The sequence below is a fragment of the Crotalus tigris genome, unplaced genomic scaffold (assembly GCF_016545835.1).
Source record: "Crotalus tigris isolate CLP2741 ecotype Arizona unplaced genomic scaffold, ASM1654583v1 scf7180000023618.1514416, whole genome shotgun sequence".
Classification (NCBI taxonomy): Eukaryota; Metazoa; Chordata; class Lepidosauria; order Squamata; family Viperidae; genus Crotalus; species Crotalus tigris.
Window position 1 is genome coordinate 294,468 of NW_024100082.1, and position 144,179 is coordinate 438,646.

At 38.3% G+C, this 144,179-nt stretch overlaps 2 protein-coding genes across 2 annotated transcripts; one reads left to right on the forward strand and one right to left on the reverse strand.

Moving 5' to 3' along the window:
- Window positions 1–666: 666 nt before the first annotated feature.
- MAPKAPK2 (MAPK activated protein kinase 2) lies at window positions 667–84,168 on the forward strand. The gene is made up of 10 exons (XM_039320071.1): window positions 667–1,308; window positions 69,632–69,771; window positions 72,363–72,427; window positions 76,202–76,281; window positions 77,108–77,234; window positions 79,538–79,613; window positions 80,609–80,733; window positions 81,496–81,581; window positions 81,667–81,747; window positions 82,286–84,168. Exons 1-10 carry the CDS (start codon window positions 1,036–1,038, stop codon window positions 82,427–82,429), a joined length of 1,197 nt encoding a protein of 398 aa, XP_039176005.1. The 5' UTR covers window positions 667–1,035; the 3' UTR covers window positions 82,430–84,168.
- Window positions 84,169–105,090: 20,922 nt separating this feature from the next.
- Window positions 105,091–112,319, reverse strand: IL10 (interleukin 10). The gene is made up of 5 exons (XM_039320080.1): window positions 112,173–112,319; window positions 111,245–111,307; window positions 110,094–110,243; window positions 107,107–107,172; window positions 105,091–105,183 (listed from the first exon to the last, which is right to left on the reverse strand). The coding sequence occupies exons 1-5, from the start codon at window positions 112,317–112,319 to the stop codon at window positions 105,091–105,093; spliced, it is 519 nt and encodes a 172-aa protein (XP_039176014.1).
- Between the last annotated feature and the right edge of the window lie 31,860 nt (window positions 112,320–144,179).

A 144,179-nucleotide genomic window follows, 5' to 3' on the forward strand; every position in this document is an offset into this window, starting at 1 on the left:
AAAAAGGTAAATCCTGGGATATCCAAGTGCCACAAAATATAGAGGAGATCCCAAAAATCATCTTTTTCTTTCTAAAGATTTGGGTTATGTCTACCTTCATAGTATTTAGAAACAGAATCCTACAGGGTATTTGAAACCTATTGGTCAGGATTTCTACTTTGTATTTATTGTTGCTTTTACAGTATTGTGTTGCTTTTTATGTGACTGTAAAACTAATAATCAGTCAAAGCCAACAGTATATTAAATCTTCAAACTTTCAGGGTTCTCGGCCATGAATAAGAAATGAGGACGAAGTTTCAATTACTTTAAATACTTTCCGTCTCAGAGTGGTTAATGAAATAATCCATTTTTTCCATAAACTTTTGATGTGATTCTGCTTTTTTTTTTATATCTAGATCAGCATTCTATAGCCAACCTAATGTCTAAGTAGAGAAGCTGACAAATAAGAATAGTACTGTAACAAGTTATCTAAAAGAAAAGTGTTTTAAATACCTTAGTCCTCTCGAGTTGATCCAGAACCGCACTTTGATCGCCACCATAATTCCACCCCCACCCCCGCACTCCGAACCTTTGAATGAGTTACGCCTGCCTGGTTTAACACCCGCCTTAGGCTCCGCCCGCGAATACGACGCAGCCAGTCAACGCAAGGCTATGACATCAGCGCAGGGAAGCCGACCCGGGGAAGTAACGAGAGTGAAACATCGTAGCGATTCCTTTTCCTGTCTCCGCGCTCGCAAGAGGCAGCGCGCCGGCCCCTGGGATCGGGACAGACCCGAAGAAGCGGCGGCTGGTTCCGACGAGACCCAGGGAAGGCTGAGAGACAAGTGTGTATGCTCAGACCCGAGGAGAGGAATAGCGCAGAAGAAACCGCGCCTTTAAGAAGCAGCGACGCGGGAAGAAATTGAGTTTTGATCCGGCTGTTTTGCGCAAACTTCCTACGAGTGTGGGGACGAAGGAGAGGAAGCGGGAGGAGAGGCAGGGCGAGGCGGGCAGGGTGGAACCCGCAGTTTGGCTGTGTCCGCTTCGGACAGTAAGATGCTGTCTAACTCTCAGAATCAGAACCCGCAAGTACTTTTCCCCAATCCGCCGCCACCGCCACCTCCTCCGCCCTCACACCAGCCTCCGCAGCAGCAGCTGGCCCAACAACAACAACAGTTTCCCCAGTTCCACCTGAAGTCTCTCCTCCCGATAAAGAAAAATGCCATCACGGATGATTACAGGGTCACCACGCAAGTCCTGGGGCTGGGGATTAATGGAAAAGTTTTGGAAATCTTAAACAGGAAAACCGGGGATAAATTTGCATTGAAGGTAAGGTTTGTCAGAGATTTGAAATTTACGGCGTCTTCTGCTTGTAGATGCTCTACGCCTTTGCGGTTTTACCCTGTATTTTGGCAAGAATCGGGAGTTTTATGTAAATTTAACTTTTCCACTAAACTGAAGTACATTGTACAAGGTTCTGATGCGTGACTCTCAGGCTGTCTCGGCCACGCTGTGGGGGGATTTTATCCGGACTTGAATGTTCTCGGTTGGCTGATTCAGAACCACAAAAGTTGTTCCGTGTTAGTGCGTGACGTCTGTTGGGGAGGCTGGTCGTGGTGGTGTTGTGGTTTGAACCCCCGCACGGCGAAGAGTGTGATCGGAGGCGGTGCTTTGTGGTTTAGAAGGAGTTCCACACTTAACTCTATTCGCCATCGGAAAGTTTTGTCTTGCCTTTATTTAGGTGAAGGACTGCTTCGAGATGTAATCAAGTTTCCTGTCCCTTCTAACCGATACTTCCCCCATTTGGGCTTCTTCAGTATTTGCTCGGATAGGAATTTCCCAGGAAGGAGGAATCCCCGGTGTACAAACTGCAGACTCGCGTCCTTTCACGCCAGGGGTCTGGCACGCGTAGGACTGCAGTCTTGGCATTAAGTCACCTCCAAGAAACCTTAACTTATTTGGTGACCAGCAGTTGCCTAGTAGCCGAAGACTCCCCGCTCCTTTACTTAACAGAGAAAAAAACTGCTTGAATCTCGTCTGGTTCGGCCTCGAGTCCAGATTGCCCTACCGTGGAGGGTTGGGGAGGAGAAGAAAAAAATAATAAAAGGAGAAAGCTTTGCGTGCCTAGCAGCTGCTGTTGAGGGCTGATAAATCCCGCGAGGCCCCTTGAGAAAACCAGTGCGGGATCTAGGGTTGGCGTGCCCGATTAGGAAACGTAATTCCTTTGAGATTTGGACCCCCAGGCCGTGGCGGCTCCTTCTGGCGCAGGCGGGCCTCGTTTTTCTCCTTCCACCCCGCCTCCTTCTCTTCAGGGAAAAGTCCCGTTGACTGAAAAGTCCCTGGTTTCAACCGCGGGGGGGGGGTGTGCGGGGGAAGGGGAATGAAAGCAAATTCACCAGCAACAGTTTTTTGCGGTCGGGAAAGGAATGTGAAGAGCGCTGTGGGAAGCGCTTTTGCCCGGGGATTGTTCTCCAGGGGCTGGACGTCGATGCCCCAAAGGGGCGGGTCTTAGAAGAACAACAAAGCAAAATGAGGCTGGGGGAAAAAATGGAGACGCTTAACCTGTCATCTGAACGTTGTCTGAACGGATCACGTGTTTCAAGATTTGGACAATGGAAGTCGATTTTAAAGGCTCTTGAATTTCCTGCCGCTTCCTCTAAGTTAGATGCTTCGGAAGACGGTTTCATGTAAGGACATTAAAAGAAATCTCAAAGGGACATTCTGATGCTCTCCAGATGTGTTAGGACTGTAAACTCTTACCTAGAAGGCAGCAATCCTGCGAGGTGCAAGGCCAGCACATCTGGAAGGTACAAGTTTGGGACCATCTATTGCATTGTTTCTAAGCACCAGAACCATTTATCACTTCGAAATAGAAGAAAAGCATAAAAATCCCGCCTTGGTTAGAATGGCATGTGATAATGAGAGTATTTATGCACATATAATTATACACATTTGGAGGGTTATTTCTTAAAAAATGAGTATAAAATCCTGCCTTAAGTTAAAATGGCAATGTGCAACACTTTTTGCATTTGTGCTGTATAAGAATTTCAAGTGTTTTTTGAAGAAACACATTGGCATTTTGAATAATTTCAAAGCATGGTAATTTGTGAAAACATGTTCAGTTTGTGTTTGTTTTTGTTTGCATTCATTTGTGAAATTCTTATATATTTTGGGTTGAGTTTAAACAGGTATATTGTATAGATGGAAATGAAAGATGAAAGGGAATTGCCTGGAAGATAAGTGAGCTGAACCTGAGATTTGGTGCTCCACCACTATAGTCAATCATTTATAACACAAGGCTGCCAATGGTTCTTACTATGTTGGTATTTTAATCTTTATTCAGCACTGAAACTAACTGGATGGCCTTTTGGCCAGCTTGCCCTTCCCACCTTAGCTTGCTAAACAATTGTTTGAAATCTTGAAGTTATTAAAAGGCAAATGATTGTTATTTTTGTAAACAGAGGCCTGACAGAATGAAGTAGGGATGACTGATAAAGTCTTAATGAAGTAGCTAGAAGTATCATGTAGATAGAAGTATTAAGAACCTTTCCCCCTCTCTCCCCCTCCCCCTTTTTGGTGCCTTTGAATCAGTGTTGATTCCTGGCAACTGCCAGGACAAGTCCCTGCACTGTTCTTGGCAAGGTTTCTTGGAAGTATTTGCCCTTGCTTTCTTCCTAGGACTGAAAAAGAGTGACTGGTCCAAAGTCAGTCAGCTGCCTTTGTGCCCAAGATCTCAATAGGTAGGCAACTAAGAGTTTCAGATACAAATATAATCAATATTAAAATATTTTATTTCAAATGCTGTCTTTTTTGGCATAGATTTACTATATTTTAATGAGTTTGTGAAGAAGGTATCATAGCCATGATATTTTCTTCTGTAAAGTACAACCAAAACTATTTCACAGGCAGGAGTATAAAATAAGATTATGTATTGCCAAATGAAAAGTTACTAAATAATTGTCATCTCCTGATATTGGTTTGAATTATTCATATGCAGCATTACTAATTTCCAGTAGAAACTTTTAAGTACTCACAATTTTTACACCGTGTGCATAATTTTATACTATTTTACATATGTATATTATATGGACCTGCTTGGAAATGGACCTTCATGCTGCCTGCATTTTGTTTCATATTTCTGCATCAGTTATCTTTGATTTTTTTTCCAATTTAAAAGTGTGAGATATTTGTATCACATACTAGTGAGAAAAGGGTGCTGGTTTGAATGATTATTAACTATTACTGGATGTGTCTTTGTGAGCCTTCTTCACGATCTACCAACAAAAACATTTGCCATAACTTGAACCACAAAATGTCAATGCAAAATTGAGTTAAAATTAATTGAGGATCCTTCATGTTACTTCTCATATAATAACAAGTACTGAGAAACAAGATCATATTAACTTTAAAAAAAGATAAAATCATCAGTTTGGGAGAAGACCATTTGGCAGGTTTGTGTGTGTCAAGTCAAGGTGGTGGCTGTGACTATGTGCTCAAAGTTTCACTCCATTTTAACGGGTTGTGCATGCATAGCAGGGCTTTCACTGCACCTATGATTTTGATTTTTTTGACCCTTGCAGACACCCCTGTTGAGAAACTTGTGGAATGGTATTTACTGAAAATGATTGTGATTTCTAGGTATTCCTCTCATCTGAAGGCACCTACTTATCTGTAATGTATTCTTTACTACATTAACTTGGTTTTTAATTTTGTTAAGCAGCACCTAGAAACCCTTTTGGAAAAACTCACTTGTTTTGAAATGGCTTTAGGAATGCAGTTTAAGTTCTTAGGTAAGATAGATGCCTGTTTCAGAAGAGTAGAACAGTCTGTATTTAAGCCATAAATTTGCTCCCACATATTATATAGATTATCCTGTTAATTGCAACCCTAAAAAACAAGAAGTCTCCCTTCTGTTGCAATTAAATCTTACTTCTCTTTTTTTATAAACATCTGTTTTAAAAGCAACTGAAAAAAAACCCCATGGCCATTTCTCCTACAAAGACAGAACTGCTAGATTTCTCCATCACAATATGTCTGTAGTGTAAATGTTGAAGCCATAAAGAGGGGGTGAAAAACACTCTCAACCAGCTGAATGGTAGATTCCTGCCTTTATTATGTCTGACACACTCTAATGCTTATTTTCCTTCTTAAGCTGTAAATGAGCAGGCTCAACCACTGCTTTGACAGCACAGCATTAATCAATTTGGCAGTTGCCTAAATTGTATGTTTTCAATATTCCTTTGGGTGAAATAATCCAAAGAATAAGGATAACTGCTAAAGGGAATGCTGCCCCTTCGTCACCATGGCCATCCTGCATTCAAGTATGAGGTTAGATAAGGGTCCTGGTGTCCAAGGTTCATTCATCTTGTCAACAGCAGATCACAAAGCTACAGGCATGGGTGGAATCCAGCTTTGGCTCTTTAATCAGTTGGAGCCAATTAAAGTGACATTTGTAGCCCAGGAATAACACACTAGGTGTGAATGGAAAATTGCAGGATGTTTCTTTATTGTTAAAACTGAAGTGCTTTCTGAGGGAGTATTATTGATATGAATGGATCTCTCGAGGGCATGTGACATCATATGCATCATAATATGGCACAAACAATGCAAATTATATCACATGTGCAGTGATACCATGATGCATACAGTTGCACTGGAGAAATAAATATCAGAATGTACATAATGTTTGTACCAAATGCTTGTGTTAACATGAAACATCATATATTTGTAATTTATCTGGCCAAATGTGCCAATTAGTTGAAGCAGAAATGCAGCGGAACTGTTTCTGTTACATCCTTCCAAACACAATCTAGACATTTTATCTTTAACACCCTTAGATATTGTTACTTATTTCTAAAATTTATCAACAAGGGTACATGCATGTTAATAATAAAATTATTGAATTGTCTTCCAAAGTATTTCCATGCATACATTTCAGTCATGCTTACAGATAATTCTAAGCAAGTTGCTTTCTTTTTCTTACAGGAAGTTCTTTGTTTAGTGACCACAATAGGGATTGGCAACTTGGTCACTAAGTAACTGCTTGTTTAAGCAATCTCTCCAGTCTGCAAGGGGTGGGGGTGGGGGGAAACCAGATCAGGCACAGGACATCACGTACTGACTGCAATGGTAGACGGAAGGAAGGAAGGAAGGAAGGAAGGAAGGAAGGAAGGAAGGAAGGAAGGAAGGAAGGAAGGAAGGAAGGAAGGAAGGAAGGAGAGAGAGTGTGTCATATATGTGCACCTTGGTCACAGTTATTTTTTTCAACACCCTCACAAATTCAGATGGTTGCTGCATGAGGCAATAAGCGAGGTCTATTTATACACTAATACTGGAGTGGAGAATTGAGAGATAGTAGTTTGCCACCCTATAATCACTACTCTACAGTATGTTCATAGTTGTTCTAAAGTGAGACTTCACTTGGACTTTATATTTCATTATGGTATGCTAACCACAAACATTCTGACTTTCCCTTGGACAACTATTTTGTAAAATCTTGCAGTTGCTACTCCTAAACTTAATATTTCATTGGCACCTCTCTCCATAATTGCTTTGTTACTATTTTTTTTAATGCCCTGGGGAATGAATTTAAGTAAACTTTTGAATGAGTCAAAGTTAGTTCAAACTTGAGTATAGCTGTAAGTTATCACTTCTGGATTATTCAAAATGGTCAAGTTAAAGAACAGTTTTACTCTTTGGAACTACTTGATAGTTTACCTTTTATGTTTAAATTTCATTTTACTGGTGATGGATGAAGGGGCCATGTAGGCGAATATAGAAATACACTGCTTTCATGCAGTCATTATTTGCCTATGACAAAAGGAAGTAATTTGGCAGTGTCAACACAAAAGAACTGAACAAATCAGATACCAGGAAATTGTTGCAACAGGATTTGCTATGCTTCTGTTGATGCCATAAAGGTTGAGAAGGAACTAACTGTTGACAGGAGCTAAAACTGAAATTTTCCCTGAAATGTCGTGTTTAAGTTTTATTATCTTCTCAATACAATTGTCCCCAATATGCTATTCTCAGTTCCCATAATCTCACAGCTGTTACTGTCTAACTAAGGTTATGTAAAGGAACTGAAATTGAAAAGATTTGGAAAACCCAACTGGGGAAATGTGCCCTGATAGGAATATGCCCATTTCCTGAGGAATTTTATGAAATATGAGAAATATTAAGGAAAATTATATTTTCTCCATCCTCATATTTCTGCATATCACTGTACAATCAAAATCTGACTTGTTTGTGTTAAGGTAGAGGTTCTCAAATATGAGTTCTGACTCCACAGAACATTATGAGCAACTTGAGAGGGATAACACTTAAACAACAAGAACAACAACCCTCAGCTTTGCAAATAGAAACTAAGAAAACTGTCAAAACTTACTTGGGTTTGCTTCTCACTTTGTTGTTCCTTGCTTTATTCATTAAAGTTCACAGTGGGCAGTTGTGATATTCCAGAATTAGAATATCCTTGTAAGAAAAAGATTAAAATAATAAAGTGATAGATATATTTTTAGCTCAATTCTCTCCAGTAAAACCATTAGTTTTACTTATAGTAAGAGGTTGCACATTTTATTATAATGTTAAAAAAGCGCTTCTAATGAGTCATTATCAATGTAGAGTACCTATCATGTAAGTGCTGCATTTAAGAAATCATGGTAGAGGGGACTGTCTTCCTTTTAAGTGAAGTGAAACTGGCAGGATGACAACATGTTGGATATATCTTTCTTTTTAAGTCAGATGGCTACTGGTTACTACAGTACATGAGCACATTCTGTTTCTGTAATGTTTCAGATTCAGACACTTTTCCTCTATAACAGGGGTCCTCAACTTTGGCAATTTTAAGACTTGTGGAGTTCAACTTCCAGAATTCCTCAGGCAACAAAGCTGGCTGAGGAATTCTGGGAATTGAAGTCCACAAGTCTTAAAGTTGCCAAGGTTGAGGACCCCTGCTCTAGAAAGTATATAAAGTGAAAAAAAGCTGTTAACTTGAGTCCATGAAAAGCATTAATACCAGTCAAGTTCCTCGAAAATATTGCTTATATTTATCAAAGCTTAAATTTAATGTGAATATATAGTTTTAGTTGCATGGCAAAATGAGATGATGAGCTTTTGCCTCGTCTCCTTTCTTCCTCAAACTGCAGAAACTTGCTAATAAAAATTGGTAAAATATACATACATACTGTGTAAAATATGGAGTATATTGGTCACTTCAAGATCAATGCATTGCCTGATATGCTGCTAGAGCTATGTGACACAGATTGCAGAATTAGGGAGGCAATGTCTTGAACAATAAAGGCTACTTTTTATATTTACAACCAAAGTTTACATGAAGTCCAGAACCAATTTATGATGATTCCCACATCTGTTTCTCTTTGAAGTAAAATTCTTAGGGGCTTGGGGTAAAGGATGTGTTAATTCATTATAATATTTAAGTAAATAACTCTTTGGCAGTGTGTATTGTTTTTTACAATCAGTATGATTTAGCATGTTGATGTTATATTGCATGTAACTTCTTAAAACCTTATACATTCTATGGTTTCTGAACACCTTTAAATGTTCATATTTGTCTTTATTTATTTAATGTAAAAGTAACATGCTATGCCTATAGGCTGATATCCCAAATAAAATATCCATGTCAAATCCATGTTGATGAACTTATTTTTTTTGGCTGTAGAATGTGGAAAAACAAAATCTGCTCTTTACTAATATGTGAATCTTCAGTTACCAATTTCATTTTCTTTGTCCTTCCATTTACTTTCATAGGCCTGAACCTTTTCCTGTCTTGTGATAGGAATGTATATCTTATTAGCCCCTTAGGGACTTCCATTTGTCCAATTGAGTAGGGTTTTTCATTGCTGTACTTAACCCAGTTCTTTTTGATTATTCTTTTAATCTTGAAGATCAGAATAGCAATTAGCTCAAGCTATTTCAAAACTAAGCCATTTGGATTTATTATGGTTTATTTCAGGAAGGATCCAATAGTATAATTTTGTGTGCATTTTCATTAAAAAAAAAAGCATATATGCCTGGTATTTTTTTTTTAAAGACAACCGAATTTCCTTATTTTTCTTTAAGACATTTTGTTTCTCATCCAAGAAGCGTCTTCAATTCTGAGTTTGATTCTTGGATGAGAAAAGAAACATCTTGATGAAAAATAAGAAAGTCCAGTTGCTTTTTTTTTTTTTTTTTTTTTAGCAAAAAACACCTTTGGGACAACCATGACCTTGGATGACTGAGAATCTCTATAGACAGATAAAACCACATAGAATCCAAATGGTTCACAATATGTTCTTTTCATATTACATTTGGTATCAGTGTTCCGAGTTGGTGCTCAGATTTCTTTTTTGGAGTAAAATAAAGGATACAAATAAAAGATAATGATAGTATTTGGGGACATTATATCCGAATTGGAGCACTGCTCTAGTTAAAGTAATGATTTAATTATTTCTCCTGTTAGAACATGCAATAGAATTGGATTTTACTGCTCAGATTTTTCTGTCTTCCAACCTTCCACAGTTAATGCTAGCTTCTAGTTATATAGGAATTTGTCTCAAGTGAAGGAAATAGTTATACAATAATAATATAGTCCATCTGAGTGATAGGTTCAATTTCACTTTTATTAGATTGAAAGGAAAATGCTGTATCATTTCCACAAAGTTCTTTGCATCCAATAATTTGAATTAAAAGAAGGTCATATAAAATATATACGACTGAACGTCAGTGCTTCTCAAATACTTACCTATTATGATTATTACATTCAGTGAGAAAGATCCTAGAGAATGCGATTTAGATATTTCTTGCACCTCTTAAGATACTGTCTTTTACCCCGTTTTCCTGTGGAAACACAGCATTCAAGATGTTCTAGTTAAAGTACTGCAGAACTTTGCATATGGAATCAGTTTTAAAAAAATATTTTGAACCTATGAATTCAATCCCTACGTGATAGGAATAAAAAATAATTCATTTTCCCACATATATCTTTTCATGCTCTCTCTATATTTCTCCAGATTTGAAATTTGGTTGGTGGATTTTTGCTAACCTTCCTATTTTGGATTATGGTATGATTTTTAATTTTGTTTTATCTTTGTATTTGTTTTTATCTGATGAAGCACCAGCATTTTCTACCTCTCCTAGTTGTTATTCATTGAAGGAAGAAATTTAAGTTTTGTGTTTAGAATTTCAGAGACCTTTATGGAGAACAACATTTTTGGAAGAAGAAAAGTAATTATTAAAGACTCTGTTTCCTGTTTGTATTGCTAACTCGATACGTATCTCAACTATTATATATATATAATTTTGGATATTTTTATTGTTTTAAAAATGTCTTAATAATTACTATATTTTTTCAATTGCAAATTACCCAGAGGCATTAACTGAGATGGGTTTCTATAGAAAATGAATGAATGAACGAATGAATAAATAAATAAATTGTGAAGCAATGCAAGATGGATCGTTTACATGGCCCCCTGGTTCTTTTTCCCAGTCCCATCATTTTTTTAAATAGCGCTTTCACCTGAGAAAAAAGTGCTGTTCAGTGATGACATTTTTCTTTGTTCACATTTGGGTTTTAATAAGTGGTAAATCTTTCTTATAAAGCATCATGTCATTTCTGTGTTTTTGAAAATCGTACCATATCATTGCCATAAAATATCATTTGTTTACCTTTGGACACTTTCTTTATAGCTTCTCTGATCAGGTATTTCTTTTTGATAATCCAGAATAATAAATCTCAAATGACTATCAAACATTTGATTAGTTCAGACATTTTTGTCTGGCTCCTTCAAATTACCTCTGGATTTCATCTAGATATGTCTAGCCAGCTTCATATCATTTTCCCCCTCATCTTTTTCTTAACAATCCACCAATTTTGAAATACATATTCAGTATATGAGTCACATGTGTGTGGAAATTAGTTTCACAAACTCTTTACATTGGTTCCAACCATTATTTATCCTGATAATATTGAAGGAAATTTATATATTTGTTTTGGATACTTATATGTTGCTTTAAGAATCTAAACTATGTGGTTCACTGTTAAAAACCCAAAGGAAAAGGTTAACTTGTATTCATCTTGCCTCTAATTCTCCCAAGATTGGACTCAAAATTATCATCAATAATTGTAAACATCTGGAATCTTTATTAATGAATATGTCTTCATTTTCAGCATGCATCAACCAGGTTTTTTAAAAAGACTTCTGGGCTGAACCAAGAATATTATCTTTACTAATATTTCTAATTTGCCTGTTTTTGGATATTCATGAAATGATTGTGTATAAGGCTTTCTGCATGTAGATTTCTAACAGCTTTGCCAAGAGCATTTAATCTATATTTGCTATTTCTATTTTATAGTAATAACATTTCAGGCTCCCTCAGTAATGAGTCTTCCTCAGCAGAAATGCATGATAAAGATTCTCTGATCTCTAAAGGTCTTACAGCTCAATCAACATCTTTTTATTCAGAAGTAAATCTTTTAAATTCAGTGAAATTAAACTGTATATGTGATATGGACCTCATTTTAGTGGCATAGGAACACTACTTAGAATAATATGAAAAGCCCTGAATTATGGAGGCAGAGTTAGCTCTGTGGCTGTCTCCTATGCTGAGGTTAAACCCCAGGAGCTGTTGATATTGTCTTCATTTCCACTGTGATCCCACAGTAGATATACAAAGAAATTATGAGAAAGGTAGATTTTGCTGATCTATCAGAATGAGAAGCCAATAATGAACTGGAAAAAGCTGAATGGAAAAAAATGGATTTCCAGGAAAGACAGAAGGAGAAATAGGAAAAGATCTAATTGGAAAATGATATACCAGTTTATTCTTGATTTCCACACTGTCCATAATATTTCTAGTGGCAGAATAACTGATATGAAAAAGAGTAGAATAGCTTGTGACCCACCCCACGCCCGCTTTATACTTGATAATTTGGATTTCAATCACTTTCTTTCTTATTACATGTCTACAGCTGTGATTCTAAAGATAGCCTGTTGCAAGATCTCCTTTCCTTGGCACCACAGTGACTCTATTTATTTATCTTTATTATTTATTATTTACAGGAAGTAGTAATGATTTACAGTGACACCAAAGGACTTACTGACTTTCTCTGTTTGTTGGAAAGCTTGCATAAATGCTGCCATAACCATCTAAGTTATCCTATGATAGCATAAGTATGCAAATACAAGAATACTGGGTTTGGATAGCAAGGAACTCTGGAATGTTCTAGCACAGGACAGATTGGAAATCATGAAAGAACCAGAAACTATTCATTAACCTTTTTTTAAAAAAAGGATCAGCTACCTAATTTGATAGATTTGTTGTTTATATTTTTATGTTGATACAACCTGAAAATTCTCAGTGGCTAATATTATAAAAATATGAAAATACCCATGGTAAGTTTAAATATATAATAATGTCTTATAAGTAAAGTAAACATTTTGTTGATAAATCAGCCTTGACTTGTCCTATCCAGTTATTGCTACTGGTATATAAAATGCAAAATCAGCTAGATAACGGTATTTAATTAAGTGAAGCCTTCCTAAGTTTGGGGCATTCCAGATATATTGGACTGTAAATGCTGGCAGGAGAATAATGGGAATGAGTTTTAGCACATTTGGGACGGATTCTAGGGATTTGAAAGTAGTGATTAAGCATTGTGGCAGCTAATTGACCTGATTTGATTTCAGAAAAAGTCAAGCAGAATTGAATTTGTGTAGTTCTTGGATGGAAGACCACCAGAAAATGCAATCAGTTTATGCTAAACTGAGAAATTAAAAAAAAAAATCCTAGAGCAGGCAGTGAGAAACCACTTCCATGTTGTTGCCAAGACTATAGACCAGGAGTCAACTTCTGGGAGTCTTTACTTCAGATCATATAACTGCTTCATCCTATGTTGCTTTGTGTAGTGCAGTGTAATGGGCAATCCATAAGTAATTTAAAGTTTGAATTCAGTATTCTAATGTTGATTATTTCTAATTAATCAATCAACTGAATTATCTGAATTAATCCTATTTATAAGTTGGATATGAAACAGTTGTTTTAATTGTTTTAAATCCTAAAAGGTGATATAAGGCAGCATTGATAGTAATCTGAAAAACCTTTAGAACATAAAGTCTTACTTTATGTGATGGAACATTGTCCAGATTCCTAGGAGGGACAGAATGCATTCCAGAAGAACTAGAGACAATGCAGTTTACATAGTTTGTGTGAGAGAAAGGGTGAAGAAGACTTCTTCCTAATATTTCCAGAATATATGCTTTATGGAGCAAGTAAGTCTGCTTTAACTTTGATAAGGTTTCTGCCTATAGATGAAGAACAATAAATAAATCTGCTTAGAAGAATCTCAGTGTGTCTTTCTTGGTGTTTGGAGCCTGACTTTTTATATGGTGATCACACAGTCTAAAATTGAGGAATTACTGCAGTGACATATTATTGTTCTCCCATACATAGAAGGCAGAGGACAAGACTTAGCAAGTATTTCAGAACCACAAACATAGGTAAGAACACAGCTGATACATTTGCCTAGTAGAGGATAATTAAACCATGTCCATGTTACCGTAGTGTTGTACTAGTACTCCAAATAATAAACCACATAAAGTACTCATTCTCAATGGTAAAAAAAATAAGGGGTTTTCTTTGGATTTTTCTGTTTTCCAACACTTCACCCTTTTGAAATCTGATTATTAAGAAATCACTATTCTCAGAACTGAAAAATTCCTGGGTAATATCTTCTGGGCAAATACATGATGTCTGGTAAAAGCAGTTATTTGGAAAAAGAAATTGCTTTCTGTTAACAATGAGTTTTGTCATATTAAATAGACTCATTAACTTCCCTTATAATGCCTCCGAGAATTCATTTTTCTTCCCGTTTTATAATGTAATGTAATATAATATTATACAATAACTGTTCAGACCCTTCCTGCAAATCTGTTTTAAACTGTTGGAAATAATTGTTATGCCCAGAGACGTGCTGCTTACGGAATTCAGAAAACTGAAGTCTACACATCTTAAAAGTTGCCAAGGTTCAGAAATACTTGACTAGATCATAGGCTTCAATTGCCAAGAAATGTAAGCTTTGGGCTACCAAAATCTATGAAACTTTGCACATGCTTGAAAGCTATTGTAATTAGATTTTATTAATATTGCACAATACATAACTTACATGCTAATCAATGTAAAGTAGACAGAATGGAAAGGACTGAAGGGTGGGTGCAGAACCTCCTGGTGTGTCCTTTATGTAAACAAACAGAAATGTGTAATTTTTTTATGGCAATTTCACCCTGTAAGACTGGTTTGTAAATGAAACAGATCTGGTTCAGTGATTTTTTTCCCCCAAACAGTATTTTCTTCTTCTGCTTTGTGATTATCCAGTTTAAACTACAGTTGAAGGTTTCATTTCCTAAAAGGATGTAACTTTTGAAGAAACTCATACGCATACATATCAATCAAGGAGAATAAATCCAAAATATTGGTGAACTATGATTAAGAGAAGATGAGTAACAAAAGTGTAGGGAAGATCTTCTGTGTAGAAGCAACAACTGTAGTAGTCATAAAATCCTGGCTAAATGTGATTTTAGTGCAAGGCAAAATAGAAATGTCATTGTGGATATGTAGTATGTCTTTAGTTTCCTTTTCTAGGATCTATTCTGTTGAAGTCTGTATCTCTATTTGCTGTTTGGTAAGGTTGTTTTTGAAATTGGCAAGTAGTTTCCAGATAATTAGCCAAATATGAGTTAATGTGCACTTCAACTGAAAAATATATATTATCAACATATACTTAAGTACTATGCTTAATCTTAATGGCTGAGGAGGGAAGGAGGAGTTTCCTTTAATGCAGAGGTCCCCAATGTTTTGGGCACCAGGGACCGGTTCCGTAGAGAGGTTTTTCCGCGGACCGGAGAGTGCGTGGTTTTGTGTGCTGCCTGCATCTCGCGGATGGGGCTTTGCTTGTTTGTGTGGACCAGTTGCTGGCATGCTATGGCCCGGTACTGGTCCACGGACTGGTGGTTGGGGACCCCTGCTTTAATGGATCCCTCCTTCAGTGAATGCAGTGGTGCTTATCGCAGATTTTTGAATGAGGTTTATGAATTTCCCATGGTCTCTTTCTAGTTCTGAACATTTGTTCTATTAGGCACTTCCAGAGTACCCTTGATGTATGTGCATGCTGGAATGTCAGAGACTGATACATGCTGCTAGTGAGAGGCAGTCTACTCAGGCAAATCAAAGGAAAGGATAAGACTTAAAGAACATGTTCTAATTTCCCTTCCATTGATTTCAGACAGAAATCCAGCAGATTTCTCACAGCTTTAAATGTTATTTCCCTGGAATGACCGCCTTCCCCCCCTCTCTCTCCCCCTCCCTCCCTCCCTCCCTCTGTGTGTGTGTGTGAGAGAGAGAGAGAGAGAGAAAGAGAGAGAGAGAGACACCTTTCATTGTATTGTTTGATAAAGAAGCAGTTTTCTTTATGGTAAGTATACAGTATTCATGCAAATGTTTTAGTGAGGAACCGGATGATGGCTGCTACCTCAATTTAGAACACACTCCAAAACATACAGTGGCAAATGTTTGCTTCCCTCAATTTAAGTCCTCTCTTAATTGGGTCCAAGAACTCTGCTGCTGACCAATGTCATTGTAAGATGAAATGTCCCCAGTTGCTGTCAATAGGCAATTCTGGCATGATCACAGTGTCCCGTGGTCATATGGTCACTTCTTCATTGACTTTACTTTGTTGAAGCTGGCAGTGAAGGTCGCAAATAGTGATCAAGTGACCACAGGACAGTGTGTTTATCTTAATTGTGAGCTGGTTGCCAAGCACCCGAATCATGAGGGGATGCTGGATGAGTGGACATTAAGTGAGGATTACCTGTATCTCTTCCTGCTCTTTGATAAAACACTGGTTTCATAAATCAGTCTCTGGTGCATTTTGCTGGCATTCACTTTTCATGGAAAACAGCCCTGCCAGTAATCAGCAAATTAGGATGTCTCCTTGAAGTTATCAGGACATTGAAACCAGCTTTTGAGATGAGTAAAGCATATGACGAAGCCAGTCTAGAGCCTTGTGGCTTTCCAGCAATGCTTGCCAACATTAGCAGTTGTATAATTATGCAGATGACATCATTAGTGAACTTATGACTCAGCAACTTTTACTGATGGCATGCCTACTATAATCATGCTTAAAGAATCCAGAATATTGAACTGGCTTTGTAGAGCCATTAGCATATATACACATGCTATGAAATAGTAACATACAGCTGGATTTCCTTTAGAAAGACTTGCTTTGTCTGTTGTCTGGTACATTCCATTACATAGCAGTACTTTGATCTGTTAAAGCTGTGGAATCTGAGACTGGGCCAGCTTTGATTCTATTTTAGGATCTTCTAATATGATATTGGATAGCCTGTATATCTTCCTTTCAACATAAAAACAAGGAAAATCAGAATGACTGCTGGATGATCTGGAGTGGCTGGCTAATCGCCAACTGGTTTAATAAAGTTCATTTTGAAGGACAACACATTGTGGTACAGGACATTAAAGAGATTGCCTTTGTGGCTTTCCTAGATTTGGGCTGTAGAGTACAAACTATTTCCTGTTTTCATTCGCAGTAAAATGCTTGTGGTTCAATAATTTAAAAATGTCTTTGCTTCTGCTGATTTAATCAGAGTATTCCATTCTTCCATTCAGACAACAATGAAACATCCAGTACTATGGGTCTGAACAAATGCTTCTCTTCAATAACTTTTCTTGAATGGATGTAGAGATCCTTGTATGACCTCATAGTTGTCTGTATATTTTAGAAATAAATTGATCCCAATATTTTGATAAAAGGAATGATTTTAATAAATCTGAATTCTTGTGGCCATTTAAGTTATCTTTACCTGTTCAAAGCTAGAATGTTATTAACCCATAAAGCAAAGTAAATGTTAAATCTGAAATTCAGCTGTACTAAAGTATGTGGCATCTGTGGTTAAGAATAGCTTCAGAGTTGCCCTGTCACCAAGGTAGAATTCCCTCTGTTCAATCCCTTTTTGCATGCTGTCTCCCCACTATGTTTATCTACTGAGGTTGGACAGTGTCGGGCACTGCCAGTAACCAGCAAATTAGGTTGCTTATCCCCAGTGCCACAGAATGAAGGACAAAGGCCTTGTGTGGAGATTATCCAATTTGTTTTAGCAGTGAGTTTTGATGAGATGCTTTGGTTCAGGCTCCTGCCAGATGATCAGGGATACTGCTAACCTTGACTGCAGTTCCTTAGTTTGCATTCTATGTAAGTGCTTTTGGGGAAAAAACTCTTAACTACCAAGATATATAATTTAGTGTTTTTATTTTTTTAAAAACCTTGTGCTTAACTTTCCAAATGAAAATGCATAGTGATAGTGATAGCTAATTCAAGAACATGCAGGTGACCAGCTTTTCCCCATTCTAGTATTCCCCCCTCCCCCAATATGTTTAATAAAAACTCCTATAATCATTAGCCTGCATATTTGTGAAGAATAATGACTATTTTAGTCCAAGGAATTTAGAAGATACTAAGTTGGAAAAGGCTATGTTAAAAGAACTGTTGCAATAGCTGTTTTTCATGTATAATTTTATATATTACATACTTCTTGAGAACCAATGTTTCATAAATAATTGTATTTAATTTAGAAGAGGTTCGAGTCATCACAAGAGTTATGATGGTGTGTATGATTTTGGGGCCAAAGTTTACAGTACACTATATCAGGGCTTTTCAACCAGTGGTAAGGGTACCACTTGTGGTACATTGGCACCTGGCAGGTGGTACGCGACCATCTAGAAAAGTGGTAGCGGGGGAGGGGAATGAGTTGAACCCGTGGTAGCACTGCTCAAGCCTGAGCCAGAGATGGCTGTAGCTGCAGGGCTGTCAGGGCTCAGCGGAAGCACTAGGATCAGAGCTGCTTTCCAGCTGATCGGCGCTTCTTTGGGGCTGTCAGGGCTCAGTGGAAGCGCCAGGATCAGCACCAGGCTCCAGGATCAGCACCAGATCCTGACGCTTCTGCTGAGCCCAGAAGAAGTGCCGATCAGCTGGAATGTTGCAGCATCTCCAGGGTCTTGTGATTTACATTCAAAGGCTTGGCAACTGATTCATATTTATGAACGTCACAGTGTCCCAGGGTCATGTGAAGTGACCAAAACATGCTGCAACTACCCAGCAGATGGGGGGAATAAAACCCAAACACCCCCCTACCCCACCCCTGCTCCCAATCCTCAACAGAAATGCTCACAACAATGAAAATCTCGGACAGGAGGAAGAGCGCCGCTGGGCGGGCAGCAGGTGTCTTGCTCGGCTGTGGCTTGGGGGGCATTTTTTTCAGTGCCATTGTAACTTTGAACAGTCACTAAGCAAACTGTTGTAAGTCGAGGACTACCTGTACTTTATCACTTTTTTTCCTTTTTTGGGGGGGGTCATCAAGTTTTTGACACCTTGCTAGGCGACTGGTGGTACTCGGATGTTGCCATATCCTAAAAGTGGTACAATGGGTGAAAAGGTTGAAAAGCCCTGCACTATATTATTCAGGAGTGTGCTTGGAAGGGAAGAATATATTTGTAATGGGATCATCATGCTTTACAGTGCTAACATAAAAAAGGATCTTTTACCATTTTCTCACTAAAGAGTTGTTGGCTGCGTGCTCTGAAGGTGCTTTTTGAATGTAGATGACTATTACTTCACTTCCTTATCCAGGCTATTGCAAAATTGCATTGAAGGAAGAACTGTAAGTGTAGGGTCAGCTTCTATGTGATGCAAATTTTGTCAAGTAGACACATTTATTTTAAGTTGTGACACATTGAAGACTGTTTGGCTATGAATATAAGCCGCCTGGGAAAACCAAGGGAAATCATCAAAACAATTAAAAAGCAAAAATTAGAATATTTTGGACATGTGATGCGACACCCAGAAAAATACAGCATACTCCATTTAATCCTCCAGAAGAACATCATGGCTTCAAAATCTAAGGGACTGGTTTGGACAAAACTCAGCAGCATTTTTTCGTGCGGCTGCTGATAAAAACAGGATCGCCAACATGATCGCCAACGTCTGATAACAGATATGGCACAAGAAGAAGAAGAATCAATAGGAGATTTGAAAATGGGTAATGATAAGGGAGTAGAAATTATTACAGGGGTTGTAAGAACTGCAAGAGGACCAATGTGAAAATACAGCTTCTATAAAGCTTAAATGATAAAATGTGGCTTTAAACATAGCTTTGAAGCAAATAGTTCTTCAACGTGCAAGAGTAGAAGGAGGATTGTGGGGGAAAAGTATAAGCAATACTTTTTTAAAAAATGGAAATTATTTGAGAAACATAACATTCTGCTTTTTTTAAAAAAAATATGCTGATGGTAGTTTAATTTTAATTGCATTTGGAAAAGAAAAACAGCCCAGGATCCTTAGCCAGGAACAGTCTGTAGCTGGAATTGTCTTGCTTTAGAAGAAAATAATTCCCATATTCACTTTAAGTAGAGAATCACTAGCTGCAAATATGCCAGATGAAAAGCCTGAGGGAGTTTAGTTTTGTAGACCTTCTTTAAGTACTGCATGTCCAGATATCTGTTTCTTTTTTATTGTTTCTTTTTTATTGAGCAAACGCTTCTGTTACACTGCTGCACTTAGAATATTGCCTCCCATCCTCCACTGCTTTTCCGTCATCAGTGCTCCCTTTTGAAATTCAGGCTTTTGCTGGCTCCTAGGTACTAGGCTCATTGAATAATCTGAGAGTGACAGAAATGCAGGAAGTTTGATCCATAGAACAGGGGCATCACAATCTCCCATTCCCTTCTTTACACAGTATGGCTGAGGAACAGCAAAAAGAAGAGACATAGATAACACGATCTCTTTGGACCTCTCTGGTTTTTCTGTATCACATTTTAATGAAACATCTCTTTGTATAAGAATAGCCATTGGTAAGATTTAGATCCAGTAGCTGCATATGACAAGCTTACGTTGACTCTGATGACTACACCTGCATTCAGCCTATAATGCTTAGGTCAGTGGTGGCGAACCTAAGGCACGCGTGCCAGAGGCAGCACTCGGAACCCTCTCTTGGGCACAGGTGCTGTTGTCCCAGTCTCACCTCCCCCCACGACCCCCTCCTCACCAGAAGCCCCCCTGGAGGAGAGTTGCCCCTGAGCGTGGTCCACACGGAGCAGCGGAGCCAATGACATGGCAGCCAGGCAGTGTAGACAAGACTCTGTGCGCCCCAATGCGCACCCCAATGCGCACAGTTGATCCTGTGGGGCGTGGGCAGAGGGCGTGGCCATGGTGCTGCTGGGCTGCCTGGGCGATCTGTGGTGGGCCCTGGAGACGGTGAGTGGCCCTGCGGGCAGGTGGGGTGGGGGATGGGGTGGGGGTGGAGCAGGGGCGGGGCATGGGGTGGAGCAGGGGCGGGGCCAGTTTTTGGACACTCGGTCTCTAAAAGGTTCGCCATCACTGGCTTAGGGTATGCAGAGATGTGAATTCAACAAATACAGTTGCATTTTACTACTTGCTTTTGCTGACAATAATCTTGTATTTTGGTGACATTCTTAAAACTTTCTCTTGTGAATGTATGCTGACATTCTTGACTGCTACAGGTAGCTCGTTAATGCTTCATTAGCTTTGCTAATCATTCACCATTGCTGTAATGATATACTCCCTGATTTAACATATGATTAAGAAAAATAGATGTCCCTTTTCCCAACTCACACCATTAAATCATGTTTTGGCTGTAATAATAAAACCTGAATTTGCAAGCATCTCTTCATTGTTTCAACCAGTTTTGGAGGCACTGATATATCCCTCCTCCTCCATCATCTAACTTATATGGGGCAATATCCTGATTGTGGAAACCTCAAAGAATTCAGGTTGGTTTCTCTTAGTTTTATTTTAGGCAACTCTGTTTTTAATTCTATGAAATGTTTGAGTAGAGATTTAAAATGCAACTGTTTTAACATGGGTTTTTCTTCAATTTTAATATTTAGAATTTTGGTTAAAACATTATTTATGACACTAATGCTTTATCTGTTTTAATTTTGATATCAACCTGCAAGCTCTTTGAGAGGCTGATGCCTTTCTTGTTTTCACCATTTTGAAAAAAATAAGGCCATAGTCCAGAATGACACACATGTTAACAGCAGCTGTCAAAATATCTCCTATATCCACTGGGCTGGGTGGGCTGGCAGAAATAGGCCATTACGTACAAAGGGTTTCATTGACTGCACGATGGTAGGTCGATAAATATAAACAAAACAATACCAAAAGAACCACAAAATGGAGTTGTGAACCTTATGAACAAAACAATATGCTAAGTTAACATCATGGTATAAGTAGAATTAAGAATAGCAAGGCAATTATTTGGAGGAATACTGTTTATATATGCACATAAACATACATTAGATCAAACAGTATTATATTATACATGTGGATTATTTGAAGGGTTGGAATAGAAGTATTATTTTTTAAAAAACAGAAAAATAGTATTTTCAGAAAGACATTATTTGATTACTTGAAAATTTTTTTTGAAGCAGCTTCAAAGTGAGATGGATAATTTAACAAATAAATAAATAAATAACTAAAAGAAATTGGTAGTCCTCAGTGTTTTAGAACTTCCTGTAAAACTAAAGGATTTAAAATGCTGATTGCAAAATAAAATGTAAGAATAACTAACTATATATTGTTTGTAGAACACACAATATGAGATGGTCAAGAGCATGGTGGTAAGTGTGACTATCAACAGAATTATTCTGTTTCTTTTAGGAAGCAATTTATGACTTCAGATAATTGTAAAAATGTGGTGCTGTAGCTACAATGTTCAGCCATCAAAATATATTGCTATAAAAATTCCCAATCTTGCCTTTAACACACTTACCTGTTCTCAAGCCTTGGACAAGCAAACTGAGCTGCTCAGAGTGGCCAGTAAGGGCAAGTTGGTCTGGTATGATCATTGGTTTGTTGGGTTCTTCAATTTATATCTGAATGCATTCAGCGACATCGACAACAGGTAGGTTATAAATAGTCTTAAATGTTATGGCTGTAGCATGGACCTCCACCCCTATTGTAAGGGGAGTATTTTTGCCATCTTCCCCTCTGAAATAGGATGGCAATTTTAATTTGCAGCATATTCTTAGCAGAGTTTGGATATTTTCCTAGTGGAGTTCCTAGATAAGTGATCTTAATTAAGATAGTAATATTTTCATAAATATATACCAGGTGCCCTTATATCCCCAAGTATAGAAAGAAACACTGGAAGCTGTTTTCTTTGTTATCATGTAAATGGAGGAACAGCTGATATTTAATGATCGCTCTGTAAATATTATGTAGCTCTGGTACATGCCTTATGGTTGCCTATGAACAAAATAAACATAACAACTTTGATTTTAGCCTTGCCAGTTTTAAAATCTTTATTTTTAAATATTGTTTTCTTTCAGAACTGCTAGAAATAGGCTTTCATAGAAATTCATAAATTACAAAAATCAGTGCTTAAAAAACAACAGAGAAAACTGCATGAATTGTGATAACTCTTAATAGTATGATATATAATGTGAAACTAAAATTATATGCACAAAGAATAAAAATGCTATTCCTAAAGATATTTGAACATTTATATCTTGGTACTGGGGCCAAGATATTTTGCCTTTCATTTAGGTTAGCATTACATACTCTCCAAATCAATAGTCTTCAAGACAAAGGATCACAAACCATTTAGTAGAATTTTGTGTGTTATTCTAATGGATTTAGGATGATTTGGTAAGATGTGACAAACACAATAATGCCTTTCAATTAGTTGTACCAATTTAAAGCCAGCCAGGAATCTTCTGTACAGTAGGGCAGTTGTGTTTTTTCCACATTCTTTCAAGGTATTTTGTTGGGAGCTACCCAAAATGGGTATGAATATTCATGCTCTGTTTGACGTTCCCTTTTTTTGTACTGTATCTTCTGTGTTTTCCAAACTACTTGGAAGATGTTGAAATTGAGGTGGGGGTACAGGGACAGGGCTTCAGATTGTTCGTTTGGTATAATAAGATTTAAAGACAGAGCATCTGTGTGAATGGATAACTGAGAGTTAATACTGGTACAAACTATTCCTTTATGTGTTGGTTAAAAATTATCACAGAAGTGTTCAGAGCACTCTGCTTTTTGAAAAAGCACTTTCTGCATTCCTACTTATGATCTCATTCTTTTCCTGATTCTTAAAAGGGATCTCTCTATATTGACCTAATAGTTCTATGTGGATATCATCAATCCTATGAGGCTACTGTATTTCAAATCACACAAAAAACTAGAGATAGGTAAAGCTGTAGGCAGCAACTGATCTTGAGAGGACCTTGGGGACTGAGAAATAATACATTTGGTTTTGAAATCCTAGCGTTTTAAATGTTTATTAAGCCTTTACTTTATATTAAAATCCATAGAGGGAAGAAAAATATGGTTTAAAAATTACTAGCAGTGTTGTTGTCCTCTTTACTTGATAAGGCATACATCCTGAATATTGTACGTTTATAGTTTTGTTCCATTTGTGGAGATATCCTTTAAGACCTATTTAGTTATGGATTTACTAGATATGAAGCCTTTGGATTCCATGCTTTAATGCAGTGCTTTTCAACCTGGTCCACAGATCCTTGGGGGGCCGTGATGTCATCACAGGGGGTCTGTAAAGGCTTGAAGAAATGTTATGATTTAAATCTTGAGTTAAGAGGTCTGTGGCCATGGCCCGTGGCCACAAAAGGTGTGTGTTTGTGTGTGTATACACATACACATACACCTTTTGTGGCCACGGGCCATGGCCACAGACCTCTTAACTCAAGATTTAAATCATAACATTTCTTCAAGCCTTTACAGACCCCCTGTGATGACATATATATAATAGATAGAGAGCTTGTCATGCAATTTAAAGAGGCAGAAGATGACAAAGCAGATTTCCTGACTTACATCTCTTTTCTCTGTACACTTGACTACCTGCAAGTATGACTAACTCAGAGGACAAGGGATGTGTACTGGTGATGAGCAATCCATTAGTTGCACAATAGATTTCTATCCCTCTCCTACAGACATTGTAACTGATGTTGCTCCTGCATTTTACCATCTTTGATAACAACATGTCTGGGGTGTGTGTCATTTGTTCCTTTTTATGGTGTGGCTGGGAGTCAAACAAATTAAATACCCCATTAGATTCATCTGCTTTCCTGTAATATTGGAAACTTGATTTTCAATGTTGTAAATAAAATCAGAAAAATCAGAAGAATGCTGTTTTTTAAAATACTATCAAATTTGGGAGCATTATTTTTCATTAGTTTAAGAATGAACCTAATGCTGGGAGAATTTTGTTCAGTTAGAGGGCAATTAGATTAAAGACAACAATCATGAACAATAGGAAAAATATTTTACAGAGGATGTAGTCCTTCAGTTTTTATCTTCTGTTGAAGAGAAAGATTGTACCTTGATTTGGAGCAAATTGCAATCTTTGTACTATTGGGAATGGTTTTTGAACAAGCATTTTAATCTTATCAGTATTATAACTGTGATTAGCTAAATATGATTACTCACTTATTTCAGCCCTATCTGATCAATAAATAATATATGTTCCTCCACACAGTATTTTCTCTAACAGTCAAACAGGATTAAAATATTGAAAACATGCATTCAGTAAGCAAACACTGACTGTCACTATATCAATCAGGTAACTGATCAGATATCAGAATTATCATATAGATCGCTTAAATTATATTCTTTCCAATCTTTTTCTCTTTTTTATTACATTATTATAATCTTAATGTGTTATACTGTTTCAACACAGTGATATTTATACAAAGTTTATTAATATTCTCTTGTGTAGATAATTTAGAATATTGGAAATCAATAAAAAGTGTATATTCTATCATTAATTAAATTTTTGAATATCAGTATTGAAAACATAAAATTATTTGACTTTTTAAATACAAAATTGAGTATAACATTTGGAGCAGACATGTCAAACACAAGGCCTGGGGGCAGGATGCGGCCTGCGAAGTGGTTTCATGTGGCTCGTGAAGCCATCCTGGAAACAGTGAGGGAACGGCTGCCACTGCCTTGGCCCTGGCCTAGGCTGGCCGGGAGCCAATGTACAATTTTGTGGTGGCCATCTATGCTGAAATGCATTCAGTCTTAGCTCCACAAGGCCATCTGGAAACAGTGAGGAACCAGCCCCTGCTGTGTTGGCCCCGCCCCCTGGGTGCATGCTGGGGAGATGTCACCCTTTGTGAGGAATGAAGAAATGCACCATCGCCTGGAAGTGGCCAGCAAATGGCCCTTGCCTACTTCACATATCCGGCTTGATGGGCTCCAGGGGCAGGGTTTCAGCAGGCAGTGAGGCTCCTCCAGTGGACCATGCCTTCATACTTTCCCCAGTCCCACCCCCTTCTGCCAGAGACCCTCAGATCTGTCACACTCCTGCCCAGGCCCCCACAGACACCCTTGATGCAAATGATATAGAGCTGGCCATGCCCACCCAATAGGCCACATCCACTCCATCCACACCTACCCAGTAGGCCACACCCACTCTGGCCACACCCACCCCCTGAGGGCAATCGCAATGCTGATGCGGCCCTCAATGAAACTGAGTTTGACACTCCTGATTTAGAGAAAAGAAACTGCTGCTGATTACATGTCGTTGTTGGGACTGGGATTATCAATATTAAGTGATGCAGTCATAAAATGCAATATCATATGACCATACCACCACTTAGTGGTGGCAATCCTGGGCAATTCCAGTTGCCGTCATAATCCCAAGATGCACAGGTGTTAAGCAGGAAGAGGCAGGAGTCCAGATAAGGAGTGTGGGAGTTCTCTGGGGAGACTGGGGAAGTCCTGGAAGACTATGGGAGGCCATATACAAGTGGTGGGAGGTCAGGGGAATGCCTGAGAGGGCTGGTAAAGGCTAGGTGGAGGATATTATGGGCAAGAGAAAAGACAGGAGCAATTTACGACATTCTCTGCTGGCTTCCCTATTGATTTTTCGTGTAGGGAACCAGAAGGGAATTCTGCAAATGGCAATCATATAAGAGCAGCTCTCTGCAATGTTGTAGTAACAAGCTGGGCATCTGAGTGCCAGGTTATTCTTGTGATCCCGAGGTGTTGCTACAATGACCAGAACTTTAGATTATACGTACATTTTTTTCAGTGCCGTTGTGACTTTGAACAGTTGTTGACTAATTGACATAAGTCAAGGACCGCCTGTACCTCAAACGTTTCTGATACAATATAGGTTTTTGTCTTAAACTGATTATTAATATTAAAGTATCTATAACATGATTGCGCTTTTTCTCTTTCTGTCTCCTCCTTTATTATTGCGCTTTCTCTCTTTCTGTCTCCTCCTTTATTAATATATAAAGCAAATGTACACACACAAGGACATATATATCATTTTATCAACACATAATACAAATGCATCTTTCTATATATTGCATAAAGTTACAAACACAGACATACATATGGAAAAGGTATATGTTAAAAGAAAAAATAGATAAACATATCATATTTAGCAAAAATTAATATATCAAAAAGAAAAAGAAAGAAAAAATGGGATTTTAACTTCTCCTTTTTTCTATATTTGCAAATTTGCCTTATTGTAGATATTTAGGCCACTTTAAAAAGCAATCTCCAAGTGATTATATTTCCCATGTTGCGTGATGTATGTATGGGAGCCATTCTTGCTTAAATTTAGTTGAACTTCTATTGTGTAAGTCAGAGGTCCCCAATCTTTTGGGCACCAGGGACCGGTTCCGTGGAGAGAGGTTTTTCTGCGGACCAGAGGATGTGTGGTTTTGTGTGCTGATTGCATCTCACGGATGGGGCTTTGCTTGTTTGTGTGGACCAGTTACTGGCATGCTGCAGCCCAGAACTGGTCCACGGACCAGGGGTTGGAGATCCCTGATGTAAGTAATAAAAATCCTAATTTTTTTTTCTTTTTTTCTATATATATTAAAAGCTGCCATTCTATTATTTCTGATCAAAGAAAGGATTTAAACACTTTCTTTCTGGCTGATACTGTTTGTATTTCTATCTTCTAAGTTGATAGACTAGTAATTTTCCTGGCTTACTTGCATAGTCAAAGTTTTTCTATTTAGTAAATTTTGTTTTCTTCTGTAGATGTTCTGTTCCTAATTCCTGTTTGGTTTCTACAGTTCTTTCATTAATTGTTTATTTGGGTTGGTTTTATGACTTTGTTCCAGTTCTCTTATTTTGACATCAATTGTCCTTTTTGTTTATTATATTGTCTTATGTGTTGTTTAGTTTTTTCCATCCTTGATAAGTCCATATATGAAGATTGTATGAATTTGCAGTATTATAAGACCTAGGAAATGACATGGAAACTGAGTTTTTATAGATTCTATCTTAGAGATTTTAATGTTTGCTATGCACTGACAGTATGGCTTTTATAAGATAGTATGTCAAACATTTGTGATTCTGATATTTTTATCAGAGAGCAGCTAGTCTCAGATTTTGAAACTAGCTCATGATCCAGTCCAGTGGTGGCACTGAGTGAGCAATTATTCCCCTGCTATTATCCCTAATCAAAAGGTAACCAGGTGTTTGGAAGCAGATGGAAAATGTGCTTTACTGTAATATATGTTAAAATGTTTTTTGTTGAAAAGGTTGCTATGGGAGCGGCAAGGCTAGCTTGCTGAGTCAGATAAAGATACAGACTTTGCTCCAAATACTTTCCTCTGTGTGTGTGTGTGTGTGTGTGTGTGTGTGTGTGTGTGTGTGTGTGTGTGTAAGTAAATTAAAGCCCTGGAAATGTAGCCAGCAGTTGCAACTCCGCCTTCAATTGTTCATTTGATCTGCATATTTAAATAGCTTTGGTTAAATGCTTTGCAATTGGAATTTGTAGCATAATTCTGGATCTAGATTGGCTCATGGACAAGCTTATTCTTACAATCTTCTTTCTATCTTTCTGCAACTGTTATATTTCAAAGATCTTTTCTTTGGTTAAATATGTACAGTAACTGCTGTCCCTTCTGGGTGCAATCTCCCGACTTCTCCAAGCAGTGGACAAGCTACTTGCATGTGTGACTTTATATTGAACAGCAATTAAGTTGGTGATGATTACTACTGAACTTCCCAAATGAAGCTCTTCTCTGTAATTGTTTGTATATTTTAGCATAGCAAAACTGATGTGGATGAAGCCATTTCAATTGCAATTGCCTTCCTAGAAGTAGAGCATGTTAAACTAACACATCACATTGGCACTGACTATATTGTATGCCACTCAGAATCACTTCTTTTGGGATGAACAGACTATATACATTTGATAAATACTTTTACAAAAATATAAATAGTTTTATATAACTATTTATATAAATCAAAAAAGGATATAATGACTTAAAGCAGTTGAACTGAAAAAAAAAAAAGATTGAGAACAGAACTACATTGAACCAGAATGAACCAGAATGGAATAGACCCATCTGTTCTATGTTAATAAAAAGAAATCTATTCTGAGCTTTTGTGATCAATCTTGATACCAGATTTCACTCAAATCTGATGCCGAGTCCTATTTTTGTTTTTAATCTTATTACATTAATTAGTGATTACTTTCAATCTTGCATACGTGCCACTTAAACTAGATAGCAAAATATAAATTTATATTTCTGGAAGAAAGCATGTTTACCTTGCAGACATAAAAATTTCTCATTAGCTACAAAGTTTCAAGCAGTGAATAAAAAAAAGCGCTATTAACTTTAAAGGACTTCTCTCTTGCCAGAGAAAACTTTAGTTTGAGTAGATGAAAACTTTTACTATTCTTTTTTCTTCCCTCAACATCTGGCAGTTTGAAGGTCTCTATCAGTATTGGCAGATTAAAGGAGAACTAGCCAATTGTGTAGCTGGATAAGTGTTTAATGGATTATTTATATTTTTATTTATTTGAACAATCAATTTACAGGTCCCAACTCTGGATTGTTTATCATTTTTAAAAGAACTATACAATAAGAGGAAAGAAGAGGTATCATGGTCATCAAGTGAACCCTGCAGTTCTTAAGTGAACTAGTGGTTCACTATAGATGTAGTTTTGCTGAAAACAGGAAGTGCTGGGTTTTGACAAAATCATTATAAAATGTAGTCACATGACTGCAGAACGCTGCAAAAGGCCATAAATGTGGCCATGTTGCTAAATGCCCGAACTTCGGCCATGTGACTGTGGAGAGGGCCAGACCATCTGAACTTCAAATTTGGGTCATAAGTTGATTGTAACTTGCAACAATCGCTAAGTGATCACTCACAAGTCAAGGACTTCCTGTAGTTTTTATGGGAGATAGTTAAGGTGACTCCAGTTTCCCTCTGTCCTTACTGCTTGCAACCTTCTCTGCTGGTTTCCCCATTGACTTTCCAGGAAAGCTACAGCTTAGATGATTGCAAATGGTGATTACATGACTATGGAGTGTCTGGCAACAGGTTATAAATGTTGATTGCCATGCATCTGCCATACATCACATGATTGCAGGGATGTGGCAGAGTGCTTTATAAGCTGTAAAGCACCCTTTCCGGGGTCCATTGTAACAGGACTATTTATAAAAGCACTCTAAATAAATAAATAAGATAACCATAATGACAGTCCATACTTTTTGCTAAGCTGCATGGTTCTTTATAATTGTAACTGGTGTGATCTGTTAACCCTATTAGGGAATAGGAGCAGTGTTTGTCTGTTTGAAAAAGTCAATGGATTATTTTTCGCTTTTGTTTCTTCATTCTATGCAAAGTACGCACATTATTCTCTATTATTCTTTTTAGATAAAAGCTGTCTTTCTTGATCCTTAGTTCAGATTTCTTTATTTCAGTCAAAGATCCCATGACTAGATTCTTGAGTTGTGATTTCTAATACTTTCAACCTCCAAGTGAAACTTATAGGAACAGGAATAATATGATTTGGACAAGATAATGGGAAATCAAGAAGGAGGATTTTGCAGCAAACAAAATTGCTTCAGTTTATCTCAGACAACTCTACTTTACTCAACTTGTCTTATTTCCCAGCAGTTAGAGCTACTGAAAAGGTATAACAAAACAGGAGTCGGATGTATTCTTGGATATTTATATCTGGCCAAAACTCAACTTCAGATATAACAACAACAATAAATAATATTGCTCTGAAACCTCTTTTAATATATGTTGGTATAAATTTTCCTTTTTTAGGTCATGTGTTCCTTTAATGTGTTTACATTTTCAGTTACAATTCACTAAATAACCAGTTGACATAACAGGTTGTTTTCAGTATTTCACTTTTCCTGCCTTGATTTGAATGGTCTCTTCCTTTCTCTAATGACATCAATTTTCTCTCATTTATTTGTTCCTACTGCTGTCCCTGTCCTGTACCGTTTCTCTGAAAATGGTTGAGTCATTGTTTTCATCTGTTCTGCCCCCTCCTAACTTAAGCTTTTAACATTGTGGCTGCCTTTTCGATTTCATCCAACATTGCCTCAACCTTTCCTGACTTGGTATCCTGTAAAACTGTTGTATTCTCCAGTACAGGAGATGGATAATCCACCGATGGGTTTTCTCTGTCTGCCTGCTCTTGAGACCAAGTAGCCAAAACTTGACATGCCCCCACTTCCTGTGGAGTCCATTCTTAACTTGGTCTCTGCTCGAGAAGACTCGTTTTGGCGTGGCTCTCAGCTTATCAGGTTAGACAAAGAAATCCATTGATTGATTATCCCTTGATAATTGGCTTCCCCTTCCAAAAAAATTGCCACCTATAGGAATTTAACCACAAAATTTTCTGGAGATCAGTCCTGATCTCAAACCTAAAATTAAAAAGGGGATTGGTGGGGAGGGTAACTTCCCCACAGATATCAGCCAGCCCCAGGGCTCTGGGGGTGGAAAGGGGGGGAAGAAGGCATCAGCAGAGACTACTTGCTGAACCTTTTCCCCAACCACTAATTTTTCCTTGGGATCATCCCTGATCTTATATTAAAATTGGAAAAGGGGGCGTGGGGGGGGAACTCCCCACGGATCCCAGCCAGCCCCAGGGCTCTGGAGGTGGAAAAGGGGGGAAGAAGGCATCAGCAGAGATCACTTGCTGAGCTTTTCTCCCCAACCTTCCAAGGGATTTTTTCCTCAAATTGGGGAAAAAAATAACAATCTCCAGGTCCGGATTCAAACTTGAATTTGGATCGTCGGAGATTCCCTAGCAGCCCAGGGCAACCGCGGGCGCCATTTTAGTTGCCGCTTTCAGGCAACAAAGGCAATCCCTGACTGGGATTCCCTTAAAACGTCACCAGCGTGCCAAATTTAAATCCCCGGGCACAAGCAGCTTCCGGGAGGCCGCGGAGCTCATTTTCAGAGGGAAACGAGCCGCGGCCACCCTCCTTTTTAAAAAGCCGAAGCACAGGAAGGGAGTAAGCCCCAACTAAGAAACGGGGGCTAGAGAACCCTCCTGGGATCCGCGAAGCCCGTTTTCAGAGAGAAACGAGCCGCGGCCACCATCTCTTGCCAAAGGAAGGCAAACGGAGCTTAAGGAAGCTCCACATCATATCTGGAAGCACTAATAGAGGCGGAATAGGAGCGCACAGCCAGCGCTCCACCCCCGATATACACATATAATAATAGGACAAAATATAATAATAATAAAAATAAATAAATTAAAAAAAAATTAATTAAAGCTAAAAATTAAGCGACTGCAAGGCCAACAGGTCTAAAGGCAGAACACACAATATTATCATCATCACCATTATTGTTGTTGTTGTTGTTGTTGTTATTATTATTATTGTTGTTGTTGTTCCTATTATTAGTATAATAGTAATAATATTAATAAGAATAAATTCCGCTCTAGGTGACCGCCATTTGATACCTTGTTGTGTATTAAGTCAGGCCTACAGACCCTTTTGAGGTCGCCACTGATATTTTTTGCCTCCCTTTTCTTTTTTCTACTGGTGCACGTTGCCTGGTCACCTAAGGCCTCCGGGCGGAACCCAAAGAGTGGTTCCAAACGTGCCTTCGGTACCTCCCTCAGCTACCGTGACCTTAGCCCAGAGAGAATATTTTTGTTGTGGTCGGGTGATCAGGGGAACAGTCCTGGTACTTGTTCCAATTTCGCTCCCGCCAATACTTGCCTGCCTGAGCGTCTTCTCAGTTTTTCTGGGACTGCTCAAGTGGAATGGAGGGACCCTCGTTGCCTCAATCCATGAGCACGACCCCTCCATCTCCCAATTACGGCTGCAACACACCTTCTGACCAGAAGGCGGCAGGCAAGTGCAAAGCGAAGACAAAACACTCGCTCAAGAGGCCCTCCAAGTTGGCGGAAAAGCAAGCCAGCCGTAGGCACCAGGCCCTGGAGAAGGAGTTCTCCAGAGCGCAGAGGCAGGCCCAATTGGAATTGGTTCAAATGGCGGCCACCGAGATGGAATTACCATTGGGTCCATCCACATCAACCCAGAGCATGTGGTCCATTCCAGGAACACTGCAACCACTGGATTTGCCATCCACATCAGCCCAACAAACAACCACGGTGGCAGGCACAACCACTGAGTCCATCTCTCCACCTGCGGTCACCACACCCAAAAGTAATGACATAGGGGACATCTGGGTAGATGGACGGCTAGAGGCCCTATTAGCACAGCGTTCCGCCCACCACGACCAGGGGCCCTCCACCTCAGCCATGCCACACTCGGAACTCCCCTCAGAGTCCTCAGGCATTCAGGAACCCGCCTCCCTGGCCCAGTCCTCCATGAGTGGTTATTCTTCACCACAAGAGGAGGATCAACCTTGGATCTCTATGTCAGAGGATGAGGAGATTCCCCCTGAGCCCCCCTCAGGGGGATTATTTAATCACAACTGCTTCCTCACGATACTACGCAAGGCCACAGTCATTGCGGACATGGGGACGGATCAGTTTTCTCAGCCGCAAGCGACACCGGCCACCACATCCAGACCCGTATTCGTAGAAAAGGTGACAACGCAGCACCATATACCTTGCCCCGCCATTTTCCTGAAAGGGATCAAGAAGCCATGGGACTCTCCCACTTCCTTCCCATCGGTGAGTGGTATGGACAAAAAATTATACAGCATTGCCACAGACCTCAATGAGGCCTTAGAAATACCTAAAGTAGATGAAGCCTGGACCCCCTTGGTCTCCCAGACAGCCATGGCTGGGGACCTAGTGGAGGCCCTTAAGGCAGATGACAAAAAGTGGGAACAAGCCTTTCGCAAAACCCACCAGACAGCGGCATGGGCCATCAAAGCAGCCACTTCGGCCTCCTCTTTTGTCCGGGCCATCCTTATCTGGTTGCAACAACTACAAACCATAGTTCCTATGGATGACATACGAACACACCAGGACCTGGCTAAGATGGTAGCAGCCACGGAATACGCTGCAGACGCAACGCTCCAATCGGCCATTTTTTCATCCAGATCCATAGCATCCAACATAATTGCCAGGAGAATGCTATGGCTAAAACACTGGCAAGCTGACACCAAGGCTAAGTGGCGGCTAGCGACCGCCCCTTACTCAAGCAACGGTCTGTTTGGGGAGGCCTTGGACCCCTATCTTGTAGAGAACAAAGACAAGCGGAAGGTCATGGCACACTTGAACAAAAGGTCAGACAAACGTACCACACCTTACTTTCGTAGGCAGTCCTTTCGCCAACCGACAACCACGCCTATCAGTCAGGTACCCAAGCCATTCATTCCCAGGCAGAACAAACCATACGGCCGCCCCTACGACAGACCGGGGTTCCAGCCCAAACAACAAAACCAGTTGAGACGACCCTTTCGTGGAACGGGTCGTCCGTACCGGAAGACAAAATGACTCCTACATAGACCTACCCATTGGAGGAAGACTAGCTCACTTCTTCCACCAGTGGGAGCAGACCTCCACGGACAACTGGGTATTACAAACCATCCAGTCCGGGCTGTCCCTGGAGTTCCTGGTCACACCCCCAGACTGACTCATCAACTGCTCGGTCTCCAGGAACCCCACAAAACACAAACTCATGCAGGAGGCCATCCAACACCTGTTGGACATTCAAGCCATAGAACCGGTCCCAGTGGAATACAGAGGCAGAGGATTTTACTCCATCCTCTTCGTGGTTCCAAAGACTTCAGGAGGATGGAGGGCAATCCTGGACCTCAAAAACCTCAACCGCTACATCACATACAAAAAATTCAAGATGCAATCCCTTCAGTCCATCCTGGGAAGCATCAGAGAAGGAGACTTCCTGGCATCGATAGACCTCATGGAAGCCTACCTTCACATCCCCATCCAACCAAACCATCGCCGGTTTCTACGTTTCTGTTACGGGGGAAAACACTTCCAATACAGAGCTCTCCCCTTCGGTCTATCTTCGGCACCCAGGGTATTTACCAAGATACTAGCAGTGGTAGCCACCAAACTGAGAAAAATCCCAATATGTGTCCAATGTTACCTAGACGACATACTAATCCAAGCAACATCCCTACAGACAGCTCAGGCGGACGTAAGGACCGTCATTCGCGTCCTCCAATTACATGGATTCTCAGTAAACTTTCAGAAGAGCCAGACAGTTCCCTCGTCCAGGCTGCTGCATCTGGGGGCCACGATAGACACAACCAACTGTATGGTCTATCTCTCCCAAGAGCGGGTGGCCGGCATCAGGGAACTGGCTCGCTGGGTTCACAGGCAGCGTTCAGTTCCGATACTAACACTTTCCCAATTATTGGGCAAGATGGTATCAGCCATAGCCATTATACCCTGGGCCAGGCTCCACCTACGGGAACTACAGTGGTTTCTGCTCCCTTACCAACGGCAGAACACCAGCGCATCCAACCACCTAGTCAGGGTCACGCCACAAATCCGCAGGGCGCTACGCTGGTGGTGCTCTCGGGCCGTGACCAAGGGGTCACCCTTCAAGGAACCAGTCAGAGTTACCATCACTACAGACGCCAGTCTGTATGGTTGGGGAGCCCATCTGGACTCCCAGTTTGTACAGGGACGTTGGTCCGCCACGGATCTGAGAAACAACATCAACTGGCTAGAACTCAGGGCTATCCACCTAGCCTTGCAACAATTCAAAGACAGAATCAGAGGCCACCACGTTCTAGTCCTAACAGACAACGTAGCAGCCAAGGCGCACATCAATCAGCAGGGGGGGGGGACCAGAGGCACGACTCCTATTCAGCTGGGTAGAGCCCAATCTGAAGTCACTAAAAGCGGAACACATATCGGGGGTCAACAACCAGCAAGTGGACTTCCTAAGCCGCACCACAGTGGACCCTTCGGAGTGGGGGCTACACCCGAACTTGTTCCTAGACATCTCCCGCAAGTTCGGGTACCCGATCCTCGATCTGTTCGCATCATCAGACAATGCCCAGCTCCCCAGATTTTACTCTCGTTACTTCAACCCGCGAGCAGAGGGGACGGACGCCCTGAGAACTCAGTGGCCTCAAGGTCTGCTTTACGCCTTTCCCCCACTACCACTCAGACCGGCGGTCATCCGCAAGCTGATTCAGGAGCGGGCAGAAGTGATCCTAGTAGCACCATATTGGCCACAGAGACCGTGGTTCGCCGACCTGATGATCCTGTCTCAGTCGCCCCCATGGAACATTCCCCCTCATCAAGTGTTCCTACACCAGGGAACCATCAGTCACCCGGAACCCCAATGGTTACAACTGACCGCCTGGCACTTGAGCGCCGGATAATGGCACAGGAACTATTCTCTCCCGGGGCCATTACCATAATTCAAGCTTCACGCCTTCCGGCAACAAACCGCATTTACGACTCCACTTGGAAAAATTTTTGCCTTTGGTGCAGGGAACGGCAGTTTGACTTACACAAACTCTACATTCCTCAGATAGTAGATTACCTCTTGGAGCGACTAGACAGAGGCCTCGCCCCCGCGACCATCCGCAGGCAAGTGGCGGCCTTGTCCACCCTCCTCACCTGCACGGATTCGGTTCCCTTAGCTCACCACCCCAGGATCTGCGCCTTTATCAAGGGCGCCTATAACAGCAGACCTCCAGTAGTTCACAGGTACCCGTCCTGGGAACTACCGCAAGTCCTTCACGCGCTCATTCGGTCACTATTTGAACCATTGGTGACCGTTTCCTTGCGACACCTGTCGCTAAAGGTGGCGTTCCTGATTGCCATCACATCGGCCAGACGAATTTCGGAACTGGCCGCACTGTCAGTCAGAAACGACCTATGCATTTTCCACAAGGACAGGGTGGTCCTTAGGTTAGATCCTGCCTTCATACCGAAGGTGAATTCACTCTTTCACAGGACACAGGAAGTAATTCTCCCAAACTTCTGTCCAAATCCAACACATGACCGGGAGCGGCAGTGGCATACATTGGACGTCCGCAGAGCCTTGCGGCGTTATATAAAGCGTACAGAACCCTTCCGCAAATCGGAGGCCCTATTTGTGTCCTTCCAAGCGGGCACCTTGGGGCGGAAAGTTTCCGCGGGCACCATTGGAAGGTGGATCCGAAGCTGTATCGCAGAAGCTTACAATGTATCATCCCTGCCGCCCCCAAGTCATCTCACAGCCCATTCCACCCGAAGCGCTGCAACTTCGGCGGCATGGGCTACCCAGGCGTCAATCGAGGAAGTTTGCAGGGCCGCGACATGGTCCTCGCCTTCCCCATTTATACGACACTACAAGATAGACCGCTTTGCATCGGCGGACGCCTCCTTTGGTAGGAGGGTCCTCCAGCAAGTTGTCTCAGAGATCAATCTACTGGCCTTATCTGTTTCCCACCCCTTGGGACAGTGAGGCTTTGGTACGTCCCATCGGTGGATTATCCATCTCCTGTACTGGAGAAGGGGCGTTGGTCTTACCTGAACGCCTTTTCTCAGTATGGAGATGGATAATCCACACCCACCCCAAAGCCAGCAGGCTGCTAGTAGGGAGCTGAGAGCCAATACCTCGTCAATCATCAGCCAATTCGCCCTCGTTAAGAATGGACTCCACAGGAAATGGGGGCGTGTCAAGTTTTGGCTACTTGGTCTCAAGAGCAGGCAGACAGAGAAAACCCATCGGTGGATTATCCATCTCCGTACTGAGAAAAGGCGTTCAGGTAAGACCAACGCCCCTTTTGTCTCCTAGAATCCATTAAATCATCTCAGAAGAAAACAATGGCTAACAGCTTCCATATTGTTCTAAGAAATTATGTTCCTATAGTCACTAAATGTCAAATTTGATTTGAGGTAGTCCTTATTTTTGTAATATAAAGCATTTAACATTCTGTTAAAAGACATATAGACACATCTAAATCTGTAAGGCTAAGAATGAAAAGGTTTTTTGTTCCATGGAACATTAAGAAGGACTAGTTGGTCATGTGGCTAAAATGTAGCATTGAAATCCTTATCCTACTTTGGGTTTAATTCTAATTAGTTAAATCAGTCTTCTTCAACCTGATAGTCAAAATGTGTTTGGAATTGTGATCTTACACATTGGGAAGGCACTAGGTTAGAGAAAGCTAAGTTAAATCAAATATATATACCAGATGTTTGAACATAATAAGATCTATCTATTGATTATGGGTTTTTAATGTAATTTTAATGTACTACCGGTAAGTTGTTTTTGGATAGGGTGGCATGCAAGAAACAGGAAAGAAGGAAGAACACTTTTGCTGATTATAGATTATGATTCTGATGTTGTATTAAAAAGACCTGCCTGGTTGCAATAACTTTTATCCCAGTTCTGAATACTATATATATATATATAAACATAAGCATGAAGTTTAACAATCTAACTTTATGTTGTTTAAGCCTTTGGTAGAGGGATTTTTCTAAGATCCCAGGTTGTTGCTGTCTCACTCTGGTGAAGTACCCATACAGCTATGCCTATGTTACTTTCATTCTGGGTTTGACTTGTTATGACATGTATGAAATTTATTTATAAATTAGTCAGAAAAGGTATTTTTATTACCATTTGTGAATGGTTGCTAACTTAGGCAGTTGTTAACTGAAGAGTGGCTATAATTTGATATGTTGCTGAATGGTGTATTTTTTAAACATTGGATGTTTTTTATTAGTAGTAAATTCTGCTAACTAGTGAAAAAGGCAACACATTTCTTTGGAAATAAGAAAAAAAAAATCCAAAGAGAAGCACTTAACTTCATTATAATCAAATGCATAATTGTAAAACACTTCAAAATAAATTATTGCCAAATATATTATTAAGTGGCTAAAATTTCATAACTGTAAATCTGGGTATTTGTTAGAATGATTTGCTTAACATGTAATCAATTGTACAATTAAGCAATCTGAAACCAATAGTTGCAAACCTCACCACTCCAATTTAGATTGAACAATCATGAATATTAAATTTAATTCAGAATAAATATGTTATCCTTACTTGTAAGGAAACCTTAGTTTCTGCCCTAAAATTTGGTCATACATGTACCATGCATGGCATGAAGTAATTATGAGAGGCATTTTATTCCTGGTGAAAATAGCCAGTAAGAAAATCAGAGTGGCAATGTACTTTAAGCTTTATGCAGAAGCATTAACTTGTAATTAATATGCATGACTTTGGATTTGGGAAGTTGTTTTTTTTTAATTGTGAAATATTGGAGGATATTTTATCATATTTTGGCAGGATTTGATAGTGCGTGTTTGGTATTTATTTCTGTTCTACTAACTGCCATTTTGTTTGCATCCTAGGCCTTCCCCTTTTGTGTTTACAATGGGTGGGAAGGGAGTTTCCATTACTAATGGAAGAGGAAGGATAAAGAGGATAAACACCCATATAGCAATAAAAAAAATGGATGCACTGAGAGAACCGTCATCTCTGTCTGTTGAAATTACTGCACGTTGAAAAAAATTGACAGAAACAAAACTGAAAATAAATGTATGAGAAAAAAGAAATTTAATTCTGGGAATGTTGGGTTTTACAAGTGTGCGGGGAGCAGGATTATATTTGAGGTGTGAATTGGACTCAAAGAAAGCCTAACTCCAATTCACGGTGCAGGTTTGACAAGTTGGAAGGTTCTTCAAATAGCCCCAAACCTCCAAATGAATTTGGACCTGAGGGGTGTTTCTTGAGATTGATTTAGTTTTTCCTAATCAAAAGGAAACATTAGGGTGGGGAGAAAGAGAGGGACTAAAACAGGTGGAATTTTGTGATGTGCAGCTCAAGTTTCAGAAATAGTTTTACCTGAAAGAGTGGAGCTGTGCCCTCTGCTGCCTCTTTAGTGATAGCTGTTTCTGAATCCCCAGAGGATGAGAGGTTTCCCCAAATCTTCACAATCATTTGGGCAGTGTCTTGGAACAATGCCTTGTTTTTCATTAAAACATTTTAATATTGCGATTTTAGGGCTTTTTAAATTAAACCACTGCAATTGTATTTTGCAGTGTGGAAAAGAAACTACATCAACTGTTTACCTATTAGCAATTCTCAGAGGAAAGTGGGTCAGACAGCAGGAAATCAATTGCTAAAAGTGATACAGAATTATGACCTTTTCCATTATGGCATAAATATTCTTGGGCAGTAGGTATAATAGCATCTTGATATTAAAACATTTCCTATTGCACAAAAACAATTGAACAATGTATGGTAATCTTCCCCCATATTGTGGATATGGAAGAAAACAAATTCTAGCAAAACATTTTTTAGCAAAATATCGGCAGCTTTTAATAGTAACTTTTACTTGATGGAGCAGATATAAATGCAAGGCAATGTATGTTATAATATGTGATGTTATAACTATCAGAAACTAGATTTTGGATTGTTGTCATTTCTCTTGAGTGTAAATTGTTGATCATAGAACAAAAGACTCAACAATGTTTAAAGTCAGAAACTTTTTAGTGCCATGATTTCAGTGAGATTTAATTGTCATAAGTGTACTTAGGACTGTACAAGTATATTCTATAATTCTGTGATGAATCTATCTGGAAAATAGATATAAAGTCCAGATCAATGAACCACACAGATTGTTATAGAACTATTTGCCACATCTTTGTTAATATACTCCTTGGCTTTAATTTCTCAGATATGAAGAAGTATTGCAGGAATGGAGGTTGTTGACTGCTTGGTTTTGTCATTTGTCATTATAATTATCAATACTATCAATTTCTCTATTACATTAGAAAGGATTATAATCTCTCTTCAGAGGGGCTTCTGTCTTTCTTCTTCCCAAGATTTTGATAATTTTTGTATCGGGAGATACTGTATATAGCAGCTTTGAACAAGATTGAAGAGGCAGAGAATGGCATTAAACTTTGATCTTAGAATTTTTTATATATATATAAAAGATGACTAAGAGTTTTACAATGCAGTAGCACAGCTTGGAGAGGAACGTTCCTGTTTACACAGGCTGTTTTCAAGGCAGGATGCAGGTTTTGCTAAATGAAGGGGGCTTCCCTGGCAGGTGGCTCCTATTTAAGTACAACTCACTTTTCTCCCTTTGTCCTTCCTGAGAAAGCTTTTGTTCCATCTGAAAAGCCTGAATAGCTGTCACATCTGTCATTCTGGAAGAGTGACCATTTGTGTCTGTTTGAATAAAATACTCAGCAGATGCCCTACTTGGCTGAGGGCCTCAAATTGCCTGTGGTCCACATACACCTTGAGGAGTATGTATTCATAGCTGGTTGCAGGATGCAGGTGCACCAAATCTCTTCTCAGTATTGTTAATTTTTATTTATTAATTTTTTATGCCACCCATCTCCCCTACAAGGTGATTTTAGGCAACTAATATTATTTATCAATTTCTTGCCCTTTCCCTGAACCTCTAGAATGCTTCAGTTGATAAATGTCTGTCCCTAATCATTCTTACGTGCCATGTATGCTGTCATGTAGGGTCTTATTTTTTTATTGACTTACTTTGCATTTGATTCTAGGAAGTTGCACTTTAGCTTAGGAGTCTCTCTGAAACCTCCAAAGTAAACATGCATTCAAGAAAAAAGAAAAATGGTTGAAGCCTCACAGAGTATCTAATCTCATGAGATTTTAGCTTCAGATGAGCGATCTTCACATTTCAAGCAAAAAATCACACATACACGCACATACACAAAGATAAAAATTAGTTTGCAGGATGTTGACTTTTTACATTATGTCACTTGAACTTTAAAATATTAGTGGCTTTTTATTGGCTGAAATTGCTGCAGTAGGGTGCTTTCTGTAAGGCTATTGGATGGTTTATGGTGTGTGTGTGTCTTGATTAAACCAGCAAAAATTCTCATGGCAATTTCTATTATAGCCTTCTCCAATTTTTGGTGTACTAAATATATTCTCAGCCACAGCCAGCATAGGTGATGGGGTTTATCTCCTGGAAATACTAGATTGGGTTGTAGTGTCACTATATTTTTAATCATGTGACTATGGGGATGCTGACTATGGGGATGCTGTTTTCAGTGCCACTGTAACTTTGAACAGTCACTAAATGAATGGTAGTAAGCCAAGGACTACTTGTAACAGAATTTTGTAAGGCTCAATGTGTTTTTTCCTCTTCTCTTTTTACTCTCCATGTGCATTGAGACCTTCTCAATGCAAAAACAAATCAAGTAGAAAGATAAATAGGTGGCAGCATCATCTTTTTCAAATGTTTCAGCTGAAGTAGAGAATATAAGGATGGCATGCCAGATTGATGAAGATCCATTATCTAGGCAATAATCGGATAAAAGTGGCCTGAGTCCATACAAAGAATTAAATTCATGAAAATTTGTCAGACAATCTTCCCCTCTCTTTTCACATGGAGATCAAAAAGAGAAGAGGAAAAACACATTGAGACTTACAAAATTCTGTTACAAGTAGTCCTTGGCTTACTACCATTCATTTAGTGACCGTTCAAAGTTACAGTGGCACTGAAAACAGCATCCTCATAGTCAGCATCCCCATAGTCACATGATTAAAAATTCAAATGTTGGCAACTAGCATGTACTTATGTCAGTTGCACTGCCCTGGGGTCATGTGGTTGCCATTTGTAACCTTCCCAGCCAGATTCCAACAAGCAAAGTCAATGGGGGAAGCCAGATTTGCTTAATGACCACATGATTCATTTAACAACTGCAGTGATTCACTTAACAACTATGGCAAAATGTTGTAAAATGGGACACAACTCACTTAACAACTGCTTTGCTTAGCAATGTAAACTTTGGACTCAATTGTGGTTGTAACTCAGGATTACTTTTCTCTTGGCTATTCTGAGAAGCTTTAGACCCTGTTTCTTTCTTTGATCAATCAATATAGGGTTGACAACTGTAATATGAATCAAGAAAAATTATGCTGTTACTATATCTACCAAATATATTCATTCTTCTGATTCTGTGCAATAGTTTTGTTGACTGTTCCAATGGAGATTGCACTCACATAACTGCAGGATCTGCAAACAGTTGTAAAGGTGAGCTAGTTGCCTGGAGCCCAAAATGCGATCACATAACAATGGGGGAAGGGATTTTGGCAATCATAACAAAATCAGGTCATAAGTAGCTTTTGGACGTCCATCATAACTTCGAACAGTCACTAAGTGATTGGTTGTAAGTTGGGGCCTTCCTGCAAGAGAAACAATCAAGACTATACTTGAGTCCTAGGATCAATTTACAATATGAATGAAATATGAATGCATATTTCATTACTTTTTGTAATAGTTTATATTGATTAAGTCATATTGACTGTTAGCAATCAGATACATTTTCTCCATGACAATCTATCCATAATTTGGTCCTTCGGGTGATTGAACAGTGCACCCCTTGCCACTGCATCAATCTACTTTTTTGCTGGTAATTCTCTTCTCTTTTTTTCTACTTTTCCCAGCATAGAGCCTTCTCCAGAGGGCTAAGTCTTTGCATAATGTGTCTGAGGTAGGATAATTTAAACTTTGTCACTTGTGCTTTTGATTTTTTGGATGATCTATTTATTTGTGTTTTGGCTGTCTATGGTATTCTCAGGAATCTTCTCCAACAGCAAAGTTCAAATACATAAAGACTCTCCCTATTCTTCTTCAAAGTCCAATTTTTGGTTCCATAGAGTATCACAGGGAATGTCATTAATATAGGACTTTTCAAATGTTCAGTGTTTGGTATTCCAAATTGTTTCTGCAATCTGAGCATTTTGTTCTAATGAAGGGAAGCTGCTTCTGTGACATGTACAGTTGGATGGTAACATCTTTTTTGTTCTGAGATGCAGTGTCTTTTTGTGAAATGTGTGGGCATGTGTTTTGTAGCTTCATTAATTAAATTACAGCCTTTTATTGGGAGGAAAGCAAACAATACCACAAATGCTCTGTTAGACTAGAAAGGGCAAATTGATTACTGAAAGGCTACAATCAGGGATACACTGGAAAATACATAGCCACCTGGTGTATGCAGCAGCTGGGGAAACTGGAAACCAGGTTTCTCCAGCACTGGAGATGGATAATCCACGCAGTGGGTTGAGACTGTATTCCTGGCCAATCAGATCAGTCAGCCAAAGTTGCCACGCCCCGTCTTGGACCATGATCCTCCAGTCTTGACTGATCTTGCCATGAAGAGACATCTACAACTTTTGGCTCCTGGGCAGGTATAGTTCCTCTCCATTAGGGGGGATTTTTTCTAGTAGCTGAAATTGCTTAGTTTAAAAGTTAATTAGAGATAATTTAATTCAATTTAATTGACCACTCAAAAATTTCCTTGCTAAATTGTAAAACTCAGGAAGTCAGATTCCTACAGGGGAAACCTCCCCCACTTAAAAGGGGGAAATCCCTAACTCCCCTCCCTAACCAACCCCAGCCACCTTCCAGCAGCCAGCAGCCGCCTTAAACAAACGGGGAGGCTCGGGCAACCCCTCGCGTTTAAAACAAACAAACAAACAAACAAACAAAAAAAAAGACAGAAAGGCAAGCAGTTAGCGAGGGAAGCGGAGGACAAAGGGGACGCATGCTGGGAGGGAGATTGATTAAGGGAAACAGCTGGCGTGCGAAGGAGCAGTCTTTTCACTCCAGGCTGCTCAGGATTTTTTAAACGAGGCGCCATTGTCTGCACAGCTGGAAGCACGCGCAGCTCTTTGTTACAACCGCACGTGGCATAGGCAGCCTTGTTAACACATGCGCAGTAGTTTCCTGGCAGCGGCGGCCATATTTTTTGTCCAAACAGGGGAGTTAAAGTTCCTTAAGAAAGCTAGGTTCAGCCGCTGGAGTGAATTAATAGGCAAGCAGTACTGGGGTACTAAAGCATCTATTATTCATTCAGAGACATTCAAATCAGACACATAGCTACTGGTTCCAGGACTTGGTGTCTTCTACCTAAAGTAAATAAGAACCTTTCATAACTAACTGTGTTTAGTTGCCTTTGGCTCCTTCCAGACTTCGGGTCCCCCATTAGTGGCCCGTACGCCTCTGGATTTAGTGGTGGGTTCCAGGCATCCCCAGTCGCGTGCCTGTCCTTACCCACCATAGTCAAGCCGGGTTCCAGGCATTCCCATTAGCGTGCCTGTTCTTATCCGTGCACAGTGACTAACTCTGACAATTTGGCAGAGTCTGCTCCTGAGTTCCAGACGCCCCCAGTAGTGCGCCTGTCCTTACTCAAAGTTGGAGCTCTCCTACTACCTGGGTCCCCCCTATCGCGGCCCAGCGTTAGTGGAGAATGGAGGAAGCAATCATTCCCTCCACTGGAGCCCCGCCTTCATCCTCTGGAGCACCTGCTTCAGAGGATTCGGAATCCTCTGCAGCCCCTAGAAAGGCTGCAAGGAAGTCATCAAAGAAGGCTGACAAACAGGCAATCAGAAGACACCAAGCCCTAGAAAAAGAGTTCGACAGAGCCCAGAAAAGGGCCAGAATTGAAAATAGGCAGAATGGGGGAATAGGTTCTGATCTACCGCTGGGTCTCCCTTCATCCCCACGGGCCATTTGGTCATTAGGGAGCTCATCACAGTCCCAAACAGAGGGTGGGATAGGCGAATTCTCATCGCTCTCCCGATCCCCCTCCCCACGGAGGTTACAGGAAACCCCGAGGACCATGCTAACCACAGCACCTGCAGGGTCGCAGGCAATGGTCACTCCTCCTGCATTGACGGGGGATCTGCTAGCTACCCTAATAGCACAGGCAGTGGACCGTGCATTTGAGGCCAGGGCTCAAACTTCAAAAGCCAAGTCTCTAGGACTTAGAACGAGGCATCGGGAGGAAACGGAGGACCATCAGGACCTCTCCTCCGTCTCAGACTCGTCGGTCTCTGAGGAAGCTTACCTGGACCAGCCAGGTACGTCACAAGGGATTCAAATGTCTGAGGAGGAGGAGGACACCTCACCTCAAGGGCCGTCCTTCAGCGGCCTGTTTAACCCTTCTCTTTTTGTTACTATTCTGCGCAAGGCTGAGGCCACAGCCCATCTGGGGCATGGGACACCAGCGGAGCCTGTCACAGTTGACACGGAGGCTGAGCCGACGTTCGCCGAAAAGGTAACCACTCAACACCGCATACCATGCCCGACCATGTTCCTAAACACAATAAGGAAACAGTGGGCAGCGCCAACCTCCCTACCGCTTCCTAGCAATGCGGAGAGGAAGCTATTTAACGTAGCAAGGGAGCTAGAGGGAACATTGGAGGTGCCGGTGGTGGACGAACCCATAGGTCCCCTGATATCGGACACGGCCATATCAGGAGATTTTGCTGAGGCTCTTAAAGCCGAGGACCGAAAGAGTGAGTCCAACTACAGGAGAACGCACCAGGCAATAGCTTGGGCTACCAGGGCGTCTACCTCCGCGTCCTTTTTCACCAGAGCCACACTTTGTTGGCTCCGTGAGCTACAGGGCCGGGTTCCCATGGAAGATATACGCACTCATCAGGAACTCAGCAAAATGGTAGCGGCCACGGAATATGCCTCGGACGCAACACTGTTAGCGACCAAGTTTTCAGCCAAGGCAATGGCGGCAAACAACACGAGCAGGCGCATCCTCTGGCTAAAGAACTGGCAGGCGGATACCAAATCCAAGTGGAAATTGGCTTCGGCTCCGTACCAAGGGGCAAAGCTGTTTGGTGAGGCACTAACGCCATACCTGACAGAGAACAAGGACAAGCGCAAGGTCCTTAAACACATGCTTAAAAGGCAGGACAAGAGACCCGGCTCCTGGGGAAGGAAACAATCCTTTCGTACGGAAGCCAGGGTCAACTACTTTCAAAATTCCCAACCCTTCCAAGCTAGACAGGATAGGGAAAGACAGGGGGACAGACAGAACACAAGACATAGGCAAACACAGGGAAGACGGCCCTTTCGGGGGAACAACCGCCCCTTCCGCCGTACCAGATGACTCCCGCCCAGACCTTCCCATAGGGGGCAGACTAGCAGGGTTTGCTCCCCAGTGGGAAGAGACCACCACGGACGTATGGGTCAGGAACACCATACGTCATGGTCTATCTCTAGAATTTCTCTCAAAGCCCCCGAACCGCTTCCGCCCGTGCCCCTGTCCCACAAACCCAACAAAGAGAAGGCTCATGAACGAGGCCGTTCAGCACCTTCTAAACATACGGGCCGTAGAGCCGGTGCCTATGAACCAGAGAGACCAGGGGTTTTATTCTATCCTCTTCGTGGTCCCAAAACCCTCGGGGGGTTGGAGAGCCGTTTTGGATTTGAAAAGGCTAAATTTCTACATAAAATACCGCAAATTCAAAATGCAGACACTACGCTCCATCCTTGGAAGCGTAAGGAAAGGGGATTTTCTGGCATCGATCGACCTCACGGAGGCATACTTGCACATCCCTATCTCTCTGGCTCACCGCCGCTTTCTACGGTTTGCCTACAGGGGGCACCATTTTCAATACAGGGCACTTCCATTCGGCCTGTCATCAGCGCCCAGGGTGTTCACCAAGATTCTGGCGGTTCTGGCAGCACAACTAAGAAACGTACCAGTCAGAGTCCAGTGCTACCTGGACGATATTCTAATCCAGTCATCGTCCGCCCAGCAGTCTCGGGCGGACCTAAAGTTAGTGATAAAAATGCTGCAGGACCACGGCTTCTCGGTGAACTTTCCAAAGAGCCATCTAACCCCAACTACGAGAATACTCCACCTGGGAGCGGTCATAGACACAAAGGAATGCAAGGTGTACCTATCACAGGAACGCCTCAGCAGCATAAAGAAAGCCGTAAAACAGGTAAGCCGCGGTCAGTCAGTGACGCTGGTCTGCCTCTCCCAGCTGCTAGGGAAGATGATATCGACCATAGCAATAGTTCCTTGGGCAAGGCTGCACTCAAGAGAACTGCAATGGTTCATGCTCCCGTTTCAGAGACAACAAATCAGTGCATCCCGGAAGAGGGTAGGCATACCTCTGAGAGTACGACACTCCCTCAGGTGGTGGCTATCTCCAGCTCTCCTCAGGGGGTCCCCCTTCAGGGAACCAGACAGAGTAGTAGTCACAACAGATGCGAGCTTATTCGGCTGGGGAGGCCACTTGGGGACCAAGTGGACACAGGGCCGCTGGTCAGCGGTGGATCTCCGACACAACATAAACTGGCTCGAGCTGCGGGCTATTCACCTAGCGTTAAGGCATTTTCACAGCAGCATAAAAGGCAGGCACGTACTGGTCCTGACGGACAACGTGACAGCCAAGGCCCACATAAACCGTCAGGGGGGCACACACTCTCGCTCGCTCTCGGCCGAGGCCCTCCTACTGGGGGCCTGGGCGGAACAAAATCTGGCCTCCATAAAGGCCGACCACATATCGGGGGAGGCAAACATCCAAGCAGATCTGTTGAGCAGATCAACAATAGATCACTCGGAGTGGCAACTACACCCGAGGATCTTCAGGGAGGTCTGTCACCGCTTCGGGCTTCCCCAGGTGGACCTTTTTGCCTCTCCTTCCAATGCCCACCTAACTCGCTTCTTCTCCCGATTCCCATCCAAGGGAGCAGAGCAGACGGACGCGTTACGGAGCCCATGGCCAAGGGGGCTCCTGTACGCGTTTCCACCCTTACCTCTCCTTCCGGCGGTAGTACGCAAGATTCTGCGGGAAAGGGCCGAGGTAATCCTTGTGGCCCCTTATTGGCCAAGGAGACCTTGGTTCGCAGACTTGAGGAGTCTCTCCCGCACGAATCCATGGCGGATTCCTCCGGAGAGGATCTCCCTCAAGCAGGGGGAGATCTCCCACCCAGAGCCACAATGGCTACAACTAGCCGTCTGGCTCTTGAACGGTCAATTTTAGCCAAGGGGGCTTGCTCACAGGGTGTAATTAGGGTCATACAGGCATCAAGGCGCCCCTCCACGAACCGTATCTACGAGGCCACGTGGAGAAGCTTCCAATCATGGTGCTCTAAACAGGAATTGTTACTCGAAGGGATCACAATTCCCAAGATCCTAGAATTTTTACTAGATGGCCTAGAGAGGGACCTCTCGCCAAACACACTGCGCAGGCAAATCGCCGCCCTCTCAACTATACTTTCTGCCAGCCCCGGTGAATCCTTGGGCAAGCATCCCTTAATACGATCCTTCCTCAAGGGGGCTGCAAACATCAGACCGCCAACCGTGCATAGGTATCCATCGTGGGAACTACCACGAGTACTACAAGCTCTTACCAGAGCGCCCTTCGAACCACTCAAAACATGTGACATTCGCTATCTGACCCATAAGGTAGCATTCTTGGTAGCCATCACGTCAGCTCGGCGGATATCCGAGTTAGCTTCTCTCTCAATGAGGAAGGACCTGTGCCATTTTCACAGGGACAAGGTAGTCCTAAGAATAGACCCTTCATTCATTCCAAAGGTCAACTCCCTTTTTCACAGATCACAGGAAATAGTCCTACCAGACTTCTGTCCAAACCCAGCTCATCCCCTGGAACAACAATGGCACACCTTGGACGTACGCAGGGCACTAAGACATTACATTTCACGCACAGCGGAATTCCGACGCTCGGAAGCGCTTTTCATATCCTTCAACCCTGCTACTAGGGGCCGGAAGGTCTCGTCCTCTACCATCGGTAGGTGGATTAGGGCATGCATCACGGGGGCATACCAGGCGGAGTCCTTGCAAGTCCCCAAGCATATCACGGCCCATTCCACAAGGAGTGCTGCCACCTCAGCAGCATGGGCCATGCAGGCTTCTATTGAAGAGGTATGCAGGGCAGCCACTTGGGCCTCGCCCTCTCCATTCATTCGTCATTACAAAATCGACAGGTACTCCTCTGCAGAGGCCTCCTTCGGTAGGAGGGTTCTCCAGCAGGTGCTAGACCAAAGTTACACACGGGACCAGTCTATTCCCCAACCCAAGGGACAATAGGCTTTGGTATGTCCCACTGCGTGGATTATCCATCTCCAGTGCTGGAGAAGGGGCGTTGACTTACCTGAACGCCTTTTCTCAGCACGGAGATGGATAATCCACACCCACCCTTATAGACTAGAATAATAGGGTATATTTAGTGGAGCCAAAACGTCTTACTGTCAGTCAATGGCTGCGCTCGAGTCAAGACTGGAGGATCATGGTCCAAGACGGGGCGTGGCAACTTTGGCTGACTGATCTGATTGGCCAGGAATACAGTCTCAACCCACTGCGTGGATTATCCATCTCCGTGCTGAGAAAAGGCGTTCAGGTAAGTCAACGCCCCTTCTCTCCAAATGTCTGTTCAGATGTTCCAAAAGTGATGTCCTTGGCCTGTGTGAGAGTTTACACATTGCCTCAGAGTTTAACACCAACGTTTATGCGTTTGTCTTGCACCTGAGTGTTTGTTTTTCTTGCCAGCTGTTTATCTGGCTTTATCAGTAAAACACCTGGAATGTAACTGAAGCAGAATATGTTGGGATCAGAACAGCTGGAGTGAATTTTTTAAATGTACTTAGCTTTCTTTGTTGCATCTTTTAAGCAAAGCAAGTTTATTAGTTTTTATCTTGTCTGCTGCTTCTCTACGTTTATACTCATGTTTTGATATTCTATTCTGATGGTGAATCTTAAGTACCATATGAAATGTGAAGGGTACTGGTGCAATTGTGTCATATGAATGTAGTGAAGTTGGTTTCATTCATTGCCTCCTCTGTGGCTTATGGATCGAGGTTAAATTGTACTTTTAAGGAGTTACAACAAGCTTTGAGCTCCTTGACTTCCCTTTCCAATACAAACAACAATCTGATCCAGGAGAAAGCCATGAACAGTGAGATTCCTGAAGGAGTGCATGGCTCAGACACTTCCTTTTGCCTTAAGACTTATGCCTATATTACTCGTGGGTAGATTCTTACTGTTTGGAAGTGAGAGTGAAATTGTTTTGTTATTGTTTGGTCCTGATGTCACCTGTCATCCTTGCAGCATGTTACATCTTTGGAGGGATCTTTGGAGCTTTTGTTTCTAAATATATACATTAAGAACTACTGGAATCTTGGCATTTAATATAAAATAAAAATCAGAGATATTAAGAGCAATTACACACAATGATGAAAAAACAAAGCAAACAGTTACAGAATTATTTGAAAAGAACTATTGAAAAATCCACTCCAGCTGTTCTGATCCTAACATATTTCTGCTGCAGTTACATTCCAGGTGTTTTACTGATAAAGCCAGATAAAAAGTTGGCAAGAAAAACAAACACTCAGATGCAAGACAAAGCCATAAATGTTTTTCAATTGTTAACGAGTAGAATGCTCAACTAACCTTCATAAAAGGAATTTCCTAATTTTGCAACTTAAACACTTCAACAGCCCCCAAAACATTAGAACTGCTTTGTAAACAACTACTTTCAAGGTGTGAATATCTGTGTTAGAAAGGTGAGACTGAGGTGGACTAAATCCCTGGTCTACTTGTTTTCCTAACAGCATTCTGTATGTGAATAATTTATGAACATGCCATCTTTTTCAGCCTCATTAACTTATCCTCCTTAGAAAGAAGAACTCCAGGCTTCAGAGCAGGGATAAGGGTGCTGATGACCTTGAAGGGGTCCACATCCAGAGATTGTAGAAACCATAGTACCAAACTTCTAGGGAGTATCCCTTTAGATAGAAAATAGGGGAGAAAGGATGATCAGTATCATTTTATGAGGAAGTAGCAAATAAGTTTCATTATCCTGTACACTTCTGTCTCTTAGTAAGGGGTTTGGAGTCTAACAGACTTAGTGTAAAGGTTCAGGAAGGAGAGATTTGGAGCATGAAATATTGTGAAATTGAGGCAAATTTGTTGTCAAGGATGTGGTTTAAGGTTTCTGTGAAGGCAATCTCCCTATTACTTCTTGATGAATATCCCTACCTGATTTTGCTGTTAAACGACTTGGTGCAACAAGAATATTTGGGTTTTGGTAAGGGCATGATAGAAGTTGGCTGACCTGTGGCAGTGGCATCAGAGTCTTAAGAATAGGAAGAGGAATGACAGGAAAATCGCTAATGCAAGATTGCTATCTTGTAGAGTTCAGTTATATCTGGAGGCCTATGAGATAAATGTTCTATTGAAATCAAGTGAAGTAATGCATTGGTAATATGCTGGCTCCTTCAAACCTCAGTTCTTTAAAACCTAAGTAATGCAGAACCATTTCTGGGTTTTAATTTAAAGTGTTAATACAATACTATCAAATAAAATATGGGAAAGGAAAATGGGCCATAAGTGAATTTCCTGTTTAAACCTCGCTTAATCATGATTTCTTCTCTCCAAAGAACTCTGGGGTATGCAGTGCTATTAAAGAGGAGCTCCATTGTAGCAGGTTTCTGAGAATCTTTATTAAGCTACAATAGCTTGGATTTTATTATGAACGAAGTCTTGACATTTAACCTGGTTTAACTGCACAGATTCCAGCAGTGACCACTTAATGGATATTGGCTACTTAGTGCATTTAAAAAATGTTCATATGCTCACACTCCATTCCCACCAGTTGTGGCTTGTTCATAGCTAATTTACCCAGTGCCACAGAGCCAATCAGTTTTTAAAATCTTAAAACAAGAGCCTTTCCCATTCATTTTCAAGATGTTTCTATCATTGGGTTGCCATCCCCTTCAAAAACATTTGGCGGAAAAATATGTTCTGGAATTTTAAAAGCTGTAGCTGGAATTTTGGACTGAGGCCATATTTTTTAAAATACCAAATGCAACATTGCCATTGATGATTATTCTTCATTCCACTCCTATTTGGGATGGGAGCTGTTCTTTATTCCTGTGGCCAGAAAGGAAATAGGGAAAGTTGTATGTTTTTGTTTTATGGAAATGAAACAATTCTTCAGAACCAGTGCTAAACAATTGTTGATTTTTAAAGAAAGATTACATTGAAGCTGAGTTCTTATCTTCTGTGGTTTGTACTTTCTGGTAACAAAACATTAACCTACTTCTGGAGCTGTTTTTGAATATTTGTCTTGAAAGACAGTGATGGCTCATCAATAACTTGCTATGAATATTTAGAAGAACTCTTGGGATTTACTCCTTGAGCTGGTCTGACTTGTTTTCTTCTGATAGCTGACAATGTGCTTAAGATGGCTGATTGATTTGGTAGGCCTTCTCTACTATCACCACTGCTTAGAAATCAGCTAAATGGTTTATTCTTTAAGGCTGAAAGTAACATAATATAGGCTTCCTTTGTCTTTCTTATTAGAGGAATGGAAAGGAAAGAAGTTTCAAACACAACTTTCCCTTGCTATTTGTCTTTCCTAAAGGACAAAAATTTGGAGGAAAATTACTTGGGGCCTTGTTGGTTGATAAATGGAGAAGAGGTTCAGAGCTGCTAGTTAATTGTAAGAAGAATTCTATCAGTGTATTTATGGTTCTAGGATTTTTTTCCCCTACTTTAATTTACTGTGTATTAAATTCCTAACAGATCATATAATTGTGCAAGAAACAAATACAGTTACTAAAGTTCATTCTCATGGTCCAATTTATCTGATCAAAAAGTTCAGGTGTAGTATATGTTTGCACAGGGCTGTAATATTTGGAGTATGTACTTCAATAACCTCCTGCCACTAATGTCCTATGAATTTCTATTGGCCTTATCCTTGATTACGTAGTTCACAATTTATACTGGTTTACTAGACCAAGTAAGATTGAACTTGTATTAAACTGACCCTTAATAACTTGGCTAAAGTTGAGGAAAATTATTGCAGATCACTTGGGCAGTATTAATTCAATAAAATCTTACATAACATATTCCTGAACTATTTAGAAAAGCTGGAAAGAAATGTAAACAAAAATGATGGACCAGGAGTGATGCCTGCTTTCCACAAAACAATGTTTAGACTTATAGCCTTAACATGCCATGTGACCTTTGGCATTATTAAAGTTCCGAAGTAATGAAATAAAACCTCTAAAGGTGACCATTGTTACATAAGGGATTAACAAGACTTAATCAGCCTGTTAGTTATTTTGATATACTGTTATTTTGAAAGTGGGTTCCCTGAAAATCAAGCTAGCTAGTGATGGTATTGTGAAACTATCTTTGTACTGAATCTGGTTACAATAAAACAGTTTGCATTGTGTTTCTATTTTAACTGAGGTATTTTTCCTATGGGATCAAAGAGATCTTTGTAGGTCATATCAGAATTCAAACAACCCTCCATTACAAAATCTGGTTAATGAACTATTGCATCTACCTCTTTATTAGTAGGCAACAACCTTTAGAGCTGGTTATCACATTGGACTACCATGGGATTTCTGCTTGCTTTCACAATAGTAACCATAATGGATGTGACCTCATGCAAACACACACAACCTAATGCTGTGGTCTTTTCATCTTCATCCTTTGCATAGGCAGATGAACATAATTTGAAGCAAACCTCTGTAGTCATCTACATTTTTTATTTTCAAAAAATGCCATGAGAACTATTAGGACCTGGAGGTATTCTTGTGAATAAAGGTGAGACTAGAGGCCAATGTTCTGCTTTTCCATGGGCATTTCTTTTTAAATAAAATATGGTTTTTCTATTTTTTTTAAAGTTGCGTAGTGCAGGGAGGCCTTTGGCTCAAATGAAAACATTTTAAGCCCCTTAGTGTTCATATGGATGTCTACGCACTTAATCCACACAAGGATCAAAATAAATCCAAACTGTCTGTTAATATATTTTGAAAGGTGCCAACTTTGCAAGGTAGTCAGAGTAGAAGTGCACCCAGATGAAATAATGCTGTTTCACTGAAGATTACATTAAAAGAATCTTGCAAGACTGAAAGTATTTTCCCCTGCCTCTCTTTTTAGTCCCTGGAAAACTAGAGAATGTGTCTTCTAAATCTTTTGCTTTTCCCTGTCCTGCAGACTGAGCTGCCTCATCAGGCTATTGCCTAAGCTGCAGGTCTCTCTCCGGTCTCCCAAGGTAATTCCTATATAACACCATAAAAAAGATATTAAAGACTGAAATTAGAATAAAGTTACTAATTTCTGAAATAAATATATGTAGCAGAAAGTGGCTCCTTTGAGAAACCTCATCCAATTTTCAAAAGCTTGGAAGGCCAAATATTAAGGTTAAGCATGCCTGCTATTAATAGAGGTAGATATTTTTCCAATCACATGGCCTTGAAACTCAAAGGCCATACTTTGGGGGGGGGTGGGGTGGCTTGGGGATCTCCCAAATTCACAGTCAGTTCATGGGAGGGTATGCAGGAACTTCCTCTAGCCTCTTCTGACTATTATGTCCTTTGCTTTTTATAGTGCTGATGTTTCCTGTTTCCTTAACATATTTAGAACTCTTTTGATGGAACAGAATGTTTATCATATAGGCAAGGCTGCCTGAGAGCAATTATTTTTAAAAGAGGTTTTAAATACAGTTGATGATTAAGACACCTATAATCATAATGTGAAAGGAAAGGAAAGCTAAAAATAATTGACTCCAACCTTCTGTTTTGTTTTCCAATCATTACACTGCATATTACTTCCTCCCTATAGATATATTTACTTGATTGTGAACATTTATCTGCTTTCTGTTCTGATCATCCAGGATCTTCTTGAATGGGCAGAATCATGATAGTTAGTTTTGGGGTGGGGGGTGTAGCTTCCAAGGACATGGTAATGGTATATGGGAAGGAACTTGGGAGGCAAGGGGAAGAGAATGCTGCCTAAGTGTGTCTGTATGGAGGGGGTGTGTGAGCCCGCACCTGAATAACGGGTAGAGAAAGACATTTAGAAAGGATCTGCCCCTGCTTATCAAGTGATAAAAAGAGACAGTAGGAGATTTGTGCTTTCAGTCTTGCAAAATTCTGTTAATATAGCCTTACAATAAAATCACTTTGTCATGTTTCCTGTCTGACAGTGGGAGGCTGACAGACAGTGCCCTCCCTTATTTATTTATTTGTTTGCTTATTCATTTTGATTTGTGTCCTGCTATTCTGCCCAGAGGTCACCTGTACTTCTGCTATGTTTTTTTTCCAATAGGAAGCACTGTCAACATAGTAGTATTAGTACTGTTAATAACAACACCAACACCAGTACCAGCATCGGCACCACCACCACCTTGAATAAAGCTGCCAAAGTGCTTTGGTGGTGATGTTGTCTGGCTCAGATAACGTAGTTCATATTATGGCAGTTAAGATCAGTTATCTGTGGACAACTGCTATCACCCATAGTGTGGCACCACATACCGTAGAACAGCAAATATATAACTGTTAGATTTTGTGTTACTGTTATCCTTTACCTAAAATATTATTTAATTCATTCCCTAACTTAATATGGCATAGATATTTATAAAATGTCCTCTTTCCTTCCTTTTTTAGTAGACTAATTTCTTTTACAAGAGCATTTAATTCTTTCAGTAATGCTAGCATTTTCTTCACATGCAATCAATTAAATGTGTCAATTGCTACATAGAATGTGTGGTTTTAAATCTAAGGGGCACATCTCCAGAATGTCAACTCAATGCATAATACAATCATGTGCTGAAAATACAGTTAATGTGTGATGTCGGATATGGAATGGTTTATTTCCTATGAAAATTCATGTGAAATTCAGATGTTTTAAGATTTTTCTCTTTATTTTATATTTCAAATCATATTTATTTATAATAGTTATGTGAAATTATTTTTTTAAAGCAATCCCAAAGTTAAAAATACAGCTAAAATATTTAACCCACTTGATTACAAACAGTTAAGGAAAAAGTAGTTACATACCATTAACTATAAAAAATTAAGAAAATTTATAAAATATTTAAAACCACAATTCCTCAAAACCCTGAAAATAGTACCTTATCCTCCAGACACAATGAAACACCTGGTGAATATATATTCTTTAAGATGGCATTAGACCTTTAGAAGTCTCCATGCCAGCGTTGTTTGAATGGCTGTAACTTTAGTAATTAAAGCCATGTGTAAATTAGATTTTTTAAAAGTTGTGACTTTTGCAGCTATGTGTAGTGCTGTATGATAAGTAAAATCAAATTAGTTTGCTTAAATGCTACAAGAATATGTGCACTTCATCATTTTTAAATACAATATGACATTTGTATTGTATGATGCTGTTGCTTAATCATAGTGCAGGGCACATACCCTTTAGTATCTGGTATTTCTAAATAGGGCTTTGTGATCCTGTTGCACACAATATTGCTTTTTTGATTATTAGATATCCTTTTGATTCTGAAGACTTTTTCTTTTCTTCCCCCCTTTGTAACATGTAGCCAGGACTTCTGCCTGTTTGGCCCAGAAGAACTTTGAAATTCAAGTGACTTTATTGGCATGAGAGTCCCTCCTGTCCTCTATTTTTAAAGTTTCTGGAGTGTGCCTTACCTCAGCCACAGTTCTCCATTTCCTCTCTTGATCGTTCTAATAGCTGACTTGATCCTAGACATTCTGCACTTGCCAAGTGTTGCATTCTTTCCATACACTGTCATTGATTTGTGGGTCTGGCATCACTGGTGGCAGGCTGGCCTCCAGGGAAGCCCTTTTATCTGCCTTCAGCAAAATGATTTCTTTAACTGAATGTTTGAGAGTTTAACACTTACAGGCAGCAATGTTATGTGCTCTATCTGTGTATATCTCTCCTCCTCCCCTCCCCCAAATTCTTACATTATGGACCAGGGGGATTGGAGAATCTTGATGCACACCTGTGCCTAATACTGACAGCTGCTATATCAGCCAGCGAAGAAGGTCTGACTGACCTATTAGCCATTCACACATTATTAGTTAGATAACTGATTCTGAGGTCTGTAATTTCCTTTTAATGTCTGTATCTTTACTTTGCTCTGAACTGGAGATCAGAAATATTCTTCATCAGGCTGAAACATGAAACATAAAAACTGTCAGGCTGAAACATGAATGTTTCACTGTCCTGAATGCATATGGGTCAATATAAAAGGGGGGGGGGAAACGACATTGCCATAGGTGTATACTATAGGCCACCCAATCAAACACAGGAAATAGATCAGTGGTTCTCAACCTTTTTAATGCCGCGACCCCCAACTGGTCGTAAGTCGAGGACTACCCAACCGGTCATAAGTCAAGGACTACCCAACCGGTCGTAAGTTGAGGACTACCCAACCGGTCGTAAGTTGAGGACTTTCCCTGCCCGGGAGCACCATGCATGTGTGGTGCCGCTCCCTGCGTCGGCTGAGGCGTAGCTGGCAAGCGGCAGAGACGGAGCAGGCTGACCACCAGCTTGGCCACCAGCTGGCCCAGCCCAAGGGAGGTAAGGCACCCGCTGGGCCCCACCCTCCCTGCGCCTGCCGGCCTCCCACTCCCACCCCTGTCCCTCTTTTACTTACATTTTTAGTAGTTGCTCAGCAGGGAGGGGTGGAAACTTACAGACAGCTAAACTTCGCTGCAGACAACTTGCAGCACCATTTGCAGAATGGGACTTTTGGTGGGCTCAGCAGGACAGAGACAGCCTGGACAATTCCTATTGGCTTTTGAAAGCCAATAGAATTAGATTCTATTCAAGAGAGTCTATTAGAATAGAATAAAAGGGAGTAGCACAGCTAAGAAAAGGGGGAAAAAATGGCAGACTGCGTTGTTTGGCGACCCCCGTGAAATGGTCGTTTGACCCCAAATGTGGTCGTGACCCACAGGTTGAGAACGGCTGAAATAGATGAACTTTTTGCTAGTCAGCTAACTAAGGTATGTAGGAAGCACATCACAATAGTAATGGGGGACTTTAACTACCCTGACATCAACTGGGAGACAAACTGTGCACCAAGTGGAAGATCAAACAGATTCCTGACAAACCTAGCAGATAACTTTGTCTCCCAAAAAGTAGAGAAGGGAACTCGGGGATTAGCCATATTGGATCTAATCCTCACTAACAGAGATCAAATGATAGAAGGTGTTGAAGCCATAGGAACTTGGGAGGAAGTGATCATGCAATATTGGAATTCAACATTATGGAAGCACAAGCAATAGAACACAGTCAAACTAGAGTCTTGGACTTCAAGAGAGCTAATTTCAATAAACCTAGAGAGGGTTTGGGAAGGATTCCATGGATGAGAATCCTCCAGGGGAAAACAACTCAAGAGGCTTGGGAAATTTTGAAAAATGAGATAATAAAGGCCCAGTCTAGCACAATACCAACAAACAGGAAAAAATAACAGTTCTCAAAAGAAACCAGCATGGCTGCATAAAGAACTCTCTGATCAATTGAAAGATAAAAAGGACAAGTATAGAAAGTGGAAAAAGGCACATAACTAAGTCAGAATATCAGCAAATAGCCCGAGCCTGCAAAGATGAAGTGAGGAAAGCTAAGGCTCAAAATGAACTAAGGCTTGCAACCAAAGTCAAAAATAACAAAAGAAAGCTTCTTTCAACATGTAAAGAACAAGAAAAAAGTGAAGGAAACGATTGGTCCATTAGTGGGTGAAAGTGGCAAGAAGGTGACAAGCAACAGGGAGAAAGCAGAACTATTTAACTCCTTTTTTTGCATCTGTCTTTACACAAAGGGAAAAAACAGACCAATCTATCAAAAATAGTGCCATAAAAAACAAAATAGAAATACAAGTTAAGATAGGCAAGAAAATGGTTAGTGAGCACCTGTCCAACCTAGACAAGCTCAAATCACCAGGACCAGATGGATTACATGCCAAGGTTCTTAAGGAACTGGCAGATGTGATCTCAGAACCACTGAACTATATTTTTCAAAGATCCTGGAGCACTGGGGAACTACCAGAGGACTGGAAAAGAGTGATGTAGTTCCCATCTTCAAAAAAGGAAAAAAAAAAGGACCCAGGAAATTACAGACCTATCAGCCTGACCTCATACCTGGGAAGATTCTGGAAAAGATAATCAAACAACGAATCGGCAAACACCTACAGGCAAGCAAAATCATTACTAAAAACCAACACGGGTTTGTCAGATCATGCCAGACAAATCTTATTGTATTCTTTGACCAAGTGACAAAATTAGTGGACCAGAGAAATGCTGTGGATATAATTTACTTAGACTTCAGTAAGGCATTTGACAAAGTAGACCACAACCTACTACTTGATAAGATAGAAAAATGTGGGTTAGATAGCATCGCCACCAGATGGATCCGTAGTTGGCTGACCTGCCGTACTCAGCATGTGGTCCTCAATGGAACTGCATCTACATGGAGGGATGTGTGTAGTGGGGTGCCCCAGGGCTCTGTTCTAGGCCCAGTGTTCTTCAACATCTTCATCAACGATCTGGACGAGGGGATAGATGGGGAACTCATCAAATTTGCAGACGACACCAAGCTGGCAGGAATAGCCAACACTCCAGAAGACAGGCTTAGGATACAGGAGGATCTGGACAGACTTGAACACTGGGCGCTATCTAACAAAATGAAATTCAATGGTGAAAAAAGTAAGGATCTACATTTAGGCAAGAAAAACCAAATGCACAGGTATAGTATAGGGGGTACCTTGCTCAATAGTAGTAACTGTGAGAGAGATCTCGGAGTCCTAGTGGACAATCATTTAAATATGAGCCAGCAGTGTACTGCAGCTGCCAAAAAAGCCAACACAGTGCTGGGCTGCATTAACAGAGGGATAGAATCAAGATCACGTGAAGTATTAATAACACTTTACAATGCCTTGGTAAGGCCACACTTGGAATACTGCATCCAGTTTTGGTCACTATGATGTAAAAAAGATGTTGAGACTCTAGAAAGAGTACAGAGAAGAGCAACAAAGATGATTAGGGGACTGGAGGCTAAAACATATAAGGAACGGTTGCTGGAATTGGGTATGTCTAGTTTAACAAAGAGAAGGACAAGGGGGGACATGATAGCTGTGTTCCAATATCTCAGGGGCTGCCACAAAGAAGAGGGAGTCAAGCTATTTTCCAAAGCACCTGAGGGTAGGACAAGAAGCAATGGATGGAAACTAATCAAGGAGAGAAGCAACCTAGAACTAAGGAGAAACTTCCTGACAGTTAGAACAATTAACCAGTGGAACAACCTGCCTCCAGAAGCGGTGAATGTTTCAATACTGGAAGTTTTTAAGAAGAAACTGTACAGCCATTTGTCCAAAATGGTATAGGGTTTCCTGCCTGAGCAGGGGATTGGACTAGATGACCTCCAAGGTCCCTTCCAACTTTATCATTATTATCGATCCAATAAAAAGAAAGGGTACAGTAGTGGTCAAAATTGTGGAAACCTTTTGGGAAAAGTGTACATTTGAGGTTTGATGGCTAATAACACCACTTTTGTTTGGAGTAGTACCATAAAATTATATATCAATGGAAAGATAATTTAATCAAGAATGTAATGCAATAACTTTTATGAAGGATTTATTACAATAGCAGTTAAAAAGAAGAAAAGTGAAACACATAGAAAAAACAAGATATACAAAATTATCACCATAGAAAAAATGAGATATACAAAAATTTATCACCATGTCAGTTAATACTTAGTTGGCTAAGCTTTAGCATGAATTACAGCCTTACAACATCTTCCCATGGAGTGAACCAAATACTTTAGTTCTGCAGCTGTTATAATGTGAAACCAAGATTGAATGATTGCTTCTATTAACTGGGTTTTATTGCTGGGTTGCTTCTGACTAACACGTTTCTTTAGTCGGCTCCATAGATTTTCAATTGGGTTAAGGTCTGGGCTATTCCCAGGCCATTTCAGCAGTGGAATATGATTATCTTGAAACCACTTTTTGCACATAGCAGCAACATGACATGGAGCTGAATTCTGATGAAATATAAATGCTTCATTGTCTTGGAAAAGATCATGTGCGGAAGGCTTCAGTTTGGGCTCAAGTATTTCATTAATGTATTTTTGGCCATTTATATTCCCATTAATTACACAAATTCTGCCTATACCTTTTGATGTCATACAACCCCAGATCATAACACTGACTGGGTGATTCATGGTACATGTATTGCAATTAGGATGCAAATCTCCAATTCTTTTATGCTATCACTACCAAACAGGGAGATCTTGGTCTCATCACTCCAAATAATACTGTCCCATTGTTCCTCCATCCAGGTAACATAGGTTTTAGCCTAGTTTAATCTTTTCAACCTTTGTTTGAGAGATAAAAGTGGCTTTTTCATGGAATTCTAGATTTTAGGCCAAATTCCTGCAGTTTACGCCAAACAGTCCTTGCACTCAACGTCACATTGCATTGCGCCATTTCATCATGTATACACCCAGATGATTTTCTTCTGTCATGTAGACACAGTCTCTTAATTCTTCTATTATCACTTGCTGTGTGCACCTTTCCTGCCTTTACCAGTGTGGTTTTGTAGTGATTGAGTCTCTTTATACCTTTTCAAAAATTTAGAAATGCCACCTTTGATTAAGTTTCCACCAACTTTTCTTCTAATTTCTTTATAACTGTAGCCTTGTTCACTTAATAATACTATTTTACATCGCTTTCTGGGCGACCAGTCAACTCTTTGCACCATTACTTTAATTTTATTATGTTTTACAAGCTCACTAAATGAAACAAAAAAACCCAACCAACTTGATAGCGGTCACATAACACACTGACAAATGTCCTCCTTCTCAGCTTCAATACATGACATCAATAACTGAATCCTACTATGATCTGATTGGCTCATTGTCAAAACAAGATGACACCTGATTAGCTCTCTAAACACTCATGCTCATTGGCTACAATCAGATGAAGGAAAGCTACCTGATATCAACCTAAGCAAGTTGTGCTTCCCTTTTCTGGTTATTTGGCTGTAACGTTTCATAGAATACAGATAATTGAACAAACTTTGTTGCATTACATTTTTGATTAAATTATCTTTTCATTGATATATAATTTTATGGTACTACTCCAAAAGAAAGTGATGTTATTAGCCATCAAACCTCAAATGTACACTTTTCTCAAAAAGTTTCCACAATTTTGACCACTACTGTAGATATGATAAATAAGAAATAAGATAAGAAAATAATAATGTTTGAAGTGGAAATAATTCAGAAGAAGGAGTTCCATGGATTAAAAGAGCATTGGAATGTTTGATTTGGGAGTTGAGACTGCATTTGCCCAATTCTCTAACTCAGTGGTTCACAACCTTTTTAATGCCGCAACCCCCAACCGGTTGTAAGTCGAGGACTACTCAACCGGTTGTAAGTCGAGGACTACTCAACTGGTGCAGCACCATTTGCAGAATGGGACTTTTGGCGGGCTTAGCAGGACAGAGACAGCCTGGACAATTCCTATTGGCTTTTAAAAGCCAATAGAATTAGACTCTATTCAAGAGAGTCTATTCTATTGGCTTTCAAAAGCCAATAGAATAAAAGGGAGTAGCACAGCTAAGGAAAAGGGGGGGAAAAATGGCAGACTGCGTTGTTTGGCGACCCCCGTGAAATGGTTGTTCGACCCCAAATGAGGTCCCGATCCACAGGTTGAGAACCACTGCTCTGATTAAAACATTGGTAAATCATTAGCTTGACTTACTGCAAAATAAAAAAATGCAGTAGTAAATGAGCAGGATGAAGGGAGTGGTTTATTTAGTGATTAGGTCTTTTATTTGGCTTTCACTATTAGGTTCATCAGTTTCTCCAAATGTATATTGACATTGCAATTAGAATTTTAAGCCATTGTGAGAATCCAACATACTGGGGGGCATTAGGTTGGGAAATGCTGACCTAATCCATGCTTCTGTGATGCTCCATTGAACTTTACAAAGAAGACATCAAATAAAAATAATCCCCTGGTCTTTGTCCTTTTCTTCTAATATTAGAACTACTCAAAGTGTAGTTTCATTTAATTATCTTGTCTGGCTGGAAAGGCTTCCAGGGATGAATCAGGTAAAGGAGTTTCAAGCTTCTTTTGGATGGAATTAAGGTAGAGCAGCTGGCAGGGTGGATTAGATTATAATACTTCCCTTGTTGGGAGGTGTCAAAGCAGTCAGGAAGAATCTGACCTAGGATAAGAACTCCTGCAATCTGTCACATGCTTTGGAAGATCTACCATGCCACAGTTCTTCCCCTGCATATTATTTTCTCCATATGCATCCTACAAGTAAAGTTTATTGTAAAAATATTTCTATTGTTTACCTCCCAAATACAACCATGAATGGTAATACTATTTGTTAAACTTATTTGCTGCCCATCCTGCCATGGGTCAACTCTAGGTGGCAACACTAGTTGTACTGCACATACTTTGAATAATATGCCCCTGAGGAGGATGTCAAAGAGGATGAAGGTTTTATCCTGGTTTTTTACTTGAGTTTATTATGTCAAAATGGAGGAGGGAATGATTAAATGCTTCTACATTTAAAAAAAAAATCTGGAATATTAGGTTTACCTAGAACTCTTTTCTTTGACATGCTCATTTTTTTTTTTTAGTATGGAGAATGTTTTCTGTATGGAAGTACATTCAAGTCAGTCATGAGCTCACACAATAGTTTGCAATGATAAAAGCCAGAAACACATTTGTTACCTAAGTAGAAGGAAACCTTTATCTTGAACTTTACACTGTAATACTCCTTGATAGCTTTCTGGCTAAGGGTCAGGGAAGATTGACATTAGTAGAAAATACTTAAGCCCAGGTGCTAGAGAAGATGAAATTCCCTGAAAATACCTCTGACCATGGAAAGAAGCTGCTTGTATAATAGATTTTTAACTATCCATGTGAACTTGTGACAAATGTTGCCATAATGTTAAGCTGACCCTCCCAATCTTGACCCTCCTCAATAGGGCCGAGGTGGCGCAGCAGTTAGAGTGCAGTACTGCAGGCCACTTTAGCTGACTGTGTTCAGCAGGTCAGCGGTTCAAATCTCACCGGCTCAAGGTTGACTCAGCATTCCATCCTTCCGGGGTAGGTAAAATGAGGACCCAGATTGTTGGGGGCAATGTAAATATATATATACATTGCTTACTGGTGTACACCGCTTAGAGAGTGCTTGCACTTAAAGCGGTATATAAGTCTCATAAATAAATAAATAAATAAAAAATAAATCTTTCAAGTTTGAGGTTATGTAGTTCTTTTGATGTTGTCTACTTGAAAGACAGGACTTATTTTGAGAGCTGTCTGTGTGACCTGAGAATCTAAGTCAAATGCTGGCTATCATGTTTCTCTGAGTTATTTCTCTTTCTGTCTCTCTCCTCTCTCTTCTCATTAAAGCTGTTGTTTTTTGTTAGAGAAGTTTAATCTTATTAACATCAAAATCTAAAAACAATGTATACTTCACATATAATTAAATGAAATAGACCCCAGAGCCTAGAAAACAGTTTTATATGGTAACATATAAAAGGATGCATTGTAGCACTAAACCAGGGATAGGCAATCTTGGCTCTTTTATGATTCGTGGACTGGTTCAGGAATTCTGGGAGTTGAAGTCCACAAGTCATAAAAGAGCCAAGGTTGCCTACCCCTGCTCTAAACCATAGCTGCCTGCCTGAATATAACACAAATTCCATGCAGAAGGAGAAACTATCATATGATTGGAAGTTCCTCTTGAAAACAGTCATCCAGGAAAACATTAGATTTAGCTAGCATGTTTATTGGCTTATATTTTCTGAAGGGGTGCGGGAAAATGTGTTCTGCCTTAATTTCTGCTAAAAAACTGGGAAAAAGCCAAATTTCAATTCCAAGTTATAGTTGGCATCTAATCTAGATTTCATCAAACATCCCAAAAGTTTCAAATTTAGACGCCTCAACGTTATGTATTTACAAGCAGGCACAGTTTACAGTAATTAACAAGTTTTATTCCCAAAGGTGGTAACTGTTAGCTGCACACAGATAAATGGTGGAGGATTTGCTAGGTTGATAAACATTCCTTAGGAAAAAAGGAAAGCCATGGTTTAGAATCAAGCAGTAGGATCTTTCTTGTAAACAATCTGAAAAGTCTGGGTCACAAAGAGGCATATATTTAATTTTTGTCATCTGGTGCCACCCCAGTTATATGGGATTACAATTCTCATCATAGTCTGAGGAGAGTTTATTTCTTTCAAGTGAAATTTTCACAGTCGGAATGTGGCTTTTGTGCTCTTTGGGCACTTGCATTCCACGATGGCCAAAAGAATCCCAATGAAAAAATTAGCTAAAAGATTTCAGGGGGATAGAAGAATCCCTTTTTGAGGAAAAGTTATAATATGGGGAAGGGATTGAGTGACCAGCAAGGAATATGCTACAGGTTTATAGAATGATTTAGCTAGGAAGATAAGATATGAAGAGAAAACATTTTCCTCTCATAGCAACAACTGAGCGTCAGTCAAAGATGCTGAAAGTGTGAAGTGAAGCCACTTCAAGGTAGTCCAGATAAGAAGCACAAACCATGAGTATTAGCACCAACTTTATTGTAGGGTTACAATAATAAGATAATCTTCCAAGTTTGAAAGCATTTCTCCCCTCCTTTATTTTTACTTTCCAGAAAACTAGGGAGGGTCCCTTCAGCAGTGCTTCCCATGCCCCTTTTCTTCTGTCAACTCACAGTATGGGCGTATAGTTTGCAGCTCATCCTTTTGTTTCCCAAAGTCATTTCCACATACCATTACAGAAAGTTAGAAGATTTGGGACCAAGAAAAATACCTTGGGCAGGACATAGTTGGAATTACAGTATTTGTACCCACCAGATGTCATGATGGCTACCAATTTGGTTGCCTGTATATGGGGATTAGAGGGCTTGGCAAGGTTGTGCTAACTAAAACTCCCAGGAGCCGCTTATCAGGGAAGCATTTGGTTGGAGAACAGGGTCAAGAGGCTGAAGTTGCCCTCATGTGCTCTTATCAGTGAGATGGCCAGCATAGAAAAAGGATGCTACACTGGGTAGGATTTTTGTCTGACCCAGCAAGAATTTTCATTATTATTTTTCTACAAACTAAAGTTTTAATTTTGAATATAGTTACTTTTTGACAATTGGATTTTTAAAACAAATCTCTGCCTGAGTGACTCATGGCAGTTTTCACATTTAATTGCTTTTTAAATTAATGATCACTCAGACTTGAGAAATAATGAAAACTCAGGATTACCGAATGAATCTTGGGAAAGCTATTTAGTCTGGACCTCCTCAGTAAAACCATTTTGAAGAGGAGATTTGCTAGTTATATAAAAAAAGTGGGATAATTAAGACGTGGATGAACTTTTGCCACCAGGTGGCACAATTTGGCTTTGTATTGCTATGATTTCCTGCTTGTCGATTATATTCATTACAATCTAAGAGTGTGTGTGATTTTCTTGAGTTAAATTAAATGTTTAAATTTAAGTATTGTATTATGAAAGGCAAGCAGCACATTTTATTAGGGTATTGTACAGTGGTATTTGTACAGTATTAAGTAGAGATTAGTACTATGGCAATTTGTGTAATATAAATCTTTAAAGATAATGAAAAATGTATCAATATTATGATTTCTAAAATGCTAATATTAATAAATATGAGGTTTTTAAAATTGTATACCCAAAACTAGTGTGATATTGATAAACAGCTGCAAAACTCATTAATTTTTTAGTTATTTAATAAAGGTTTCTGTCTTAAGTTTAATATTTAACACTAAGGTCTCCACTCTATAGTTACTTCTTGTTGTTTATGCATATTAAAAAAGAAAAAAATAAACAAAAAGAAGCCATTCAAAAAAGTTGATTAAAAATAGATAAGTATTTTGTTGTTTTTTGTATTTTGATCAGTTATGGTATTTATAAACATGTAGCCCCCCTTAGAAACCACACTATAAATGTTTGTATTTGCTTTATATTTGTATATATAGGAACCATTGTTGCTTGAATTTGGTTATGTGTCTACTACATGTGATAAAATGTTCCTTCTGCTCCATGACATTTTCAACATTATTATTGTATGATTCGTCTATCTTGGAGATTATTGGTAGAGTTGTATACTATCAGTAAAATATTATGTATCAATTTTGTTAAGGCTTGGAGTGAATGTTATGGATTTGGTCCATAATTCTTCCCATTGTTGTGTTGTGACTGTTTCTATTTTCCATCATTAAAGTTTTGCATCATTTTATCATTTATTTTTATTTGCTCTGTCTCTGTGTCATATTTAGGAAGGACTTGTAAGTGTGTAGCTATGCATCTCTCCAGTGTTTATTAAAGTATCCCACATAATTTTTCAGTCTTCCTCACAAGCATGAAAAAAGATACTATTGCTTTAAGGAATATGCTCATTTAAAAACCAGAAAAAGGTCTAAAGTAGTTCTTCCAAATTATTTTTGAAGTATGCACAAGTTTATCAGAGAGCTTTGTAAGAGATTGATAATGTTCAGGATCTGAATTATTGTATTGGTTTAGTCAGGATTATTCTTTTCATGCTTTGTATACTTGATTTTTGAGCAAATGGGCAGAGAGAATTGTACAGGTTTCATTGCCTGCAACAAGCGGTGAAACAGCATTTAAATTTATGGAGGAAAATTATGAAGCCTGCACATCCAGCTTTCTCCACTTTAAGCCTACTCTTGTGATATGCTCTTTGATAACTTTTAAAAGCAACGTGTAAAGAGTTGGAACTATCCACAACTTCCCTTTCAATACTGATGGCTAATTTTAAAGAAGTAGCACTACATGGGGACAATTGGGCCAATTAAAGAAGTTTTTTACATGATTAAATGAAACCATTACAACTTCCCTTTGTTTACCTGTGTGTCTTTTGAGGTTACAAGATTCTTCATTTCTCTGTAGAACAGAAGGCTTTTATTTTAAAATTCTGGAAGCAATACTTACTGATTTCACTTACAAGTGAAATCTGAAAAGTGGAATCTCTCTTCCAATGCTCAGTTACTGCTGATTTTTTTCCCCTTCTGATCAATTGTGTCTGATTTTCAGAGACTGCCTGGAAAAGTCCCTGCAGTTTTCTTTGCAAAGTTTTTCAGAAATGGTTTGTCTTTTGCCTCCTTCATAGAGCTGAGAGAAAGTGACTGGCCCAAGGTCACCTAGCTGACCCTCTAGGCTGATGTCTTAGTCCAGTGATGGCGAACCTTTTAGAGACTGAGTGCCCAAAAACTGGCCCCACCCCCACTCCACCCCCTGCCCCTGCCCTGTCCTGCCACCACCCTGTTCCCCACTCTGTCTGCCTGCAGGGCCACTCACCGCCTCCAGGGCCCTCTGCACCCAGGCAGCCCAGCAGCACCATGGCAGCCATGCTCTCTACTCGTGCCCTGCAGCATCAACTGTGCGGGATGGGGCATGAGGGCAGAGTTTTGCCTACGCTGCCTGGCTGCCATGTCCTTGGCTGCGCTGCTCTATGTGGGCCACGCTCGGGGGCAGCTCTCCTCCAGAGGGGCTGCTGGTGAGGAGGGGGTTGTGGGGGGAGGCAAGGCTGGGGCAACGGCACATGTGCCCACAGAGAAGGTTCCGAGTGCCACCTCTGGCACGCGTGCCGTAGATTCACCACCACTGTCTTAGTCACTACACCAAATTCACACTGATGATCTAGTATCAAGCTATAAAGTCATCCCTTGCACTCTGGCTTCCTCCTTTCCCCTTTCTTCTTAGAGCAGGCATGTCAAACTGCCGGCTCGCGGGCTGGATGCGTCACGCTGAAACTGCGCCCACCCCATTGCCAGCAATGAGGAAAAAGTCACGATATGTTGTGTGACATCGCGAGTTTGACATGCCTGTCTTAGAGGAATGCATGCAGAGAGAGCCTTAATTTTTCTGTGCTTGGTACAAATTAAACTAATCACAGAAGACTCTGATTTAGAATTACGATTAGGAATTTCACCAGGATTAATTTGTATGACAAAGCTGCAGGAGCCTGACCTCTTTTCATATCTGGCCATGTTTATTCTTGTTGAGCTGATTTTATTTTCTGTTATTTTAGTTATAAAAATGGCATGAATTGCAGAAATCTGGGCAACACTAGAAGGCAGCAAAGACATTCAGAGTACTCCAGCTCTTTGCTGCCAACTGAGAAATCTAACACAACCGCTTCTTTACTATTACAACATAACCAGAGTCTATAGGCTATAATTGTCTACCACTAGAGGGCGCATGTGGTTGCTTTATTATGAACTGAGACCTTTTTAAAGGGCTCCAAATGTTTCCTAAGTTAGTTTCTTTTTGTGAAGCCCTTAAAGTGATTTTGAAGGTTTTGATTGTGTCAACTTACCACAAAATGAGAAATATCTATCCAGGATATGGATTTAGGAAAGGTCCTTAAAATCTGTAATACCCCCAAACCAAAGAACAAACTAAAAAAAAAAAAATCACCCTATCCCAGGAGTCCAAAGGAAGTACTTGGAAGTGGCAGATATATAAAATAGTAAATCATTCATTTTTAATGAATGTATTATTATGGTAGACCAGTGTTTCCCAAACTTGACAATTTTAAGGCATGTGGACTTCAACTCCCAGAATTCCACAGCCAGCAACGCTGGCTGTGGAATTCTGGGAGTTGAAGTCCTCATGCCTTAAAATTGTCAAGTTTGGGAAACACTGTGGTAGACTATGTGAAATCTAGTTCCCAATTGGTAAAGGAATTGAGATTCTAATCTGCAATATCCTATGGTTAGTGATCAATGTTGAGCTGTGCTTCCCAAATTAAGGGAGAAATCATTCTTTCTTCTATTGTCCTTTCTAGATGTTGCAAGACTGTCCAAAAGCTCGAAGGGAAGTTGAACTCCACTGGAGAGCATCTCAGTGCCCCCATATTGTGAAGATCATGGATGTTTATGAAAATCTTTACCAGGGTCGAAAATGTCTCCTGATAGTTATGGAATGGTGAGTGTCAATTTATTGGTGGTGGTGGGGGAGTGGAAATCTAGAGTCATAGTGCTGTCCCCTCTCCCCATGGAGATGTTTTTCTATTTAATTCCATTTGTCTTATGCCAAAACAAAGTATGTAAGATAAAGGCTTTGTAAACAGCATAGCTCAATAGGAAGAATATGGTTTTTCTTATTATTTAGCCTTGGCCATTCAGGGCTACATAGCTAACGTCAACTTGCTGAATCAGGCTCATAAAGATAACAGAAGTCAAATTCTATCTTTCAAGGGCCAGATAACATATTCATTGCTAAGGGACCATGTTAGCACTTTTGCAACTTTTTGGACCAGCTGAATTTTTTGGGCAATTTCTAAAGGTCGTCCCATCTCATACTCAAGGTAAAATAAACCATCCAATCTAATTTAAGTCATTATTTAAATCTAAAAGTAAGAATTGTTTTTTGAAATAGGATATATCATTTTAAACTTCAGCATATTGCAGTTTAGGCAAATAAGCAGCCTGTAGCTGAAAGAGGAAGAGGGAATGGGTGGTATAGTAAGATCTGGAAGAGGAGGACAGGGGTAAGAGGATATGGAATGATTTAGCAGGGTTTTCTTCTTTCATTTTCTACTTGCCCATGCTGGCTGCAGTGAAGTGCTAGCTCCATTCTACATACCTCTACACAGATTGTGGGTCTTTTATCTTTTCCTCTGTGCCTAGCCTCATCTGGTCATTGGGCAAAGCCGGGAAGGCAGACAGGTTTGTGCAAGAGAGTATGAGAGCAAGTGTGGGCTGAAGAGAGCGAGAATTTTGACCGCCATCCACTCTCAGTGAGAAATGCTTCTGCCCAGTTTTTAAGCAGTGGAAGAGATTCTTAAGTCTCTCCATCCAAATGGAATGGTTGACACAAGTGCATCACTGAAATATGCAGACTTTGTAGAGAGAGCTACAGGATTTCTCCCCCCCCCCAGGAATTTTCTCTAAAGCAAAAGTGGGGAATGTTTGGTATGGGGAGAAGTTGTGGCCCTTGCCATCACTTTTCTTGCCCTTCTTGCACCAGTTAGACTTTAAAATACAAAGCAAAAAAATGTGCCTCCAGTGTAGACTTTTTTTTAAAAGGGCTAGTAATCACTTTTGAGCAGGGAAATCATAGTTGGGAAAGTAGTCATTTACTCCCTTTTTTTCCATGCCACTATAATTTCCCAGATATCTCTCTTGAAGGGCAATTAGGTTTTAAAGCATCCATCCATTTCAGTGAAAGTTTTTTTTTTTAAAAAAACTTAATTTCTGTGCATGGGTGTGGGAGATTTTTAGGGAATTGTCAACCTGTAAATAGGTGTCCTGAAGGTTGTTCATACTTGCAAATCCCATTATCGAGAAAATGAATTGTGTCAAAAATAAAGCACCTTGCTTGAAAAATAATGTTTAAGGTAACAGAAATTCTATATATAATCTACTTGTGCTGGTTTTGTGAATGCAGAGTCACTATCAGAATATATAACCTTCTATCCCAACTTAGCACACTTGTAGACTGAATTCTACCTTGCTGCTGGTCTTTCAAAAATATTTCTACTTCCAATAATCCTGTGGCACCTTTGGATGCTGTTGGCCACTATCTATCTTAGTAACTGGATCATCTGACCTTCCAATAGCTGCAACATTTAAGAGAAAACTGCTTAAAATGAGCAATTTTTTCATTTTTTCTTTTGGAGGTTGTAAATCGTAGAGGGGTTGCGATGGGTCAGACACGACTTCGGCAATTAACAACAACAAAAAATCATAGATGCCTTTTCAAGTACCAAATTTACATCCCAGGATGGATCTTAATGCAGTAAGCAGTTTTCTTGACAGGTTTATTAAGGATGCAAGTCCTTAAAGATATGGCCCTATGCCTGGTCCTGAGGCCTCAAATGTGGGCAGGAATCAATTTCTTGGTTATAGGAGTGATTATGTTGTAAAATATATTCTCAGTGGTTATATGTTTTAATCTTTGTAATTGCTGCATTACTGATCCATTCCTTAACACTGGCATTTATATATGCTTTCATTTTATCAGGAAAATTAACATATTTACTGTTGAGACAATAATGATCTTGTGCCACCTTTAATACCCCCTATTTATTATAGTGGGGTTTGTTTTTTGGTGGACTGCATCACTTCTGCTGGGTGATGTGTCAGTCTAACTTGATATATAACTCTGTTGTTTTTCTTTAACTAATGAACACAATTGTCTGAATATTGAGACAGTAACTGAGTTCACATATTTATGTACTGCAAGATTTTATAGTTTGATTTTGCTTAGCAGGAATGCCTGATTTCAGCCACTATAGTTTGAAAATTATATTTTATGATTCATATTTGTGGCTGATTCATGTTGTGGCTGGAGAATTCTGGAAGCTGAAGTCAATAAGTCTTAAATTTGCCAAGTCGCACATTGCTGGTTTAGTGCATCAGTGTACTCAGCCAATCTACTGTAACCCCCAATTTACTTAGAAGGGACAATATTCTGAAGATCTGAGTACTTGAGGCTCAGAGGTGATAGAAATGTGTTTATAGTTTTGAGTTGAGAGAGCAATTGTTATCGTAACATTTGTTTATGAATTTCAGCTTGGATGGAGGGGAACTCTTCAGTCGAATTCAAGATAGAGGAGACCAAGCTTTCACAGAAAGAGGTATGAAGGGATAGAGTAGATTTCTTCAAGCTTAATACAAATGTCCATACTCTGTTACCCTTTAGCATAGGGTACTATTGAAAAAAGTCCTAAGACTTCTTGCAAAATGTACCTAATCTAATTCTTTCAAGAGGTTTCTAAACAATTATTTCAAACAGGCTTGGATAAACTAAATCTACTGTGTTCTTTATTTTTCTCAACTCGTAACGCATCAATAGCTAGCTAGCTACTGAATCCAGCCCAGACTCTAGGTGATAGGGTGACAAATATCCACTATTTCAATTTGTCTCTAGAGATAACACCATAGTTTTTCCAGTAACTTTCCCACAATGTCTTTGATCCTGTCTATCCACCTCACCCATAATCTTTCCCTTTTTCTAGTTCCCTTAACTTTGCCAGCCTAGTTGCTTTTTCTAGCTTAAAATATAAGACCTTTTGCTCGCTGATCATTTTTTCAAAGGAGGCACAGTGGCTCAGTGGCTTAATGATCCTGGAGGTGCTCTTTACTCCAGGTTCGAGCCTTAGCACTGTGTGGCGGGGTGAACTCCCATCACTTGCCTCAACTTCTGCCTACCTGTAGTTCAAAAGCATGTTCAGAGTGAATAGATGCACTTGGCTGAGGAAATGAGATGGTGCTTTGTACAGGCATTCAGATTCTTGCCGGCTCTGAACCTTCCTAGTTGCAACGGCCTTTATGGAGGGAAGGGGCTTTGCATGACATTGCAGGAAGAGCAGCTTGTCTTTCTTTCAGATGCGAAGCTAGCTCGCCCTCCTGTGGCGCATCTTGGGAAGCGCACAAGCATGTACCCCAGCAAAGTTAGTAAATTGGTAGCCAAACTACTATTCTGCATTAGCATTGTAATTTCCTGGCTAATGTAACAATGCCATATACTACTACTACCATTACTACTACTACTACTACTACTACTACTAATAATAATAATAATAATAATAACCTTTTCAAAGGAGTGGTCAGTCTGTAAATATTTTAGGTTGGTTGATTGATTCTTTCTGCTGTCCATGGCACTCTTTTGTAACTTTCCTAATTTCACAATCTATCTTCCTTCTCTTGTTCTTTTTCAGTGTCCCAGCTTTCCATTATCATTGGAAAACACATTACATTAACTATTCTGATCTTTATTATCATGGACATATTCTAATCCTTCATGTTTTTGTCTGTTTATTATGTCCCTCCTCCATAGCACTAATCTCCTCTTTACCTCTCCAGTGCTCTGCCCATCTTTATCTAAATCCAAGAAAACAAAACTATCTACTTCACTTCTTGACCACCAACAGTAAGTTCATTGAGCATGCCTGTTGACAGCACTTTTTAAATACTTAACATAGATCTGTTTTTACTGTACACTTTTACTTTCATAATGAGGTCTTTTTAGTCTTTTTAAATTTCTGCTAATAAAATATTTTCTGCACATCTCAGACTGTTAAGAGTTTTAGCCTCCAGTTTGATTCCAGCAATTACCCTTTCCAAAAGTGTAGCACTTAAAAATATATGGTGACAATATAAATCCTTGTTTCATATCCTTTTTACTCTGAATTACACTGTTTCTTCAGATTCAGTTCCTGTAATCAGCTTTCCATTCATTGTAATAATCAGGTGTTTGGACCCACCCAGCAGCTTTAGTATATTCCACATTCTAGCATGATAAAAACAACAAAAATAATCTCTTCAAATTATTTTTCATTATCAATTTTTTAACTATCTTTCCCACTGCCTTGTGTGAAACTTCTCTTCATTGGACATTTGTCTCTGTTCTCTTTCTCTTTCTCTCTCTTTACACACACACACACACACAGACACACACAGACACACACACACATATTTTTTCCCAATCTCAGGGCCACACAATTTTGTTCCACATTTGTTGGCATAGAGTTTAACTGTTATTTTTCCAGTAGGTTTCATTTGCACCTGATGTTTTCGCATTTGACAGTCCATTGTCTGTTTTCTGGTGGGGACTGTACTGAAATCTCCTCTCTCCATAAGTCAGTCAGTCTGTCTTTCTTTCTTTCTTTCTTTCTTTCTTTCTTTCTTTCTTTCTTTCTTTCTTTCTTTCTTTCTTTCTTTCTTTCTTTCTTAATTTCATATTTCTTAACCACCCATCTCCCTCAGAGAGAGGCTCATTTTTGTTATTCTATAATCTCATCCATAAAACATTTCCCTATAGTCTTTTTCTCTATGGCTTCTCATTTGTCATCACTCTTGAAAATCCTACTTTAAATATATATACTTTCCATTAAGAAATATATATAAGTAGATTTTTTTTTTGGCTTGGCTTTTCTTGTTTGATGTTAAAGTTTTGCTTTCAACTATTCTGTGTTCCTTTGGTTTCAGGCTTTAATCCTCTGTCTTGATCCTTTGATCTAAAAGTTACTTGGATTATTTTCTCTTTGAAATTGTATGAATATTTTCAGTATTTTTTTACAGTACTATATCTTTTATCTATTCTTACATTTCCTCAGATTTTTTTCATATTAGTTAAGTACCGTACCTGCTTCTTATATAAATATTATCCTGTATATTCTCCAGGTGACATCTTACAGCTATCTACATCAATAATTACATCAGTAATACATGGTCTTTTTGATAATCTGTATCTAGATTTCCTGCTATATAATATATTTGATGTAGTCTTTTTGGTGGTGCTTGAGGTAAAGTTTGTCGTTCTGTTGCTTGAAGCTGGTGTTGACAATGAATAACAATAGCAATACCAATAGGACGTAGACTTATATACCACTTCCCAGTGCTTTACAGACCTCTCTAAGCAGTTTACAGAGTCAGCATATTGCCCCCAACAATCTGGGTCCTCATTTAACCAACCTTGGAAGGATGGAAGGCTAAATCAACTTTGAGTCAGTGAGAATCGAACTCTAGCAGTTGGCAGAATTAGCCTGCAATACTGCATTCTAAGTACTAACTACAGCACTTTCCTCACAGAACCGTATTTATATTTATATTACATATTTCTTCATATTTCTTAAAAGCCCATTTCCCTCAGATTCCCTCCTTCATTAGTCTGGAATTGTGCCCTCCTATTTACAGATAGCAATGTCAGTGACTTTTTTTTTAAAACAACTCCATTCCTCCAGTAATGTCCATCAAAGTCTCCCTTAACATCATCTTCACCTATGCGATGTAAGAACTTTCAGCTTAATTATTTCAAACTAGATTTTTTTTAAAAAAAATAATTATTATTGAGATTCTGGACAAATGCTGAACATACAATAGTTTTCCAGCTTGAACACCACGGTTGGTATCCTAAAATAGAATCGAAGACGTAAGCTATGGGATGGTATTATATGAGATATAAATCTCTCATTGATTTCAGATCCTCTAAATTAGTGCCTTAAATTTGACATGGTCAAATCTCATAGACTAGGGATAGGCAGTCTATCCCAGCCTATGATGTGAACAACAGTTAGGAAACAAGTAATTTTTTAATATTAGGAAAGAAGAACCATGTTATAAAAGGGAAGAGAGAAATATAGTATAAATGCACAGTTTTCAAGTTGTAGCCATGTTACATTTGATTATGCTCTAAATCTTAACCTAATAAGAGAAATGCAATGTCCTTGTGATTTTTAATTGGGATATGAATTTTTTGCCTGTTTAGTTACTGAGAATAATTTCTCTCTCTCTCTCTCACTCTCTCTCTCTCTCTCTCCCTCCCTCCCTCCCTCCCTCCCTCCCTCTCTCTCTCTCTCTCTCCCTACCCCTCTCTCTCCCCCTCCCTACCTCTCTCTCCTCTCCTTCAGAGGCTTCTGAAATAATGAAAAGTATTGGAGAAGCCATCCAGTATTTACATTCTATCAATATCGCACACCGGGATGTTAAGGTATGTATTATCTTAGACATATGCAATATAACTGATAATTTCCAAAGCTTTTTCTTAAATATATTTATCCCCACAAGCAAAAGGAGGCTTTATCTAATGCAGTATGCTTCAACTATGTGATTTTTTTTTTGTTTTAAACTGAATAATTAATGGCAGATGATAAGGGGCTCTTTGCATGATGAACAGGTTACAACCATGGTTGGGTTTTTTTTATCAGTGACACTCTGTTTATACAGCATTGTCTTTTGAAGGACATATCTACCTTAATTTCATGTCTTTGTAGGATCAGGCAAAATCCTTTCTTCAGCCCTTTTAATAATTGAATTATTTTAGCTTGCTCCCAATATTTTTGCTTGCTATTGCGCTATCATCTTCTGTTTTTCATTTATAATCTTGCTGTTTTCATTTACTGATTGTTCTTATTTTTCTTAATTTAAATGGTTTTTAAGTTATGATATGGCTAAACAGCTGATGAGGGCTGGCCTCTTCACTGTGAGTGTACAGTATATAAATGAAGTTTCTTTTAAAAATAGTTGTTATTTATTTTACTCTATTTATAATGTTAGCTGGTTGGCTAACAGTTATAAACAGAGTAAAACAGAGTAAGAACAATTTAAGGGTTGATTTAGAGGATCTGAAATCAACTACAGATTTAGTCATGCATATGAGGTGATCTATAAAATTATTACATAAATAAATCATAGGTATTATTTTGAATGAAATTACAGAGGAAAATAGCATTACATGATTTTATGTGGTGGGCTCTTTTTTTTTTTTAACCTATGATAGCTTTTGATTAAGGACTTTATCTTTTTATGTCTTGTAGCCAGAAAACCTTCTATATACCTCAAAAAGGCCTAATGCTATATTAAAACTTACAGACTTTGGTTTTGCTAAAGAAACCACAACACATAACTCTCTAGCTACACCATGCTACACACCATACTATGTGGGTAAGTAACCTTACTATATGGTTAATTTGGGAACATAATCCTCTTTTGAGGTTGCATCTTACAGGCTTCTGCCATTATAAATAATGCTCAACATATGACCACAACTGAGCACAAAATTTCTGTTGCTAAGCAAGACAGTTATTAAGCGAGTTTTGCCCCAGTCTTTCTTGACACAGTTGTTAAGTGAATCACTGCAGTTGTTAAGTTAATAGCATGGTTGTTAAGTGACTCTGGCTTCCCCGTTGACTTTGCTTCTTAGAAGGTCGCAAAAGGTGATCACATGACCCTGGGACACTGCAACCATCATAAATATGAGCCAGTTGCCAAACATTCAAATTTTGATCTTGTGACGATGGAGAGGCTGCCACAGTCATAAGTGTGAAAAATGGTCATAAGTCACTTTTTCCAGCCCCATTGTAACTCCGCAGTCACTAAATGAATGGTTATAATTTGAGGACTATCTTGTATCTTTAGAGAGACAGTGATGGTAAAGTTCAAGTGAAGGACATGCATATTGCTCTTGAATGCTGAAAATAGCTGGGATGGAACAAGAATCAAAATTTCAAGAATGGTAGGCAGCACTTCATAGGATCTGATGCATTATTTCTAAGGTTACTAAATTTGGGTTGTAAATCTCCAGATAATTGTTGGATGGCAGCAAAGTATCTCTGCATGCCTTGAAAATTCTGGAAGTAGCTGCTTCAAAAGTTGCCAGGGCATTATAAACATAAACATATTAAATATATGGAATGTATTAATATTAGTAAAAGTTAAATAATACTCTTTAGTTTTAATTTCAGCATATCTAAATGTGAGCAGAATGAAATCAAATCTGACTATTGCCATGCTGTACTTCCTTATTTATTCTGGGTACACCTTAATTTTGGAATCAGATTATCAGTGTGCTAATCAAAATCCAAATATTTCCTTTTTCCTGCAAAAATGGGAAAAACAATCCATCAGTAGATTTAATCTATCTAGTTTTGCCAATAGTTGATTGGGTGAACAAATATACTTACGATATTTGCATTTCTGTTTTCAACATGAATTGTTTGTGCAGATATGAAGCAGATTTGTTGGAATATCCAGAAGAATATCCAGAATTAGTTTATTCTACCTAGGAAGACTATTTAATTATTTTTTAAATTTTTGCTTCCCAATAAGAGTAGTATGTAGAAATCCTACTTTGCAATCTCCAATTAAAATAAGCTTGCTTTCTTAAGGAAAAAAAAGTTAAGTTTCTAAAACTATAAATAAAAAAAAAATGCCTGTATATACAAATTATGTGGAATATCTTAATCATCTTGTTGATTTAGTTTAAAAGAATGTATGCAAAGTGACATCCAGTTCAGTTTCAAAATGACTTATGCAACTTTTAAATCATTTTTGTGACCTTAATGGTCTTTTGCTGGCAAATTTTAAAATTGTATTTTTCAGTCACTCTCAGTGAGGTCAGCTTTCCCAGGAACTGAGAACTGAACTGATAGTTTGTGCCGATAAATTGTGTCCAAATTGCAAATACTGAAGCAAGGGTTTTCCAGGCACAGTGCCAGGGGTAATAAGTTCCTAAATGAAGGGACAATTTGTTGTTTTGTAATAGCCTGAATACTATACTCTTGTTAAAATAAAAGATGTCTTTCATTAATTTTCCTGCCATGTCATACTTTGCTCTTTTTACCTGCCATAATGGCTTAATAATGTCAGCCTTTTCTTCAGAATTAGCATACATCTTTTCTTAAAACATAGCCTGGTTGTCTATTGCTGTGTTAAGTAGTCATTTTCTGCTGATTGTTGATTGTCTCAACAAAATGGATGATTTGAGCTTGTGTCTAGTTTTCAGAACTATGGATGGCAAGGGAAAAAAAAAATCCTCTCACATGAGGAAGTAAAGGACTGAGACATTCCTTTCTCCAATGTTCCTACCTCCTTTCTTGTTCTTTAGCATCAGCTATAGTAAGATGGTGAAAGTTACTGAGATACTCTGGTTATAGAAAGTTCTTTAGAGCCTTCCATCCCTTCGCCTTTGATATTTGACTTTCCACCTCATCCCTCTTCTCTATTGTGAGGAGGAATTTACTCATCATGCCAGGGAACTGTTTTAAGGTACCAAAGCAGAAGTGCTTATTCACATTTGGTAGATGAAAAAATAATTACCATCCATGCAGTATAACAGCTGCTTCCTTGTGATACATCTCTCTGGTCTCTATCTTCTCTGCTTCTCAAATGTTGCCTCAATGTTGCTTGGAGGCACAGCAGAATAGAGACTCACATTCAGTTAAATCTCTGTTTCTCTTCTCCTTCAGCTCCAGAAGTACTAGGCCCAGAGAAATATGACAAATCCTGTGATATGTGGTCCCTTGGTGTCATCATGTATATCTTGTAAGTAGCTTGGCTTGCTTGCACTCTGCTTGGGAATTACTTTGAATTTTCTGTTCTCTATATTCTTCATTTTATTGAACCTATAAACAGGCCCTTTAGTACATCAACTTTTTAAAATCGGTTATGCAGTTCAAGATAATTTTCAGTAAGCACTAAAGGTGATGCACAGAATATGCTTACAAGCTCAGCTTATTTGCGGGCAGGGAGAGGTGAGCAGGCTGTCAAAATGGAAATAGTGATAGAGCCTAATTATAAAATAGAATGGAAAGATTGCATGTCTTGGTATTATTGCTTATATATTCCATTCTAGAAAACAGTGATTCATGGGTACAAGGGTATCAGCAATGTTTAAAAGCTTTATTCCAAAAGCTAATCTTGACATTTAAATCTCTAAGCAGTTTTATATCATATTGGTTGATATTTTTCGCTAGTCACCAAGGCAGCATTTGAATTAAAGTTCATATATGAAAATGCTAAAATATAGGTAATCCCTGAGTTATGAGCGTTCACTTAATGTTTGTTCAAAGTTACGTGATGACAGTTGAGAGTCCTGTCTCAGAAGGGAGGTAGCTGAAAAACCAGTGTCTAACAAGCTACTGGAAACATGATAGTGCTGGTAAAGAGAGTGCCTATGGGAATTTATTCTTGAATTTAATCTTCCCAGCATAATCTTTTTCAGGATTACTAAATTAAGGAGCGGTATATTATTAAAGCTCATTCCTGCTCCTCTAGTGATTAATATCATTGCCTCCCTTCTTCTAAGTGTAGTCTTGAGGTCATGAGGGGTAAGACACTTTGCTCTTTTCTTTCATGAGAACTTAGTATATACACCCTCTCTCATCAAACATTATATGAGTAACCCTTGGAAGGAATGACTGTACCATAGTAATTCACACTCTAGTGATTTCACAGTTAGATATTATGTAGGACTGCCTTAGAAAGTGACTAATGCAAAATACCTAATGCAAAATAATTTCTTTCTCTATTTTGTGTAGACTGTGTGGCTACCCTCCTTTTTATTCGAACCATGGTTTGGCGATTTCTCCAGGGATGAAGAAAAGGATCAGGATGGGTCAATATGAATTTCCAAACCCAGAATGGTCTGAAGTATCAGAAGAAGGTAAATGTTATTATGAACTTCAACTATTGTTTTGTTTTGGAAAACAAACAGAAAAAAAATGAGTGAGATTAATGGGTTTCAAACCCATACTTAAATATGAATAAGAAAAGAATAAAGGGTCTTAGAAGAAACTGTATAATTTTCTATGTTTGAAAACTTAAAGTTATTCCACAACCTGGCCAGAGAACTGTTTTGTGAGTTCATATACTCTATTCTTAAATGAAGAAGAGATGTTGGTAGATTTCTCTTCAGCTTCTGCTATGTAGAATCGCTGGAGAAGCATGTATTACTAGAAGCGTTTTGAATTTCATAAGAAAGCAGACTTTAAAAGTTCTTTTTTAAGAAAGCAGACTTTAAAAGTTCCACTATCTTTTTTCATATATCTGTAATTTTCAGCACTCGCTATAGTGTTTTCAATACATTCTTTAATGAAAGTCATTTCACATGTTGACAAAATATACTGTCATGGCCTTTCCAGATGTGTTAGATTGTAATTCTCATTATTTTCGGCCAGTGATTTGGAAAAGATAATGGAAGTTCAAGATCATATCTGGAAGATTCCACATTTGGGGGAATTGGATTATACTAGATTTACTGTGCTGACATGCTTAGTTAGACCAGCTTGAGAGCAGTGGAAATGAAGTTGCAGCGCTATATCTCTTGGACTAAAGGAGAAAATTTTGCCCTCACCATCATCACATCATGCGTATGAGAAAACATAATGCACATTGTATTGATATATCTGGTGATTTCTTCCTTCAGTTAAACAACTGATTCGAAATTTGCTGAAAACAGATCCTACCCAGCGGATGACTATAACAGAGTTCATGAATCATCCATGGATCATGGTAAGAGCTCAGTTGTTGTTTATTTGCTGTCTAATCTAGGAACATTTGAGAATATACTAATTTTCTCTTTCTTTTCTCTCCATAGCAATCAATGCAAGTGCCGCAGACACCTCTGCATACTAGTAGAGTTTTGAAAGAAGAGAAAGACCTTTGGGAGGATGTTAAGGTAAGTTCCTACATTCTACATGTCATATATTTTATTTATTATTATTAAATTTATTTATATCCATATGCTGTAATGATAAAGAGTATGCATAGACAAAGCACAAAATGAAGGATTCCCTCCTCCCCCGTGTATTTCAGTCTTATACTAGAAAAATTTTAATCTGCTAAAAGATTGATCAAAGAGGTCCAGGCTGAATCTGCAGAAGACCCACATTTTTGTAAATGTTTGGTACCAGCTATTATTGAGAATTTAACCTGTATCTTGCTGTACAGTTAGTATAAAATATAGCAGGGAAAGGCAGGTAAAAGTTATTTGAAGATATTTAATTTGAAACACAGGCAATAATATTCTAAAAAGCCAACACTGAAAATTGCAGTTTTGCATGTGCGGCCCCAAAAGATAGAGTGGGAATTTCTAGAGAGGTGAATGCAAGCTGATTTATTTTTATGAGACCTCTAGCACCTTTTCTAAATTTGCTGTGGCTTCATTTGTCTGTTGTTAATCTCCTGCAATTTTGTTTCCTCTACTCCCAATTTAGGAGGAGATGACAAGTGCCTTGGCCACTATGAGGGTAGATTATGAACAGATTAAAATAAAGAAAATTGAAGACTCCTCTAACCCATTGCTCATGAAGAGGCGGAAGAAAGCAAACACTTCTGAAACTGCAGTTCTCCCTCACTGAGAATTCAGTAGAGCCAGGCTCATGGTTGTGAAAGCAATAATGATACCTATATATTTTTAAAACAAATTGGAAACAAGATTGTCCTATCAAACATGTGGAATTCAGTTCTTTATATCAGACTAGTTACTTGTTCTAGCTGCCCTTCATGTTTCTGACATTTCTAGGATGAGGCAGGAGACAGCTGCTGTACAACTACAACCTGTTATTATTTTTAATTTTTTTTATGGTCCAATAGGAAAAATATTCTGATAATTGGATTTTTATTGGTAAAATCTCCCCTGGTAATCCCCTGTCCCCCAGAAACACTGAAATTTCTGTGATAACCTTATAAGGGTTAATAATATATATATATATATTTTTAAAATTACTGTAGAGTTGAAATCCCAACAGAGTCCTGTGCAAAGTATTATGGTGTTTTGTTTTGTTTAAAGATAAAGGCTTTTGGTTTGTTTCAAAAGAGCTTCTGGGCCATTGAAGAAATGCCATTTGAAGCAAAGGCATTGTTGATTTTTTTGGTCTTCATTTAATAAGAACTGTTCTGTTTGTTCTTGCACCTTGTAAAGACTTCAGTTTGTAATCTTAAAAGTTATTCATCAAATGTCCCAGTGTAAGATACCCTCTTAAACTGGAAGCCTTCTCTCTTTCTGTCACTCACTGGTATGCACAGGATTATTTCCCCTTTGCTTGTGATTTAGTAGATCATATATAATGCTGTAGTAGGATGGTTAGTAGAAGGAGGAAGTCCCCACTTTGTTGTAATTTAACTTGAATTTCTGAGGGATAATGGTGGGATCTCAGAAGTCAATTATGATCTCAGGGTATTTAGGTGGCATGACAGAAAGAAGATGCTTGCTGGTTAATTGATCTCTTTCATTAACTGATCCTGGAGCAGTATACCAAATATGTCTTGTTGCCCAGTTTCCACCATCATCTCATTCAGTGTTAAACTGAATCTATTTTAAAATATCTCATGCTGTTGCATTTTGTAGCTGCTCATGGTGGCCCCTTTTTTCCGAAACACACACACACACACAAGAGAAAATTACTAGGAACCCACAACTCTTGGGACTGTCTACTTACATTTGAGAAAGGGATCACATGGAAGCTTCAGGTTCATGTAGGGTGGAGTCTGCCCCTGCCATAATGATGTAAAAAGAGAAATACAACAAAAATTAGCTTTTTTGTTGGATGAATACCTGAACTTTTGTAGGTAGTAGTTGGCCATATGGCACAAATATGTGATGATGATGATGGTGTGAGTTCTGTTTAGAAAACCAAAGGGTCACAATTTTATTTTGAATAAGATGGGATGTATCTACAAGGTTTGTAAACTTCATCTGGTATCTTTTTTTTTTCTTGGGCACATTTATTTAAAATTGAGAGTTCTTCTGATTCTTACAAATATTTCATGGAGGGGAAAATCTTTGTATACAAGTTTGCCTCATTTTCCTGATGGTCAATTTTTCTATTCCCTCCCCCCAATATATCCTACCGTGAATGGATATCTTTTACCACATTTGTTTTATTGGTATTTTATTTTCTTTTTTAAGCACACATACTTGCTTTCCTTTACATTTGAAAAGAAAACTTTAGTTTTTAGTGACATTTTAGACACTGTAAGGAATTTTAATTTGTAAAAAAATGTTCAGTTTGTTTTGGTGTCTTATTGCTAACAAAAAGATTTAGCCTGCTTTCCTGCTTTCCCTCATTTTGGATTAAAGACACCTAATACATCAGTGTTTGCTTTTGTGTTTATGTGTGTTAATTGTTGCCTTGCACACCAGACTGACTGGAAGATTTCTGCTATGAGAATCACATGCCACCTGAGAAGAAGCTTTATTATTATCAACATATTTGCATGCTTTTGCACATATAAAAGTTTCCAGCACAGCTCCTGTACCTCTAGTTCCAGCCATGCCTATTTAAAAGAAAATCCTGTCATCTCTTGTGAGTTTCCCAGATAAGAGCCTGGGTCTCATTCGACAGAATAGCAAAGGATTTTGGTGGTCTGTCCTTCAATAGTCACAGACACATTGTTGGTTTTGGTGATGCAAAAAATAAACTTCCTTAATCTGCTGAGTAATACACTGACCCACACACATAAAGCTTAAACAATGGCTGAATGTACCCAATCAGAACCTTATCTGTGGATGAATAAAATGACATTTTTTAAAATGTTGCTGAATTATAACTCCCAACACTGGCCATGTTGACTGGAGATGCTAAAATCTGTCATTTTTAACATACCTTTCCATAACTCCATCCTAGTCTTTCCCTAGTCTTAAATAGAAATTCCACTGTCTTAAACCTCCAGTTGTGTTACCTTACAACTTCTATTAACAACAAATGTCATGGCTAATGATCACACTGCCTGAAGAGGAAGTTGTAGTCAAACAAGTAGAAGGGGGAGTGGGAGAAGTTGCGTTAGCTATAGACAGTCCTGTTCCTACGTGCCTATCCCAATCATCAGTGTCTTGATTATCCTAGTCTATAGTGGAGATAGATGTAATGAAATATTAACATTTTATTGCCACATTCAGCTGGAATCCTAACAGCACATCTGATAATTAGAGTTTGACAAAATATTGGAAATACAATTCTCTGTAGGAAGCAGTTCTTCAGTTTGGCTGAATATTTCCTCTAGACGGAACCAATTGTTTAAATTTTGAGCTATCACTGTTCAGAAAGCGAATGAATGTTGGACCTTTTCAAATGAGCGTCTTTTAATTTCTGGGTTAGGCTGGGCAGTTTCTGTGTGATATCACATCCAGCATTTTTATTTCCAGTGTTTCTGGCTAATAGATTTTGATTGGGGGGAGGCAGGATGAGAAACAAACAGAATGGGGAAGTGCCAGACATCTTTCATTTTGACTTAAGTCATGTGAATTGAACTGTTGGCTTTGGCAACATTGCTATTTGTATGAGCACAACATTGTGTGAAAGTTACAATGGCGGAAACACAACATGTCTTCTTTGCTGTTGAGTCAATGTTTCAAATAAGAATTTGTCATTCGAAATGAATTGTCATTTAGGAAGCCCTGGGTTAAATAAAAAGGATGTGAAAACATGGACCTCAGCATATCCCAGAGAACCAGAGAAAACTCATTATTTCAGTCATGCAAGATGTTTTAGTGGTTCCCTTGCTTTGTAGAAAAATGTGAGATTCAAAAAAATATAGGAGCATTTTTAAACCTTTATTCCTCTTAATGATGCTTGTAAACTTTTGGCAGTTTGCTGAATGTGCAAAACTTCATATAGTCATTGTTGGGAACAATAGTAATATAAGGAACATTAAAAAAAAATCCAGATCCATTCACACAAATTTATTACCTGTATTTTTTGAGATTTTTTTTAAAAAAATAATTTGCCAGTGCTTTTGATTTTTTTCCAGTTTGATGAGGTTTACTCTCATCCACCTAGGCTTCGCTCCTTCCTGCTTGGATCTCTGTTTTCCAGTATATAGTTTTTTTTTTTTTATTGAAAAATTTTTAAAAACTTTTACAAAGACAGAAAAAAACCAATAACAACAACAAAAAAAACAAAAACAAAACAATACAACCCTTCCCCCAACCCCTCCCAAACCACCCCTCTCTCCCCCCCCCTGGAGCTTCCCAGAGCAGAATATAGGCTTAATTAAAAAAAAAAAATTAACAAAATTATAAGATAATTAAAAATAAAATATATATAAGAAAAGAGTTATAATCCTTAAAAAGAGAAAGTATTTAAAAAAGAAAAACAAAGAAAAAAAGGAAAAAGTAGAGTTTTTATACAAGTTATAAAAAAGCTAAATGATATTTTTTCAAATCCAGTTTAAATCGTATGAAATTTATCCATTTTTCCCATACAGCAAAAAATTTCTCTTGTGTTTGCTCTTTTAAGAAAGCCGAAATCTTTGCCATTTCCGCCAAGTAAGATACTTTAAAAAACCACTCCTGCAAAGTAGGCAAAGATTCCTTCTTCCAGTATTGACCTACTAACAGCCTTGCGGCTGTAATCAAATTCAACATCAATATAACCTCCTTAGCATCACAATCAGTAACAATACCAAGCAAAAACAATTGTGGAGTAAATTTTACCCTCTTTCTAAAAATTCTCTGAATGTTCCACCATATCTTAATCCAAAAAGCTTTTATATTTTTACACGACCACCAAATATGATAATAAGTGGCATCCAAGCAGCCACATCTCCAACATTTAGGCTATAAGTCAGGATACATGAAAGACATCTTTTGTGGATCAAGGTGCCATCTGTAAAACATTTTATAAAAGTTCTCCCTTAAATTCTGGGCTTGTGTAAACTTAACATTTCTCACCCAGATAGTTTCCCAGGTATCCAGTAGAACTGGTTCACCAAAATTCTGCACCCATTTAATCATACAGTCTTTAATTAATTCTGATTCTGAATCCAGTTCCACTAGCACCCCATAAATTCTCTTAATGTGAGTTTGTCTTTGATCCTTTACTTGCTTAAAAAGATTTTCATCTTCTCTAAGCAGGCCTAAATTACGGTCCATCTTCCATCTATCTACTAATTGTCTATATTGAAACCAAGAATAGGTAATATTTTCATGTGCTAGGTCTTCCAAAGATTTTAACTGCCAATTTTGACCATCCCATCTAAGTAATTGTGTATAAGACACCGTATCCATTTTAACACCTCTCTTTATCCCCTCCAGTATATAGTTTTTGAATGGTTGGATTCTTACGTTAAGAGGCATTTCGGTTTTTCATTATATTGGGGAAAATGTCATCCTTCTATCCAGAAGTTAAAGGGAATACTGCTGTAAGGATTCTGTACTTATGCTCTACTTTAGAATTAAAAATTTGCCCAAGAGAAGCTAAAATATTTATCTGTTATAGGAAGAGAGTATTTTTTTCAATGAAATGCAATTTCATAAAAGAAGTACAATTACTTTAGACATTATTCAGACTGGCTATTGAGTCTCAGTGACTGCAGAGTACAGGGATGAATGTATATTGAAATAGTGCTCTCGTCTTCTTTATCGCTTTAACTACTTGTTTGCAAAATCTGTAGAATGATATCCCATACTGGTCTCCCAGTGCTATCTTACCTAAACGTCACTATAGCTTGTTTCCACCCACTAAACCTTCAAGCTGGAATCTTGTAACCATTTGGGACTGATGAGCACATTTGGAATTTTGAATACATTTTACAGGCTTTTCACTAAATGATGGTTCCATTCATTTTCCTCAGAATATGAAGGTGAGGAAATGTTTTCCTATTTGGGAAATCAGAGAGAATAAAACTAAAGATCTAAAAGAAAAAAATGCAAGTTTAAGAAAGAAAGAGGGCATGATTTTTATGATTTCTAGATGGACAAATCTACAACGAGAATGAATATACAATGTTCACTGCAAGAATGAGCAAACTTTTTAACATGCTGAGCACATTTAAGAGTTTATTGAGAATACAAAATATCTGCTATTGGAGAAAGGCTGTCTTGTTCACAAATGGTTATTAAAGCGTGTCAATCAAATCACATAACAGAAATTTGCTAGAAGATAAGGTCTTTGTCATCTCATTTAGCCTACTGTTGAGTGCTCCCTACCAACAATTTTTCTCCATATACTCATTTTATAGTAGTGATCCATTGCTTTTATTTTATATTTATTATTCTGTCTCGCCATTACCAAAATTTAAAAAAAAAACCCTCCTAAAATTTGCCAAGTCAGCCAGGGCAGAAGATGCTAAACAAAGTACTTAGGATTTCAGTTGTGTTTACAAGAGCCATATTGCTGTTATCTTTATTTTTCAGCTTATGCTGAATGTCACAAGGGGTTTGGCTGGAGGGGGAATTATGAGTCAGAACAGTTCGGTTCGCCATCCTGTATTGGAAAGAGTAACATGCCCTTTTTTTTGATACTTTGTTCTGAAGTGATAATGTAGCACATGTGAAATAGAATCTATTTCTTTGAAGGCCTCATTGTGAAAAGGAATTATTTTGTCAATCAGTGGGTGGTGATAAGTGCAAGAGAGCTCCATCTAAGAGATTAAGTGCTATACAGTTCTTAAGTAGGTGTTTTGGAAACATAAAGAAAAATTATTCAATTTTATGTCAAAATGATGTCCTTTATATCAGGCTTTGTGAGATAGTTGGTGTGTGTGTGTGTGTGTGTGTGTGTGTGTTTATATGTTTGTGTATACCCACATACACAATGTATACACACGTGTGTGTGTGTGTGTATGTATATTTGTATGGGCATAAATAGCAATTGTAGATAGGGATTACCTATTTCAAAGTAATTAATGAATTTACTGGAAGAAACAAATGTGATATTCTGATTACTCTGTTGGTTTGCATTTGGTTCAAGATCAATATGCTTAAAGCCTTCAGGTTGATATCACCTAGCCAGCTTTCATGATTAAAGTGGGACTAGTACTCACAGTTTCCTGGCTTCTAGCCTAGAGAACTCCAGTGCATAGAAATTGCGCACCATTTTATAAGGTAACATATTCTATTTGACAACTATAAGGAAATGCTTATTATTTATGGTTTGTTGCACAGTCAGTCTGATGTTTGGATTGCATTTGGCATTTTTATCCACCTATCGAGTCCTTCCCAAGGACAGGCAGGTGGTGTTTGATGGTGTTGCAGGTTATTGTTAGGTACTACCTGACTCCAGTTTAGGTGCTTATAATTCACAGACACACACACACAATAAAAAATATTAAACAAGATGATAAATTTGGCCAGCAACTCCAAAACATATGTAACAGTACAGTAAGGGGCTCCAACTTCCCTAGGCCAGAACTTGAGAAAAGAATCAGCTTTTTAAGATCATATGAAATGTCATCAAGGTGGAAGCCACGTGTATTTCAGGGTGAATCTCATTCCAAAAGGTAGTTGTCACAAAACAGAAGTATGCTTTAGGCATCCTAATAGACGGTACTGTGGAATTGAAGGAATCTGGGGTGTGCCAACCCTGTGTATCAAGCTAACCAGGAAGACACCACTGGAAACATCTTATACCATATAGGTTTTTGTAGCTTAGGTCTAGGACAATTGAACATGGCTGCTTTAACACACCCACTTCTTCTCAGGCACTCCACCATGGCTGACCCAACATGGGAATTCTCATTGGCTGGCTCTCCACCAGTAAAAGTATGTGTCTTCCTCAGTTTCTATTCTGCAGGCAGATTGTCTGCTGTGGGGTGGGAGGAGAAGGGTAAGATGGTAGATGCAATCAAACCCATGCGTCTTTGTACATGTGCATGACATCACTGCACATACAAAGCAGTGGGGCTTCAGTTGTACAGTTACACTTGTCATTGTTCCCCCTCCGCATTCCCTCTGCTTCTGTTTCCAGTATATACGCAACTGATGGTTTCCAATCATCTCGCTGTTGTGGTTGCCTTCCTCTGAGCCAGTTTTGGAATATGAAATTAAATAATATATTTATTTCAATGAACTATTTCTGTTCTTTGGCCCATAAATGAATTTGTAAGCATCTCAAATCTTGTAAATGAAATGCTGGAAGCCAAAGCTAAAACATTGCTGAAATTCAACCAATTGTGGAGATGAATTCCAGTTGTGCACCATAGTCCTTTCCCTCCCCCTTATCTCCTGTCTGCCTCTTCTCCTACCTTCACTAATGAACTGACTTCCTATTTCCCACCCAAGCCCATCCTGCCTCGTGTTTTTCCCACTCCCATCACCCTCTTTGGATTATCTGCTTATTTGAGCCACAGCTAAAAGTTAAGACCTATTATGAGATAATTAGATGACAGGTTCTGTGCTAGCTTTCCAAAAAACCCAGGTATGCAAGAGAGGTCATTTGAAATCAGAAGAGAGGAACTTGGGTTAAATTGGAGGATAGAAGGGAATTCCCACCTTTTCAAAACCTGCATCTTCTGTTGTCATACCCACTGTTTATAATTTTATAAAATAACATTTATACTCAGAGTTTTCTTACTATGTTTAGATATTTTGCCCATTGCCCAATATTTAAAGTCCAGTGTTGTATTCAGGGTGACAGTTAAGTACACCATCTTTGTCTTTTAATTGTAGACTTTGATTGTAATTTAAAGAACATTGCAATGGATATAATTAATCTCAGTGCTGTATAATATATAAAAGTTCAACATTTACACATTTTCTCCATCATGAAAAATAGCACATGGGATATTGTCTCCTGAATTGGTGCCTGTTATGAAATGATTAAAGTGCAGGCATTTTGACATTAACCCTAGCAGCGAAATTCAAACAGCTTGAGGCTGTGACTGAAAGTTCTTCCTCTTCCTCTTATAACAATAGCACTGGGAGATATTTCAATATTTCACTAGGAGATAGAAATAGTAACTGGAGAAATGTGAACTTCTCCATTGTTGTTTATATATTATGTTACATAATTTTCATTTATGCAATTGTGCTGACTCATTCAGGTCAAATTATGTTTTGATATCCAAACTAGGATAACATGTGATCTTGAGGCTTTTGCCAGCAAGAAGTAAAATTAAATATTATAGTGTCATTGCCTCTGACTAATACCAAACTATCAGGAATGAAATACTTGGTAGAATTCAAAGTGTCACTAATCTGTTTGGACAATGATACATTTAGAACTTGGAGAGCATAGGCTGGCCTCTTCACAGTATGGCTACAGTGATGGTATAACCACTTCCTAGGTAAAAAGTCAAGAGGATCAGAAAATTGGAAAGGAAGATGTCCAACAGCGGAATGATGGGCACCATATTGAGGATTCTAGGTCTTCATCTATTCATTTTAATATCAATTACTTTTCTATAAGAGAAACATCCAAAATAGGTATAGGTAGTCCTCAGCTTATGACCACAATTGAATTTGGAATATTGGTCATAAGTTGTTGCAGTTGTAAGTCAAGTCACTACATGAATGGACTTGATTTTATGATTTTACAGGTACTTCAAGGTTCTGCTTTGGACCCCAATGCCATACTTGGAATATTGCATCCAGTTCTGGTCACCATGATACAAAAAGAGTTCATAAAAGAGCAACAATGATGATAAGGGATCTGGAGGCTAAATCGTACATTAAATCGTAAACAGCTAAAGGAATAACAAAATAACAGAATAATAGAATTGGAAGGGACCTTCTAGCAATCTCCCTGTTCAAGCAGGAGACCCTATACCATTCTGGACAAATGGCTGTCCAATCTCTTCTTTAAAACCTCCAGAGATGGAGCATCCACAACTTCTGGAGACCAACCATTCCACTGATTAATTGTTCTGTCAGGAAATTTCTCCTTAAGGATCTCTCCTTGATATACAGTAGTTCTATCCATTACTGAACTAGATATGTAGAGCCTAAAAAAGAAAAGGCTTAGGAGTGACAATATTTGAAGGGCTGTCACAGGAAGAAAGAATTGATTTATTCACTGTAGCACCTGAGGACAGGAAAGAAACAATTCCTTCTGACAAGCTTCCAACCTGGAACTAACGAAGAATTTCCTGACAGTGAAAACAATTAATCAATGGAATGTCTAGGATGGCAGAAGGAATCTCTGCCTTGGCCTGCAGAATCCTCCCTATGATTTTATGGTTAGTTGGCATTTTAAAACACATTGAACCTTGTTACAATTTGTTATGATTCACAGAGTTATTATACAAACTAATATTCACCTTTTTTTTAAACTTGTGGGACATGGTTTTCTTTGAAAATGTTGATGTCTGATGAGTGGTGAAATAGTCTGAGGAGTGGAAGGCTCCTTATTTGTAAATTTCCAATCCATCCAGTACATTTTGGGATGGGTCACTTTACATTCAAAATGCATTTTTTTTTAAAAAAAAGCAATTAAATTTAAAAACATTAAAATCGGATCCTTTAACATTTTATCTGCTGCTTTTTAGTCACAAAAATCACACTCATCACATATCTATGTCAATAAATACATGTAGTTGAATACAAAAGGTTTTTCATATTACTTTATTGTATATGCAATCAAGAATGAAAGCATCACTAGATGTCAGTAATTCAACATAAAGCAAACCCTTGTCTAATGTTAATATTAAATCCTTAAGCAGATATTTGTAGTACAATTATTTAGTGAATATTAGCAAACGTGATTATTAAGGAATATTCCTAGAACAGAATTTTGAGGAAAATTGTTGATAGCAAATTCTTTTGTCTTATGGTACGTTGAAAAGTCCAACACGTGTACACAAATCAGTTAAAATGTCATATCAAATGTGCTTGAAAGCAAGTGACTAGCTTCCTCTAGACCTGTATGTATTTGTAAATATAGGTCATAAAGATTAGAATTATCATATGCAGTCACTTAATTTGATTTCTGCAATATTACTACCAATATGCAAATTGATTATATTTTTACCCCTTTTGCCTACAGACTCTGTGAATTGTGCATACAGATATGGAACATTCTCTTGCCACAAAGAGGAATGGAAAATTCTATCTCCAACTCCTAAGAATTGTTTTATTTGCCAATTATACAGCCACTATTTTGCCAGGAAAAAAAGTGCCTTGTGATGTGTTAGTATCCACAACATTTGAACATGGCTAAACTTATTCTATGGACCAAAATACAGCTTTTCTCCTTCTGGACTACCTTTTTTTTTTAAATCTTTAGTGACAGTTCTAGTCCTGCCTTAGACATGAAAGCTGTCTGGATGACTTTGTGCCAGTCATTGTCTCTCAGCCCAACTCACCTCACAGGGTTATTGTTCTGGGGAAAATAGGAGGTGGAAGGAATATTAGGTATGTCCACAAACATAATTATAAAATAATAAAGGCAGAATAAAAAAATCTAAAATATATAATAAACTGTTCATTCTGGATAGCTCGTAGGATAACTTATGACTGGTGACTTTTGCAATTTAGGTGTTTCCACTCTTTACTGTTCATTAATCTGACATGGTTGTGGAGCAAGAGGGAAGGGGAAACTCACCACTGGTGACTGGTTAGTGAGGTGGCAAATATTGGTCAAGGAGAAAAAGGGGCACAAATATAGTGAAACCAGGGCTGACTGCATAAGTGAATATACTTCCCCCTTTTTATATATGGAATGCATGTTAAAAGAGGGCTATATCACCTACCATCTTCATTATTTTTTTGATGCTCCCTTCTTGTAGGTGCCCCTGAGGACCTGTAGGAATGCTGGATCTAGCCAGGTCTTACATCTTAAAACATTTCAAACCAGCTGCCATGCCTGCCCAGAGGGGAAACATAATTACTCTAGAAATGTTATGGAAGGCCTGTATTGAAGCACACAGTCAGAATTGTTCTAGTCCTAAAAAAGAGCATAAGCCACTGCAGTTGCCATTTGTCCCAAGAATGATTTGTATATGCACATCCTGGGCATCTGGACAGACCAAAGTATGAGAGAGAGAGCCCCTTACTGCTGCTACAGATAATCTGGAAATGGAGTGAGAAGGACTATGCTGTGCATTGCACCGGGAGTAGATCTCTCAGAGACTTCCTTCCTTCAGTTTCATGAACTGAACAAATCAAACTTTCATTTTATTTTATTTACTTTATATGCTGTTTATAATTCCTTCCATAATTGTTAGATTGTAACTATCATAAAGTTTGCTGCCTTGATATGGTAGAAATGCTCAGTAATTCCTAGAACAATAAGCTTGCAGATTGAGCTATAGATAAGAGTAATGCCAACTTTCATGCTTAATAAACTTGGGGACCAGAGGAATGCTGTGGATATGATTTACTTAGACTTCAGTAAGGCATTTGACAAAGTAGACCACAACCTACTACTTGATAAGATAGAAAAATGCGGGTTAGACAGCATCACCACCAGACAGATCCGTAGCTGGCTGACCAGCCATACTCAGTGTGTGGTCCTCAATGGGACCGCATCTATATGGAGGGAAGTGTGTAGTGGGGTGCCCCAGGGCTCTGTTCTGGGCCCAGTGTTCTTCAACATCTTCATCAACGATCTGGACGAGGGGATAGATGGGGAATTCATCAAATTTGCAGACGACACCAAGCTGGCAGGAATAGCCAACACTCCAAAAGACAGGCTTAGGATACAGGAGGATCTGGACAGACTTGAACATTGGGCGCTATCTAACAAAATAAAATTCAATGGTGAAAAAAGTAAGGATCTACATTTAGGCAAGAAAAACCAAATGTACAGGTATAGTATAGGGGGTACTTTGCTCAATCGTAGTAACTGTGAGAGGGATTTCAGAGTCCTAGTGGACAATCACTTAAATATGAGCCAGCAGTGTGCTGCAGATGCCAAAAAAAGCCAACACAGTGCTAGGCTGCATTAACAGAGGGATAGAATCAAGATCACGTGAAGTATTTAATACCACTTTACAATGCCTTGGTAAGGCCACACTTGGAATACTGCATCCAGTTTTGGTCACCACGATGTAAAAAAGATGTTGAGACTCTAGAAAGAGTACAGAGAAGAACAGCAAAGATGATTAGGGGGCTGGAGGCTAAAACATATAAGGAATGGTTGCTGGAATTGGGTATGTCTAGTTTAACAAAGAGGGGGGACATGATAGCTGTGTTCCAATATCTCAGGGGCTACCACAAAAAAGAGGGAGTCAAGCTATTTTCCAAAGCATCTGAAGGCAGGACAAGAAGCAACAGGTGGAAACTAACCAAGGAGAGAAGCAACCTAGAACTAAGGAGAAACTTCCTGACAGTTAGAACAATTAACCAGTGGAACAACCTGCCTCCAGAAGCGGTGAACGCTCCAACACTGGAAGTTTTTAAGAAGAAACTGGACAGCCATTTGTCCAAAATGGTATAGGGTTTCCTGCCTGAGCAGGGGGTTGGACTAGATGACCTCCAAGGTCCCTTCCAACTTTATTATTATTATTATTATTATTTAACTCTATTGATAATGTACAGCATTGAAAACTGAATAATGAAGAAAGAGGGAGAGAAAAAGATACTTTTTAATTAAAGATTTGGATATGGTTAGTGAGAATACCACTAGCAAGATAGATCAGTCAAGCTGTCCTTGATCAAATTAAAAAAAAATTATCTATTTCCTTGAGATGAGGAATATGTTGAGCATTACATGCAAAAAAATAATGTGCTTTAAAAATGATTAAGCATGGCAAGATGGAGCAAAAGACAAGGGACCAGGTGGATTACTGGAATTTTCTTGAAAGTACTGAAGGATTTGTCTACACACTCATTAGAAAATAAGCTATCTAACCTAACAACCCACACAATTTGCAATCAGAATAGTAATGTTAATTAGCAATTATGGTAACTATAACTCAATGAATCTAGAGGACACCAAGTTAAGGAAGACTATGCAAAGCAGTAGCAATCATCAGGACTGGAAAAGAGCTGATGTGGTTTCAGTGCACAAAAAGGGGGGAAGTGGATCCAGGAAATTATAGGCCAATTAGCTTGACATCAATATCTGAGAATATCCTGGAAAAGATAATCAAGCTGATGATTTGTGAGCACCTAGAAAGAAACCAGAAGTCAGCATTGATTTGTTAAAAACAGATCATGCCAGACAAATTTATTGCCTTTTTTGATAAAGTAACTAAATTAGTCAATCAATAAAATACTGTGGACATTAACAAAGCAGAGTACAAATTACTTCTTGGTAAGATAGAACAATGTGGAATAGGCAATGTGGAAAAAGCAAGGTTCTACATTTAGGCAAGAAAAACCAAATGCACAAGTACAGCATAGGTGGCACCATGCTCAATAGTAGTAACTGTGAGAGGGACCTCGGAGTCCTAGTAGACAATCACCTAAATATGAGCCAGCAGTGTGCTGCAGCTGCCAAAAAGGCCAACACAGTGCTAGGCTGCATTAACAGAGGGATAGAATCAAGATCACATGAAGTATTAATACCACTCTTCAATGCCTTGGTAAGGCCACACTTGGAATACTGCATCCAGTTTTGGTCACCACGATGTAAAAAAGATGTTGAGACTCTAGAAAGAGTACAGAGAAGAGCAACAAAGATGATTAGGGGACTGGAGGCTAAAACATATAAGGAACGGTTGCGAGAATTGGGTATGTCTAGTTTAACGAAGAGAAGGACAAGGGGGGACATGATAGCAGTATTCCAATATCTCAGGGGCTGCCATAAAGAAGAGGGAATTAAGCTATTTTCCAAAGCACCTGAAGGCAGGACAAGAAGCAACGGGTGGAAACTAATCAAGGAGAGAAGCAACCTAGAACTAAGGAGAAACTTCCTGACAGTTGAGAACAATTAATCAGTGGAACAGCTTGCCTCCAGAAGCAGTAAATGCTCCAACACTGGAAGTTTTTAAGAAGAGACTGGACAGCCATTTGTCCGAAATGGTGTAGGGTTTCCTGCCCGAGCAGGGGGTTGGACTAGATGACCTCCAAGGTCCCTTCCAACTTTACTACTATTACTAATTACACCAGATGATTTGCAATTAGCTGACCAACCACACTCACTAGCTAGTCCAAGAAGAGACTAGATAGCCATTTGTCCAGAATGGTTGAGCAGGGGGTTGGACTAGAAGACCTCCAACTCTGTTATTCTGTATTCCGTGCATGGAGGGAAGCATGTAGTAGGGTACCTCAAGGTTCAGTCATAGGCCCAGTACTATTCAACATCTTCACAAATGATTTAGATGAGGAGATAGAATGGGCACTCATCAAATTTGCAAATGACACCACGCTGGGGGGAGTAACCAATACTCTGGAAGGTAGACTCAAGTCCAGAAGGATCCTGATAGATTGAATATTGGGCCCTATTCAACAAGATGCAATTCAGTAGTGAGGAAAGTAAGGTCCTGTCCAGGAAAAACCAAATGCATAGTTGTAGAATAGATGGTATCTGACTTAAGAGTAATAGTGCCTATGAGAGGGATCTACGTGACTTAGTGGACCATACTTACAAGCCAGCAGTGTGCTAGAGGTGCCAAAAAACAAAACAAAACAAAACAAAAAAACAAGGCTGTATCAACAGAGGGATAACATCAAGACAACGAGAAATGATATTACTGCTATATATCCTGCTTGTGAGACCACCCTTGGAATAGTATATCCAGTTCTAGTTACCATGATACAAAAAAGATGTTGAGACCCTGGAAAGTGTGTAGAGAAGAGCAACAAATATGATAAAGGGTCTGGAAACTAAATCATATGACAAAGGTTGAAGATGCTAGGTATGTAACCAATTGAAGAGAAGGATTAGGGGAACTTGCAAGCTGTGTTCCAATAATTGCAGGCTTATCACAAAGAAGAGGGGATTGCCTTATTTTCTAGGTGACTTGAGGGGAGGACAAGAAGTAATGGGTGGAAGCTTGTTAAACTGAGATCTAACCTTGAAGTCAGGAGAAATTTTCTGACAGTAAGAGCAATTAATCAATGGAATAGTTTGCCTCCTGGGGTTATGGGTGTTCCATCACTGGAGATTTTAAAAAAAACTGGACAACAATTTGATTGGGATGATATAAGTCTCCTGCCTTGAGCAGGATGTTGGACTAGAAGTCCTCTGAGATCCCTTCAAACCGTATGATTCCAAGTTTCATATTAATCATTTTATTCCTGAGTTCTGCTTTGTAAAGAGGCAAAAAGAAACTTTAAAGGCAAAGCACAATGTGTTTCTCTAGTATAGTTTTGATGACAACCCATTAACTCCCCCAATGCTGTGATCAAGGAGAGAAGCAACCTTGAATTAAGGAGGAACTTCCTAACAGTGAGGACAATTAACCAGTGGAATAGCTTGCCTTCAGATATTGTGGGTGCTTCATCACTGGATGTTTTTAAGAAGAGACTGGACAGCCACTTATCTGAAATGGTATAGGGTCTCCTGCTTGAGCAGGGGGTTGGACTAGAAGACCTCCAAGATCCTTTTCCAACTCTATTCTGATTGATCTTCTGGTTTGAAAATTAAGGGCAGAGGTCCTATTTCTAGGATATCATGGAAATTGAAGAACTGCTTTATCAAAGCAGCAAACTCAGCAAACTTTTTCAGCAGCTAAAATCAGAATTAGATCTTCCCGTTTTTTTTAAAAAAGAGGAATAGGCCTTTTTGAAAATGCTTATTTTAAATCTAAATACATTGCTGCTTTTTATCCAGATCCCTTTCATCCTCTCTTCTGTAAACGTATTTCTTTCTTCTATCCCTGAATCTTATAGGAAACTTTGGTCAATGAAGTAGGCAGTAAAATTTTTAATTACATTTCCATAGATGCTGAAAGCATGTGAGATCAAAGCCTGGGTGGGATAGTTAATAAGCTGGGTAAATTGCCTGGAATCCATCTCAAGCAGGTGCTTTGTCTGATTCAAGTGAGTCGCTTCAACTTGAAGAAATGTAGAAGGCAATCTTATTTTGATCAGCCATTTCATTTTACTAACAGAAATCCATGTTCACATACAGAAAGTTCTGTTACTCTGTTATCAAAGTGAAGTGTTGTGGCTGTTCCACTCTGACCATTTGAAGCAGAATATTACCTTGCTCCATAGTTTTGCTTCAAAAGGTCACTCAGTTGAAGTTCCAACAAATGAAGTACCCCCTCAAACAACTTCCAAACCAGCCAGCCCACTGACCCACCTAGCTTCTTTTCATTTAACATACTTGTTAACAAAATCATGGTGGTGTAAGGAAGTACTATTGGTTTTTTTCTTTTGTGTCTTACAATGCAGTTGTAATACCACTGCAGAGATTTGATAGCCAATCCCTAATAATATTTGCAGTATGCAAAGAAATGAAACATGATGCATAGAAATATGGTTGAATGAGGCATAAACTCTCCCTCCATCTCAACAATTTTCCAAACAACTGCATGCTGTAGGAGTGCACAGTTTGGAACAGTGAAAAGAGCTGCAGAGCTGCAAGAAGACACAGCTATGAGTATTTCTAATTTTCTGTAATTTAATTAAAATTAATTCTAATTATAATTCAGAAATCTGTTTGGTGTAGTGGTTAAGGCATCAGGCTGGAAACTTGGAGACTGTGAGCTCTAGTCCTGTTTTAGGCACAAAGCCAGCTGGGTGACCTTGGGCCGGTCAATCTCTCTCAGCCCATGAAAGGATACAGTGGAAAATGACTTCTGAAATCTTGCCAAGAAAACTGCAGGGACTTGTCCGGGCAGTCACCAGAGGGTCAATACTGATTCAAAGGAGTCATAATAAATTAGTTAATTCATTTTTAAAAGTGCCAATTCCTTATGTAATTTTCAAATGTCAAGTGTCTATTACAGCGGTGGTGAACCTATGGCATGCCTGCCAGAGGTGGCACTCAGAGCCTCTCTGTTGGCACACACGCCATCACTGCCAGCAAATGGGGCAGGACTAGTGCCTGCGTGATACTCACTAGCCCTGCCCTATTCTTGCATGGTGCAGCGCCTTGTATCTGCACCCCATGGCACAGCTGTTTTTGCGCCTTGCAGCATGGTGGCCCATTTTTGCACCCCTGATTTTTGTGTGCCAGAAGTGGCACTCAGAGGTGCCTCCCTGCCCCCCCCCATGAGGGCACCACAATGCTGATGCAGCTCTGACACTTTGCAATAAATAAGTAGGTTTTGGGTTAGGGTTTGGGCACTCGATCTCTAAAAGGTTCGCCATCACTGGTCTATTACATAAACTGCCACGTTAACATTTCAGTGCAGTAAAACGTTTAGGAAGGGCTTTGAGACAAGAGCTAACACTTTTGGGGAGCCACAATCTTGAAGCCTTGAAGGTGCCTCTAACATAGAGGCAACCTCTGAAATTTCTCCATAGCAATGGGATTGTAAAAGCATTGGCAAAAATTTGCAATAGCCTAGAAGTAAGTTGCACGATCATATGTAACATGACGATGAGTTTTTTCTGTCTTCTAGATTATCTGAACTAGCTTCTTTTCACTTAGTAGGAAACCAGCTGTCCTCCTCTCTTCACAGTGAGCAGTCATGTCATTATCAGGCCATGTCCTTTAAACCCACACAGTTGAAAATATGGTTAATTTGAGTAAACCAAGAGCAGCAGAGGATATGTAGGTCAGCAGAAAATAGAATTTTAATGTATGTGAGAAGCATTTCAGGCATTTGAAATGTGTCACAGTGGGACCTTTGAATTCTGTGGGTCTATGCGAAATCCAGTTTAAATCAATGTGGTTTGAAAAACCTGCTTTTTTAAGTTAAGCATTTGAACTGATTAAAAAATATGACCACATTAGATTGGGATACTTAAGAGGGAAATTTGATTTGGATTATCCCAATCCATTTGGAAAAATATATTTGCATCCAAATTATCTAACATGATGACTAGGCATCCAGTTCATATTGATGGTTCACAACTCAGTTCAGCAATTTTTTGAACTGAATCTGCAGATAGAATATTTATATACTGTATATATCTAGGACTCAAGTAATAGTATTCAATTATCCCATGCTCAGGTTTCTCAGTGTTGAACATAACATTTCCTTTAGTCTTTCCACATAAGACCTGTTTTTCTATCTCTTTGCTGCCATCCTATCAAGCCATTTGATCTGATTTTCTTTTTTATAGCGCAGAATCCAGAACTGAAAACTATTCAGATAAAAAATAGATGGAAGCAGAATAACATTGAAGTAGGATTTACAATGACATAGTATGTTTCTATTAATGCAGACTGAAATTGCACTAAGATTGGAAGTCTGCCTAGAGCCATCCTAATAGAAAATATTCCATCCCCTTTGCCCAGTGCTAGTGTAGTCTGAAACAAATAGTCACAAAATGTTGTGTTTCAAAAACATTGCTTTGAATCACTTCATACAAATTTGGCTTCATTGAGCTCTAACAAAACCGCAGCCCTTCCTAGCCATTTCCATTATTCAGAAATAATGTAGCATTCTCAGTTGCAGGGCTGCAATTAGGAAAATTTCTCCACAAATCCTGTTTTGTTTAAATAATGGAATGCATATTTAACTTAGGCATTTATAACTATTCTAAGACCACACTGTATATTTTCATTATCTATCTATCTATCTATCTATCTATCTATCTATCTATCTATCTATCTATCTATCTATCTATCTATCTATCTATCTATCTATCTATCTATCTATCTATCTAGTATCTCAGGGGTCCCCAACCTCTGGTCTGCGGACCAGTACCAGTCCACGGCCTGTTGGGAACTGGTCCATGCAAGCGGTGGATGAGTGTGCAAAGCTTCATTTGCACATGTACAGGATGTAGGTTGGATGCACAAAACCACCACCACCCTTAGGCCCCCCCCCACTCCCCTGCCCCAGTTGCCAGTCTATGGAGCCAGCAAAATTGGGGATTGCTGATCTATCTAATCTATCTACATATGTTTACTGATTTGATTATATTATTTTGATGATGGTTTTATTAGCACATATTTTATTTATTTTTCATTCTTTTTTTGCTTTTTTCCCCTTCATTTATTTTTTTGTGTTCCCTGGATGGGAAAAAGAGTACATTGCTAGATTGCTACTAATAATAGAAACAACAAACATATTTTTCAGTGGCCAATTCAGCAAGATGAAAGAAAATAGCCTTCCATGCCATCTTACAGCTAATGTGCATGTCTGCTGCTAAACCTGAATGAGGAGATCCATGAATAATCTGGATTTATCTAAGATTTGGATACCAAATTTCTCACAGATAAATAAGTTATTGAAATAAAATTATTTATTTGCTGTGGAAAAATAGGGCCTGTGAAATGTTTGTAAATTCTTACGCATTGTTCTTTTTCTCAGATATCTCTGACAGTCTACTCAAATGATTCTTATTACTCACTATTTGTCTTTATTCCTTATGGGAAAATTTAGAAATTTGTGTCTATTTAACATAACAGAGAACAAGCTGTACATATTTTCAGAGAAAAATGTGTCTGCTTCATCTATGGCCTTTAATAACACAAACTCTGACAAATTATGATGAAATGATTCATATTAGGCATCACCATGGTTCACAATCACAAACTTTTAGTCTCCTGAGTTATGCAATTTTGGATTTTGATTATGATCATCGCAGTCATAGTTAGATCCTCCCTTCTGAAGCTCACACTATATTATGGTTTTTGACTCACATTCTTTTATGAATTGTAGGATGTACAATATAATCAATTTTCCTGTTAAATTTAATCATGCCATCTCTCTCAAGACTGTGATACTGTAAAGCTTCTGAGTGTCAACATGTAGGTTTTTTTTCAAACACAAGGAAGGTTGACTAAGGAAAGAATAACCCAACTTTCAAAACATAAACACAATGTTTCTATATACTGGCTACTTCCTAATAGTGAAATGTTCTAGGGAAGAGGGTTTTTTTTTTTTGAGATAAATCATAAATCACTAGAAATATGCTAAATGAAGTTTAGCTTTTTTCAGACAGAGAGCTACACTTTTCAATAATTGATTAACTCAACAATTATGAGCCACTCTGGTCCTATGATCATATCTTTTCTCTACCTCTCTCCTCCTGTTTCCTAAGATGGTTTCTGATGAGATACTTGCAGAAAACAACAGAGTCTTTGATTTTTTTTTTTGTTTCTGTTGGGATAGTGACATTATTTGAAAAGGGGAAAAGTGATTGGGTCAAACAGTTTAAGAACCACTGATGTAGTCCCATGTTTTGCTTAATGCAGAAATCCAATTTAAAGTATTCCAGACAAATATAATTTCTCTGGAGTCATATCTAATAAAAGAAATAATTTCTCTAATAATTGGTTTCACTATCAAATTGTCCTGTCAGAACACTTAAAAAAATTGAGAAGAATATTTCTTTTGCGTTAAATCACCCATATCGATGGTTTTTAAAAATCTTTTTAAAAATCTTTCTTGATTTTTCTATTTTATCCTGGCAATATTCCATAGTGTAGCTGATGAATACAACAGTAGGCAAAGAAATAAGAGCAGTGCAATTTTATTTTTTTTAAAATGACAAAAATAGTCAAAGATTCATCTACTCAAGATACACATATTGTATCTTCTGTGCTAAAATATACAAAGTGTGTATTCTTTTATACACCATGTCAAAGATCACAGATTATTTAGCAAAAAAAAATTATAACAATTTTCATTTTCTCAATTGCACCATAGAAGATACTATCAGTAGGATCCAGGAACTGAGACAATTTCTCTCTATTCATCACTTCAGAATGTTTTGAATAGAAGCCAAAATGTGCACATTTCCTTTTAGCCATGGGTAATAAAGAATTATTTTAGGGGGGAAAAAAGTTAGTGATATGTTTAAATGACTAATTTAAGACCAAGGAATTATTGTGATGTGGGATGAATATTTGATTTTTTTTTCTCAAAAAAGAGCTAGAAAGCTCTTGATTACCAAATTACAGTAAAGGCAGTCCTCAACTTACAACAGTTCATTTAGTGACTGTTCGAAGTTACAATGGCACTGAAAAAAAATGATTTATGACCATTTTTCACACTTATGACCGTTGCAGCATTCCCATGATCACATGATTTACATTCACACGTTTGACAACTGGTTCATATTTATCATGTTTGCAGTGTCCCAGGGTCATGTGATCCCCTTTTGTACTTTCTGACAAGCAAAGTCAACCGGGAAGCCAGATTCATTTAATTTTTCACTTAGCAACAGAAATTCTGGGCTCACTTGTGGTTGTAAGTCGAGAACTACCTGTAATCACAGTCCTCAAGAAACATTTAATATATGATGAGTTGGTGTTCTGATATTGGAGGAATAACCTTCTCTATAACCATCCATTCATTAAATCCTGCTAACTTGCATGTGTAATTTTAGCATAGCTAGCTGGAGGTTCTGAATTTTAACATAATGAATTTTATTTTCATTCATGGCTTATAAGATTGTTATTTTTCCTTCAATTAAAAAAAAGCAGTTCACAATTCTTACACAATGAAAGTAATATATGATCTGTTAAACTTTGCATTATAAGCAAATCAAAAGGCTTGAAAGAGCCTGACAAAATCTAAAGGCAAATCTTATGCTTGAGAAAATAATTTTATAAGTAGAATTTAAAATTCATTTAGTAAGGATAGGTACAGAAGTACTTACAAAGCAGATTTCAGTGCATAGCAGTAAAACAATGCACTCTCAGAAATCAAAGAAGCAAAACTGATTGATTCTACAAAGTAGAACTGGAAGAAATGCAAATTTTGTTAAATTTGCTCCGCTTTCTGTAGTCCCCTGTGAAACATTTTGTATGCTTTTGAAAAGTAGGTATGTCAAAACTCTGGAGCGCAACTGAAAGAGTGGAAATTGCAAATATGGGGAATAAATAATCATTTCCTTCATTCTATTAACACAAATCTTCCAGCAGGCAAAGACACTGTTGGATACAATCCTACGGATATGCCAGCATATCTGTTTGTTTGTTTTTAAACAGTGGTCTGACAAACAACTCATGTTTAAAGCTGTACAGTTTTTTCTAAACTGCAGATCACAAAGCTGAGATTTAAATGAAAACATTGAGCTAAAGAATAAGAAAATAATAGAAGTTCTTATTTCTACTTATTTTTTTTAGAACAATTTAGTTTTAAACATTCTAGCTGTAAAGAAAACAAAAGGAAAATAATGTTCTATGTAAACATATCAATCAATAAATTATGTAATACATTCTCATTTAAAACATGTAAAACACTGATAAAACTGAGGTATATGAATTAATAAATACATTTTAAGTTAAAAATTTAGTACGCTATCATGCATTTTCATTTATTTTTCCAGAACACTGTTTGCAAAAGACAAATCTCCATTTTTCATTTATAAAGTAAGTTTCTCAGCTATGAAAAATATTCAGTTTTTCAACTTCGTGATAAGATATTGTTCAATGTAGTCAACAAAAATATCAAATTCTCCTATTGCCTTGTAGATCCCTTTGTCTTGCAGCTGATAAGAAAGAAAAATAATTACAATATTATTACTAATATAGTACTATTAATATAATTTGTTGTAGGAGTTGCATTGGCTAGCTTTCTGCATACAATTCAGTATATGTATTAGTTTTAGTCTTTAAACCCTTACAAACATTGGCTTCCCGATAATTTCAAGAACACCTGCTACATGCAGCACTGATGTATCCCATTTTTTGTCCTGGGTAAAAATGATTATGTAGCCCAGATAATGGAAGTAAAGGGAATAGGGGCTTAGGAGAAATGTTGTCTCTGGTTCCCCCTTGTGAGATAGTCCACCCCAACAGCCTCTATTCTTTAATCATTTCATAAAGCTGTGAAGATGGAATGTTCATAGATCTTTTGAGATCTAATTGTTGTTGCTATGAAACTAGGGATCTGCTAGGGTTGTATTTGTGGTTTCTCATTTTTATGTCACTTTGTTAACTATTGTCCCAAAGATGCTTTTTCACAAGGCAACTGGACTTTGAAGAATTCTTGGTTGAGAAGCCAAATGTTTTCAAAGAAAGAAGACAAGAAAGTCCAGTTTCCTCGTGTTCCTTTGGGACAACTATGACCTGGATGACTGAGAAACTCCATAGACATTTGTTAACTATTGTTTTAATTTAGATTTTATGCATTTTTGTAATTATAAACAGTTTGGAGTTGATGTGATAATGGTGGTCTATAAATATAATTAATAAATATTGTAAAAATGTTCATTGCTGTTATTATACTTGGAATATTTGCTTTTGAAAACAATGTTGACTGTTACTAGTAAAATGAGCAACAGGATGAGAAGAGGGTGGTAAAGAAGGGGAACAAGATCGGGAACACAAACACCAGACGCTATTTCTACTTCTCATATTATCTGGTAATATTGACCAAAGCTTATTTTAATTTTTCAAGGAAAGAATTGCATACATTTGATTTGAACTTTAAAAAAAAGGAGAAAGTTTTAAAGAGAGAAATAGATCCTCAAACAACAACCCACAAGTGTGAGAGATACCTCATGTGCAAAGTGAACAAAGTGATTAAACGAGAAAGCCTTCAGAGCACATCATTTGAGATATTCGGCACAAACTGCTGAAATAAGAAGGATCATGCATATAGTGCCTCTGTCTTGCAGACAGGTGGCATGCAGAGCCCTCTTTGTGGGCACGTGCGCTGTCGCCCCAGTCCTAGGCCTTCAGCTGGGTTTTATAAAACCTTTTCACTTTAGGCCTCTGCAGCCGTGTGCAAAAAAAAAAAAAAGTTCAATCAATCAATTTCAACTTCTCGTGGAAAAAAAAAGATCTCGCAAAATTGGAATTGATTGATTTAACTTTTTAGTTCCACCCAGTCTGCCATTACCACCGCAACCACGCCCACGCAATGGGCCACGCCCACCCAGCACCTGATGATACATAAGTGAATTTTGAGTTGCAGTTTGGGCACTCGGTCTCTAAAAGGTTCGCCATCATTGCAATAAGTAAAAGAAATACTAAACTTCAAACTTGTGAATTGGTTATAGAACACTTTTTACTACATTCTTTGAAATTTCTCTTTAGGCTATTCGATTCAGATTTTAATTCTGAAACCACTAGCACAACGTGTATGGTATGATGTGTGTGTGTGTGTGTGTGTGTGTGTGTGTGTGTGTGTGAGAGAGAGAGAGAGAGAGAGAGAGAGAGAGAGAGAGAGAGAGAGAGAGGGAGGGAGGGAGAGAGGGAATCTTATTTATTCCTCTCTTTGATTTATCACCAAAATGATCTAAAGGATTCATATTAAGGGTGGCTTCTCATGCAAAACTTGGGTTCAAACAAGCTTCTTCTTTGGCTTTTCCACATCGTCAAACAAAAATTCTCAAAGATAGAGACAAGTTTTCTTAGAACTGCAGAGATTCATAAGGCAAGTTAAGTAATATAATTCAGAAATTTACCTTTTCATACGTATCTTTGATAGTCTTTACTGTTTTATTCTTCCTTTCGCAGATGAAAAACCTGTGCTGTGAGAAGGAAACATAGGAATATTAGCACTTTCAAAACCTCTAAAGGACACAGCTACATGCCTCAGGTAAGCAAGGAAGATGCACAGGTGAAAGCAGCTTCTTTGAACACAAATATATAATTAATGGATATTGCATATACACATTGTGGTGCTCATCTAGTCTCCATGAACAAGGAGAGATGCCTCCTTTGATGCTGAGGTTATATGTAAAAATCCAGAATTTATATATAATCAGTTATGCACAACTATTTAACATGGAAATATATGCATTCCTTTTTCATTTATTAATAATTGCACTTTATATCATCTAATACCCAGAGGTTATAGAAATAATATATTATAATATTATAGTATAGCATAGTATAGTTATACTACACTAAAATATAGTAATAAACAATATTTAACTATTTTACCCACTTTTACAATCCCATGCTTTTTTCTTTTTCTTTTTCTCCTTTAAATATAAAGAATATATTTTCACTTTTAAATATAATAAAGTTTTAGTTTAACACATTAACAAAAATTTCTGCCTAATTCCACTGTCTAAACCAGCCTACTCCATCTTGGTGCATATTTGAGCTAGTTCTCTCTGGGCATTGCTGGGAAGTGGAAATAAGAATTAAATCAGATTAAGGACTAATTACAAGTTACACATATTTGTCCTTGAAATATTTTTATTTCACAAATAGGTAGCCCAAACTCCAAACCAACCAGTTCAAGACCCTAAAATCAGAGATAGTTTATCAAAAGAAGACTCTATTTCTCCTATCAAGGAACATATATTTCTTGATTGCATTGAGTATGGGTCTTTTTTGGAACTCTCTCACTAAATACACTATTTAAGTTAAGAAAATTATTTATATTCTTTTTACAAGCTTTGGGCGCTGCAGAATAGATTGGGCAGCACTGACTGGATCACTATATCTGAAAAAAGATCTGGTTACTAAAGAGCTGTTAAAGCAGTATGTACATTTATCACATAGAAAAAGATGACACATTATGATGTGTCATAATAATGTGTCATAGTATTATAAAATTTATGTAGAATACAAATTGCTTCAAGTATGTGTGAACAGGGGCTTCATGAGTATATGTAGTAAATTCAAACAACAGGAAAAGACTTGGATAAATATGATTTTATATGAATTGAACATTGGATGTACCAACAATTTTAGCTCTTTTGTATTCGTTTTATTCGAGATACTCCTGGAGTATGTATGTTCAAAATAACATACCCTCCATTGAAGGTAGAATTACCCAATAAATAAATGTGAAGAGATCTTATAGATTATTTTTTATTTACTGTTTCTGCATGCTGCTGACTTGGAATGCTTAATTGGATAGCAACAATTAGAAACATCATTAAAAACTTAATAGAAATGTGAAAACCTTAATGGCATCATAATGCAACACAACAAAATACCAAAGTCGTGTGTCTACCAGTGCAACCCAATCTTCAAAGCATGTCCTAATTTTGCATGAACATTTATCTGATTATTTCTCTCTTTTAACTCCAGTTCTCTTAAATTAGTTTCACAGAGTAAATGCTTTGTTTGGCCTTTTTGTTTCCTTCATCCCAGGCAAAGGCTTACTAAGAGCTATTGTTATCTCCAACCTTTAAATATCAGTTGCAGGTGAACAATAGTGAAGATGATTTTTTCTCCTTTGAGCACCCTAAAGACAGTCCATTGTGATAAAAAAATACTGATCTTCATGTGATCCAGCAGGGCTATTGTTCCAATAGAAGAGAATATATGTACTGTGGTTCAGGGTTGAACTGTGGAGTCCTTGATACTTTCTGAGCTTGGTTGTTACCTAGTCAGGTAATGAAACATCTAAAAGCAAATAACCAAGCTCAAAAAGCACTGAGACTCTACAGGGCTATTTGTAACATTGCGTTCTTAGAAATGACTTATTGTCATGTGTAAGCTGATGAATAGGCCTTATCCTCAACTGAAGACTAGAAAGAAGTATTTCCCATCTATTCTGCTAAGCAAAGGCTTCCTTTACAGAATTGCGTTTACATTCTGAGTCATTCTGTAACTTGATGACACAGTAGGGAGGAGAGTGCAATAAAACAATTCTAATATTTCCACCAGATGTAGTTCTGCATTTATAATCTGTAGAAGCAGCTGCTTTTAGGTAAGCATTTTACATATAGTTACTTTAAGGGAAATACGATTTCTTAATATAGATTATATAATCCACAGATTCTCTGATGATGAAATAGCTATTATTTCATACATAATAGCATAATATTTACTTTCTCTGCTTTATGTCTCTACTGCTGTCAACAAAATACTCTAAAAGTAACCTTATCCCTTCTTCCCCTTAATATCTATAGCCAAGCATGGTTTGGGTAGCCTAGAACACTGCACAGAAAAGATTGCTAGGCAGAGAAGGGAGTGCTGAGAAAATTTCATGTTTTTAATGTGAGCTGTATGATTAAGGCCACTAAAATATCAAAGCTTTCTAGAATTTTTTGCTTAAATAGTAGAAGCACTCTATCCACAGAATGCGACTTAGGTATTTAATTTTGGCATTTCTCTAATTTAGATTTTCTTGGCACAAAATGTGGACTGATCCAGTGCAGATTTTTAAGAAATGATATAAAATGCACTATTTCTGCATGAAGAAGTAGTCTTTCAAAGTGACCAAACATTTATCATGGTCCCAGTGTCGCCAGATTTCTGCAGTTATCTTTGATTTAGAAACTAGATCAAATGTTTGCTCTAGTATGGTATAAAAAGCTGCAACCAAACAATGAAACATAGCTTACCACAAAACTGGTGTTAATACCCAAGTCCCTGCCTCATGTTTTACCTATCTTATTGTTTGTTTCTAGCTCTGCAAGGATTTCCCTCTGCAAGCAGACATAGCAAGTCAGACAAGCCAAGGAAAGAAACCACAAATACTTACACAGCGTTTGATTAATTTTCTAAGATCTAGCAACATATTTCCAAGGAAGTCTACATCCTTCTTTACTGGGTTGTCTGTAGTTACTTTGGGTAAGACATCTTCCAAATAAAAATGGATCATTTCTCCCACTGACTGGCAGCCCAAGTAACCCTAAAAGAATTGGAGAGAACAATAATAGTAAGAGATGAAGATGAAATTGCATATATCCTGTTGACTCTATTCTAGTCTGGCAATATAACGTTTTGCTCTATCCCTTGACTCTAATCCATGGATGGAAAGGATGAAGTGAAAATGTTGAAGTTATATTTAAACAGGATTTTTTTGCCACTTGATAAATCAGAACTGGAAACTGATACCAGAGAAAAAGTTTTCATGTGACTTGTAACAGGGGAGCAAAATTTGTTACAGCTCCTCCTCCCTGCAGACTGAGGAAATGTCCAGGTAATTTATTAGTTTTTTGTACTGAGTTTCCATCATCAAACTGGCACAAAATCATCTCTCTCTCTCTCTCTCTCTCTCTCTCTCTCTCTCTCTCTCTCTCCCTCCCTCCCTCCCTCCCTCCCTCTCTCATATCTCAATAAGTATAAAATTATTATTTTAAAAGTTAATTATAAACTTTTATAAAGATTTTTATAAATCTTTCTTTGATCTACATTGTGTAAACCTTCTAAGAACAAATTGTCTTAAGCAGCAGCAATCCTTTTTCTGATTTTAAGGAGCAAGAATGTACGAGTTAAGCTTGGCCATTCTTCCCTTCAAATTTTATCATTCATGAAATAAATAAAACATATTGAGTATCAATGTATCAAAGAGTTTCTCTGGATCTGTTATTCAGTCTTGTTTATCAGACATCTGTAGAGTGAATTCTGACTTTTCTACAATAGTTTATAAATGTATGATTTTTCCCGGTACTATAAATAAGTGAAAAAGGAAATAAGGAAATTAATTAATTAATTAATACAATGTGCATGTCATTTAGTATTTTCAATTCACTTTATTATAGATTCATATAAAATCCTCCATTATGATGTTTGATAGGTACACTAAAAAGAATTAAGTCCGCCAAGAATATAGTTCCATGATCGCAGACTTTTTTCCAGATCCCCCACACTTCTTTCCAAGTAATCTGGTGAAGGCAATTAAAATCTCACCTTGAAATCTTCTAGCAGATCCTGTTTTAGTAACATGGTGTCCAGCTCAGAATCTCTATCTTGCTATAAAAATAAGCAATGAAAGAAAATATTAATGAAGAAAATCTGAACTTAAATTTAATTTAGAAAAAAATGTGGTACTAATACCTAACAGCCAAGTCTTTTCTTTATCCATTTTGTGATTTATAAACCATAAATCATCAAATTGTATAATGTGTCTTAGTCAATAAATTTGGTTAAAAAGCACAGTACATAGACTAGGCACTATTTTCAATTTTTCATCTCTTTGTTTTCCTCTAAGCTATCCTTAAAACTGCATCATTTTGTGCATAGTAGCTAAAATTGCAAGCTATTTAACAGAAGATGCTCAGAATTTGTTCTTATATATTGAATATATTTCAGTTGCCTTCAAAAGCTCTTATCTTTATTTAATATTACCAATACAATATTAAATATTATTATTTATTTTCTTTCATGCACATCTGAAGAATAGAGAAATAGTACTATATTTATAGATATACTGAAAGTTAATTTTCAAAGGTAAATGTTTTTTATACTTTGGCATGAATGTGACATTAAACAATGAATGTTATTCCAATCCTTTCAATAAGCAATTCCAATCCTCAAATATATATTGTTAGTCACTGTAGCAATTTTATCTGAGACACAATTATACTATGCATATTTGTTTATTATGAAAAGACTTAAACATATTAGAAAGTTCTCCATTTGTCATTTTCTTGCTTGGAGCCTGCATAAAATTTCTTGATGAATTATGTGCCAAACTACTTATTACTTGTAGTTAGCAACAAAGAACACAACCATCTGTTGCTTTGTATCATTATACAAAGAAACCCAGCCCTTTTACATTTCCCCCTTCCTAAATTTCTAGATGAAAAGAGCTAGAACAAAAGATGAATATACTCACAAAATAATCCTTGATCTTGTTAAATGTGATTCTTAACTCTCGGAGTCTAAGAGGGAGGATGTCTGAAAAGTGTCCACAGTTGATGAGCTGGGAATGTGCATTCTTGAGCACCAGCGAAAGCAGCATATATGCTATCAATGAGTTCATCTCTCTTCTGACCCTTCCTTTCTAGACTCGCTTGATTTTTGAAAATTAGATTGTCATCACCTTGATCAGCCCCTGATTTATACCTCAAAGCAGCAGTAGTTTCCTTCCTGATTTCATCAGGATAGTGGTGCTTAAACCCCAAATGTCAGCTTCTTCCCATCAGAAATTTTTGAGCCTTCCCCACTCCCTTTAAAAGTGCTTATTGGAGTAGAACTTTCCCACCTCCCCCCCTTCTTTTAAAAAAAACATATTTTGCTTCTTGTAAATGTGTGGTAATGCTTATGCTATCTTGGCTTTGGTGGAAATACGCTTTCCGTTGTGTTATTATTCCTTTAGGTAAATGTCATTGTAATAAGAAAAATCTCTGCTAACTTAAATCTCTACAAACCTAACTGAATTATTTCTCCCCTACTAACCTACCAGTAATGGTAAGCAAATCATTTTTGGGAAAAAGCCAATATTTTCCCAAAGAACATAAAATCCCCAAATATATTTAAATATAAACAAAGTTTTATTTGAATAAAATAAGTTAATGATAAAGCAATTGACTGCATATGGGTACCTTTTGTGGGCTTGGAAATAACTGAGTATTCTATCCATCTGTACTATGTTTCCCTCAAACTGAGACCAGTAACCCTACATCAAGTCTGTAATAGTCTTTCTTAGAGATCTTTAGACTTGTTTCATCCAGGATCCTCTGAAGTTGCAGTGCTTCTCAACCACCTTCCCTAAAAAGCTAAAATATTATACTCATACTTGGCAAGCGTGGATTTATCATCTTGTTAAGACCTGCTGAATCGTTTCTATTGTAAATAATTTAGCTTCTGATTTGCCAATTTGATTTCTGAAATTTTGTTCTCTTGCTATATCTTCCTTCCCAATGCTCTACTCCCAATAAATGTCCTTTTCACAGTAATGAATTTTTGTGATAAAAAGAAATTTACCTTTTTCTTGACTTTTTGATTATTATAAATGTTGTGTCTCCATGTGGAGACCCATATTATTGTTTTTTTCTTTTATTCATATTATCCATTGCATTTGATGCTATCTCTCTGATATCTCTTCAGAACAAATGTAGCCTGATCTGGCTTAATTAGATCGGTTAAGAGATCATTCAACCACTTTATAAGCATAGCCATAAAATGCTTATAATCTACATTCAATACAGTGATAGGCTTGTATAATAAGTTGGATGCTTCCCTCTTTGCAAATAAAAGCAATATAAACCTCTTGTTAATGATTTCATCAAGATTTCTTTAAAAGTCTTATGTTTCAGAAAAACAATGTGGTCCTTCAAATTCATTTTTTATCTTGTTTCTTTTCTTCTTCTCTGTGATTGGCTTATTGATGGCTTCCTTTTTGTTGAGCTGTAAATTTCATGATCAGTGTTACATGTAAATAGTCTTTCACCTTCTCCAGACCATGTTTCTTTTATGTATAATCGAGAACAATGTTTTATTACATTGGTTCATTATTTCCTTTGGAGGTGAAACATAATGCCTTCTATTTCATATTGAAGTTATTTTTTTCTCTTTGTTTTTTTTTCATTTGAAAAACAATCTATCTTTTTGTTTTAGAAGGGCTGTAGGATGACAAAGAAATAAACAATCCTGTCTAAACTCTTTACTAGAATCCTGTAAATAAAGAACATCAAAAGTCAATTCTTTGAAAGAAGCTTGTAATTCAGATTGGTACTTTAATTTAATATAATCATGCAATAATAATAGATAATTCAGACTTTACTTTTTCTAGTCAGATATTACTCTTTGCAATGTTATGATTTTGTGATCCTGGACCAGTGATGGCGAACATTTTAGAGTCCGAGTGCCCAAACTGCAACCCAAAACCCACTTATGCATTGTCAGGTGCCAGGTGGGTGTGGCCCATTGGGTGGGCATGGCTACAGTGGTAACGGAAGATTGAGTGGGACTAAAAAGTTCAATCAATGACTTTCAACTTTGCAAGATTTTTGTTTTCCCCACGAGAAGTTAAAATTGATTGATTGAACCTCTTTTTTTTGCACACGGTGGCAGCGGCCTAAAGCGAAAAGGTTTTATAAAACCCAGCTGAAGGCCTAGGACTGGGGCGACGGCGCACGTGCCCAGAGAGAGGGCTCTGAGTACCACCTCTGGCACCCGTGCCATAGGTTCGCCACCACTGTCCTGGACTGTATAAATACTATGGTTCTATAACTAAATTTAGTTGAACTATGTGAGCTAGGTAGCCAACACATTTTTGAGTAAATTTTGGGAATAGGAATCTTCATTTAGATAACTGTCTCTGTCATGTCACATGAACGGTTTGTATGTATTATCTGAAGTCATCAGGTGTCTAAAGACATCTAAAAAGAAAGGATAATAACATGTGGGAAAGAGTTCTGGAGATGACAATAGTGTTAACACCACTTAAATCTTATGCTCACTTTTCTGCTTATGTAAAGGCAGGGGGTTCTGTAGGGAGGTTAAATAGATTAAGACAACATCAAAGACTGCTTGACTGAAGTCTTTTTAACTTTTTATGTGTATGTAACATATTACACATATGTGGGGGGAGGTGTATGTGTGTGTGGAGTTTGTTGATCAAATAGTTGCAGCTGCCATTTTGTCTTTTTTATCCACTACATCCATCCCTTGATGGAGGAATCTTAGCTAGTGAAAAAGCAGCTTGACAGCAGATCCAATTCCTAAATTATTCATTTCAAAAAATGATCAAAATCTACTAAATTGAAAGTCATTCAGGGGCCATTTTTTTGGTTTTTAATATTTGATAGCAAGCCCTAATGTTAATGAGAAACTAAGAACAATATTAATCAGAAACTAAGAAAAAATGATTGTTATGCTTCTGTAGGTTTATCACTTACATACAAATGTGTGTATTTGTGTGTGTATGTAGCATTAGTACTAGACCGGGGTAGGCAACCTTGGCTCTTTTATGACTCATGGACTTCAACTCCCACAATTCCTGAGTCAGCATGTCTGGTTCAGGAATTCTGGGTATTGAAGTCCAAAAGTCATCAAAGAACCAAGGTTGACGGAGGAGACGAGCCTTGGAAATGCCCAGATAGGGAATAATCAGCAGCTGAGTAACTCTCCACCTGCTGAAACGTATGCCCATCCCCCATGGGCACAGGAGTGTATTGACAACCAAGAGCCAAGTGCCGATGAATCGAGGGTCTCCCCAGGAACAGTGAGGAGTTTGACAAAGAAGTGATCTTGTACAGACCCCGGACTATTAAACAATCATGATTTCAATGATTGGAATGTCACGTGTAACTCCACCGGCAATCCTGCAACTAACTCCATTAATGACATTTCCCTATTGAGCTGCTCTCGCCTTGGGAATATAGGAGAATTACGGGGAGATGGGAAGCCTGTTTGTTATAATCTTAGAGCCTCCACACGCTCTCACAGAAATTTGAGAGGAACGACCCCCTGCAGGAATGTACAAGGAGATGCAAGTCATGACCGCAAGGACTCCGCCTCTCTCCCTTTAAGGAGGATTGCATACTCCTAAGTAATGAGTGAATGTATAAACAACAGTGAGGGGACAGCCCCCTCGGGAGAAGGGGTTAACAATCAACTTGTGGGTGCCACGAATTCCGGAGAAGATGTTAAAATCATCCCCATTAAAGAGAAAATAGAAAGGGGAGTTAACAAAGTGATACGAAGGATCAGGAAACAGGATGATACAAACACAATGGAATCTTGGGCTACAGAGACAAACAATGAGGATATAATTGTGAAGGAGGATCGTAAACAGAGAAACAGGGGGAGGAGAATGGAAATAGGGAGTACTAAGAGGGAGGATGAGGAGAATAAACAACATAAACACAGACAGTGCACATTTAACTACGTAAAATTAAGGAGTCCCCCCGACTTACAGTCATACAAAGAAGGGAGGAAGAGCTGCGGTACCGGCACAAGTAAGGAAAGTGAGGAAATTACAGCTTGCAACACAGAAACTACGATCAAAACGCAGGTGGATTGGCTGGGACCCATGACGAGGTCAAGAAGCCGGGCGCAAAGAGTGCCACATTTATAAATAGCTTCTCCCATCGACTGGATGCTACCCTGATGATGCTGGCAGAAGCCAGTGAAAGCTTGGTTTTATTCTGGTTTTATTAAAACTTTTTATAGTTTTGTAACTTCCTGGTGTTCGTATATTTTATTGCTTAACATGAGTCTACCCAGGAATCACCGTTTTGTTTTTAATATTCTTTGGCATTCTTTGGTTTTTAATATTCTTTGGTCTTGGTGTATTCGGGTCTTTTCCCATGTAAGATTGAGAGTATCTTGGTGACGTTTCAACGAGGTCCCACTCGTCATCTTCAGGCTTGGGTCTTCGGCTTCGTGCTTATATATAAAATCCTTTAAAATGCTAAAAATGCGAACCCTGGGCATCATATTAGCTAAGTTAAAAAAAAAGAAAATGAACACCAGGATAGAATAAACCAGACTGTTTAATGTAAACAAGCCTGTGGTTAAAAAATCACTAAGCTTTCGTCGGCCAGACTGCCAATGTCAGAGTTGGAATAAAAGAAGATCTAGGAGCTAGCCTATATAATGACCTGCCTCTGCGCCCAGCTTCTCGAGCGCATCATCGGCCCATTGATTGTGCTTGTCCATAATGCGCTGAGTTGCTCCGCATCTGGCAGCCTGTCCCTGGCCCCTATGGTATATATTGTGTGTATATAGAGATAGAGGTAAAGTAAAACTTAGGGCCCCAACAATCTGTGATAGCATCAGAATGAATACATGTGAAGGATAACAGCAACAACAATAGTTGGAAGGGACCTGGAGGATTTCTAGTCCAATCCCCTGCTCAGGCAGGAAATCCTATACCATTTCAGACAAATGTTATCATGCCCCCAAACACTGCAATTATGTACTTGCATCATCTGAACAAGTACATCATATACAGTACCTGTAATTGTTTACCACCTTAGTCCCCCCGTTGTCAATACCCTTCATTTCAAAAAGTTTGGTAGGTGATGGTAATATAACTTCTGGGCAAATAAAGTACACTGATGCTGATCTTCTGTTTCCTCTTTTGCTTTGTAGCCTCTTAAAAGACAGATTTTAATACAATGTTCTAATCTGTTTTCCTATACTGTTTTTCTACCTCATTCTCAGATGCTTCAAACTTCCTTAGAACTTCTTTTAAAGGAATGTTTGAACTTCCTTGAGTGTTATGAAGTGTTGAAAAATATTGTTGCTGTTCCTTCACCTCACTATAAATGCTGAAAAAGCCCCATGGGAGGGTTTCCCTTCAGATTTAAATGACATGACGTAAAGAAGCTGCAATCTGCTGGAAAGATGACTAAATATTAAAAGGGCACTCACACACATACATGCTTATTCATCTTCTCATTAAGGAAAATGCCTTATTAAAAGAAACGTAGTCAGTTCCACTAAGAAGTTAATTTTGGCAAAGCACTATTGTATGTATAAATGTAATAATAAACATGTGAACAAATAAAATAACTGCATTTTTGGCAGAGCACAAAAAAACTAACAACCAAACTTTTTTTATGATAGCTTAAAAATGCCTTGAGTAAGTAGAATGTAAGCCTGTTGGGTTTGATTCACCTAGCTCAGTGGTAGTGAACCTTTTAGAGGCCGAGTGCCTAAACTGCAACCCCAAACCCACATATGCATCGTTGGGTGGGTGTGACCCATTGGGTGGGCATGGCTGCGGTGGTAACAGCAGACTGGGTGGGACTAAAAAGTTCAATCAATCAATTCCAACTTTGCAAGATCTTTTTTTTCCCATGAGAAGTTAAAATTGATTGATTAATTGAACCTTTTTTTTTTTGCACACGGCGATGGAGGCCTAAAGCGAAAAGATTTTATAAAACCCAGCTGAAGGCCTAGGACTGGGGCGACAGCGCGCGTGCCCACAGAAAGGGCTCTGAGTGCCGCCTCTGGCACCCGTGCCATAGATTCACCACCACTGACCTAGCTGAAGTGCTCTGTATCATCTTGCAGCTTTCTCTGCCATTGCCAAAGAGTTGGGTTGGCTGTGAGAAAGCTTAGTGCAAATGACAAGGAAATCAATAAAGTTTTACAAAGCAACATTGTAGGATTATTTTGCTCAAGCCTTCACAGAAGCACAGGCCTAGAAGAAAGGCATGATGTGATTTGATCAACCGCATATATATCCATATAATTATAGAAGGAATACATCTGAATAACATTGCAGTCCATTCCTTATTGTTATTTTTAATTGATTGAATTCCTGGATTGACAACTGCCTTTTCTAACCTATAGTTTTCATCATTCTAGTTATCTTATACATATGCATAGCTGCCTCTTCCCATTGATAAAAATGTTTCTGGAGAATGAGGAATGAATAACAATGGAGTGATATGAAGAGCCTATCAGGGAGAAGAGGAGTTTGCAATTGGTCCTTCTATGAAGTTTAAAATAATTTAGGAAGTTGGCAACATTTCATGGGTCAGGTCTGTTTGTCAGTCTTTGCAAACTTCTGAATATAGTCTCTTGTGATATTGTGACATTTCAAGTGTCATGCTCCCCCTTACAACCTATATTTTGACTGTTTGATAAATTTGAAGGGTGGGAATAGAAGCAGTAGACCTTTTAGAGGAACCAATTCACATTATCACCACAAACCAACAATAACATCAGGTTGATGGAATTCAGACATTTTGCACTTGAAATTTTGGTGGTATGATCTTATGTTCCTTGCTGGGGGCTTAAGGTGATTATCCTAGCATCTAAATACAATTTGTGGTTATCTTCTTTTGTTTCTTTTACAATTTCCCCCTGCACACATCCCTTCACTTCACACATTCAAGAGGGAGCATCAACTTTTTGGAGAAGATAATTGCAGCATAGGAGAGAAGGATGGACAGAAAACCTTTTTCTTTGATGTTCATATATTATTTATTTCAAGTTTTTTCATCCCAAATTAATTTTATGTCCCATCAAAATTGAGATTTATGATCTCTGATATAATTGGCTTGATCCAATTACTTAGAAGACAGAGCACTGTTCAGCAGTACAACTACAAAATAAATTCTATTGAATTATCACATAGTTCATTGCACAGTCAGCCAGATGTTCAGACTGGATTTGGCATTTTTATCTACCTATTAAGCCCTCTCCAACAACCTGAGATAGGCAGATGTTGATGTTTGACAATGTTACAGGTGTTGTGGCAGGATGTAAACTGTTTTGAATAAAGCTGCCTTTTTCAATTAACTGATGGCAATTTTGTCAATGAATTATTATTAATATTATATTTTCTTATGTCTTCTTTTTTATTTTTTAAAAGATGGATCTAGAGCTGGCTGTATCATTAGAGAAACTTAAACATAAAGAACCTAAATTGAATAGTCATCAGGACCGAAAGACAAGAACCATCAAAAATATTACCAGAGTAACTTCTTTCAATACTCTCCATCAAATGCATGGGTTGGGACATATTCTATGTGTTTGTTGTTCTTCTGCTTTGTGGTTAGATTAAAGAAAAAAAAAACATTGTTGAGCTTTTAGTATCTATGAAAAAGAAAGCAAAAAAGATATTTCTGCAGGCTCACGTGTGACTTTCAAGTTTCCTTTTTCTAAAATCTGATGCTGAGTATTGATATGAGCTTGAACACCTACTCCCTCATGCCACATATAGATTTTTATTTCTCAATCTTTTCAGCTTATTTCTATTGACAGGGAAAAAGAAATTATTTCCATCCAGATGAAATGCATTTAAGGTACAAATAGGCAAAATATATGTGATTAAAGATGAGGACGTTGTCCTTTTTAAAAATTAAGAACAATGCCAAGAATAAAACCGATAACAGGTGGGACATTAGAAAGGTAATGTTTAACCTGTTTCCATACTATTTTCTACCTTTGTTTTCTTAGAGATATATGCAAGGGGATCTATGAAAATTCACTGCACCCAGCTCACCACAGCCAACTCACCATGATCAACTTGCCATGGCCAACTTATTGTGGGACAACTTGCCGAGGCTAACTCATTTGCTGTGGGACAACTCACTGCAGGACAAGAGTTACACTAATGTTAAAGAAATGGTGGAATAGAATCATTAAAGAAAGTATGCAAAAGGAGGGACAAAATGAAATGTTAATGACAAAAATTAATGTTTTAAAATTTATTTTAAATAATTGAATTGTTAAATTGTCCCATGGGGAGTTGGTCATGGTGAGTTGGCTGTGGTGACTTGTCCCATTTCAATATGCAAGTTCTTTCCATAGAAATTCTTTTCTGGATATACATCTTATACTACCTAAGTATCTTTCTTTAATTCATATATTTCCTGCACCTCTTAGATGATCTATGAATTGTACTACGTCAAAAGTCAGAAGATCTCTAATAAAGACTTTGATAGACTCAGTGCAGAGTTACTAGTTTCAGTTTGAGAATAGCAGTAAAACAGATGGTTCAGATGCTTACTTGTTTCCTTGTAGAGTGATTTTTTTAAAACTTATTTTTACATAAGATATTTTCCCCCAAAGAGAGAAATGTATCTCCAGGTGGACTAATAGGCTACTAGAAAATATTACATCTAATGTGGCTTAAAATTGTTTTTGGCTAAATGGGAAGAAATTACAGTACAACAGTAGTACCTCATGTTGGGAGAATAAGTTCTGTGAACACAATAATTTGTCAAGGAAAATTATAAGATGCAGTATTTCTTCCCCTCTGTGCTCTAAAATATTGCTGTAATATTTTTTCCCCAGACAGTCACCTCAGTTTCAGGTCTTAGCTCTTTAGGTCCATGAAATAAAAAAAATATTGTAAAGACATATTAGATCATAACATAATTTCTTTAAAATAAGTCCTTTTCAGAAATAACAACAAAATTGACAAATCATGTCATTATTTCCTATTACTTTTTTTCCCATTCACAGGAAATACTTGATAATCTAAAAAAAACCCCTTTATACTATTTTTGTACAATAAACGATGTCACATTAATGAAAAGCTTGTGGTTATGAGGAATCAATTACTGCTTACTAGGAAAGTTGCATCTTGGATTATATTGCCTCAACAGCACTGGTAAGGATCCCACCATTTATTAGTCCAGGCTTGGGAGAAGAGCCAGCTTTTAAAAGCTTTTTAAAGATAAGTTCAGAGTGGAGGGCATATGAATCTCAGGGGAATGCTGTTCTAGAGGGCAGGGCAGTGAAAAGAAGGTGTGCTTCTTGGATCCTGTCAGATGACACTGCTTTATTGATGGGACCCAAAGCATGCCATCTTTCTCAGGTTGAACAGGATGGATAGAAGCTATGTCTTATGACTTAAATTGCATCCAATTCTAGTGCAGCTCATAAGGAGGAAGGGACATAACAGCCTGCACTCTTGACAAGCTGCAGTGTGGTCTTCAACATGAACTCCATGTAGATTTTGTTTTGTTTGTTTGTTTTTTATTAGTTTATTTGTTTATATTTTTACAAATAATTTAAGATGCCAAACATATCCAACATATCCTATTTTCCTCACAACCGAGAGAGGTTGGTTGGGCTGAGACAGAATGACTGGCCCAAAGTCACCCAGATGGCTTTCATGGCTAAGATGAGACTTGAACCCACTGTCTCCCAGTTTCTAGCTTGCTGCCTTAATCTCTAGATAGTCTACAAATCAGATGACCAAACCTCCAATATAGATGGCTTCCAAAAAAAAAGCACAATTGGCATACAAGATGGATGTCTGAAGGCCTTCATGGAGGTGTGGGTCTATAAAAACCCCCAAGTTGAATACCAGTCCTGAGAGGCATAGGACCATTTCAACTAGAGATACATTTGGGTTATCTCTGGATCCAAATACCCACAGCTCCCCAAATTATGGATGCCTTCACCTAATAGCTTCATGCAGAAGCTATGCAGAATCTTAAAGAGAGAAGTATAAGCCCTGTGGCACCTCACATATCAGGGTGTTTGGTTTGATATCTTCTCTACCATCAATTCCAGTTGAATATAATTACTATAATCCCAAAACTAATTCCACAAGTGAGTTAGAAGAATACATGGTCAATGGTATTAAAGGCCACTGATAGATCAAGAATAGGATGCTGTCCTAATTCTGCCAAAGGACAAAATGTGAATTGTAGCCCTTCAGAATTATTACGTAGAATGAGATTTCATGCAGAGTGGGCATTTATCTTGATTTTTCTCCCAAAACTCAAAATTGGTCTAGACTTGGAATTAAATAAGTTAGTATGAGTTTGTTGGCATAGGCGAGTGAAGTGCCAGAGCTGCTGGGATGTGCTATATTGCATCAATTGCTGCTAGAGCTGTAAGTTTTGGCAGACTCCACCAGGAAAGTAGCTAGGCCCTGATTGGATCTCCATTGTATTTATAGTATATTTATACTGTATTTAAACTCCATTTCAACTCCTGCCAGAGCTGCTGGGACGTGTTATATTGCATCAACTGCTGCTAGAGCTGTAAGTTTTGGGAGACTCCACCAGGAAAGCAACGGCCCGCACGCCTAGTTATATAACTAAAAATCATAAACAGCAGCAGTACATTCAGTGTGTCTGAGATTCCCTGTATCTTAGAATGTCTGGCTTAGTTCAGTGCAACACTTGCTTTGCAGCTGTCTTTTGCAGTACCCTTTTCAAACTTGGAAACTGTCCTATCTGTAAACAAATCACTAGTCTACAAGGACAGATCATTTATCTAGGGTCTGTAATCTGTGCTCTTCAGGCAGAAATTAGGCATCCAGTTCAGCCCCTCTACTCTAGTAAGCCTCCGTGCTATCAGCCCCCTCTACCACAAAGATCCTACAGGAGAAGGGCAGTGTGGACAATTGTGGGATCTGGCAGAGTGAGATCTGTGAACCATAAACACAAAGCTTTTGCTATGTCCCTGCACAACAGTTACAGTGCCCTTGCTGACCTTAATAGGGACATTAAGGAGACAGGTAAAGGTATTTGTGAAGATAACTCAAATAAGCAGGGGATTGTGGTCCGAGATGAAGAACTAGATTTTGACAGGGAGAAGTGTGAATCAGGTATTCACACATCAGTCATGCAAGAACAGAAAGGCACCCAAAAAGAAAAGCTACCTTCTGGTAGGTGATTCAATTATAAGGGATGTAAATTTAGGAAAGGACACAGAGGTTTCGAAAGAGGCCAGGTGTCTTCCAGGTGCTACTGCCAGTAGGAACAAGAAGCGTATTTCTAAAATAATAAGAATGGTAGCAAGGACTGTGATGTGGAGGCTATTGAACATCTCGGCACTAATGATCTGTCCCAAAAAGATGTACTCTCTATGCAGAACGATTTCCAGAGCTTGGGGAAGGAACTTAGCAGAATAGGCTGTAGGCTTACTTTCTCAGAGGTTTTATCAGTATAAGGACCAAAATGGAAAAGGCCAGTGCATAGCACAATTCAATATGTGGCTAGAGGAGTGGTGTAAAGGGGAAGGCTTTGGATATATTAGTCATGACGTCGGTAGCTGGTCCAATGAAAAGATGTATAAAAATCGCAAGAGAAGTTTTTTGCGGTATGGGAAAAATGGATAGATTTTATACAACATAAGTTGGATATAAAAAATATTACTTAGTTTTTCAATAACTTATATATAAATCTTAATATTTTATAGATTGTATTTTTTTTTCTTCTCTTTTCTTATATTTCTTATTTTTATTTTATCTTATTTTACTTCTTTTTTTATATATATACATCTTTTCTTCTTTCTTTTCTCTTTTATTCTTTTTCTTTTTAAGCATTTTTCTTTTTTAATATTTATGCTTTTTTTTTACATATATATTATTGTTAATTATCCTATAAGTTTATGTAATGTATTTAGATATATTTATGGTTTATACTTTTTTAATTTCTTTTTAAGATTTTTAGAAATTTTAATTAAGCCTATATTCAGCTCTGGGAAGGTTGGGGGGGACGGAGTGGGAGGGTTGGGGTGGTTGGGTAGGGTTGTTTTTTGTTTTTTATTTTTTCTTTTCCCTATTTGTAAAAATTTTAAAACTTTTCAATAAAAAAAAAGAAAAGATGTATAAAAGAGATGGTTTGCATCCATCAAAAAAAAGGACTGAGTTACTCGGCTATAAATTCACAAATTTTCTGGAGGAAAATTTAAACTAAACAGCGGGGACAGTGAGGTAATTGATACAGAACAACCCTGTCCCCGGCAATCTAAAAATTATAGGACTATCAGTGCATGTAGCATAGATGTGTGTGTGGACAAGAATACCAACCTTGCTGTCAAGCAAAATGAAGCCTCTAATAGCGAGTGCCACACAAAGTGCACTAACCAAATAGGTGGTAAGACAATAGGGGAACTCAGGCACCACACAGGTTATGTAGAAAGTAAACGCAGGGCCAGTCACAAAGGACTCAGATGTCTATACACCAATGCACAGAGTATGAACAGCAAACAGGGTGAACTAGAAATTCAGTTAATGAGGGCAGATATGATATTGTTACCATTACGGAAACATGGTGGGATGAAACTCACACATGGAACACACAGCTAGAGGGATTTAAATTATTTAAAAGAAACAGACGAAATAAAAGAGGAGGTGGAGTTGCTGTTTATATAAGAAATAACTATATCTCTACAGAAATAGAGCACAACAATGATAAAAACTGTCTTGAATGCATTTGGGTAAATATAAAAGGGGGAAAAATGACATTGCCATAGGTGTATACTACAGACCACCCAACCAACAGAGGAAATAGATGAACTTTTTGCTAGTCAGCTAACTAAGGTATGTAGGAAGCACATCACAATAGTAATGGGGGACTTTAACTACCCTGACATCAACTGGGAGACAAACTCTGCACCAAGTGGAAGATCAAACAGGTTCCTGGCAAACCTAGCAGACAATTTTGTCTCCCAAAAAATAAAGGAAACTAGGGGATTAGGCATTTTGGATCTAATCCTCACTAACAGAGATGAAATGATAGAAGGTGTTGAAGCCATAGGAACCCTGGGAGGAAGTGATCATGCAATATTAGAATTTAACATTATGGAAGCACAAGCAATACAACACAGTCAAACTAGAGTCTTTGACTACAAGAGAGCTAATTTTAATAAACCTAGAGAGGGCTTGGGAAGGATTCCATGGATGAAAATCCTCAAGGGGAAAATAACTCAAGAGGCTTGGGAAATTTTGAAAAATGAGATGATAAAAGCACAGTCTAGCACAATACCAACAAAGAGGAAAATTAACAGCTCTCAAAAGAAACCAGCCTGGCTGCATAAAGAACTTTCTGACAAATTGAAAGATAAAAAGGACAAGTATAGAAAGTGGAAAGAGGGGCACATAACTAAGTCAGAATGTCAGCAAATAGCCTGAGCCTGCAAAGATGAAGTGAGGAAAGCAAAGGCTCAAAATGAACTAAGGCTTGCGACCAAAGTCAAAAATAACATGTAATAACATGTAAAAAACAAGAAAAAAGTGAAGGAAATGATTGGTCCATTAGTGGGTGAAAGTGGCAAGAAGGTGACAAGCAACTGGGAGAAAGCAGAACTATTTAACTCGTTTTTTGCATCTGTCTTTACACAAAGAGAAAAAACAGATCAACCTATCAAAAATAGTGCCATAAAAAACAGAACAGAAACACAAGTTAAGATAGGCACAAAAATGGTAAGTGAGCACCTGTCCAGCCTAGACGAGTTCAAAAAGAGGAAAAGAGCTGATGTAGTTTCCATCTTCAAAAAAGGAAAAAAAAAAGGACCCAGGAAATTACAGACCTATCAGCCCTATCAGCTCAATACCTGGGAAGATTCTGAAAAAGATAATCAAACAACGAATCAGTGAACAACTACAGGCAAACAAAGTCATTACTAAAAGCCAACACGGGTTTGTCAAAAACAGATCATGCCAGACAAATCTTATTGCATTCTTTGACCAAGTGACAAAATTAGTGGACAGAGGAATGCTGTGGATATAATTTACTTAGACTTCAGTAAGGCATCTGATAAAGTAGATCACAACCTACTATTTGATAAGATAGAAAAATGTGGGGTAGACAGCATCACCACCAGATGGATCCATAGCTGGCTGACTGGCCGTACTCAGCGAGTGGGCCTCAATGGAACCGCATCTACATGGAGGGAAGTGTGTAGTGGGGTGCCCCAGGGTCCAGTGCTCTTCAACATCTTCATCAACGATTTGGACGAGGGGATAGATGGGGAACTCATCAAATTTGCAGACGACACCAAGCTGGCAGGAAAAGCCAACACTCCAGAAGACAGGCTTAAGATACAGGAGGATCTGGACAGACTTGAACACTGGGCACTATCTAACAAAATGAAATTCAATGGTGAAAAAAGCAAGGTTCTACATTTAGGCAAGAAAAACCAAATGCACAAGTACAGCATAGGTGGCACCTTGCTCAATAGTAGTACCTGTGAGAGGGACTTCGGAGTACACAATCACCTAAATATGAGCCAGTAGTGTGCTGCAGCTGCCAAAAAGGCCAACACAGTGCTAGGCTGCATTAACAGAGGGATAGAATCAAGATCACATGAAGTATTTAGTACCACTTTACAATGCCTTGGTAAGGCCACACTTGGAATACTGCATCCAGTTTTGGTCACCACGATGTAAAAAAGATGTTGAGACTCTAGAAAGAGTACAGAGAAGAGCAACAAAGATGATTAGGGGACTGGAGGCTAAAGCATATAAGGAATGGTTGCTGGAATTGGGTATGTCTAGTTTAATGAAGAGAAGAACAAGGGGGGACATGATAGCAGTGTTCCAATATCTCAGGGGCTGCCACAAAGAAGAGAGAGTCAAGCTATTTTCCAAAGCGCCTGAAGGCAGGACAAGAAGCAACGGGTGAAAACTAATCAAGGAGAGAAGCAACCTAGAACTAAGAAACTTCCTGACAGTTAGAACAATTAACCAGTGGAACAACCTGCCTCCAGAAGCGGTGAATGCTCCAGCACTGGAAGTTTTTAAGAAGAGACTGGACAGCCTTATGTCCGAAATGGTATAGGGTTTCCTGCCTGAGCAGGGGGTTGGACTAGATGACGTCCAAGGTCCAATAAAAGTTGTAAACCTGCATTTATTTCTATGTGTCATAAGTCTTTTGAAGAATGAGAACAAATTGTATAGGAAGTGTTATAAAGACCTCACATATTTGTAACTGAGGCATAAAGATGTCAAGCTAACACTTTTCAGAAGATCTTCCTTATGGCATTTTCTTTGTTTCATTTTCAGCCGTCAACTGATTTTAATTGTTTGGTAGTGAGGTCTGCTCTTCCTAGTGGTGCGCTGGATACTGTCCACCAATCACTGGTGATGAGTTGTACACAGACCATACTGCCACTGACTGATCAGGGTTTTTTTTGGCTCAAGCAATGGATCTACAGCCATATCTGTCAAACAGCAGACATGAACCAGATACTGCATTTAATCATGCACAATGGTATTTGTCAATCCAAAATGCAGACTTGCATCTGCAGGAATAATGCTAGGATATGATGGTTTGTCTTCAGTTGTTCTAATATAAAATTAATATTTATTCTTTTGCAGGGAGAATTCTTAATGATGCTGGGGATGATGTGAGTAGTTAGCACATGGAGTCTGCCCAGTTCCTGGAGACCATTTGTATCCTCTTTTGGTTGCTCATCATTGCCTTTTATGTATATTTTGACATTTAATTTCCTCAGAGAAAACTGAGGACAGAGAGAACAGCTTTTGAAGAACTTCCTTTTGAATTAGTAGGGAACTCTATTGACCACAACTCCTGAGTAGGCATGCACAAGATTGCATGGTTCATATGGGAAGTTTGTCCATGTTGCAATCCTACAACATGCTGATGATGCCCATCTTCCACATAATTCAAAGAGGTTTAATTCTAAGTAAGTGCCTACTTGAAAGCCAATTTGATGTATCATCAGGTTAGAAGATATGAGTTTTAGTCCCACTTTAGACACAAAGCCATCTGGGTGATCTTGGGGTAGTCATGTTCTCTCATTCCTAGGAAGGAGGCAATGGCAAATTACTTTTAAAAAATCTTGCCAAGAAAACTGCAGGGAATTGTCCAGGCAGTTTCAGAAAATTGCCCATGATTGAATGGAAGGAAAAAAGCCTGCCTATTTGGATGACAGTGATCAAGTTAAATGCTATTGACTAAGCGGTACAGAATAGATCAGTTTCAGTAGGTGATTATTATTATGTGTGGGTAATCTACAATTAGATTCACAGTTTAAGGTTGTTGGAAACTTAATAATTAAAGTCCTAACTAAGGACCTAAGAATGATTAAGGTAATATCTAAAAATATAGGCAGTTTATTTTTGTAAAATTAGGGTGTTCAGGTCCGATAAATTCAATATTTCCAGATATCAAGGAAGCCCTTTAGGTATCGTTCAGAGGGCTCCAATCATAATTGGTATAACAACATATTTTTCCCATAAGCATTCAATTTCAATCTGTAAGTCCCAATATTTTGTATTTTTTCCAATTGTTTCCCTCAAGCCTAGCATCGTCCAGAATAGCAAAATCAATGAACTAGACTTTCTTCTTTTAAATAACAGTTACATCAGGCTTGTTATGAACAAGATGCCTCTTTTATGCACTCTTTGTGTGTAGGCCTGTCTAGTTTTGTTTTGTTTTTGTATTTTTTCTCTTTTTGGGAAACTGTATTGTTTTGTTTTGAAGAAAAAGCAACTTTGTTAAAAAAGTTCTTTTTCTTGTAGGAGAAGAAGTTGCAGAACCTGGGGCAAAGTTAAAAGAGGGATCAACCTAGAATCTTTATGTAGCTACAAGTGGACAAAGTCCAATGACCCTTGAATTTTGTGGACTCTTAGCTTAACTCCAGATAGATGCTGTTAATTGAGAAGATTATTGTATTTAGGCTTGTTAACAATAAATCAGTTTAATTCAACTTTGACATGTGGACCTAGCTGTTCATGCTTGACACTCCTATTGTTTTCCCACAAATCTTTCTTTATCACGCTTTTCTGTATGGATATTAAAGTCCCAAAGTACTTTAGCTTCTCCATTTTCTATTACTTTTCTATTTTTTGGTTCCACTAGTCCTTCCTCACAGGCAAACAGTATTTCTAGCAGATATTCCAATGCACCCATTGTTGCTACTTCATCATGTTATTGTTTATATCTCTCTGTGTGATCTTCTTGCAGCAGCTAACTAGGAAGTCCACTGTTTCTGAAGCTTTATTATTATTACTATTATTATTACTAATCACATAATAATTGCCTTTTAGAGTGAGTGATTTGTCCATTTCAGAGCGAGGCAGCTTTCAACTGAAGTATGCCCACTTCTACGTCTTTTCTTTCTTCACAGAGAATCTAGATAATTGAGATTTAATTGAAGTTAACCTCCAAAGATCAACTCTGATCCACTGCTTTCTACTACTTTAGAAAGTGAATCACCCACCATATGCAATCAATAACACCTATTTGGAATCCTTTGACAGGCACTTGTTGTTGTTGTTAATTGCGAAGTTGTGTCCGACCCATCGCGACCCCATGGACAACGTTCCTCCAGGTCTTCCTGTCCTCTACCATCTTCTGGAGTCCATTTAAGTTCACACCTACTGCTTCAGTGACTCCATCCAGCCATCTCATTCTCTGTCGTCCCCTTCTTCTATTGCCCTCAATCTTTCCCAGCATTAGGCCCTTCTCCAGTGAGTCCTTCCTTCTTATTAGGTGGCCAAAGTATTTGAGTTTCAACTTCAGGATCTGGCCTTCTAAAGAGCAGTCGGGGTTGATCTCTTCTAGGACTGACCGGTTTGAACGCCTTGCAGTCCAAGGGACTCGCAGGAGTCTTCTCCAGCACCATAGTTCAAAGGCCTCAATTCTTTGGCGCTCAGCCTTTCTTATGGTCCAACTTTCACAGCCATACATTGCAACTGGGAAAACCATGGCCTGGACTATATGTACTTTTGTTGGCAGGGTGATGTCTCTACTTTTTAGCATTCTGTCTAGATTTGCCATAGCGTTCCTCCCCAGGAGCAAGCGTCTTTTAATTTCTTGGCTGCAGTCCCCATCTGAGGTGATTTTTGAGCCCAGAAAAATAAAATCTGTCACTACCTCCATTTCTTCCCCATCTATTTGCCAAGAATTGAGAGGGCCAGATGCCATGATTTTGGTTTTCTTAATGTTGAGTTTCAAGCTAACTTTTGCACTCTCCTTCTTCACCCGCATCAAGAGGCTCTTTAGTTCCTCTTCACTTTCTGCCATTAGAGTGTATCATCTGCATATCTTAGGTTGTTGATGTTTCTCCCAGCAATCTTAATTCCAACTTTTGATTCATCTAGCCCTGCCTTTCTCATGATGTGCTCTGCATATAAGTTAAATAGGCAGGGCGACAGTATACAGCCTTGCCGGACTCCTTTTCCAATTTTGAACCAATCAGTGGTTCCGTGTCCAGTTCTCACTGTTGCTTCTTGACCTGCATATAGGTTTCTCAAGAGACAAATGAGATGGTCTGGTACTCCCATCTCTTTAAGAACTTGCCATAATTTGTTGTGATCCACACAATCAAAGGCTTTTGCATAGTCAATGAAGCAGAAATAGATATTTTTCTGGAACTCCCTAGCTTTCTCCATGATCCAGCGTATGTGGCAATTTGATCTCTAGTTCCTCTGCCTCTTCGAAATCCTGCCTGCACTTCTGGTAGTTCTCGATCCACATACTGCTGGAGTCTAGCTTGTAGGATTTTAAGCATACTTTTACTAGCATGTGAAATGAGTGCAATGGTGCGATAGTTTGAACATTCTTTGGCATTGCCTTTCTTTGGAATTGGAATGTAAACTGACCTTTTCCAATCCTGTGGCCACTGTTGAGTTTTCCAAATTTGCTGGCAAATTGAGTGTAACACTTTTACTGCATCGTCTTTTAAGATTTTGAATAGCTTAGCTGGAATACTGTCACCTCCACTAGCTTTGTTGTTGCTCAGATTTTCTAAGGCCCATTTCACTTCACATTCTAGGATGTCTGGTTCGAGGTCAATGACCATCTCATTGTGGTTATCTGGGATGTTAAGCTCATTCTTGTATAGTTCTTCTGTGTAGTTTTGCCATCTCTTCTTAATCTCTTCTGCCTCTGTTAGGTCTCTGCCATTTTGGTCCTTTATCATGCCCATCTTTGCCTGAAACGTTCCCTTCATATCTCCAATTTTCTTGAAGAGATCTCTGGTCCTCCCTATTCTGTTGTTTTCTTCTATTTCTTTGCACTGTTCATTTAAGAAGGCATTCTTATTTCTTCTAGCTACTCTCTGGAATTCTGCATTCAATTGGGTGTATCTTTCTCTTTCTCCTTTTCCTTTCGCTTCCCTTCTTTCCTCAGCTATTTGCAAAGCTTCCTCAGACAGCCATTTTGCTTTCTTGCATTTCTTTTTCTTTGGGATGGTTTTAGTTGCTACCTCTTATACAATGTTGCGAACTTCCATCCATAGTTCTTCAGGTACTCTGTCTATCAGATCTAATTCCTTAAATCTATTTGTCACCTCTATTGTATATTCATCAGGAATATGATTTAGCTCATATCTGAGTGGCCTAGTGCTTTTCCCTACTTTTTTCAATTTAAGCCTAAATTTTGCAACGAGAAGCTCATGATCTGAGCCACAGTCAGCTCCTGGTCTTGTTTTTACTGACTGTATAGAGCTTCTCCATCTTTGGCTGCAGAGCACATAGTCAATTTGATTTCTATGTTGACCATCAGGTGATGTCCATGTGTAGAGCCGTCTCTTGGGTTGTTGGAAAAGAGTGTTTGTTATGACCATCGTATTCTCTTGACAAAATTCTATTAGCCTGTTCCCTGCTTCATTTTGTTCTCCAAGGCCAAACTTGCCTGTTATTCCGGTTATCTTTTGGCTTCCTACCTTAGCATTCCAATCCCCCATGATGATAAGGACATCATTTTTGGTGTTAATTCTATAAGGTGCTGTAGGGCTTCATAGAACCGGTCAATTTCATCCTCTTCAGCACCAGTGGTTGGGGCATAGATTTGGACTACTGTGATATTGAATGGTTTGCCTTGGATTCGAATTGAGATCATTCTGTCATTTTGGGGATTGTATCCCAGTATTGCTTTTCCTATTCTTTTATTGACTATGAAGGCTACTCCATTTCTTCTGAGGGATTCTTGCCCACAGTAGTATACCTGATGGTCATCTGAGTTAAATTCACCCATTCCTGTCCATTTTAGTTCGCTGATTCCTAAGATGTCGACGTTCAGTCTTGTCATCTCTTTTTTGACTACGTCTAGCTTGCCTTGATTCATGGATCTTACATTCCAGGTTCCTATGGAGAAAAAATCTTTACAGCATCGGACTTTCCTTTCACCACCAGATATATCCACAGCTGAGCATCCTTTTGGCTTTGGCCCAGTCACTTCATTCTTTCTGGCGCTACTAGTACTAGCTTTCTGCTCTTCCCCAGTAGCATATTGGACACCTTCCGACCTGAGGGGCTCATCTTCCAGCGTCATATCTTTTTGCCTTTTAGTACTGTCCATGGGGTTTTCATGGCAAAGATACTGGAGTGGTTTGCCATTTCCTTCTCCAGTGGATCACATTTTGTCAGAACTCTCTGCTATAACCTGTCCGTCTTGGGTGGCCCTGTACAGCATAGCTTATAGCTTCATTGAGTTACGCAAGCCCCTTTGCCACGACAAGGCAGTAATCCATAAAGGGGATTGACAGGCACTAACAGAGCATAAAAGAAGGTATTTTCCCCTTCATAACGCTGGCCTCCCCTTCACATCACACATTTGAAAGGAATCCTCTTTTTGGACCGAAGGTTGGCTGTAGACTGAAACTGAACAAATTATAGATGAATTCCATTTTTTTGTTAGTTTGCTTTAAGGGGGAAGAAAAGAGGAAAAAAAATCATGTTCTATGGGATGAGAAGTATGTAGGTAAAGAACTGAGTTCCCCTTATCCCTCAGACTTGGCAAGAAAATTTGGGGAAGAAGCAGTCTTCACCTGCTACAAATATGATACATAGAGGAACAGTAAAAGTTAAGTTTAACATGTTTAACAAGTTTGTGCCAGAGTGTTCCAGAATAGTGATAAATCTCTGATGAAAAATAGCTCAACTATCAACTATCAGATATAAGATTGGTTAAAATCTTGCTGGTTTGACCATATGTCAATACATACCTTTGTCCCAGTACCAGCCAGGCCTTAGGATAAGAAGTATGATTTTACTTGCTGACTGATGATATTGGCTAAGAAGGCAAAGAAAGACAGAAGAATCCACAAATCACTTTCCTTACCTTGTCTGTTCCCTGGCTTCTTTATTCAAGCAAAATACTGTAGGGCTCAAGAATGAAGACAATGGAAAGTATCCAGCACACTTTCCTACCACAAAAAGAACTGGAGAAAAATTAATCTTGTTTGCCCCCTTCAAGGATTCTTCTTAGGCATAGGAACTAATAGGTTATGATAAAATCATGAGAGATGATTTAATATTATGAAACATATGAGAGCACTTCCATACAATCATCATCTTTTACTCTTACTCTATATACATTTTTAACTGCCATATGAGTGTCTTCATAGCTGCCCTCTGAGCTGTTTTTAGTTCTTCTACCGAGCCACTGAGAAATAATATTTGTTCCAGCTGGCTAATGACTGGCTGTATAAAATTGTTGATTTCCCACATTTTTCTTCCTTTGCAATAATTAAAATTTCACAGTAAAACAAAACAATTCTACCTAGTCTCTGAGTAAGAAAGTGGCAAAACATTCCTCCAAGCAGCCAAGAAGGCCAGGCAAGACACCAAAATACCTTGGCTACAGGAAAAAGAAGAAACATTGAGGGGAAAAGAAAATAGCAGCAGTTTCTATCCCAAATCTCCAGAGGACACATTGCAAAATTATTTCCTTTGAAGCAGCAACTGAACTGAAAGTTCTTCAGTTCAGCAGCAGATGAGTTCTACCAGCAGTAAATATTACTACTTGAGTAGCAGTTGAGTTCTACTAGAAGTAGAGTTCTACTGGCAGTTCAGTTCTGCAAGTAAAGTTAAATGTGAGGCCAGGAGCTATGTGGGGACAAAGGGATATTACTAGCACTGATCTTCACTGATCTACTCCTGGTATGTGGAAGGCCCTGGGACAGGAATCAGGGACCAGAAGTTTCCTACCTAAATAGACGTACAATATTATTTATCCTTACAAATATCAAATAAATTATATTTTAGGACTGAAATATCTAAGAATGGAATTCAATAATTTCCTGGAATAAAAAATAATGGCTTTTGATAACAGCACTAAAATATATTGACAGAAACTGAATATGAAAAAGTGGTTGGTCTTGGAAAAACTAAGTATGGTGGAAGAATCTTGTCTATACAAAGATTAAAAGATACACTAGTGATGGAATTAGCAGAAATGGCAAAATTGATTGTTTTAATTAAAGGAAAAATGTATCTAGTTTTGTTTCAACTTGGAAACTGTTTCTGGGAAATGTAAATGTAAAGAAGGGATTTTTTATCATTTATGGTGGACATGTGATAAAGCAAAGAAATATTCGAGAAGGATTCACATTTTGATACAGAAAATCCTTAAAGTAAAAATAAACATGAAACCAGAAACTTTTCTTTTGTGTTTAATGGAAAAACACTTGGAATTTTTTTTTGGAACTTTGATCCTGTATATATGTTGATAGCAGCAAGACTAGTGTATGTACAAAAATGGAAGGACATTCTGATTCCCACTATGGATGAATGGCTACAGAAGCTGATGGAGTTGGCAGAGATGGCAAAATTGATTGTTTTGATTAAAGAAAAGAATACAAGTACCTTCGTTTCTACATGGAGACCGCTTCTGAATTTTGTGCTTGAGGTGGAAAAGAATGAAACTTTGATTTTGGGTTTCACTGATTAGATTGATATGTTGTTAGTTTTTGGTTAGTTTTTACTATTGTGAAAAAGTAAAAGTTTAGGCTCAATGTTAATGCTTTATTCTACCGCAACAGGGGGAGTCGGAAGTCAATCTCTCTTTTTTTCTTTTTCCTCCCTTTCCCTCCCTTTCTTCTCCCTTTTTACTCCCCATTGTGTCCTATTATTTGCTTTGTATTTTGTATTTTACTTTACATCTTAATAAAATGATTTTTTTTTTAAAAAAGGAAAAAAAAGTTTCTGGACTTTTTGCTCAAAACTGAAAAAAATGGAAACTGAGTTTAGATTTCAATTATTAGTATGATTTTGTAAGTAGAGAAATGACTTGAAATGTTGTGAAATGTAAAGCAAATGGTTGATGTTGTATTGTTTTTTTAAAATCTACTGCACCAAAGAAAGCTGGAAGTCATTATTTCCCCCGCTTTGTACTTTCCTCTTTTATTTTCTTATTTTTCTAATTTTTGTTTCTTTAATATTTTTATCTTATAATGAAACTTAATACAAATTATTTTAAAAAAGGAAAATCTAAGCATGGTCAACCTAGTAAAACTGTGGGAAATCCCTGGGCTGTGGGCTAGACTGGGAAGTTTTAGAAAAATTATCCCTGAAGAAGGCATTGAGAAACCACTTCTTTATTATTATCATGAAAATTACGTATCCATACAGTCACCATTAGACAAGCAGAGCTCGAGGGAATCTTTACATTTATTGGATTGGATGATTAATTTATATATAGCACTGTACTCCAGAAAATTCATAAATCATTGAAATGAACATGAAGTACATAACAAAATTGACTTTTCTTGGTTGAGTTACATTGAAGCACAATTATAGACATTTTTGGACATGTTACAATTTTGAAGCAGTGACAGGTTTACTGGATGAATTATCTATATACAGAGAAATGTTGCAGCAATATAGTGTGGAATGAAGCTTCTTGCTATTTTTTTTCCTCCAGCACCTACACACCCCAAATCTGAAGGATTCTTCAGTTCTTTTCAGATGTATGTGTATGCAGGATATGTAGGTGTGTTAAGAACTGGTTGGCTGTAAAGAAACAGTCACTATCAAATGACACTTGATATAATATTGTGCTTTTGCTTTGAGAATATTTTTTTAAAAAAATAGTAGTAAAGAGGGATTAACATAATCTAAATTATATACAAATGAAACAATCACAAGACTTAACCAAAAATAGAATATATTGTTGGATAAAATAATAATGATAATTAGGGGTAGCATTATTATTTAATTTGTTAAACAAAAAGGTGAGTAGTATGTAAATTTATTTACTTCAAAAGTACCAAATAAATTATGGATTTATTTCAGTAAATATGATCAATGAAGCAATATACACAATCCTTCAAAATGTAGGATGGTGAGAATCCATCCGAAGCCTTTATTCCTGCATAACATTAAATTACTTGGAATTTAGGCTGCCAATAATGTAAAAGGGTGGATTTTATCTAGATTACAACCAGTAGCTTTAAAGAATATTGAAAAGTTGCAAGAGCAGGAAATTACAGATGTTTGGAAATGTTCTTCTTCATAAATGGATATAAAGTTATGCCTTTCATTTGTTTTTTTTTTTTTTAAAAAAAACCTGGAACTAATACTTTTTCTAGAATAAGGTGGTTTCTACATTTTCAGAGAGAACAGGTGACAAACTATTGTGTAAATAGACTGGGAAATTTTATACTCTTACCATGGTCATTGCATCAATATGCTATTTCTGTAGTATACAGATGTATTTAATATTCCCCTTGAGTATAGTAACATTTCAACATGTCATTATGTGCAGATATTTTCAAAAACAAAAATATGAAAAGAAAAAAATAGATAAAAGGGTTATGAGTAAAATAGGCAATGGGGTTATGTCAATAAGTCCTATGAAGTACTAATAAGTCCTTTTTTTAAAATAAAAAGTACTAATAATTCCTAAAGTTTAAATTAACATAATTAAATTATCTTGGCCAGATCAAATAATATTAAATAATGTTAGACCAGTAATAATCCTAATGATGACTAATACTTCCAAATAATATTACCCATCACATTTAGCCAAAATTTACTTAATTTACAAAAAGGTTTTTACATACTACTTCTGCTGAATTTATCAGCATAACTCAGATGGATTTTTATGTGTAAATTCCAACACCACATAAATGTCGTGTATGATCTCTCCATATTTATGACAATGATTTGACCTATGAATAATTTGGCTGATACACAATTTTTCCTGTGTCTTTTTTGTAGACTTAAAAATTGACCCAGAGAAGTCAAATTTAGTGCCAAATTCAGACAGCTTGCTCATTTCACTATGCATATTAGAAAAATAGTCAATCATGAACTTATGAACCCCATGATATCAACTCACTAAAGTCTATCTCAGTTGAGTGGGCAATTATATGCTATCACAAATGCATTTACTTTGCTATCCAATTATTCCTTTCAAAACAAAACATTAGAATATTGTAGAGTCTTCTGCATCTTTTTGTTACCATCTAATGCTTGTCTGGTTTTTTGCTGTTCAAATCGATTAGCTTCATAGTCTATCAGCTATGCACCCGCATATTGAAGTTGTTTGAAATTTGGCATTGAAGTTGTCAATGGATTTGGGTTTCTGATGGAGTATTTAAGTTATGCCTCTTTATCTATTTCCCCCCACCCATGTTTCTTTGTAACATGTGTCTAAAAAACTACCATGACACATAAAAAAAGCTATTTGGAAAGAACCTGACAAAAACCAACTGCCCCACCAGCTTTCTTTGCAGGACCTGCAGAATTGCTCTAAATGTCTGAAGATACTCTTATTTAATTTCCACCATTTGTTCCCATGGTGTAAAGGGATGTAGCCCTGAATCTGTTTAATAGATCTGAAAAGAAAATGCGAAGGCTTGCTAGTTCTCTTTGCTGGACCAGGGATGCAAAAGTGGAGAACAGAGAATGGAAATGAAGTAAATAATAATGTAGCAGGGAGAGATATAATGGGAGGCAGCAATCTTGCAGATGTAAGAGAAAAAAAGGCAGATTGGTTGGCATCTATTCCTTTCTAACCTAATATAAACAAGGAAGTAAAGATTCTATTTTTAATACATGTCAGTTGCAGACTCTATTATTCAAGATTTCATCCCAAATGATCTGCATGTATTAAGGATACCTGACTGAGAGAGGTAGGGGGAGTTAATTTGGATGCAGCAGGCCACAGCTGAAAATCAGGGAAGTGGTATCATGCTAACCCTTGCTGCTTTTGAGTGGTTTAAGGATAGGGATGTTGTCATATCCACCTTTCTGTATAATAAACTTCCCTGAGCTAGCTAGAGTAATCTGAGTGGTGAAAGCAGATTATCCTAGATTTCTTGGAGAATCTTAATTTTCTTAGTGAAGTTGCTAATTAGGAGAGGCTCAGAATATTATGCCTGCCATGATAATATGAGCTGATCCCGATTACTAACTATTCCCACACACACAATCAGGCACACAACAGAATTTTTATTTTGTTCTATTGGTGCCAGAGATTATTGAATAGTGAAGAAGCCTTTTGTAACCCACTGTCATGGACACTCTCAGATCTGTTTTAGACTGGCAGCTGCTACAAATCTCTGCATGAATAGATGAATAGTTAAAATGATCTGTCCTGTGAATGTGGTGGATCTGGATGGCTTTCTGAAAGCACTTGAGAAAATTTCTGCCTCACTTGTCAGCAGTGCTGTTGAAGTCTGGACTGATCAGTGGAACCTGGATGTTTGTTACTATTGTCTCATTGTATCTTCTTTGCTTTTGAGAACACAATTGGTTTACTAGTCTAGGAGAGTTGCAGTTTAGAGACACTGTATTGTAATGATTCCAATCTTTCTTTGTGAGATATGTCCAGAAGATGGTGCTGGGAGATTGCTGCTTGAATGTTGGTGTCCCAAAGAGTATCTGTTCTCTATGATTTTTACAATCTTCATGGAAATACTTGTGGAGCTTTGGAATTCTACTCCACCACACCATTTAATTCTTAGAAAGCAATCAATATCTTGTTAACTAGTATGAATGAGAGATTAACTTGAAATACAATCCAGACTAGATGGAGGTAGTATACGTAAAAAGAAAAGTGGATTTGCAGTTTGAGATTAAAGCCTGTATGGAATAAGGCTGCACTCATTCAGGAAGATAGCTTTACGATATGTGAGTACAAACTCTCACTGGATTTTGCAGATTGCAATTATGAAAAAAGTGTGTTTGCACAATTACAGCTAGAGCATTTTTCTAAACCAGCCAGACTTGATTATAGCCTCTTTTGATTATTGCTATATGCAACTTTTTTTGAAAAATGCTTAACATGATTCTTAGACTTCCAATTTTAATTTGGGATGTGGTGGGTGAGCACATACTTCAGTCTCTACATGCAACACAAAATTATATTTGTCAGGAATCATTTGTTAAGAAGGGACTTTCCCTGACTCAGTTTGTGATAACTTTATGAAGGGATTCAGTGATTTCTTACTGGGCTTCTCCCTCTCCTCTTCCCTGGTGAAAAATTCTGAAAAGGTCACATGTGTCACTGTCATGTGTTACTCATCAAGATTCTTGCTTGGTTTTTTAAAGAGTAGACTTACAACTGTATATCCTAATAAAATAACTGAATGTATTGCTCTGATTTCTCCAATATTATTTCACTGAAAAATTAACAAAACTGTCCTACTAAGATTACATTTTGGAATTTAATCAGAAGTCTAAGTTTTTTTATTTTTATTTTTTTTAACTGAAGAAGATGATGGAAAGAATATACATGAAAGACATCTTGGGTCTATGTCCAACCATCATCAAGATAATTGTCCAAAACCAGAATAGAACATAATAAAGTTTGGTGAGATGAGAGAAACAGGCAAAAGAAAGTAAATTCGAAATGAGGTTGGATTCAGATAGGGCTGACTACCTGTTGCAAAATAATTAACATCAATCAGTTTTGGTTACCGCGATGTAAAAAAGATGTTGAGACTCTAGAAAGAGTACAGAGAAGAGCAACAAAGATGATTAGGGGACTGGAGGCTAAAACATACATGGAACGGTTGCTGGAATTGGGTATGTCTAGTTTAATGAAGAGAAGGACGAGGTGGGGGGACATGATAGCAGTGTTCCAATATCTCAGGGGCTGCCACAAAGAAGAGGGAGTGAAGCTATTCTCCAAGACGCCTGAAGGCAGGACAAGAAGCAACGGATGGAAATTAATCAAGGAGAGAAGCAACCTAGAACTAAGGAGAAACTTCCTGACAGTGAGAACAATTAACCAGTGGAACAACCTGCCCTCCAGAAGCGGTGAATGCGCCAACACTGGAAGTTTTTAAGAAGAGACTGGACAGCCTTTTGTCCAAAATGGTATAGGGTTTCCTGCCTGAGCAAGGGGTTGGACTAGATGACCTCCAAGGTTACTATTATTATTATTATTATTATTATTATTATTATTATTATTATTATTATTATTATTATTATTATTATTATTATTATCTTAAACATTTAAGAGATGCAGTGTGCTCCTCTTTCAATATAGGGACAGGTTTCCTTTCTTTTACATTAGGACAATGTGAGAGCAAATATCAGAATTATTCCATCCTAATTTATCAAGATTCATATTCTTCATTTGAAAGTACTACCCCAAATTCTTATGTTGTGATTTTTCTTCTTAACCAATCTTACTCATCAGGGCTTTGAAAGAGAAACTTGAACTTACTGTTTCCAATACAAGCTGCCATTAGAGAAGCTTGACACTTTGAAAAAAGCAATTGGGCAGCTGTCCTCTTCTTGACCTCCCTCCCTCTTGTCACAGGATGCAGATCACCACTGCTATTAAGTGGCTTGGAGGAATTCCAGATGCCAGGCTCTGCATGCTTTCCCTTCCTGCAAATTAGAGTATTGAAGTTATAACTTGGATTAATGTTATTAATTATTCTAAGTTTCTTGTTCTGGAGGAATATCTTAGTCAAGAATATGTCTACCTTCCATAATAACCATGAAAGGGTTCAAACTAGTAACTGGCACTGTACAAGAAACAAAATCCATCTGTATCGAATGGTTCATGGTTACAGAACTTTGACTGCAACAATCTCAGCAACTATGAACCCAGAGACAGATTTTAACATTTTTTAATGTTATCATCTAGTGGCCATTGGGAGTTTTGTAGATGTATTTAGTAGATTGATGTTTGGTCGTGTGATTGGAACTGGAATATTAATTTTTAAATTTTGTTCTTTGTGCTAGTACAGTCAGAAAATTAAGCCATGTTAATGTTGCCGTTGACTTAGATTAAGTGAAGATGGAAAAAAAAGTTTTCTATGCTGATGGCTTACTATGTTTAGTTGGCTATTTGAACTTTGCTTCTTTGGAGTTACTGACTTTGAGTGACTTTGAAAAATCAAAATTCTCAGTATATCTAAAAATGCTAAAGTCTCTGTGTTGGTTGATCAACTAAGTTCAGATATAAAGGCATACTTTGGCTCATGCTCCTGTGTCCTGCTGATAGAGCCTACTGTGCATTTGTTGCAAAGGCATATTTAAACTTGTTGACTTGCTCTTTTGCTGCAGTCCTTCTGCTCCTTTAGCACTTCAAGATTTTTAAAAAAGGAGTTATTTTACTGAGCTAATGTGCTGTGCGTTCACGGCTTATGATTACTATTTTGTTCTCTGTACTACCGACAGTATAAAGGTGATTTACATTTGGGATGTAAATGCTAGAAGCCAAGCAGAAAGGGATTTTTTTGTGTATTTCCCAGGAAGGACAACCTGCCTCCAAGCCTACCTGCCTGCTTACCTTTTTTGGGGAACGGGGGGGGGGGGGGAAATCAGCCTGAGGCTGAGCTCATCTCTCTCCCTCATTCCCTTTCCCTCTTCCGCCCTCAAAAAGTAAATCTGCAGGGAAGTCTGGCGCAGAAGGAAACTGTCCTATTTCTAACAGTCTGCAAAATTAGAATTAGGCATAAACAAATTAGGTTAAAAAGAGTGTGAAAGAGATTAAGGCATTTTTTTCCCAGAGGGAACCAGTTGACTAATCTCTCTTCCTATTCTCTTTAGTTAATATATTACTAGGCTAAAATAAGTTACTTTTGTATCTGAATTCATGGCAGGTACATAGGAAAAAGATGAAACAAATACTTCCATAATAGGAGATTTCAAAAACAAATTTTCAAGTTTATTCTTGTGATTCTGGAGCAAAAGTTTTTTCTATAGTTCCATTGTTCCTTCTAGCCAAGACACTCAAAATGTTTCAAGTTAAGTTTGAGAAAACACGGGACACTTAAACTGGATGTAGAGGTTTGTTCTATAAAAATATAGTACTTTCAAAAACAGGAGGATCTTCAGCCAACACAACATATGTGCACACTTCAAATCCAAGAATACACTAAAGCAGAAGCTTGTCCACCCCAGGGATAAAACATCCAGACACAAACTGAGCAATGTGGTATATGCAGTACAATGCAGTGAGTCATATGCACATTGGGGAAACAAAAAAGCAACTTCATAAACATATGGCACAACATAGGAGAACAAATCCATCAGGACAAGAGTTAGCAGTCCATCTGCATTTAAAAGACAAAGGGCACTCTTTCAAAGACAGCAAAGTCCACATTTTGGACAGAGACGATTGCTGGTTTGAAAGAGAGGTCAAAGAGGCCATCTATGTCAAAACTGAACTGCCCTCTCTCAACAGAGTGGGAGGCTTACAACATCATCTATCGCCAGTCTACAACAAAGTCCTTTCAACAGTTCCAAGAAGGCTCAACACCCTTTTGCACTACTCAGATGACCCTGAAGACACAGATAAGCCTCCAGGTAGTATTAACAACTCACTAAAAGAACACAAATGAACAACTGTCTGCAGGAGTATAAATCTTTCCATTTACCACCATCTAGTCAGAGCTGAAGAAGCTTCTTGGATGAGAAGCGAAATGTCTTCAAAGAAAAACAAGAAAGTCCAGTTGCCTCATGAAAAAGCATTTTCTCAAAAACAGATTGATAGAACGAATATTCTGTGTGAGGTATTTTGTTTTAAAAACAAAAAAAGCATTTTTGCTTTTTTTTTGCACACCATTAAATATCTTTAGCAACTTCTAGCAACAATAGTCTATGCCACAATGATATAGATACAGGTGTTAATACATCTCAATATTTTCTTTGGCAATAAATTACCAGCAACTTCAGCTACAATGTCAAGAGAAATATACCTTCGTATCTTCCAATATATTATAGATTGTCAGCAATATATATTGACCAAACAAATAAAAGCATATATGTGGTATCCAAAGTGGCATAATCCAGAAATTGATAGGAAACTCTGGATTCCCAAGAAATTGTCACTTATCTTAAGAGGAAAGGGAATTTGTTGAATTATCAGTAAAGGAATTAAATAGATTATTGTTTAATATTTAATATATTTATTAAATAAAGAAACTATCAAGATCAATTTCATCAAAAACTACCTGAGCTAGAATTCATCAAGAGGTATAAATCTATTTCTCATCATTTAAAGAGAAATTATAGGATCAGGAATGGTTGCCACAAATAACTACAACTTTATTAATGTCATAAACTATAGATAACTTTGTCTCTCATCTTTCTATTCATCATACCACCCTTTCTAAAGAACTGTACTTGCATTTCTTCTTCTTATGCCATATCCGTTATCAGATGTTGGCGATCATGTTGGTGATCCTGTTTTTATCAGCAGCCACACCAAACCAGTCCCTTAGATTTTGAAGCCATAATGTTCTTCTTCTGCCTGGACCTCGTTTGCCTTCAATCTTTCCCTGGAGGATTAAATGGAGTATGCCGTATTTTTCTGGATGTTGCATCACATGTCCGAAATATTCTAATTTTCGTTTTTTAATTGTTTTGATGATTTCCCTTTGCTTTCCCAGGTGGCTTATCATTTCTGATCTTGTCAACCCAGCTTATCCATAACAGCCGTCTGTAAATCCACATTTTAAATGCTTCTAGTCTCTTCAGGTGGCCTTCTGTCAGAGACCAACTCTGAAAAAATATAGCATC

Excerpts from the sequence above, each read along its gene's own strand:
- IL10 (XM_039320080.1), bottom strand. The coding sequence starts at position 112,319 with ATGAACTCATTGATAGCATATATGCTGCTTTCGCTGGTGCTCAAGAAT. Across the intron at positions 110,244-111,244 it reads ATCTGCTAGAAGATTTCAAG|GGTTACTTGGGCTGCCAGTC; the intron begins GTGAGATTTTAA and ends CAATTCTTTTAG. Across the intron at positions 105,184-107,106 it reads TCAAAGATACGTATGAAAAG|CTGCAAGACAAAGGGATCTA; the intron begins GTAAATTTCTGA and ends CTTTCTTATCAG.
- MAPKAPK2 (XM_039320071.1), top strand. The coding sequence starts at position 1,036 with ATGCTGTCTAACTCTCAGAATCAGAACCCGCAAGTACTTTTCCCCAAT. Across the intron at positions 69,772-72,362 it reads CTCCTGATAGTTATGGAATG|CTTGGATGGAGGGGAACTCT; the intron begins GTGAGTGTCAAT and ends TATGAATTTCAG. Across the intron at positions 79,614-80,608 it reads GGTGTCATCATGTATATCTT|ACTGTGTGGCTACCCTCCTT; the intron begins GTAAGTAGCTTG and ends TATTTTGTGTAG.